This window comes from Salmo salar, chromosome 01 (genome assembly GCF_965601325.2).
Source record: "Salmo salar chromosome 01, fSalSal1, whole genome shotgun sequence".
Classification (NCBI taxonomy): domain Eukaryota; kingdom Metazoa; phylum Chordata; class Actinopteri; order Salmoniformes; family Salmonidae; genus Salmo; species Salmo salar.
Genome location: NC_138291.1, coordinates 21,321,706 through 21,465,884, shown reverse-complemented (window position 1 = coordinate 21,465,884; position 144,179 = coordinate 21,321,706). Strand labels below are relative to the sequence as shown.

Sequence of the window (144,179 nt, the reverse complement as noted above, 5' to 3'; positions counted from 1 at the left end):
TGGTCATGGCCCATATCAAGACCATTATCCCAGAAACGCTAGGCCCGCTCCAATTTACATACCGCCCAAATGGGCCGCCCCCAGGTAACAACACATCCGCCACGCTGATCCTCAAGACGGGGGCCACTCAGTGGAGCGTGCTCAGTCCCGTCCTGTACTCCCTGTTCACTCATGACTGCATGGCCAGGCAGGACTCCAACACCATCATTAATTTAGCTGATGAAACAACAGTGGTAGGCCTGATCACCGACAATGATGAGACAGCCTATAGGAAGAAGGTCCGAGACCTGACCGTGTGGTGCCAGGACAACAACCTTCTCAACAGCTTCTACCCCCAAGCTATAAGACTCCTGAACAGCTAATCAAATGGCTACCCAGACTATTTGCATTGCCCCCCCCCCTTTTACACTGCTGCTATTCTCTGTTTATTATCTATGCATAGTCACTTTAACTCTACCTACATGTACATATTACCTGAATTATCGCGACTAACCGGTGCCCCCGCACATTGACTCTGTACCGGTACCCCCTGTATATAGCCTCACTAATGTTATTTTACTGCTGCTCTTTAATTATTTCTTACTTTTATTTCTTATTTTTGACTTATCTATTTTTTACTTAACGTATTTTTCTTAAAACTGTATTGTTGGTTAATAAGGATTGGCGTCCCGTCAACAGGACAGTTGTAAATCATTCAGCGCGTTATGTCAAGATCACAGATTTTAGAGAAACAACAAATGTCGGTACATATAAGTGTCTTATATCGGCTGAAAGCTTAAATTCTTGTTAATATAACTGCACTTGTCACGCTCGTGATAATGGACGGACCAAGGCGCAGCGTGATTAGAGTTCCACATCTTTTATTTAGTGAAACTTAAACAAAAACAATAAACAAACAACGACCGTGAAGTAACGTAGTGCTACAAAACACTAACACAAACAATATCCCACAAAAGCAGGGAGCAGGGAACAGGGACACCTTAAGTATGATCCCCAATTAGAGACAACGATAATCAGCTGCCTCTAATTGGGAACCACACTCAATCCCAAACATATAAATTAATCGACTAGAACACCCCCTAGTCACACCCTGACCTACTACACCATAGAGAACCAAGGGCTCTCTATGGTCAGGGCGTGACAGTACCCCCCCAAAGGTGCCCCCGCCCAGACCCCGGATCCAGCCATGGCGCCGGGCTGAACGCCGTGCCTGGACTGGACATCGGCGCAGAAGAAGGCTCCGGCCTTGGAGCAGTACTGGATGCCGTGCCTGGACTGGGCACCGGCGCCGAGGAGGGCTCCGGCCATGGAGCTGGGTTGGCCGCCGTGCCTGGACAGGGCACCGGCGCAGAGGAAGGTTCCTGCCATGGAGCGTGACTGGTCACCGTGCCTGGACTGGGCATCGGCGCAGGTTGCACCGGACTGATGACACGCTCCTCAGGTCGAGTGCGTGTAGCCGGCACAGGACGCTCCAGGCTGGAGAGGCACACTGGAGGCCTGGTGCGTGGAGCCGGCACAGGTGGCACCGGACTGGTGACACGCACTTGAGGGCGAGTGCGGGGAGCTGGCACAGGACATACCGGACTGGGGAGGCGCACTGGAGGCCTGGTGCGTGTAGCCGGCACAGGTGGCACCGGACTGTTGACACGCACTTCAGGGAGGGTGCGGGGAGCTGGCACAGGACTCACCAGACTGCTGACAGGCTCTTCAGGTCGAATGTTGTGCAGAACACACCTTCACAACATCTCTCTCCTCTCTCTCTCTCCCAACTTCTCCATCGCCTCCCTGACGGTCTCTGGCTCTTCAGGACGAGTGCGGGGAGCTGGCACAGATGGCACCGGACTGATGACCTGCTCTTCATGGGCGAGTGCGAGGAACCGGCACAGGACGTACCGGGCTGAGAAGGCTCACTGGAGGCCTAGTGCGTGGAGCCGGCGCAGATGGCACCGGACTGGTGTCATGTTCTTCAGCATGCCTGCGCTGCAGCATACTCCTCGCTACCACCTCTTTCCGGTATCTTTCGTTGAATTCCTCCACTGACTCCCAAATGGGCTCTGGCACTCCCCGCTGCTCAGTCGACCACCCCATGTGCTCCCCCAAAAACAAATCTTGGGGTTTCTGTGGCCGCGGTCCCCGGCATCGTCACTGTCCTTCCTGATCTTTCTGCGATTCTCTCCAAGGAAGGGTCTCGCATCCTCCCCGGATTTCCTCCCACGTCCAACTCACTTTATCCTCCCAAGCACGCTGCTTGGTCCTTGAATGGTGGGATATTCTGTCACGCTCGTGATAATGGACGGACCAAGGCGCAGCGTGATTAGAGTTCCACATCTTTTATTTAGTGAAACTTAAACAAAAACAATAAACAAACAACGACCGTGAAGTAACGTAGTGCTACAAAACACTAACACAAACAATATCCCACAAAAGCAGGTGGGAACAGGGACACCTTAAGTATGATCCCCAATTAGAGACAACGATAATCAGCTGCCTCTAATTGGGAACCACACTCAATCCCAAACATAGAAATGAATCGACTAGAACACCCCCTAGTCACGCCCTGACCTACAACACCACAGAGAACCTAGAACCAAGCACTGTCCAATTTACAGTAGCTATTACTGTGAAAATTGTTTGAGGAGAGCTCCTAACAACAAAACAGTTTTTTCACCGCGATAGGTTTGATAAATTCACCTCTGAAGGTCCAAAGGGTCCAAAGGGTTCCAGAGATAACATGAAGTGTCATTTTGTTAGATAAAATAATTTTTCATATCCTAAAAAAGTCCATATAGCATGCACAATCGATTTTGTATTTCCACTCGTTCAATTTGCAAAGAAAGGAATCTGTGAAACTCTCACCCTGAACGTTGTTTCAACGAGTCAAATCACATCCGTATCTGTTCCTCAGAGATCCTAGAAGGTAACAAGACTTCACTATTTCATTTGGGGTGTAGTATATCCTATCGGGCACCACATTTGGTCAGAGAGCGACGCCTTCATGGCACGCCGATGACGCGGGCGGCCATCTCTTGAACGACTGTGTCAAATAAGAACCAATTGGGGTCAAACAAAGCTAGCTAGATAGCCAATGAGCTGAGATTTACGGGAGTACCCGGAAACCATCTATATGTCGTAAAATGTAGCTTTTAACCTTGTACGACAGCATGCCTTTTGATTATGGACAAAAATTATAAGGATATTCAGAGTTAAGAAGTTATGAAAACTGGTTGTTTTGCAAATGTTGAACTTATAATATGGTTACTAATACTTGGAAAGCTAAAACAAAGTCCAAGTATACAGATTTGACGATATTCTTGCAGAAAAATTGAATATGAATGTCTCCTTCACGATTTGCCCAAATGTACATGGGGACTTCACACTATAAGTCTTGAGGATCAGTCGTACTCCAGGTTATCCATCTGAAACTTCACACTGCTGCCATCTTGTGGACACTATCGGAATTACAAACAGAGTGATCGCTATAACAGAGACCTTTCTCTTGCATTTCAAAGATGGTGGTAAAAAAAGTTGTTGTTTTTTGTTGTATTTTCTTCTACCAGTTCTATTGTGTTATATTCTCCTACAATCAATTCACATTTCCACAAACTTCAAAGTGTTTCCTTTAAAATGGTACCAAGAATATGCATATCCTTGCTTCAGGGCCTGAGCTACAGGCAGTTAGATTTGGGTATGTCATTTAGGCGAAAATTGGAAAAAAAGGGGGCTATCCCCAAGAAGTTTTAAGGGCTTGTAAGTAAGCATTTCACTGTAAGGTCCACACCTGTTGTATTCGGCGCATGTGACAAATAACATTTGATTTGATTTGGAGAGGTGGAGAGGGCTCCATTCCGGTCTTAGACTGGTTTTGCACTATATCCAAAAACAACAGCGGATTTTGTAAACATGCCACAAGCAGTCCTAAATATCCCAGGCTTTCAGCATCAACCTCCCTTCTTACCTTCCACCCTCACACACATCCCAGGCTTTTACCATCAATCTCCCTTCTAACCTTCCACCCTCCCATACATCACAGGCGTTTACCATCAACCTAACTCCCTACCTTCCACACTCCCATACATCCCAGTATTTTACCATCTCACCTTCCACCCTCCCATACATCCCAGTCTTTTACCATCAACCTCCCTTCTCACCTTCCACCCTCCCATACATCCCAGGCTTTTACCATCAATCTCCCTTCTCACCTTCCACCCTCCCATACATCCCAGTCTTTTACCATCAATCTCCCTTCTCACCTTCCACCCTCCCATACATCCCAGGCTTTTGCCATCAACCTCCCAACCCCAATTTTGCTTGAAAATTACACTGAGACTGGCTGTTTTAATATGGCACTACTGCAGCTCTCCTCTCACTGTCCTGTCCTCTAGGATATATTTTCTCTCTCTCTCTCTCTCTCTCTCTCTCTCTCTCTCTCTCTCTCTCTCTCGCTCTCTCTCTCGCTCTCTCTCTCTCGCTCTCTCTCTCTCGCTCTCTCTCTCGCTCTCTCTCTCGTTCTCAATAAATCTTATTTAATAAGTGTTGAGGGACTTCATCTCCCCTCTCATCTCCTAAGTGATGTGTTATAATAAGAAATTGCAGATAGCCCTGGTCTGGTCTGAGCATCTGGAACAGAGTCCATAGCTCTTCAGCCTGAGAGCAGTGGCAAAGGACCCCAGTGAAAACGATCTATCTGTCACATTAAAGAAACCATTAGCTGGTAGTCTATGATGATTGCAGTTCTAATTATGACTGTAAGGTTGGTTCGACTATTAAACAGACTATGTCAACATCTGTTTCTGAGTTCCCATCATTGTGTGATTTTTTACATTTTGACATTGTAACAACACTAAGGTTCAGTTCTCATAGGTGATATACTGTGTATCTTTCTGTTATAGTGGCTTGGAATCTAACCTAGCTGTTGTAACAAATCTGAGATATAAGTAAAGGTCAGAGAAGGCCGTCTTACTGCTGTTAAAAGTAATGGTGACTATTTGAGGAGAAAGAGGCACTTAAACAGTGATTCATTGAAGCAAATCTTGGAATTTACAGGGAAATATGTCTAACCGGCCTTGGGAATACTCTCTGCCTTGGCCTATGAATCATATACTGTGTTTGTATCCTTTAAACGGAGAGGAAAAACATTTATTAAATGTCTAGTGCTGTATTATGCACTGTTTTACTTACTGTAATGAGAGTCAACAAACATTATGAATCAGCATTAACACCAAGGCTCATTCTCTCATTAGCTCAGTAAGAGAGATAGGGATAGAGACCAGGACACACAGCCACCCTGCCCTCTGGCCAGTCCCAATGTGGATCAATGAGGTGGCACAGAGAAGCTTTCCATACACATCAGCACAGCCATCAAACACTGGTGCTGATGGGCACCTCTGGGTTGTTGTTTTTGTATTTTCAAGTATTTAAGTGTATTGCATTCAGTTTCACGTTTAATAAATATGTGGAACAACAACCATGCTGCGCGTTGGTCCGATCATTCAAACAATCGTGACAGAATCACCCACCAACAAAGGACCAAGCAGCGTGGAATGGAGCAGCGGGAAAAATGGACTTGGGAGGAGATATTAGACGGGAAAGGACACTGGAGGCAGGCTGGGGAGTATCGCCGTCCGAAGGAGGAGATCGAGGCAGCGAGAGCGGAGTGGCGATACTATGAGGCGCTATATCCACCCAGAGGCAAGTGCGAGAGGCAGCCCCCCAAGAAAATGGGGGGGGGGGGGGGGGGGAACACACGGGCAGTTGGGCAGAGTCAGGGTGGAGTCCTGAGCCAACTTCTTGTGCTTACTGTGGGGAGCAAGTGACGGGGCAGGCACCGTGTTGTGCGGTGATGCGCACTGTGTCGTCAGGGTGCATTCACAGGCCGGTGCGATCTGTGCCCGTACCCTGCAGTTGTCGAGCTGAGTTGAGCATCCAGCCAGGGCGAGTTGTGCAAGTCATATGCTCCAGACCTCCAGTGCGCATCCGCGGCCCAGTACGTCCTGTGCCTGCTCCTTGCACTCTCCTTTCAGTGCGCATCCATAACCCGGTACAGCCAGAACCTGCTGTGAGCACTCGACCCTTAGTGTGTCTCCCCAGTCCGGTGAGACCGATTCCTGCTCCTTGCACTCTCCTTTCAGTGCGCATCCATAACCCGGTACAGCCAGAGCCTGCTGTGAGCACTCGGCCCTTAGTGTGTCTCCCCAGTCCGGTGAGACCGATTCCTGCTCCTCACACTATTCCTCCAGTGCGCATCCATAACCCGGTACAGCCAGTGCCTGCTGTGAGTACTCGGCCCTTAGTGTGTCTCCCCAGTCCGGTGAGACCGATTCCTGCTCCTCGCACTATTCCTCCAGTGCGCAGCCATAACCCGGTACAGCCAGTGCCTGCTGTGTGCACTCGGCCCTTAGTGCGTCTCCCAAGTCCGGTGAGACCGATTCCTGCTCCTTGCACTCTTCCTCCAGTGTGCCTCCATAGCCCAGTACGTCCTGTGCCTGCTCCTCGCACTCTTCCTCCAGTGCGCCTCCATTGCCCAGTACGTCCTGTGCCTGCTCCCCGCACTCGACCTGAGGTGCGTGTTACCAGTCTGGCACCACCTATGCCAGTCCCACGCATCAGACCTCCAGTACGCATCCCTAGTCCGGAGCCTCCAGCGACGCTCCTCAGCCCGGAGCCTCCAGCGACGCTCCTCAGCCCGGAGCCTCCAGCGACGCTCTCTAGTCTGGAGCCTCCATCGACGCTCTCCAGTCTGGAGCCTCCAGCGACGCTCCTCAGCCCGGAGCCTCCAGCGACGCTCCTCAGCCCGGAGCCTCCAGCGACGCTCCCCAGTCTGGAGTCTCCAGCGACAATCCCCAGTCTGGAGTCTCCAGCAACGCTCCTCAGCCCGGAGCCCTCAGCGGCGGTCTGCAGCCCAGAGCCTTCAGCGGCGGTCTGCAACCCAGAGCCTTCAGCAGTGGTCTGCAACCCAGAGCCTTCAGTGGCGGTCTGCAGCCCAGAGTTTTCAACGGCGGTCTGAAGCCCAGAGTCTTCAGCGTCGGCCTTTAGCCCAGAGTCTTCAGCGGCGGTTGGCAGTCCGAAGCCTCCGGCGATGATCCATGGTCTGGCTCCTCCGGACATACAGAAGCGGGGGGGATCAGCGGGCAGTGGGGGTACTATGCCCGGAACCAGAGCCGCAGCCATAGACATTAGTCACACACCCTACCGTCCCTTTGTGTTTTTTTTTGGGGGGGGGGGGCGGTTTGTTGTTTGGGGGGGTACTGTCACGTCCTGACCATAGTAAGTTGTTATTTTCTATGGTAGAGTAGGTCAGGGCGTGACAGGGGGTGTTTGTCTGTTTTTCTATTTCTATGTTCAATTTCTAGTTTTGTATTTCTATGTTGGTTTTTGTTTGGCATGACCTCCAATTAGAGGCAGCCGGTTGTCGTTGTCTCTAATTGGAGTTCCTATTTAAGTTGATGTTTGTCCCACCTGTTTTTGTGGGTGATTATCTTTTGAGTAGTGTGTTGTCCTCTCTGCGTCACGGTTTGTTGTTTATGTATTTTCAAGTATTCAAGTGTATTGCATTCAGTTTCACGATTAATATATATGTGGAACCACAACCATGCTGCGCGTTGGTCCGATCATTCAAACAATCGTGACAAGACACTAACAGCTTACAGATGGTAGGCAATTAAGGTCACAATTATAAAACTTAGGACACTAAAGAGGCCTTTCTACTGACTCTGAAAAACACCAAAAGAAAGATGACCAGGGTCCCTGCTCATCTGCATGAATGTGCCTTAGGCATGCTGCAAGGAGGCCTGAGGACTGCAGATGTGGCCAGGGCAATAAATTGCAATGTCCGTACTGTGAGACGCCTAAGACAGCGCTACAGGGAGACAAGTCGGACAGCTGATTGTCCTCGCAGTGGCAGACCACGTGTAACAACACCTGCACAGGATCGGTACATCCGAACATAATACCTGCAGGACAGATACAGGATGGCAACAACAACTGCAACATCAGTGCTCAGACTGTCCGCAATAGGCTGAGAGAGGCTGGACTGAGGGCTTGTAGGCCTGTTGTAAGGCAGGTCCTCACCAGACATCACCGGCAACAACGTCGCCTATGGGCACAAACCCACCGTCGTTGGACCAGACAGGACTGGCCAAAAGTGCTCTTCACTGACGAGTCGCGGTTTTGTCGCACCAGGGGTGATGGTCGGATTCGCGTTTATCATCAAAGGAATGAGCGTTACACCAAGGCCTGTACTCTGGAGCGGGATCGATTTGGAGGTGGAGGGTCCGTCATGGTCTGGGGCGGTGTGTTACAGTATCATCGGACTGAGCTTGTTGTCATTGCAGGCAATCTCAACGCTGTGCGTTACAGGGAAGACATCCTCCTCCCTCATGTGGTACCCTTCCAGCAAGCTCATCCTGACATGACCCTCCAGCATGACAATGCCACCAGCCATACTGCTGCCAGCCATACCCCCCCCCCCCCCCCCTTTTTGTTCAGGGACACATTATTCAATTTCTGTTAGTCACATGTCTGTGGAACTTGTTCAGTTTTTATGTCTCAGTTGTTGAATCTTGTTATGTTCATACAAATATTTACACATGTTAATTTTGCTGAAAATAAACGCAGTTGACAGTAAGAGGAATTTTCTTTTTTTGCTGAGTTTATATCCAGAATATGTAATCATTCCCTAAAAGTGTAGCAGCTGCCTGCTAGGTTTTTCTGAGAAACCATATCCATGGGTTTTTTCTGTCCGTCTTATTTGTTTACAATAAATGTAGCATCCTGTCAGTGTAAAGAGGTAAAGGGTGAGAGAGGAAACACAATGTTCAGTCCTCACTTGTGCTAGAAAAGTTCAGTGGCTACATCTCATCTGCACCCCTGAGCAGGCGGAGCGGGAGGAAGAAGGGAATTCTAACTAGACCTAAATGCTGAGGCAAAGAGATACTGGAGCTCTCGTTATGAACCAGCAGACAGAGTTTAACAGAGAAAATCAAAGAGTTCCTGTCATTCTCTCTCTCTCTCCCTCTCTCTCTCTCTCTCTCTCTCTCTCTCTCTCTCTCTTCTCTCCCTCTCCTCTCTCTCGCTCATGCTCACTTACTCACCACAGCTTCTCTCTCTCTCTCTCCCTCTCTCCGTCTCTCAATTCAATTCAATTCCAGGGGCTTTATTGGCATGGGAAACATATGTTAACATTGCCAAAGCAAGTGAAGTAGATAATATACAAAAGTGAAATCCGTCTCTCTCTCTCTCTCTTTCTTTCAGTATCATCTCTCTCCCTCTGCCTTACTTTCACTTTCTTTCAGTCATTCTCTCTCATGTGCTTTCTTTCTCTCTGAAATGTCAGGATGAGCATGCAGAGTTGGAGTCAGGCCTCAGAGGGTATCAGCGGCAGACAGACACACTCAGGCAGTCTCGCTTTGCTGCAGATTGCCATCAAGGTCCTGGGAGTATGAGGCGGGGGTGTGAGGAGGGAGAGGGGGGAGAGAGGGGAGAGGGGGAGGTATTGGGGGGGAGAGGTAAGAGGGGGATATGAGGAGAGAGAGGGGAGAGGGCATATTGGGGAAGCGATAGGAGAGGGGAAAGTGTGGTATGGGGAGAGAGGTGAGGGGGGTATGTGGATGAGGCGAGTATAGCGGTATGGCGACAGAGGGTGAGGGGGAGAGGCGGAGAGGGGGAGGGGGAGCAGTACAATGAGACCTCAGTACTCAGAGAGGAAGCGACAGCTCGTCGGTTAATTACAACAGCTAACATAGCAGCTGCTACTCACGGTACGGTGGGGCAACAGAGTGCTCAGATGAGATTTAATACAGCAGCTATAGGGGCTGAAAAGAGGCATAGAGATGGAGTTAGGATTCAGACACACCAATAGCGTTTGCTGGCCGAGAGTTCTTAGCACTTCTTTTACATGTAGAATCGTGTGAAAAATGCCATTGTGTTCAGAGGGTGGTCCCTAAAACACAGAGCGATGAATGATCGGCAAATGAACGCCGCATTCACTGTGATATGTGCAAGCCTTTAGATTGAACTGACCAGACTAGTTCAGAGAGTTGGACTGAGTGGCAGTGGTAGTGCACACCTGGGTAAGCGTGGGAGAGTGGAGTGAATGCACTGTGTATGGATTATATACAGCACACCTAAATGGAGGCCTCCATGGAGAGACAAGTAAATGTTTAAAGCCCCAGTAGGTGCACATTCACCTTCTAAAGAATGAACCCACAGGGACACCTGGAGGAGATGCTGTATACCAAATCAAATCAAATTGTATTAGTCACATGCGCCGAATACAACAGGTGTAGACCTGACAGTGAAATGCTTACAAACGAGCCCCTAACCAACAATGCAGTTTAAAAAATTAAAATAATTAAAAAAAATACAATTGCCAATAAGAATAACAAAATAAAAGTAACAAGTAATTAAAGAGCAGCAGTAAAATAACAATAGCGAGACTATATACAGGGGGGTACCAGTACAGAGTCAATGTGCGAGGGCACCGGTTAGTCGAGGTAATTCAGGTAATATGTACATGTAGGAAGTGTTAAAGTGACTATGCATAGATAATAAACAGAGAATAACAGCTGCGTAAAAGAGGGAGGGGGCAACGCAAATAGTCTGGGTAGCCAGGAGTCTTATGGCTTGGGTGTAGAAGCTGTTTAGAAGCCTCTTGGACCTAGATTTGGCGCTCCGGTACTGCTTGCCGTGCGGTAGCAGAGAGAACAGTCTATGACTAGGGTGGCTGGAGTCTTTGTCCATTTTTAGGGCCTTCCTCTGACACCGCCTGGTATAAAGATCCTGGATGGCAGGAAGCTTTGCCCCAGTCATGTACCGGGCCGCTTGCACTACCCTCTGTAGTGCCTTGTGGTCGGAGGCCGAGCAGTTGCCATACCAGGCAGTGATGCAACCAGTCAGGACGCTCTTGATGGTGCAGCTGTAGAACTTTTTGAGGATCTGAGGACCCATGCCAAATCTTTTCAGTCTCCTGAGGGAGAATAGGTTTTGTCGTGCCCTCTTCACGACTGTCATGGTGTGCATGGACCATGTTAGTTTGTTGGTGATGTGCAAACCAAGGAACTTGAAGTTCTCAACCTGCTCCACTACAGCCCCATCGATGAGAATAGGGGCGTGCTCGGTCCTCTTTTTCCTGTAGTCCACAATCATCTCCTTTGTCTTGATCACGTTGAGGGAGTGGTTGTTGTCCGGGCACCACATGGCCAGGTCTCTGACCTCCTCCCTATAGGCTGTCTCGTTGTTGTTGGTGATCAGGCCTACCACTGTTGTGTCATCGGCAAACTTAATGATGGTGTTGGAGTCATGCCTGGCCGTGCAGTCATGAGTGAACAGGGAGTACAGGAGGGGACTGAGCACGCACCCCTGAGGGGCAACTCGTGTTGAGGATCAGCGTGGCGGATGTGTCTTACCACCTGGGGGTGCACCGTCAGGTAGTCCAGGATCCTGTTGCAGAGGGAGGTGTTTTGGCCCAGGGTCCTTACCTTATTGATGAGCTTTGAGGGCACTATGGTGCTGAACGCGTGAGTCAATGAATAGCATTCTCACATAGGTGTTCCTTTTGTCCAGGTGGGAAAGGGCAGTGTGAAGTGCAATAGAGATTGCCTCATCTGTGGATCTGTTTGGGCGGTCTGCTTAAAACATGTTGGTATTACAGACTTGGACAGGGAGAGGTTGAAAATGTCAGAGAAGACACTTGCTAGTTGGTCAGCGCATGCTCGCAGTACATGTTCTGGTAATCTGTCCCGCCCTGCAGCCTTGCAAATGTTGACATGTTTAAAGGTCTTACTCACATCGGTTGCAGAGAGCGTGATCACACAGTCTTCTGGAAAAGCTGGTGTTCTCATGCACGTTTCAGTGTTATTTGTCTTGAAGCGAGCATAGAAGTAGTTTAGCTCATCTGGTAGGCTTGTGTCACTGGGCAGCTCTCGGCTGTGCTTCCCTTTGTAGTCTGTAACGGTTAGCAAGCCCTGCCACATCCGGCGAGTGTCAGAGCCGGTGTAGTAGGAGTCGATCTTAGTCCTGTATTGACACTTTTCCTGTTTGATGGTTCATCGGAGGACATAGCGGGATTTCTTATACAGTGAGGGAAAAAAATATTTGATCCCCTGCTGATTTTGTACATTTGCCCACTGACAAATAAATGATCAGTCTATAATTTTAATGGTATGTTTATTTGAACAGTGAGAGACAGAATAACAACAAAAAATCCAGAAAAACGCATGTCAAAAATGTTATAAATTGATTTGCATTTTAATGAGGGAAATAAGTATTTGACCCCCTCTCAATCAGAAAGATTTCTGGCTCCCAGGTGTCTTTTATACAGGTAATGAGCTGAGATTAGGAGCACACTCTTAAAGGGAGTGCTCCTAATCTCAGTTTGTTACCTGTATAAAAGACACCTGTCCACAGAAGCAATCAATCAATCAGATTCCAAACTCTCCACCATGGCCAAGACCAAAGAGCTCTCCAAGGATGTCAGGGACAAGATTGTAGACCTACGCAAGGCTGGAATGGGCTACAAGACCATCGCCAAGCAGCTTGGTGAGAAGGTGACAACAGTTGGTGCGATTATTCGCAAATGGAAGAAACACAAAAGAACTGTCAATCTCCCTCGGCCTGGGGCTCCATGCAAGATCTCACCTCGTGGAGTTGCAATGATCATGAGAACAGTGAGGAATCAGCCCAGAACTACACGGGAGGATCTTGTCAATGATCTCAAGGCAGCTGGGACCATAGTCACCAAGAAAACAATTGGTAACACATTATGCCGTGAAGGACTGAAATCCTGCAGCGCCCGCAAGGTCCCCCTGCTCAAGAAAGCACATATACATGCCCGTCTGAAGTTTGCCAATGAACATCTGAATGATTCAGAGGACAACTGGGTGAAAGTGTTGTGGTCAGATGAGACCAAAATGGAGCTCTTTGGCATCAACTCAACTCGCCGTGTTTGGAGGAGGAGGAATCCTGCCTATCACCCCAAGAACACCATCCCCACTGTCAAACATGGAGGTGGAAACATTATGCTTTGGGAGTGTTTTTCTGCTAAGGGGACAGGACAACTTCACCGCATCAAAGGGACGATGGACGGGGCCATGTACCGTCAAATCTTGGGTGAGAACCTCCTTCCCTCAGCCAGGGCATTGAAAATGGGTCGTGGATGGGTATTCCAACATGACAAGGACCCAAAACACACGGCCAAGGCAACAAAGGAGTGGCTCAATAAGAAGCACATTAAGGTCCTGGAGTGGCCTAGCCAGTCAAGACCTTAATCCCATAGAAAATCTGTGTAGGGAGCTGAAGGTTTGAGTTGTCAAACATCAGCCTCGAAACCTTAATGACTTGGAGAAGATCTGCAAAGAGGAGTGGGACAACATCCCTCCTGCAAACCTGGTGGCTAACTACAAGAAACGTCTGACCTCTGTGATTGCCAACAAGGGTTTTGCCACCAAGTACTAAGTAATGTTTTGCAGAGGGGTCAAAAACTTATTTCCCTCAATAAAATGCTAATAATTTTATAACATTTTTGACATGTGTTTTTCTGGAATTTTTTGTTGTTATTCTGTCTCTCACTGTTCAAATAAACCTACCATTGAAATTATAGACTGATCATTTCTTTGTCAGTGGGCAAACGTACAAAATCAGCAGGGGATCAAATACTTCGCCCCTCACTGTAAGCTTCTGGGTCCCGCTCCTTGAAAGCGGCAGATCTAGCCTTTAGCTCAGTGCGGATGTTGCCTGTAATCTATGGCTTCTGGTTGGGGTATATACGTACGGTCACTGTGGGGATGACGTCATCGATGCACTTATTGATGAAGCCAATGACTGATGTGGTGTACTCCTCAATGCCATCAAGGGAATTGCGGAACATATTCCAGTCTGTGCTAGCAAAACAGTCCTGTAGCGTAGCCTCTGCTTCATCTGACCACTTTTTTATTGATCAAGTCACTGGTCCTTCCTGCTCTAAGTTTTGCTTGTAAGCAGGAATCAGGAGGATAGAATTATGGTCAGATTTGCCAAATGGAGGGCGAGTGAGAGCTTTGTATGCGTCTCTGTGCATGGAGAAAAGGTGGTCCAGAGTTTATTTCCTTCTGGTTGCACATTTAACATGCTGACAGAAATTTTCCCTGATTTAAAGTCCCCGGCCACTAGTAGCGCTGCCTCTGGGTGAGCGTTTTCCTGTTTTCTTATTGCGGAATACAGCTCATTGAGTGCGGTCTTAGTGCCAGCCTCAGTCTGTGGTGGTATGTAGACAGCTACAAAAAATACAGATGAAAACTCACTCTCTAGGTACAGTTGAAGTTGGAAGTTTACATACACTTAGGTTGGAGTCATTAAAACTAGTTTTTCAACCACTCCACAAATTTCTTGTTAAGAAACTGTAGTTTTGGCAAGTCGATTAGGACATCTACCTTGTGCATGACACAAGTAATTTTTCCAACAATTGAATACAGACAGATTATTTCACTTATAATCACTGTATCACAATTCTAATGGGTCAGAAGTTTACATACACTAAATAGTTCTTCTTTAAGATTTCATACTGTTTTCCTCCTTTGTGGATGTTTTTAACATGCGTCAGTAAGTTAGACTTGTGATTAAAGCTTGTGATTGTGCCTTTAAACAGCTTGGAACATTCCAGAAAATGGTGTCATGGCTTTAGAAGCTTCTGATAGGCTAATTGACATAATTTGAGTCAATTGGAGGTGTACCCGTGGATGTATTTCAAGGCCTACATTTCAAACTCACTGCCTCTTTTCTTGACATCATGGGAAAATCAAAAGAAATCAGCCAAGACCTCAAAAAAAATGTGTAGACTTCCACGAGTCTGGTTCATCCTTGTGACTAATTTCAAAACACCTGAAGGTACCACGTTCATCTGTACAAACAACAGTACGCAAGTATAAACCCTATGGTACCATTCAGCCGTCATACCGCTCAGGAAGGAGACGTGTTCTGTGTTCTAGAGATGAATCTTCCGCGTAGGTCATCGATTTTATTTTCCAAAGATTGCACGTTTGCTAGCAGAATGGAAGGCAGTGGGGTTTATTAGATCGCCTACGAATTCTCAGAAGGCAGCCTGCACTCCGGGCACCTTTTTCTCCCCCTTCTCTTCACGCAAATGACGAGGATCTGAGCCTGTTCTCGGGAAAGCAGTATGTCCTTCACGTTGGGCTCGTGGGATTCGTTAAAGGAAAAACAGGATTCTGCCAGTTCGTGGTGAGTAATCACAGTTATGATGTCCAGAAGTTATTTTAGGTCATAAAAGAAGGTAGCAGCAACATTATGTACAAAATAAGTAAAAAAATAAGTGACAAACAACGCAAAGAAACAAACAAAAAACAGAATTTGATAGGAACACGTAAAATGTCAGCCTTCTCCGTTGCCACCTCTCCCCCTCACATGCTCCTCCTATACAGAGTACAGTTATTATGAGGTGAGGTAAGGACAGAGCCATTAGACTAGACAGGGTAATATCTCTTTACATCTCTCTGTCAGAGGAGACCCCGTGTGACCCCGTGTGGCTCAGTTGGTAGAGCATGGTGCTTGCAACATCCAGGTTGTGGTTTCTATTCCCATGGGGAACCAGTACGAAAATGTATGCACTCAGTACTGTAAATCACTTGCTTTGGATAAGAGCATCTGCTAAATTACTAAATTGTAAAATGAGACAATACCTGACAGACCCACTCCTTGTAAAATAACATAACTACCATTTGACAATTGGTTTCAAGGGCATCTACCTCCACATTTAGCTTACATCAGACTTGATACTCTCAAAGTAATGCATCGTAGAAGTGCTCTAAGCACAAAACTGCAGCTTCATACAGTAGTTGTGTCTAGATTACAGTAGTTGTGTCTAGATTACAGTAGTTGTGTCTAGATTACAGTCGGCGTGTCTAGATTAAAATTGGCAGCATTTAAGCATTACCCTGCAAAAAGCTCTTTCTCTCTGTCTCTGTCTTTCTCTCATTCTGTCTCTCTGTTTCTCTCTCTATTCTTCCTTGGTCCACTCCCTCTTCCATGCTCCTAATCCCTCTCCCTTTCGGTGTCTCTCCCAGCTCCTTTCACCATTTCTCTTTCTGTCTCCTCCCCTCCCCTTTCCTTCCTTCCCTCCCTCCCTCCTTCCAAACCAGCAGAGAGGCTAGGAGCTGGGATAGGAGATGATAATGGGGCACCATAAACTAGGCATGGAAGTAAGAAATGGTGATACAATGGTGAAATATTAATACTCTAATGAATGGCTAAAAATAGGCAGCAGAAGCTTTGAGTCCCTGCCATACACATGCTGGTTCCCCAGGCCTCTCTCTGAGTACGGCGGGAGAGGAGGGACACACTGATAACAGACACATAGTAACATAAGGAAAACTCATCTCCATGGTTAATATGTAGATCCAATGAATATACAGTACTACTACAGCCTCTTTGATAAGGTACAACTTAAAGTAATGGGAAACGTGTGAGTGTGGTGGGATGGGGGTGCATTGACAGAAAGGAAGAAAAATAAAGAAAGAGGGAGAGAGAGTGGGTGAGGGAGAGGAAGAGTGAATGAATGTTTTTGTAAATGCATGGCTGAAGTGTACAGTGATGTACACACTACAGCATAGTGCCAGCAGAGGGTGCCACTAACTCAATACAAGGAGAGGAGGCAGCCCAAATGTTGTGGCACTCCTTGTCACACACACACACAATCACACAATCTCGCACGCACACACACACACTAAGGGGGTTTGTCTTTATCGAGCTCGGCATGAGCGATGAACTAGATATTGATATGGCAGAAATGCCATCGTTTATTTATTTGCTGGGATCTAAAGTGGAATTTAATTTACAGTACAAAACTGCCAGGGTCCCAATTATGCCCCATCTTCTCATCTACATTATGTTATGAAATCAAATTAACATAATTTCTCAGCTAATGTATCAAAGCAGCCATTAACTCTCTGAAAACATATTATTTTCTACTAATGTGTCCATTTCCAAATGTGCATGTTAATTTAGGACAACTATTCGTCATGGTTATATCATTGAATCAACAGACAAGTGAATGTAATTGACAGGATGCACAATACCATCTTTTATAACCTCCACTGACATCATGGCTCCGTCGCCATAGAAACAGAACGTGGCCATAGTGATTATATTCTCAAATTGTTGAGGTTATTCGAGTTTGTTAAGCTGAAATAACTCCAGTACCTACTTCACTAACGTAAGACACAAAAGAACTGTCACAGATTTCATAATGACACGGTTGAGTTGTGATCTATGACCCTTGGAATATTCACAAGAGGTGCTGGTGACATTCAACTCTTCTTTAAATAGTCAAGCGAGACCGAACAGAGTCACATATATACATGTAATAACAAATCATCGCATTCCAAGATGGCGTAGCAGTCGGATGTGTGTTTGTCTTGTCCCGTCTTGTCCCGTGTACATAGTCGTTTTCCTTGTTTTTACTTATATATTTCGTATATATTTTAATCTCACTTTCCATCTACGAACTGAATATACTTTCCTGCAACCCGCCTCACCCAATGTGGTACGGATCTGCTATTTTTATACTTTAGAATCGGAACCCCCACCAGAAGCTAGATGCTAAATTGTAATTTTTTTCGCCTCTAGGGCCTATTTATTGCCCTACCTCACTAATCTTCTACATTTGCACACACTGTACATAGATTTATCTATTGTGTTATTGACTGTACATTTGTTTGTGTAACTCTGTGTTGCTGTTTATGTCACACTGCTTTGCTTTATCTTGTACCAGGTTGCAGCTGTAAATGAGAACTTGTTCTCAACTGGCCTACCTGGTTAAATTGTCACGCCTGCTCCCGCTCTTCCTCCCTCTGGTGCTCGAGGGCGCCAGACTCCCCATTATTACGCACTCAAGCCACCATCAGTACGCACACCTGCCTTCCCCCTGTCACGCACATCAGCGATCATTGGACTCACGTGGACTTAATTGTGTCATTACCTTCCCTATATCTGTCTGTTCCCAAGCTCTGTTCCCTGCTTCTGGATTGATTGTCATATGTCCGTGTTCTGACGCTGTTCCTGTCTTGTTCTATGTCTGTTCCCTATTAAATGTTTGACTCCCCGTACCTGCTTCTCCTGTCCGGCGTCACTCCTTATAGAATCCCGGAGCCATCACACGAAGCAGGTCATCACACGAAGCTGTGGTACTGGCGTTCCGGTTGGTGGTGATGTCGGTTCTGGGTCGCCGCTGATGGACCCGGGGTTGCCTAGCCAGCTCGTCGGGCTTCCACGCCCTAGCTGGCTCAAGAAGTTTCCTTGCCCCGGTTGGCTCGGAAGGCGCCCATCCCACGTCGGGCCTCAGCTGGATCGTCAGGTCCTGTTCGCCCAGCCGGCTTGTCAGACTGTCACGTCTCCGTCGGATCATCGGGCTTCCACGTCGCAGTGGGATCGACAGGCGTTCATGCCTCAGCCGGCTCGCCAGGCTCCCACGCCCCTGCCGGTTCGTGGGGAATTTACCCCCAGCCTCCAACTCAAGCCACCATCAGTACGCACACCTGCCTTCCCTCACGTGGAGTCAATTACTTGTGTCATTACCTTCCCTATATCTGTCTGTTCCCAAGCTCTGTTCCCTGCTTCTGGATTGATTGTCATATGTCCGTGTTACCCGTGTTCTGACGCTGTTCCTGTCTTGTTCTATGTCTGTTCCCTATTAAATGTTTGACTCCCCGTACCTGCTTCTCCTGTCCGGCATCACTCCTTATATAAATAAAGGTGAAATTAACATTTAAATGTAAAAAAAATTGCTGAGGGTGTGAAATGTCATTTTAACATGACTTTGACATCAAAATAAGTCATCCTTCAGCTTCAGACTGCCTCTGTCACCTCATAAGTGACAAGGTTTCTGATAACAATACCCACTTCAGACAGGCCTGGGCTTGTTTTTGTGGCGTTAGTTACAGCACTAACACACACAGCAGCTATTAGTTTCAGCAAACTGTGTAGCATCTCCTGCGGTCATATTTTCCCAGGATTTGTGGGAGCGTAATAGTCTTAGCTACTCTGATAAGAACTTCCAGTCCCTCTACAATCACACTGGCCACATAAATAGACAGGTTGCCATGCTAGCTCTGTCTGGTGCTCTATATAAAGCCTGGCAGCTGGCACCCAGAGAGCGAGAGAGAGAGTTTGATCTCTGGCTATGACCTCACATATGGCTGTGTCTGAGAGGCGTCAGTGATTTGGTCAGTAGTCAGTACTGTGGGTATTCACAACCCCTATCTCTGTGGGTGAGAGTGAATACACTACATTGAAATTCTACTTTGTGCTACGATGAGGCCCGGCGTCGGCCCAAGCTGCTGCACTGAGGTAACACCTTCTGTCTTAGCTGCCTGGGTGATATAGACAGGCACACCAGGAGGGGGCGCTGCCATGCCCCTCAAGCAGACAGGAGACCAAGGTACTGCATTCTGGTGTGGCTAAACTAGCAGATCATTTCTCCATCATCGGTTTGGTGACAAGAGGACAAGAGTCAGAAGTGGGCGTCTAATGTGAGAAACATGCAGATTAGAAACTGAAGATCTTCTGCACATCGTGCCACAGGTTTGTGCTTGGAAAAGGAATAATCAACATGTGCGCGCCCACACACCAACACACACACACACACACACACACACACACTGTGGCGCCCACACACACGCACACACACACACTGTGAATCGTAAGAGCTGAGCCAGGTGGACTTCAAGCTAACTCTTCTCTCCTAGTCAGCCACTGTGTGCTTTAGTCCCAGGAAGAGGGAAGACATCCACATTCATAAGGCATTGTTTGGATAAATGTCCACTCAGCCATAACTACTCCTCTCTGAACAGCACCAGGACACCCAAGACACATTCCTCCACATTCATTGTTCCACATTGTCACCTGCTTCAACAAATACCAGTATGAGATGGCATCTATTTCCCTAGAGATTGCTGCACGAAGATTAAAATATGCACTCACAGCTGTCAATAGAATACAATAGAATAGAGATACTAATTTGTTTCACTAAGGACAGATACAGATATTCAATCAGACTTTAACTTTTAACTACTGTAGCTCTACTCTATGTTTATCTCTCCTCAGGGTTGCTGTTCCCTTGGTGCTCTCACGCCCCCTTCAGACCCCCACCCCCCCCCTTATTACCCCCACACCCCTCACACCCCCCAAGCCCCCCCACCCCCTCACACCCCCCACATCCCACTAAACCCCCCACACACCCCCTCACTCTCTTACACCCCCTCATACCCTCCCTCACCCCTCACCCCCCCACACCCCTCACATCCCCCTCAACCCCCCACACACACCCTCACACTCTCTTACACCCCCTCACACCCTCCCTCACACCCCTACATACCCCCTCACCCACTCTTACAACCCTCACCCCACCTCACACCCCCTCACACCCCCACACCCCCTACATACCCCCTCACCCCCTCTTACAACCCTCACCTTACCCCCGCTCACCCCTACACCCCCTACATACCCCCTCATCCCCTCTTACACCCCCTCACACCCTCCCTCTCACCCCCTACACATCCCCCCTCACACCCCTTACACCCCTTACACCCCCCCTCACACTCCCCTCACCCCTCACACCCCCCACATCCCCCTCAACCCCCCCCACACCCCCTCACACTCTCTTACACCCCCTCACACCCTCCCTCACACCCCTACATACCCCCTCACCCCCTCTTACAACCCTCACCCCACCTCACCCCCCCTCACCCCCACACCCCCTCCTTCCCCCGTCACCCCTTACACATCCCCCCTCACACCCCTTACACACCCCCTCACACTCCCCTCACCCCCCCTCACACCCCCCACATCCCCCTCAACCCCCCACACACCCCCTCACACTCTCTTACACCCCCTCACACCCTCCCTCACACCCCTACATACCCCCTCACCCCCTCTTACAACCCTCACCCCACCTCACCCCTCCCTCACCCCCACACCCCCTCCTTCCCCCGTCACCCCCTACACATCCCCCCTCACACCCCTTACACCCCCCCTCACACTCCCCTCACCCCCCACACCCCTCACACCCCCCACATCCCCCTCAACCCCCCACACACCCCCTCACACTCTCTTACACCCCCTCACACCCTCCCTCACACCCCCACACACCCCCTCACACTCTCTTACACCCCCTCACACCCTCCCTCACACCCCTACATACCCCCTCACCCCCTCTTACAACCCTCACCCCACCTCACCCCTCCTCACCCCCACACCCCCTCCTTCCCCCGTCACCCCCTACACATCCCCCCTCACACCCCTTACACCCCCCCTCACACTCCCCTCACCCCCCACACCCCTCACACCCCCCACATCCATCTCAACCCCCCCACACACCCCCTCACACTCTCTTACACCCCCTCACACCCTCCCTCACACCCCTACATACCCCCTCTTACACCCCTCACACCCCCCACATCCCCCTCAACCCCCCACACACCCCCTCACACTCTCTTACACCCCCTCACACCCTCCCTCACACCCCTACATACCCCCTCACCCCCTCTTACAACCCTCACCTTACCCCCGCTCACCCCTACACCCCCTACATACCCCCTCATCCCCTCTTACACCCCCTCACACCCTCCCTCTCACCCCCTACACATCCCCCCTCACACCCCTTACACCCCTTACACCCCCCCTCACACTCCCCTCACCCCTCACACCCTACATACCCCCTCTTACAACCCTCACCCCCCCCCCCCCCCCCCCCTCTCAGGTACCAGTCAGTAAAGATGGCTGAACTCTCTGGGGAAGCAGACTGGCTCCTTCTCAGGTATCAGTCAGTAAAGATGGCTGAACTCTCTGGGGAAGCAGACTGGCTCCTTTGCGTTCCTAGACAAGAGGTCAGACCTTGGGTCCTCTGAGGGGTGTCTAAGGTCACCTGTGGTTGTGGCTGCATCCAGTCTGGGGTACATGGTGGTTCTGGCTCATCCTGAACGCAGGTGCATCTTCATCCACACCTGTGATGGGGAAAGACTATTCACCCTCCAGCCAGAAGGCCTTTTGGAGGGCCAGATATTTGTGACTGACCACTGTGAGGAAGGTGTCCAGAAAATCCTGACCATAGAGTGGATGACAGAGACCCTGCTGCTAACCCTAACTGAGGTGGCCCAGCTTTGTGGCCAGGACAGGGGGATAGGGTGGCTGTGTTTACTGAAGACTCTGTTCTTCTCTATGACACTACAGGCTCTCTGCTATGAAGGAGTGAGCAGAGAGTTGTCCACCCAAGTGGCATCGCTATAGATGACAGGAATAATGTCATAGTAGCGAACCACAGCTCTGGAGATATGGTGGTTCTCAGCAGTGAGGGGAGGTGGCTGGGCTGGACTGCTAGAGGGTTGGCAGGACCTCAAGGACTGGCATTGGGTAATGACAGGGTGCTTGTTATTACTAACAGCCAGAACAACAAAAACATTATAATACACCCTTATCAATATCAAGATACTGACGTCAGCTTCCAGAAAACATTGGCTATCAGAAATCACTAAATGCACTAACCTTCAGGTACTGTTTAAGGATATACCTATGCTGCTAATAGACCTATGGCACAAAAGCATTCAATAACTAATATTTTTTATTTATGAGCGAAATAAAATATCTTGGGACAGAACGATTCTGTATCTAGTGAGCATACTAATCCATCTTAATCCTGTTTTCTCAATGATCCAGTCGTGTCCATGCCCCCCAATAGGATGCAGCAGGTGAGTAAGCACTACACATGGCTGTGGGCCAACAACACTACTGTGGCATTGCTTTGTGAAATGAATGGTTTGTAGAGCCCTCATGCAAGGTAATAATGGGGCCCTACCCTACAGCAAGAGAGAAAAAGTGGGCAGCTCTGTAAAAGTAAACTGGAGAAAAGCCCCGGCCAGGTACCTGAGTATATCTCCCTGCTCTTCAATTTCATCAGCCACCTCTTCACACCTGCAACAATGATGTGAAGAAGCCCGTCATGTGCAGGGCAACGTTACAGCAGCCCTGAAACTGGTCAAGGAAAGGACCTTCATGCAGGAGGCTGGCAGTGATACAGCAGTTAACATTCAGTGCAGCCATAACATTGAATCATTTGCTTTTATAAATCACCACCCGTCCTAACCCCAAACTGAACAACATAAACAAGTACCTGTTGCAGTTTCAAATGAGCAGACGGCTTCTGAAGTAACACTGACAACACCCATCAGCATTTACACTGAGTGAACAAAACATTAAGAACACCTTCCTAATATTGAGTTGCACCCCCTTTTGCCCTCAGAACAGACTCAATTCGTCGGGGCATGGACTCTACAGGGTGTCTAAAGTGTTCCACAGGGATGCTGGCCCATGTTGAATCCAATGCTTCCCACACTTGTGTCAAGTTGGCTGGATGTCCTTTGGGTGCTGGACCATTCTTGATACACACGGGAAACTGTTGCTCGTGAAAAACCCAGCAGCGTTGCAGTTCTTGACACACTCAAACCGGTGCGCCTGGCACCTACTACCATACCCTGTTCAAAGGCACTTAAATATTTTTTCTTGGCCATTCACCATCTGATTGGAACACACACAATCCATGTCTCAATTGTCTCAAGGCTAAAAAATCCTTCTTTAACCTGTCTCCTCCCCTTCATCTACACTGATTGAAGTGGATTTAACAAGTGACATCAATAAGGGATGATAGCTTTCACCTGGATTCACCTGGTCAGTCAATGTCATGGAAAGAACATTGTTCTTAATGTTTTGTTCACTCAGTGTATTTACACTCCCGGCCGAGAGGAGACAGAAACAGCAGGTCCACTCCAGGAACCAGGCAAACAGATATGAACCCCCTCTTCCCCACCTCATCCCATGCTGGCTGGCTGACAGTAGATCTCCCCCTGTCCTACTCCCCTATCTGCCTCTGCTCTGAATGATGTGTTTGGCTGTGGGGCACCTGCTCTTACCTGTGTTTGTGTCAGGTAAGATACAGCAATGCTTCTGCAGGATGCTCGGCAGCACCTGTGGAGGGAGAAAGAGAGGGATAAAAATTAAACCGGTGTGTCACACAACAGAATGGATGGCAATGAGTCCTGGGACAGCATTCAGCCACACTTGAAGACCTACAACTACAACAATTCTTCACCCCATTTGTATGGTCTAAGAATCCTCCTCATGTTTTTCTAAATAGATTTGTTATGCAGCATTTGATTCATGCAGTAAGCCATGAAATTGTGGTCCAGATACAGATGAGTGTGGCTTGACCATTTCATTCTAAGAGAGTTTTATCTAAACATTGGCAGAGGTGGATTTAGTGGTGTGGAGAGGAGAATGTGATAGGATATCAAGTATCTAGCCCCTGGGAACCAGTAGTAGCACAGAAATACTGTTCAATGAAGGAATGGAAGACTATCTGATCATTTAATCTGACGCGTTCACTACAAGATTGAAGAAGCCTGATTTAGAAGCATTTTCTGCATCAACGGTTTGCCAGGAAGTTATGGAACAAAAAAATTGAACAAGCACTAACATTACTTCTATGATATAATTAAGCAATAGGGGGTGTGGTATATGGCCAATATACCACGGCTAAGGGCTGTTCTTATGCCGCCTGTCCACGAGAGACTAGGGTAGAGCAGGTGTCACAGCGAACCTTTTCATGACTACTGATTTATAGGTTCAAAGTCATCAAAATTACTTTCATAATACACTGCTCAAAAAAATAAAGGGAACACAAACAACACAATGTAACTCCAAGTCAATCACACTTCTGTGAAATCAAACTGTCCACTTAGGAAGCAACACTGATTGACAATAAATTTCACATGCTGTTGTGCAAATGGAATAGACAACAGGTGGAAATTATAGGTAATTAGCAAGACACCCCCAATAAAGGAGTGGTTCGGCAGGTGGGGACCACAGACAACTTCTCAGTTCCTATGCTTCCTGGCTGATGTTTTGGTCACTTTTGAATGCTGGCGGTGCTTTCACTCTAGTGGTAGCATGAGACGGAGTCTACAACCCACACAAGTGGCTCAGGTAGTGCAGCTCATCCAGGATGGCACATCAATGCGAGCTGTGGCAAGAAGGTTTGCTGTGTCTGTCAGCGTAGTGTCCAGAGCATGGAGGCGCTACCAGGAGACAGGCCAGTACACCAGGAGTCGTGGAGGAGGCCGTAGGAGGGCAACAACCCAGCAGCAGGACCGCTACCTCCGCCTTTGTGCAAGGAGGAGCAGAAGGAGCACTGCCAGAGCCCTGCAAAATGACCTCCAGCAGGCCACAAATGTGCATGTGTCTGCTCAAACGGTCAGAAACAGACTCCATGAGGGTGGTATGAGGGCCCGACGTCCACAGGTGGGGGTTGTGCTTACAGCCCAACACCGTGCAGGATGTTTGGCATTTGCCAGAGAACACCAAGATTGGCAAATTCGTCACTGGCGCCCTGTGCTCTTCACAGATGAAAGCAGGTTCACACTGAGCACACGTGACAGAGTCTGGAGACGCCGTGGAGAACGTTCTGCTGCCTGCAACATCCTCCAGCATGACCGGTTTGGCGGTGGGTCAGTCATGGTGTGGGGTGGCATTTCTTTGGGGGGCCGCACAGCCCTCCATGTGCTCGCCAGAGGTAGCCTGACTGCCATTAGGTACCCGAGATGAGATCCTCAGACCCCTTGTGAGACCATATGCTGGTGCGGTTGGCCCTGGTTTCCTCCTAATGCAAGACAATGCTAGACCTCATGTGGCTGGAGTGTGTCAGCAGTTCCTGCAAGAGGAAGGCATTGATGCTATGGACTGGCCCGCCCGTTCCCCAGACCTGAATCCAATTGAGCACATCTGGGACATCATGTCTCGCTCCATCCACGTTGCACCACAGACTGTCCAGGAGTTGGCGGATGCTTTAGTCCAGGTCTGGGAGGAGATCCCTCAGGAGACCATCCGCAACCTCATCACGAGCATGCCCAGGTGTTGTAGGGAGGTCATACAGGCACGTGGAGGCCACACACACTACTGAACCTCATTTTGACTTGTTTTAAGGACATTACATCAAAGTTGGATCAGCCTGTAGTGTGGTTTACCACTTTAATTTTGACTGTGACTCCAAATCCAGACCTCCATGGGTTGATAAATTGGATTTCCATTGATTATTTTTGTGTGATTTTGTTGTCAGCACATTGAACTATGTAAAGAAAAAAGTATTTAATAAGATTATTTCTTTCATTCAGATCTAGGATGTGTTGTTTAAGTGTTCCCTTTATTTTTTTGAGCAGTATATATTATAATAACGACCGCTCTGCGGTCTCCCATTTATCCATGGGAAGACCAGTGGGAAGGGGAACAATAATATTCCCTTTATTTTCTCTTCTCCATAACTTCCAACACCTCAATCTTCCAGAGTTATTTCAGGTCCTATTACTAGGTATTGGATAGGCCTCTCAAAACTGAAATATATCAAGGTCCTATTTGACCATGATAGGAGTCTAGGAGGAATATTTATTTTATTTCACATTTATTTTGACAGGGAGTCGTGCTGAGACCAAGCAAAGGTCTCTTTTACAGATGAGCCCTGTATACACATCAATACACATCAATATACATACACATCCATATACACATCAACATTCAAATCAATATACACATCAATATTCACATCAATATACACAAAAAAACATAATGGGAAAATGATTAGACCAAAGGTGAGTACACAACAGTTCACCTGACACAAGACATCACACTGTTGATTTCATGTGCATTTACATTACTTTTTGCCACATTTGTTGATAACGAAATCTGAAAATACTCTGGATACATTCAGTAACATGATAAGACTATTCATGGAAAATATGGGGTAGGTGCAACAAAAGACAACAATCTGGGTCAGGTGGTCATCATTTGAAAGCTTGTTCTATTGCCAACATGACTAACTAAATTATCAAATATAATCTTACAGTGTTAGGCTTTCATAAGGCAATTCAGAGAAACACATTGAGTGCATTCAGGTGTGTGTCGGCGGCTAATTTTCATAGGCTCAACATATGCTCATTCTGTTCAGAACAACCCAAGGTATGACGATATGTCATCTTGTAACTATACATCAAACATAGTGATCATAAACGTTGACACTGTATATGACATGAGTTTTATGATTTGTAAATGAGATGTGCACATTTGGACTCATGGGTATTTGGCTTGCTTGTATGACATTAAAGCGGTATTTATTATCATCCTCAATGTCTCATCTTTCAAAATACATAGAGTCCTCTTAACTTACAGGATTTCCCTCACTCAGACAACTACAAATTACAAAAGTTGCCCAATTAGCAGGAGGGAAGGGGGCAACTTCTTGTTGTGCGCGTTGCTCAAGTTCAGGACAGCTGTCAATCAAAACTCATACAGCACTGTGAAGCGCAGAGCCAGAACTCTGACGGCATTTATAGCATGTAACTGTACAGCCACTACGTTCCAATTTAGGCGCTTATTATTGCCCAAATCTTCCATTTTCAACCCGTATATGGGTACAAGTGTAAAGGGCCACTCATCTTCGGGGCTGCAGATGAAATAGAAAGGAATCAGAGTAGGTGTCATTATTCTCCTTCTGGATGCTGCCTGTCTGTTTCTCTCCCCTCATCTGCCATGTGTGGAGAGACACATTAAATGAACTGTGAGGTCACACATTAAATTAACTGTGAGGTCACTGCAACCAAGGAGAACATACAACAAACCTGTGTCCTGTGTTTCCTGGCAAAGCCAAAGCATGACAGCAGGAGGCTTTTCTCAGAGAGAGAAAAGAACGATGTAGTAACCAAAAAAGTGTTGTATATGTTGTATTTGAGATTCTTCAAAGTAGACACCTGTCAGGGGTTCACCTAGCGGTCATGATAGGGCCTGTACCAAATGGTTGATGTATTATAATAATTGATTATGCTTATGTTGTATTAATAGAAGGGGAGGGGTTATAAGACCCCGCCATCCTTACATTTATAGGGCCCTAGACTAGAGATTAACAATGTATGTATTCATTATAGAGGTTTAGTATTGTTCCACAGTTGTTTTCTAGTCTCTCTGCTTCTTATAAAGAAACGATCTGAGAAATGTGTGACTGAAACAGAACTGCAGGGGAGTGTAGGAGATAAGAGACTAGTCAGACATTCCACAATAAATCAACTTGGGGAGTGGACATTTATTGCCTAGGCCTTAGAAAACACTGGAATTATTGTATCTCTTGCAAGTTTATATTGCTGTGTATGCATGGGCTTGGTCTGATGAGTAGAAGGTAATGACGTATGCAGTGACATCACAAGGGCTGGACTTCGGGTTTAATAAAATAACTTAGGACCTTTTATATTTTGCAGAACTTACTCGGAAACATGCGTTATGTTCCTGTTGTCAACTTCTGTCTGCAATTGCATTAATAAAGGTTTTTGAATGATTTAATTAAAGATATTGTCATAATGATAATTTCACCAATGAGTCAATGATTGACAAGGAACAAGGAAACGAACCCCAACACACCCTTTGCCTTGATGACAGCTTTGCACACTCTCGGCATTCTCTCAACCAGCTTCATGAGGTAGTCACCTGGAATGCATTACAATTAACAGGTGTGTCTTGTTAAAAGTTAAATTATGGAATTTAATTCCTTCTTAATGTGATTGAGCCAATACTTTGTGTTGTGACAAGGTAGGGGTGGTATACAGAAGATAGCCCTATTTTGTAAAAGACCAAATACATATTATGGCAAGAACAGCTCAAATAAGCAAAGAGAAATGACAGTCCATCATTACTTTAAGACATGAAGATCAGTCAATATGGAACCTTTTAAGAACTTTGAAAGTTTCTTCAAGTGCAGTCACAAAAAATGTCAAGCACTATGATGACACTGGCTCTCATGAGGACTGCCACAGGAAAGGAAGACCCAGAGTTAACTCTGCTGCAGAGGATATGTTCATTAAAGTTACCAGCCTCAGATTGCAGCCCAATAAATGATTCACAGAGTTCAAGTAACAGAAACATCTCAAGATCAACTGTTCAGAGGAGAGACTGCATGAATCAGGCCTTCATGGTCGAACTGCTACAAAGAAACCACTGCTAAAGGACACCAATAAGAAGAAAAGACTTGCTTGGGCCAAGAAACATGAGCAATGTCCTTTGGTCTGATGAGTCCAAATTTGAGATTTTTGGTTCCAGCCGCCGTGTCTTTGTGAGACGTAGAGTAGGTGAACAGATGATCTCTGCATGTGTGGTTCCCACCGTGAAGCATGAAAGAGGAGGTGTGATGGTGTGGGGGGTGCTTTGCTGGTGACACTCTCTGTGATTTATTTAGAATTCAAGGCACACTTACCAGCATGGCTACCACAGTATTCTGCAGAGATATGCCATCCCATCTGGTTTGAGCTTAGTGGGACGATCATTTGTTTTTCAACAAGACAATGACCCAACACACCTCCGGGACATGTAAGGGCTATTTGACCAAGAAGGAGAGTGATGGAGTGCTGCATCAGATGACCTGGCCTCCATAATCACCCAACCTCAACCCAGTTGAGATGGGTTGGGATGTGTTGGACCGCAAAGTGAAGGAAAAGCAGCCAACAAGTGCTCAGCATACGTGGGAAAATAATTCCAGGTGAAGCTGGTTGAGAGAATACCAAGAGAGTGCAAAGTTGTCATCAAGGTAACGGGTGGCTACTTTGAAGAATATCAAATATCAAATATATTTTGATTTGTTTAACACTTTTTTGGTTACTACATGATTCCATATGTGTTACTTCATAGTTTTGATATCTTCATTATTATTCTACAATCTAGAAAAAAGTACAAATAAAGAAAAACTCTGTAATGAGTAGATGTGTCCCAACTTTTGACTGGTACTGTATGTCACAGAAGACTGAAAAATAACAAAACCATTTGACATAGAAACACCAGATTTTCTGTGTTTATTTTTGTTTGTTATTAATTAAGAAATTATAAAAAATATTAATAACATTCCACCCATGAGGCCAATAGGTCATTTGACTGCAGGATAGGGCTACACCTTAAATACACTACAGGTTTTACATTTCCTGCATTAGAAGAAATTTCTCCTGCAAGCATTAGAGAAAGGTTATCCTGCAACAGGGTGATCAGATTAAGATCCTACACCTGTAGAATATTTCCACTTCATGTGTAGATGCTTTCAGTTTCAGGATAGGACGTGTGTACTCATGCACCATCAATGAAGATAGTACATTTTACAACATCTATGCCATGTTTGTATCGTCCCTGAAGGTTCACACCGAAATACCTATGAGAGAGAGAGAGAGAGAGAGAGAGAGAGAGAGAGAGAGAGACTTTCTGAATGAAGGTTAAATGAGATGAAGTCTGGGCTAGGGCTTTAGCCTTGGTAGTGGAGAGGATTAAATAATGGCCTAGGCAGGATTCCCCATGGTAGCCTATCTTCTCACAAAACTGTACAAATACTGAGTTTGTAAATGGGTTATTAGTCCTTAGTTCTAGTGGTGATAAATGAGACTGGTCCATCTCCTCTGAGTCTTTATCGTACACAATATGACAAATAAGGTACAGCAGTACATTTTCAAAAAAATACATTCTGGTTTCAAATCCCATACCTATGGAATGCATTAGACTTCAAAGCGATCAAAGGACACTATTTAGATTTTCTAATCTTTTAAGTTCAGTTTAGTTCCTAGTAGCCTGATATTGGTACATCTCAGCCTCAAGTATCATTACACCTCCATAAAGTTCCCACAGTAGAGTTTGTGTTTTACTCACATCTGTGTGATTGTTAATCTCTCCCTTTCGAACCTTCTGCATCAACAAAGGCAAGAGAGACTACTAGGCCTGTAGCTGAAGAACTTTACTGTACTGTACAGTTTAGTTCTTCAACTGTGGAAATTAGAGGGAACATGAGCAGCAGAAGTGATACCACAGGGAGAACAATTGCCAATTAAGTCCAACTGAACAGCATGATCAGATGTAAACAATAGCTGCTTGTTGACTAAAGAAGCCAGAGGCAGAGCTCTGTGTTTTTACAGTATCTTAATCCAATTTAACTCATACTGGACCCATTAAGTCTGTGCCTGATAAAAACCAATTTTGTAAAAAGTTTATACAGAGTTAAATAATTTCAGTACTGGCTGTGTTTTTACACTAAAATGTATTGACTTGGCTGTAAAGGAACTGGGCTTGTAGCCAATGATAATGGTATAACACCTATAACCAGCCTAGTAAAAGAGAGAACAATCATTCTGAAGTGCAGTCAAGCATGCTTTTGTTTGAGTGTTGCAGTGATATCAAATCTATAGACCAAGTGTTAACATTGCATTGTTACCAATAAGACACAAATCCAATTTGTTACAGAAACAATGACCTTCGCTGACCTCTATCTCTACCTAAAGTATTAAAGATGCACTATGCAGAAAGGGCTCCACAATTTCCTGCTTAGTAAAATGTGAATAGTTCGCCTAATTTCAGTTTATGTGACAAAACAAGCAATGTACTGTACAGTGTAAAGTAGGAATTCCCAAACTGGGATACACGCAATGCTGGGGTACGCCAAATAAAAATGTTATTCACATTTTCAAACAGTCCATTTAAATTTTCCAACGGGGCTATACATTTGGGTGAGGTTTTTTTCTTGCCTGAGTAGCCTCGTTGCACTGCCAAAAATAAAATTAAACCATCGAGTGTTCAGCGAAATAACAACACAATGTCAAATACAGGTAGCCTAGTCAAATAATTAACATCCAATCACATTAACCGTTACTCTCTTGCGGGAATTCCACTAACGGTCCGTATATAGCCAAACGTAGCTGCTGCTCATTCTGTTTGCTCGAAAATTGATAAATGGTTAAAAAATAAGGCCAGCGTCCATAGAGACACATACCAGCTCTACTGGTAGTACTGCTACTACCAGCAGTACTACACCTGCACCTGTCGACAAAACAAGTTACTCTGCTTCCACGAGCACATCCAATGCTAGCATCAGTAATTCTACATTTGTTGTTAGCCCAGCTAGCATGGACACTGACAATTGTGAATCTGATGCAGCCGAAGAGCTAATGCCCCCTTACCCGGGAAAGCATCGAACAATAGACAGGGACGTTGGACCATCGAAGAGGCGCAAATATGATGAGAACTACATTGATTTGGGGTTCACTTATATTGGGAGTAATGTCTTTCCTCAGCCATAGTGTGTTATTTGTGCAAAAGTACTATCTAACAACTCGAAATCTTTACTCTTGCGCAGACATTTAGAAACAAACTATAAGCCACAGGAGTTTTTTGAGTGAGAATTAAGACGACCTTCGAGTAGTAAGTCATGTATAAAAGCAATAGATACCATTAATAAGAAGGGGCTAGAAACATCTTATATGGTGAGCTACCGAGTGGCTCAGACAGGCAAACCCCATACTATTGTGGAGGACTTAATTCTTTCTGCTGCTGCGGATATGGCTGGGACAATGCTAGGGGAAAAGGCCAAAAAAACTATACAGACAAAGCCTTCATCAAACAACACTGTTTCACAACACATCAGTGACATGGCAGGAGATGTTTTGAAACAATTATTGCTTCACATACAAGCCAGTGAATTCTATGCATTACAGCTGGATGAGTCAATAGATGTGGCGGGCCTTAATGCCTTTTTCATTGGCAAGATAAGCAAACTTAGGGATGACATGCCAGCAACAAACGCTGACACTACACATCCAAGTATATCGGACCAAATTATGAAAGACAGGAATTGTACTTTGAATTCCATAAAGTCAATGTGGAAGAGGTGAAAAAAATATTGTTGTCTATCAACAATGACAAGCCACCAGGGTATAGATGGAAAATTACGGAGGATAATAGCAGACAATATTGCCACTCCTATTTGCCACATCTTCAATTTAAGCCTACTAGAGAGTGTGTGCCCTCAGGCCTGGAAGGAAGCTAAAGTCATTCCGCTACCCAAGAATAGTAAAGCCCCCTTTACTGGCTCAAATAGCCGACCAATCAGCCTGTTACCAACCCTTAGTAAACTTCTGGAAAAAAGAGTGTTTGACCAGATACAATGCTATTTTACAGTAAACAAATTGACAACAGAATTTCAGCATTCTTATAGGTAAGGACACTCAACAAGCACAGCACTTACACAAATGACTGATGATTGGCTGAGATAAATTGTTGATAAAAGGATTGTGGGGCTGTCTTGTTAGACTTCAGTGCAGCTTTTGACATTATTGATCATAGTCTACTGCTGGAAAAATGTATGTGTTTTGGCTTTACACCCCCTGCTATAATGTGGATAAAGAGTTACTTGTCTAACAGAACACAGAAGCCTATCAAATAAAATCAAGTTAGAATCAGGAATTCCCCAGGGTAGCCGTTTAGGCCCCTTGCTTTTAAAATTGTTTACTAACAACATGCCACTGACTTTAAGTAAAGCCAGAGTTTCTATGTATGTGAATGACTCAACACTATAGATGTCAGCTACTACAGTGACTGTATTGACTGCAACACTCAAGAAAGAGCTGCAGTTAGTTTCAGAGTGGGTGGCAAGGAATACATTAGCCCTAAATATTTCTAAAACTAAAAGAATTGTATTTGGAACAAAACACTCACTAAACCCTAAACCTCAACTAAACCTTGTAATAAATAATGTGGAAATTGAGCAAGTTGAGATGACTAAATTGCTTGGAGTAACACTAGATTGTAAACTGTCATGGTCAAAACATATTGATGCAGTAGTAGCTAAGATGGGGAGAAGTCTGTCTATAATAAAGCGATGCTCTGCCTTCTTAACAACACTGTCAACAAGGCAGGTCCTACAGGCCCTAGTTTTGTTGCACCTTGACTACTGTTCAGTCGTGTGGTCAGGTGCCACAAAAAAGGACTAAGTAAAATTGTAATTGGCTCAGAACAGGGCAGCACGGCTGGTCCTTGGATGTACACAGAGAGCTAATGTTAATAACATGCCTGTCAATCTCTCCTACTTCTATTTATGAGAGGTACTGACATGTTGAATGCACCAAGCTCTCTGTCTAAACTACTGGCACACAGCTCGGACACCCATGCATACCCCACAAGACATGCCACAAGAGGTCTCTTCACAGTCCCCAAGTACAGAACAGACTATGGGAGGCACACAGTACTACTACATAGAGCCATGACTACATGGAACTGTATTCCACATCAACTAACTGACCCAAGCAGTAAAATTAGATTTAAAAAACAGATAAAAAAACACCTTATGGAACAGCGGGGACTGTGAAGCAACACAAACATTGGCACACACACACACACACACACACACACACACACACACACACACGATAACATACACACTATACATACACATGGATTTAGTAATGTAGATATGTGGTAGTGGTGGAGTAGGGGCCTGAGGGCACATAGTGTGTTGTGAAATCTGTGAATGTATTGTAATGTTTTAAAATTGTATAAACTGCCTTAATAATTCTGCACCCCAGGAAGAATCGCTGCTGATTTGGCATCAGCTTATGGGGATCCATAATAAATACAAAATACAAATACAGCTCCTGGTATATGTCCATTACGTTTATGGGGGGTCAAATAAGGAAGACATCCTATTCAGCAAACCACTGGAAACCAGGACAACAGGAGAGGATATTTTTAAAGTACTGGACAGCTTTGTGACATCAAATGGACTTTGTTGGTCAAGATGTGTTGCTATTTGTACTGATGGTACAAAAGCCATGACAGAGAGACATAGTGGAGTGGTAACGCGCGTGCAAGCAGTTGCTCCCAACGCCACTTGGGTACACTGCAGCATCCACCGAGAGGCTCTTGCTGCCAAAGAATGTGTCACGTCCTGACCATAGTAAGATGTTATTTTCTATGGTAGAGTAGGTCAGGGCGTGACAGGGGGTGTTTTGTGTTTTTCTATGTTTTCTAATTCTATGTTTAGTCTTAGAAATAGAAAACTATGTTGTTGTTTTTTGGGATGATCTCCAATTAGAGGCAGCTGGTCCTCGTTGTCTCTAATTGGAGATCCTACTTAAGTAGGGTTTTTTTCCACCTGTGTTTGTGGGTAGTTGTATTCTGTTTAGTCTATGTACCTGACAGAACTGTGAGCTGATCGTTTTCGCTTTTGTTATTTTCTTTAGTGTTCTGTGTTAAAATAAAAAGTAATTATGAGCACTCAACACGCTGCGCCTTGGTCCCCTCTCTACGACAGCCGTTACAGAATGCCTGACAGCTTGAAAGACGTTTTGGACACTACAGTGAAAATGATTAACTTTGTTAAAGCAAGGCCCCTGAACTCTCGTGTATTTTCTGCACTATGCAATGATATGGGCAGCAACCATGTAACCCTTTTACAACATTCAGAAATGCGTTGGTTATCAAGGGGCAAAGTATTTACAAGAGCTTAAAGTTTTCTTCACTGACCATCATGTTCCCTTGTCTGACCGCTTGCATGATGACAAGTTTCTCACACGACTGGCCTATCTGGGTGATGTTTTTTCTCACCTGAATGATCTGAATCTAGGATTACAGGGACTCTCCACAAGTACATTCAATTTGCGGGACAAATTTAAGGCTATGATTAAGAAGTTGGATCTCTTATCTGTCTGCATTAACAAGGACAACACACAGGTCTTTCCATCATTGTATGATTTTTTGTGTGCAAATGAACTCAAGCTTACAGACAATGTCAAATGTGATATAGCGAAGCACCTGAGTGAGTTGGGTGCGCAATTACGCAGGTACTTTCCCAAAACGGATGACACAAACAACTGGATTCGTTATCCCTTTCATGCCCTGCCTCCAGTCCACTTACCGATATCTGAACAAGAGAGCCTCATCGAAATTGCAACAAGTGGTTCTTTGAAAATTGTATTTAATCAGAAGCCACTGCCAGATTAAGACACTGATGCCCTTTGCAACCAAGTACCTATGTGAGAGTAGATTCTCGGTCCTCACTAGCATAAAACTAAATACAGGCACAGACTGCGTGTGGAAAATGATTTAAGACTGAGACTCTCTCCAATACAACCCAACATTGCAGAGTTATGCGCATCCTTTCAAGCACACCCTTCTCATTTTCCTGTGGTGAGTTATTCACAATTTTCGTGAATAACTCACCAATCAAGTTTTATATGTAAGATGGCTAAATAAAGAGCAAAATTATTGATTATTATTATATTATAAAAAGTTTGGGAACCACTGGTGTAGAGAATCATCATACCATCTAAACCACTGTGAAATATCTTTTCAATAACAACAAATATTGTATTTTCAGCTGTTGGAAGCTGATGTACAAAACCGAAAGTAAAAGATGCAAAAACAAACTTAAGAACCGAAGCATAGAAATAGCGCACATTGAACATATCTAACGCTTCTTAGACTTGCTTTCAATGATAATGACAAATCTATAACTCACATTTCTATGTGAATTTGGTCGGGTCACCCAAAAAGTTACATATTGCAGGTTTAAGTCAACTATCGAGATGACTAACACAAATGTGAATAAGAGAAGATTGTCCTTTAATCATTTTCAGTGTCATGGGGCTTTATGATGACGGGCTAAGTGACATGAAGGGTAATAACACCCTCATCATTATGAAGAGGTCTGATCAAACTGCCTTTATAAATGGCTGTGCAATTAGTGTTAAGAACATGTTACAGATAAGACAGCCTGTTAATGGATGTGGTAATGAGTCAGCTGTGACCTAGGGCGACATGCCACTGCACTTACACTCACAGTTACTTAAACGTACACCAGGAGCCTGCAATGAGGGTCACTCACTTAAACCTAGCTGCAGTAATGGTGCCGGCACACACACTTACACACAATTAAGCTATCATGCATGGCCAAATTCATACAGCTCAGTCCCAGGCTCTCAAATTTGTCTGCAGCACTCTACTGAAGCCAGACTAATAGAGATGCTGGTAGCATTATGAGATAGACAGAGCGAGATAGAGTGTAATTGGGGCGAGAGAGATAATGAGGTAGTACAACATTTGGGTTTAACCAGAAATCGTTGCACACACATTGTTACTGCTTCAACTCTCATGTATTAATCACACCATTGTCTATAAGACCCAAAGAGGAGTCCCACTAGTGTCTGGTAACTGAGTCTATCTGCTTAAGAATCTTAAACGATACTCCCTCGAACAACAAGCTACCTACAGTACAAGTCCCAGGAGTTACAGTTTTTCATACAGTAGCTTTTAATTAGGCCCTCTTCCTTTGAAATGAGGCAATTGCCTGCAAGGACAGAGAAATAAAACATTCTCCATCTCATCTGAATAATTAGTTTCATTGAAAAGCTGCTAATTTGAAGTCAGAGAGCAGGTGATTGGAAGAGTGAACAATAGTGTCCAGGCGGATTACCAGCTTTTTGAACAAGCAATTGGTGACTTGACACACAGCCACACCCAACCACACACACTCAACCTCTTGATAAATCCCCGCTCGTTTGACTCCAGGTCCGCCCATCTCTTCCATTCACTTTATCTCATTACACAGAGCTTGCCCCCTGGCTGTCACTACAGGGCGCGCTCTCTCTCTCTCTCTCCCCATCTCTCTCTCTCTCTCTCTCTCTCTCTCTCTCTCTCTCTCCTCTCTCTCTCTCTCTCTCTCTCTCCCCCCCCCCCGCTCTCTCTCCTATATTTCCACACGTTAGAAAATTCAGTTTCCATGTTGCGACTATAGCAGACCTCCCTGTTCATCTAGAGAGAAACACAGGATGCTGCCACTTAGTTTCTGCCTCTCTGGTGCGCAGCTGGCTGTCATTGAAGAAAGACGTGGGATACTATGAGCTAAAAATGAAGACAGGGTCATTGGTATGTGGGGTACTTACAACTCTCTTTACGGTACCAATGGTATACCAGGAATTTTACAGGACTTCTTCCCATTGTGTTCAATCACCCAATTTTGCACAACAAAACTGCTTTTTTGTGGGCATCAATAGTTGCACCTGCAAACTGTGAATCCTAACTACTGTCGCCTTAGTGACTCATCATCATACCTGACAATAGCAAATATCATACTGTATACATTTTCAATAAGCCAGCCGCAGCCCAAGTGATGTAACCTAATTCACAAATGATATGTAATTTAGGGGAGTATATACCCCTCATGGGAATACATCTAGTCTTGCTGCTAGTGATCAGTGGCAAACAAACAAATCTCACAGTATGAAGTACCTGAAAATCATTATTGTCCCAGATAGTGTTGTTGAATACTTGGCTTTTCTCAATGTGTCCTCAACACCAAAGCATTACATAACATGTTTACCCAGGTTTTCTTCTCAGCTTCTCACTGAGAGACTGAGACTGACTATTCAAACATCGCTGCCTGCCTGCCTCCCTTCCCTAACTGAGCCAAGCTCTCCTTTGACAGCTTGCAAGGCAAGCGGGTAAAACCACTACCCACCACCACCGCTTCCACTGAGTATAGTCTACACAGACAGATAGCAGCAGCACATTGCATGTCTGGCGGCTGCTCACAGGAGTGTGTGTGATCGCGATGCACTGTAAGTGTAAGAGATCAGCCTGGCATGCATTTCAGAGTTTAATACCTCACAAAAAAGCTTTTTTTTCTGCCTGGAAAGTTCCCCTCTCTCACGATCCTCCTCCAGGACAAAGTTGTGCACATGCAGCAGCAACCAGAGAGAACAGTGGTGTCTGTGAACACATTGACACCTGCACTACAATGCAACATCATTCAAACTAGATTATTTCTAGGAAGGATGCAGAGGAAAATGAGTAATTGCTGATAATTCAAAAAGTAGTACATTATCTTTCCTAACAAAATCATCCATCAAAATTCCTCAACAATGGATATGAAATTAGACTGATCAGTCCTACAGCAAATTCGAGGTAAAATGCTGAGACCCACCCATTTCCCAACTGACTTAATCTATGGGTATGCTTAATGCTCTGACTGTTCAAACACAACAAAATCCATGCGCTGCCAACATCGCTAATCCAACACACTTAGACTTTTCTAATAGACTATAACTATGAAATGAGAGGTACATTATGCAAAAAAAAAATAAAATACCTTCTTCAAAGCTGACATTCTAGTTAATTCCTCCTCAAATCCTGTTCACATGCTGACGTTCCCAGCGAAGTTCAGAGGGTGCGCGCATTCCAAACTAGGTTCACTCTGGTCCTGATGCTGAGCTATTTGATATTCACATCGCGGTGTCCATGCGCTGCTGTCAAACCCTTCTTCACAGCTGGCTTAGTTTGCGCATGTCGATGGAGTTGATGTTACTGGATGCGACCAGGGGGGGAGCTGTTGGTCAGGCTACAGACAGCCACAGTGTCAGGCAGGCAGTTCCTTCAGAGAGGAAGAAGAGAAGCAAGAGGTATTGACTGGGCCCAAAATCTGTATTCTCCAGCAGGTGGCGTTTTTTAGTTTTTTTTTTCGCTCACCAAGCAGATTTTGTATGGAGATCAACGAGTGTTTCAAATTCGGTCATCAAAAAATGTAATGGCTTATTTGCTACGTGAGGCTTATTTGATGGAATACAAGTTTCGTAATGCTTAGGTTGTTAAGAGTGTACTGATATAAGTAGGACACTTGACATCCCAGAAACTTTGAGAAAAAACATTTTATATCGGTGTTGTGTCTGTTGTTCATACGCTTATCTGCCCTCTCATTGGCTAGAATGGTCCCACCTGATCTTGCCTCCTCTCGACTGCCTTCCATTGTTGACGACATTTCACATTGTTAGAGATGCCACTTGAGTATCTGGTCAATATGTATCATCTTTGGTACCGTCCTCATGTGTGGATGATTGAGTTCTGTGCTGCAGCTCGTTTGGTTGTTTTCTGTCGCGGCTGTGCACATAATGATATTTAGCGAAATTATTTCCGTCGTAAAGGAGCATGATTCGTCAACGCAATGATGCAAATGATGGGGTGTCATTACAAAAGTTCCTAACAAAGATGCAAAACATCAACTAGCAGGGTTGATGCCAGTAGCTAGCAATGCTAACTAGCTAGCTGGTAACATTACCGTTAGCATTTTTCACAAGTGTGTTTTATCTAATGTTACATTCGAGTTAAATATAGTGATATGGCACATAGGAAAGAAGGTAAGTACTTTTTTTTTTTTTTTACGTCTGTCGTTGCTGAAACATTAAACGCCAGATGTAGCTAGTTTTACTAGTCTGTACTTATAGCTAGTTTACCTGTCCCGCTAGCCAGGCAGGCTACTGTCGCGCAGCTCATTGAGTGTTAACAAACGCCAAGTTGACCGATCCATCCTGCGTGTTTTTGTGATACCTTCGTTGATGTATAACGTTACATCGTTGAATACGTTGGATCCCGTTTCGTTTTTGTAGGCTTCTGATATTAATAAAGTATTTATGCTTTCTGTGAATTTTACTTTGATCTATCAGCTACTAGTTATTGTGATTAAATAATTTCAATTGAAATTTTGTAATTAGCAAAACATGTATTTATACCCTAGATGGCTTGTACTTGACATGGGCAGCAATGTGGAATTAAAATTAAGAATGTCAACTACGTTTCAGTATTCCAGTCTAAAGTTCTTCAGAGGCTGTACCCCTTACCTCCCAAGCCTGAGAAAGAACCCAGCTCTTCACCCCCCGAGTTTGTTCTCGAAAAGTCCTCTGTGAAACAAAAAGCAAGCCTAGAGGATGGCACTATCACTGGTAAGTAGAGTTACATATTTCATTATTTGAGTTATGCTCAATTGAATTAGAAATATTGTTCCCGGAGCTAAGTGAAGTGAGACATCACCCGCTTTTTATTACTTCCAACTAAGTTGGTGTCACACTCCGGAAGTTATATAGGCTACAATACAATCACCTTCAAACCAATCGCCAGCACTTACAGTATAGCTAATGTTCTTTCTTTCTCATTTGCTCTGTGTCTCAGGAGATATAATACCATCCTCGACTCAGCCAGGCAGACGAATGTACACAGTCGTAGCTCCCCCTGCAGAATACAAGACAGGTGCAGAGGGATCTGTCACGCTCTCTCAGCCAGCATGCATAAATACTGTGGAAGACCCAGCTGGTAAGAGGGCTATAATCTTACATTTATGGACTGTGGTGACAGAGATGTGCCATAAAGCAGGGGATTTACTAGAAGGGGCTCTCCTCAGTTCCTCTGTCCAGCTCAGTGTTACTATCACTCTCCTTTATTGTCTTTTCCAGTCCAGTTGTGGGGGGATTAAAGCGGGAACAAATATTTTTATCCAAGACCTTAGTTGATAAATGTGAGATGGTTGTGTTGAGTGTACCGATGACCAAAACCCATCTGAATGCAATCTGTGCCAAATGGATCAGACCACCCACTGTCATTCACATTTGATGCTGTTGCTCAGTGTGTTCTCAAGGTAAAATGTTTCAGATACGTGGTGATTTTGAAGCTGGTGTACAAAACTGAAAGTAAAATATGCAAAAACTAAATGTATGAAAGGGAAGCATAGAACAAGTGCATATAGAACATATCTACCTCTTTGACTTGCTTTCATTGAGAGCGAAAGATCTATAACTCACATTTCTATAAGAATTTGTTAGTATCATCCAAAAAGTTACATATTGCAGCATTAAGATGCATTAATGCAGCACTTTTAGTGAATGTTTCCCTGGCATCAAACAGCTGGCTGAACAACCTGCTCTAAGCTGTCCTGACAGGATATCCACACTACTAACCCAGTCTATTTCATTCAGTCAACATCTGCCTGCCAGAGAGGTAAAGGGGTTTAGGCTACCTGACAGAAACTGATTAGATTATGTTGACAGTAGAGAAATTAGCCTTATGCAACACCTTCATTTGGGTACACTGAGTAGGTTGTACTGGTATTTCCACTTTACCTGCAGCAAATGTCTCATTAATTGGAAGACTTAATCAGTGTTTTTCTAGAAACTCAAGAATTTGTGACTTTGAAGTATACTCAATGCAGCTATATTTGCCTGTTATAATGGACTAGTCAGCAATTTAGGCCTATTAGTGCTTTCTCTTACATATTTGGTCATCGGATGGTTGGGTTCATGTATACGCACTTTGTGACATCTGCTGATGTAAAAAAGGCTTTATAAACCCATTTAGATTATTTTAGAAGTAGTACAAGTTAGCCGTTAGGCCTAGTCTTAGCGGTACAGGTGGAATAGGGGAGTAGTTTTTAGCTTCTTTCTGCAGTCCTGAAATGGTCTGTGAAATGTCTGTGGCTCTGTGCTACGCTTGCAGGTATCTGTTACCATGGAGAAAGCAAAGTACACCATAACAACCTCATAGTCATAAATGTTTTTATTTTTTGGTTACAAGTCCTTTAACATTTAGCTGGGCAGGTGTCTACCTTGAATACTGTCTTAATACTTTCATGTAGATCAGCTGCTAGGTCTGTACACATGAAGCAGTTCTGCTCTAATTACCATCTAGGCCTAAGAAACAAATTAAGTCATCATAAATATAGCATATTTTAAAAGGCCAACTTATGGGAAAATCTGAATGCACAGTGCGCACACATGCTAAATATTTAGCAAAAAGAACTAAAGAGGCATGGAGAGAAGCTCAGCAATACTCGAATGATGAATTTTAATCATAAAACATTGACACTGTAAGAGCAATGTTTACAATTATTTTAGAGAGCCTAGTTGCTCTTAGCCTACATGGCCTGGTGATTGTTGTTGGGTTCTGAATAGGGCTGTTACGGTGACAGTATTACTGCTACACCGGCGGTCACGAGTCATGACGGCAGTCAAATTCCACATGACCGTTTAGTCACGGTAATTAGGCTTCTCCAAGCTCTGATGCTGCTGATGGTCATTAGTAGCCTACCAAACTTGCTAACTGCCTGGTACTCAGCACTCTATTGTCCCTCTAATCACTCTGACATCAATGCAAATGTAATCGAAAAATCGAATCAAACACTTCATGAGAGCTCATGTTGCACAACATTTCTATAGTCTATTGAATTGCGTTTAGAGAACCGATTGATGGCCTCTATTAAAAAGAGGATACCATCAGCTTTATAGGCTAGGACGACTTTATTTATTTATCAACTTTCCTAATATTAAGCACATTACTCCTGTTGTAAAGAGAAGCATAGCCTAGCTGGCTGGCATGAGAAATAATCGCGGGTAAAGCGTCCTCCATTCGCTATATAAGTGCATAGATGACATGTTTTTTTTTCCTGTTTTGAGAGTGGACCATTATCTTGCACCTTTCTAAATCAAAACAAATTTCAAACATATTATTTAGTAAATGTAAAGACCAGATTAAATCAATAATATTTTAGATGACAGATGGTTATCACCTACAACATCACAGATGTCATCAGAGGATATTTTTATATTACTTTTTTTTTTACCCCGTTTTCTCCCCAATTTCGTGGTATCCAATTGGTAGTGACAGTCTTGTCTCATCGCTGCAACTCCTGTACGGACTCGAGGTGAAGGTTGAGAGCCGTGCGTCCTCCGAAACACAACCAAGCCGCACTGCTTCTTGACACAGTGCCCACTTAACCCGGAAGCCAGCCGCACCAATGTGTCGGGGGAAACACCGTACACCTGGCGACTGTCAGCATACACTGTGCTCAACCTGCCACAGGAGTCACTAGTGCGCGATGGGACAAGGACATCCCTGCAGGCCAAATCCTCCCCTAACCTGCTCGACGCTGGGCCAATTGTGCGCCACCCCATGGGTCTCTCAGTCGTGGCCGGCTACGACAGAGTCTGGACTCGAACCCAGAATCTCTTAGTGGCACAGCTAGCGCTGCGATGCAGTGCCTTAGCCTCCCGAGTGGTGCAGTGGTCTCAATATTTATTACCTAGTAAGTTAGCAAGGTAAGGTAAATGGAGCTAGATAAATCCAGAATAAGAATAGTTGTTGAACATGGCTAAAGCCATCAGTCTTGCATGTTTTCATGGTTATCAATCACTCTTAAATTTGTCAAGGTCACGATACCAGCATTGGCTATCCTGCTACAGAGCTTTTTGATGTCGGGACGCGAGCGCATCACTCTAATGACATTTGATGGTAAACAGAAAATGGCTCTGTGGTTTGATCCCTAACCATCAGACTACCTGACCACTAGAGCCTACATGACCACTAGAGGGAACACTGACTCACATTCATTTGATGACTGCAGTTTACCTGTTGAACAGTCTAAATCATGATAAAATGGACTGTGTGCACATGTCCATCCTCATTATACAGGACATCCTGTGTCTTTGAGACTATTTATTGAGCTGGACCTTGCTGAATCACATTTGCTGCATTATGCACCTTTTATCGCGCCATGTCCGCTTTGCCCCACATCTGTTGCAGCATTCACGTATTGCCACCAACAGTAAATCGCTTCCTACATGCTTATTATGATTCGTTTTAAGGAAATGCTGTGAATAATCACCGGCTGTTTATTTGTGCTGTTTCCAATTTCTATCTCCTTTCACAGCTCAAAATTGATACATAACACAACCTTTAAATTCTTATTGTCGCTCTCACTCGCGCTCTCTGCACAGCTGGCCATATGGTGGCAGTTTCTCCTTCAGACCAAAAAGCTCTTGAACCTGCTGAAAGTCTAGTGAAAGAGTGGTGTGTGCGCATGCATGCTCTACAGTAGGGGGTACTGGAGTGTATAGACTGTGGTTGGGTTGCTAAATCACAGACAGCCTCTCCACCCACCAGTTACCCTGGGGAACAGCCACCACACTGTGTGTGGGCAGGGGCCCAGCTTTACCACAGGGGAAGGTGATGCAGTAAGCTTTTGACTTCAGTGCTCTCTGAGCCCCGGACATCAATCCATCCTTGCGCATCAATCCAAGGGGTGCTGAATATGCTGGCTGAATAAACTTTATCTGCTACCAAATAAACAAAGACTTATGTCAAAGGTGGGATAGACATGGTGTTGAAGGTGGCTGATTCCAAGTGCTATGAAATGGATATTAGTTATGGATCACAGGGACTGACTTACCATAGCGCAGCACTACAGCCAAATGAATGCTAGATTAGACTAGCTTGTGAAGTTAACAAGCTCTCACTTTTTCTTGTTCCCTTCAGATGAGAACACTCATGAGTCCGAAGGAGAGGGAGAAAGACAACGACTGAGGAGAAGAAGAAGAAAGAGGAAGGGAACAACAGCTCCAGGAGGAGGGACAGTCGCGGGACAGGCTACAGACTCCAACCCTGGGGATCCAACCATGGCACCGACCCCCACGGAGGAGGAAGGAGAGCGGCTCAGCAAGAACAAGAGGAGGAAGCTAAAGAAGAAACGCCACAAAGAAAAGCTCCTGTCTCTGGGTCTGATGCCCCGCGCTGCAGCTTTGGAGTTCACCTACCAGAGAGAGGGGAATGGGCATGAGGAGGAAGATGAAGAGATGAGGCAGAGAAAAGCAGCTGAAGTGATGGACTTCCTAAGGACCACACAAGAGATCTACGTGTCTGATCGTGAGTATCATACCAGGGCTGCTAATCAACCCAGATACGGTCACACACATCCTAGGCCAGAGCTCTCCAACCCTGTTCCTGGAGATCTACTCTCCTGTAGGTTTTCAATCCAACCCCAGTTGTAACTAACCTGGTTCAGCTTATCAACCATCTAATTATTAGAATCCGGTGCGCTAGATTGGGTTGGATTAGAAACCTACAGTAGTCTCCAGGAACAGGGTTAGTTGTTGGCTGTCTTCCTAAGGGCTGGCCAAATGTAGTGCACTATATAGGGAAAGGGGGGTTTTGCCCATGCTCTTCAAGTGCTGAAGCATAGTTTATTTTATAGCCTTAATATTGGCAGAAAATAAATAATTTGAGGACCAGTGTGCAGAGCACAGCCCAAAAAATAGTCCCAATTTGAGGACCATGGGAGATTTTAAGGTCTGAGGTGTTTAGGTTACTTCCTAATGTACAGGCTCTGTCGTCTGGTCTGGCATAATCCCTCCCTGACTTGCCTCTGGAAGAAATTCTCCTGTCCTTATTATGCACCTCAGTTTCAACATAGACCTGACGATTGTTAAGTTATTAGAGACATTTTGCTGCAGTCATGACTGAATTGACCACATCCTGCTTAGCACATTCCCATTCAGTAATGGATATTTGAAAGGTTGGTGGAGTAAGAGCATCTCCTCTTTCCTCACACTCTCCAGGCTCATTGCCTGCAGGCAGGCTCCATGTGTCCTCGGTGGTAGTGGAGGACCTTCTGACCAGCCTGTCCAATGGAACATTCCCCCCTCCTGTTTTGGCCCAACTCCATAGCCTCAAGTCCCTGGTGCAGCAACAGGACACGGAGAGGCTTGCCAAGGCTCTGCAAGAGCTCCAGAACAGCTCTACCATGTCTCCTAGTGAGTAGTCTTATCTGTTTTTTCCTTAACTATTCTTGTCTGAGCTCACCTGTCTATACTAGAGGTTGACCGATTAATCGGCATGGCCGATTGAATTAGGGCCGATTTCACGTTTTCATAACAATCGGTAAATGGCCTTTTTGGACGCTGATTACATTGCAGTCCATGAGGAGACTGCGTAGCAGGCTGACCACCTGTTACGCGAGTGTAGCATCAAAATGACCTTGTGGCTGCAAGGAGCCACGGTAAGTTGCTAGCTAGCATTAAGCTTATCTTATAAAAAACAATCAATCTTCACATAATCACTAGATAACTACACATGGTTGATATTACTAGGTTAACTAGCTTGTCCTGCATTGCGTATAATCAAAGCGGTGCCTGTTAATTTATCATCGAATCACCGCCTACTTCGCCAAACGGGTGATTTAACAAAAGCGCATTTGTACCTAACTATAAACATCAATGCCTTTCTTAAAATCAATACACAGAAGTGTTTACACAGAGTCAGGGTATATGCAGCAGTTTGGGCCGCCTGGCTCGTTGCGAACGGTTCCGTATTTCACTGAAAGAATAAACATTTTCTTTTTGAAATTATATTTTCCAGATTTGACCATATTAATGACCAAAGGCCAAATTTGTGTGTTTATTATAATTAAGTCTATGATTTGATAGAACAGTCTGACTGAGCGGTGGTTGGCAGCAGCAGGCTCGTAAGCGTTCATTCAAACAGCACTTTACTGCGTTTTCCGCAGCTCTTAGCAATGCTTGCTTCACAGCTCTGTTTATGACTTCAAGCCTATCAACTCCCGGGATTAGGCTGGTAATACTAAAGTGCCTATAAGAACATCCAATAGTCAAAGGTATATGAAATACCAATGGTATAGAGAGAAATAGTTGACGCGTCATAATTCCTATAATAACTACAACCTAAAATTTCTTAACTGGGAATATTGAGGACTCGTTAAGGAACCACCAGCTTTCATATGGTTCTGAGCAAATAACTTAAACGTTAGCTTTTTTACATGGCACGTATTGCACTTTTACTTCTCCAACACTTTTTGCATTATTTAAACCAAATTGAGCATGTTTCATTATTTACTTGAGACTAAATACATTTTATTTATGTATTATATTAAGTTAAAATAAGTGTTCATTGTTCAATCAGTATTGTTGTCATTATATAAATAAATAAAAAAATCGGCCAATTTAATCAGTATCGGCTTTTTTTGGTCCTCCAATCGGTATCGGCGTTGAAAAATCGTAATCGGTCGACCTCTAGTCCATACTACCCGTCGCCTAATCATACCTGCCCTCATCTGGCCATACTAGCATGCCTTACCTATACATGCATGCTCTCCCCTATCCAAACACAAACCAGTTTGAGAGTCCCCAGTATCTCCTGCCACCGGGTGTTTTACTCGAGCTGCCAGGAGAGCAGACATTGTACAGGTCTGGAAATTGTGATTGAGATGGTCTCGTGTGTGTTTTGGGCCAGTTCAAATCTAACTGATAAGATCAGTGGTAACCTGGTTGGCCCTAGTGCAGAGTATTATACGACTGTCCTTTCCAGGGGATTCAGGGCACGGCTGAGCAGGTGGTCGTAGTGATGCTCAACTCTCTGCCAAGGCAATGCTGAAGAAGAAAACAAACTCCAGTCCAGACCTGTGATCAGTTCCCACAGTGGACTCTCTATAGACCAGGGATCATCAACTAGATTGTTGGGTGGATGGTCAGGGGATCGGAACATAATTTGTAGACTGCAAATTGACTGCAAAAAGATATATTTGACTAGAACATAATCATTTCAAAACGTTCTTACATTTCTATATGATCACGTGTTTGTGTGTGAATACTTGGAACATATTTCCGAAATGAAAGTCACTTGGAGCTGATTTCCTCGTGTTTTTACAGACTTATGTCCAACAATGAAAATGTAATACTTGGGTGGTCAAATAATACCACCTGTGGGCCACCAGTTGGGGAACACTACTATAGACTCACTATAAACTAAAACCACACAGCTTATTCCTGCTGGTCCCTCCACCTGCTCCTCAGATGTGGACAAGCTTTGTGCATTTCTGGGTAACAGTTAAGTACCGTACTGTGATGGTTATGAATTAATTGTCAGAAATAACTTAGCAAAGAGCAGTTGTTCGCAAGAATTTTGCTTGGACCGTCTGGGAGTGGTCTGAGTGGGAGGGGAAATCTAAAAACTAGCTGTTATTGGCAGGGAGGTTTGGATCTCTTTTGTTATTGGTCTATTAACTCATTTACTGGTTAACTCAACTCCATCCTACAAAAAAAGGCTGAATTTTAAGGTGGTGTTCTCAAACAGTGCGTTCACTAAAAGGATCTTTATCATAATTTTCACAGTATTATTCCAACCTCGAATTGTGGAAATGTATATAAATCACATTTTTGACTGAACTGGGCCTTTAACCTGTTGAGGACAGACGTTCCGCTAGTGGAACCCCGTTCTGCCTGCGGAACCCCTAGCCAACAGCCAATGGCATCGCACGGCGCGAAATACAAAACCAACTAAAATACCACAATTCAATTTTCTCAAACAATCAACTATTTTACACCATTGTAAAGATAACTCTCGTTAATCTAACCTCATTGTCCGATTTCAAAAAGGCTTTACAGCGAAAGCAAAACATTAGATTATGTTAGGAGAGTACATAGACACAAATAATCACACAGCCATTTTCCAAGCAAGCATATGTCACATAAACCCAAACCACAGCTAAATGCAGCACTAACCTTTGATGATCTTCATCAGATGACACACCTAGGACATTATGTTATACAATACATGCATGTTTTGTTCAATCAAGTTCATATTTATATCAAAAAACCCCTTTTTTCATTAGCATGTGATGTTCAGAACTAGCATACCCACCGAAAACTTCCGGTGAATTTACTAAATTACTCATGATAAACGTTCACAAAATACATAATTATTTTAAGAATTATAGATACAGAACTCCTTTATGCAATCGCGGTGTCAGATTTTAAAATAGCTTTTCAGCGAAAGCACATTTTGCAATATTCTGAGTAGATAGCTCGGCCATCATGGCTAGCTATTTTGACACCCACCAAGTTTGGGGACAACCTAAACTCAGAATTACTATTAGAAAAATTGGATTACCTTTGCTGTTCTTCGTCAGAATGCACTCCCGGGACTTCTACTTCAACAACAAATGTTGTTTTGGTTCCAAATAATCCATAGTTATATTTAAATAGCGCCGTTTTGTTCATGCGTTCAGGTCACTATCCGAAGGGTGACGCGCGAGCGCATTTCGTGACCAAAAAATTAAAAATATTCCATTACTGTACTTAGAAGCATGTCAAATGCTGTTTAAAATCCATTTTTATGCTATTTTTCTCGTAAAATAGCGATAATATTCCAACCGGGCAACGTTGTATTCACTCAAAGGCTGAAAGAAAAAAATGGAGTAGTCTCGTGAACACGCATCTCCAGTGTCACTGTCCCCAGGCTGACCACTTACAAATTCTCCTGCTGTTTTTCGCCCAGAGACAGCAGACACCCCATTCCACTTTCTGGCGGCTTTAGAGAGCCAATGGAAGCCTTAGAAAATGTCACGTTACAGCACAGATGCTGTATTTTCGATAGAGATGCAACAGCACTTCCTGTATGGAATCTTCTCAGGTTTTGGCCTGCCATATGAGTTCTGTTATACTCACAGACACCATTCAAACAGTTTTAGAAACTTTATAGTGTTTTCTATCCAAATCTACTAATTATATGCATATTCTAGTTTCTGGGCAGGAGTAGTAACCAGATTAAATCGGGTACGTTTTTTTTTTTTATCCGGCCGTGAAAATACTGCCACCTATCCCAAAGAAGTTAAAGAGCAAATAAAGTAGTCTAATAGCCATCCAGTCTATTAACTAATCTATTCCCACCTGTTCTCTTTTGCTAAAGGCAAATGTCCATTAAATGGAATGTAAAACAATGGGGTAAAATAACTTAAACTGTTTTAAGGATATTTATATAGCTAAACAAATGGAATTGGCCACCAGTGGAATAAAGCCAGCTGTTTCTGTCCATCCATGCTTGAGCCCAGTAAGCCTGCTGTGCTGTTGGTTTAGCCTGTTCTGTGGAAAAGTCTGAAGTCTTTTCCAGTTTCCTGGAGCTTCTCTTCAGCTCTGAGAGAGAGGAGGAATCAATTGACCACGAGGGCAGTGCTAAAGCATGTCCCACAGCTTACATTTCACTGTTCTACCCAACACCTCTGTCGGCGATGATGTCTGCTGCTTGCCTGTTGCCAGTTTTACTTGATGACTTTCATGCACTTCTCCTTTTAATTTGGACTCTTTAACAGCACAGTTATATAAAAGACATAGCCCAGGGGGAAAGGGAAGCTGTTAGCAGTGAGGTACTGTAGGTGACAGGAACCAAATCAAACTTTTTGTCACATGCGCCGAATAAAACAGGTGTAGACTTGAAATGCTTGCTTACGAAGGAGCCCTTCCCAATGATTAGTTAAAAAATAATTATACAAATTGTAACACAAGGAATAAAATACACTAGAATTAAGCTATATACAGGAAGTACCAGATCAATGTGGAGCTATATATCAAAGTTATTTATAAAGCCCTTACATCAGCTAATGTAACAAAGTGCTGTATAGAAACCCAGCCTAAAACCCCAAACGGCAAGCAATGCAGGTGTAGAAGCATGGTGGCTAGGATAAACTCCCTAGAAAGGCCAGAACCTAGGAAGAAACCTAGAGAGGAACCAGGCTATGAGGCGTGGCCAGTCCTCTTCTGGCTGTGCCGGGTGGAGATTATAACAGAACGTGGCCAAGATGTTCAAATGTTCATAGATGACCAGCAGGGTCAAATAATAATAATCACAGTGGTTGTCGAGGGTGCAACAGGTCAGCACCTCGGAAGTAAATGTCAGTTGGCTTTTCATAGCCGATCATTCAGAGTATCTCTACCGATCCTGCAGTCTCTAGAGAGTTGAAAACAGCAGGTCTGGGACAGGTAGCACATCCGGTGAACAGGTCAGGGTTCCATAGCCGCAGGCAGAACAGTTGAAACTGGAGCAGCAGCACGGCCAGGTGGACTGGGGACAGCAAGGAGTCATCAGGCCAGGTAGTCCTGAGGCATGGTCCTAGGGCTCAGTACCTCCGAGAGAGAGTTAATTAGAGGGAGCATACTTAAAACCTCTTGGGGCTAGGGGGCAGTATTGAGAATTTTGAAAAAAATATGTGCCCATTTTTAACTGCCTCCTACACCAACTCAGAAGCTAGAATATGCATATTATTGTTCAGGTTTGGATAGAAAACACTCTGAATTTTCTAAAACTGTTTGAATGGTGTCTGTAAGTATAACAGAACTCATATGACAGTCAAAACCCTGAGACAAATTCTGACAGGAAGTGGATACCTGATGTGTTAATGACCTTTAAGCCTATGCCATTGAAACACACAGGGGCTTATTAATTGTTGAGCACTTCCTATGGCTTCCACTAGATGTCACCAGTCTTTAGAAAGTGTTTTGAGTCTTATACTGTGAGAACTGAACGAACAAGAGCCTTGGAACGGTGGTGGCCGATTAGACTCTTGCGCGCGAGTTCATGTTGGGTACTCTCGTTCCAAAACGTTTTAAAAGAGAATGCAAACGTCCGCCTTGAATATTATTCATGTTCTGGTTAAAAATGGCACTAATGATTTATGCTATACAACGTTTGACATGTTTGAACGAACGTAAATATTTTTTTCCCCTCGTTCATGACGAGAAGTCCGGCTGGCATAGATCATGTGCTAACAACACGGAGCTTTTTGGACATGAATTATGAGCTTTTTCGAACAAAACTACATTTGTTATGGACCTGGGAATCCTGGAAGTGACATCTGATGAAGAGAATCAAAGGTAATGGATTATTTACATAGTATTTTCGATTTTTAGATCTCTCCAACATGGCGGTTAGTCTGTATCGCAAAGCGTATTTTTCTGGGCGCAGTGCTCAGATTATTGCAAAGTGTGATTTCCCAGTAAGGTTATTTTTAAATCTGGCAATCCGGTTGCGTTCAAGAGATGTAAATCTATAATTCTTTGAATGACAATATAATATTTTACCAATGTTTTCGAATAGTAATTATTTAATTTGTTGTGCTGCTTGACTGGCGGTTATTGGAGGGAAACGATTTCCTCAACATCAACGCCATAGTAAAACGCTGTTTTTGGATATAAATATGAACTTGATAGAACAAAAAATGCATGCATTGTTTAACATAATGTCCTAGGAGTGTCATCTGATGTAGATTGTCAAAGGTTAGTGCATCATTTTAGCTGGTTTTCTGGTTTTGGTGACGCCTGTCTTTGAATTGACAAAACATTGCACACAGCTATTGTCAATGTACTCTCCTAACATAATCTAACTTTATGCTTTTGCCGTAAAGCCTTTTTGAAATCGGACAACGTGGTTAGATTAAGGAGATGTTTATCTTTCAAAGGGTGTAAGATTGTTGTATGTTTGAGAAATTTGAATTATGACATTTAATTGTTTTCAAATTTGGCGCTCTTGATATTTCACGTGTTGTTGATTGGGTGTACCAGGGGTGGGACGCTTGCGTCCCACATAGCCCATAGAGGTTAAATTCACACAGGACACCGGATAAGACAGGCGAAATACTCGAGATAGACCAGACTGACCCTAGCACCCTGACACACAAACTACTGCAGCATAAATACTGGAGGCTGAGACAGGAGAGGTCGGGAGGCACTGTGGCCCCGTCCGACGATACCCCCGTACAGGGCCAAACAGGCAGGATATAACCCCACCCGCTTTGCCAAAGCACAGCCCCCACACCACTGGAGGGATATCTCCAACCACCAACTTACCATCCTGAGACGAGGCCGAGTATAGCCCACAGAGATCTCCGCCACGGCACAACCCAAGGGGGGGCGCCAACCCGGACAGGAAGACCACGTCAGTGACTCAACCCACTCAAGCGACGCACCCCTCGTAGGGACGGCATGGAAGAGCACTAGTATGCCAGTGACTCAGCCCCTGTTATAGGGTTAGAGGCAGAGAATCCCAATGGAGAGAGGGGAACCTGCCAGGCAGAGACAGCAAGGGCGGTTCGTTGCTCCAGTGCTTTTCCGTTCATCTTCACACTCCTGGGCCAGACTACACTTAATCATAGGACCTACTGAAGAGATGAGTCTTCAATAAAGACTTAAAGGTTGAGACCGAGTCTGCGTCTCTCACATGGGTAGGCAGACCATTTACAGGGAGTACCAGTACCAGATCACTGTGGAGATATATACAGGGAGTACCAGGTACCAGTGTCACATGTGCAGGGCTCTGCACACGAAGGCAGGATAAAGTGACTAGGCATCAGAATAAAGAACAGTGGCGGCAGGATATTTTTAGTGTGAAAGTGTGTCAAATCAAAAAATGTCTTTGTCACATGTGCCGAATACAACAGGTGTAGACCTTTCCGTGAAATACTTACTTACAAGCCCTTAACCAACAATGCAGTTAATAAAAAAAAAAAAAAAGGTATTTAATAAAAAAACAAACAAGTATTTACAAAAATTTACTGAAGTAATATAGAAAACAATTAAGGAGCAACAATAGAGTTGCCGGGCTATATACAGGGGGTGCCGGTACGGAGCCAATGTGCGGGGGCACCGGTTAGTCCAGGTAATATGTACATGTAGGGAGAGGGAAAGTGATCTACACATAGATAATAACACAGTAGCAGCAATGTAGAAGGGCGGGGCAATGCAAGTAGTCCGGTTAGCCATTTGATTAGCAGGAGTCTTATTGCTTGGGGGTAGAAGCTGTTAAGAAGCCTTTTTTTACCTAGACTTCGGCGCTCCGGTACCGCTAGTCTGTGAGTATGGTGAATGGAGTCTTTGGTAAATTTTAGGGCTTTCCTCTGACAACGTCTGGTATAGAGGTCCTGGATGGCAGGAAGCTTGGCCCCAGGCAGTGACGCAACCAGTCAGGATGCTCTCGATGGTGCAGCTGTAGAACGTTTTGAGGATCTGAGGACCCATGCCAAATCTTTTCTGTGTGTGTGTGTGTATACTAAACATTAAAAGCACCTGCTCTGTCCATGAGACTGTCCAGGTGAAAGCTATGTTACCTTATTGATGTCACTTGTTAAATCCACTTCAATCAGTGTTGATGAAAGGGAGGAGACGGGTTTAAAGAAGAATTTTTAACTTCAATGGGCTAGGTGGGACGTGACCGTCCCACCTGCGGGGGACACTATTCAACAGCCAGTGAAATAGCATGGCCCGAAATACAAAACAGCAAAACCAATTTCATTTTCTCAAACAATCAACTATTTTACACCATTTCAAAGATAAACTTCTCATTAATCTAACCACATTGTCCGATTTCAAAAAGGCTTTACAGCGAAAGCATAAAATTGGATTATGTTAGGACATAAACTTCACAAGAAAAACCACACAGCCATTTTCCAAGCAAGGACATTCATCACAAAAACAAAGAATACAGCTAAAATATTCACTAACCTTTGATCTTCATCAGATGGCACTCATAGGACTTCATGTTACACAATACATGTATGTTTTGCTCGATAAAGTTCATATTTATATTTTAAAAAAAAACATTTTTACATTGGCGCGTGATGTTCAGAAAATGTATTCCCACAAACTTCCGGTGAATGTGCACATCAATTTACAAAAATACTCATCATAAACGTTGATAAAATTTACAACAGTTATTGAAAGAATTATAGATGTACTTCTCCTTAATGCAACCGCTGTGTCAGATTTTAAAATAGCTTTACGGAGAAAGCACATTTTTCAATATTCTGAGTACATAGCTCGCCATCAAAGCAAGCTATACAGATACCCGCCAAGTTCTGGGGTCAACTAAACTCAGAATTAGTATTATAAATATTCTCTTACCTTTGCTGATCTTCGTCAGAATGCACTCCCGGGACTCCTACTTCCACAAGAAATGTTCTTTTTGTTCAAAATACTCCATATTTATGTCCAAATACCTCCGTTTTGTTCGTGCGTTCAGATCACTATCCAAAGGCATAACGCGCGAGTGTAAATCCAGACACGAAAAGTCAAATAGTTCCATTACCGTTTGTAGAAACATGTCAAACGTTGTTTACAATCAATCCTTAGGGTCTTTTTAACATAAAACGTTGATAATATTCCAACCGGACAATAGCGTATTCATTACAGAGGAAAAAGGAGGGGCACGCTGGCGGGCTCGCGCATCACCAAGTCCTTTGTCCCCAGGGAGTCCACTCATTGACTGAGCTCCTATTTTCTGCCCAGTAACAGGAGAAGGATGAAACACCATTTTTAAAGGCTGTTGACAGCCAATGGAAGCCTTAGGAAGTGCAACGTGACCCCACAGACACTGTAGTTTCGATAGGGATTCGAAAAAACTACAATTCTCAGATTTCCCACTTCCTGGTTGGATTTTTCTCAGGTTTTTGCCTGCCATATGAGTTCTGTTATACTCACAGACATCATTCAAACAGTTTTAGAAACTTCAGAGTGTTTTCTATCCAAATCTACTGATAATATGCACATATTTGACTCTGGGCCCAAGTATTAGGCAGTTTACTCTGGGCATGCTTTTCATCCGAAAATGAAAATACTGCCCCCTATACCTTAAGTTAAGCCTTGAGACAATTGAGACATGGATTGTGAATGTGTCCTTCAGAGCGTGAATGGGTGAGGACAAAATATCTAATTTCCTTTTAAACGGGGTATAGCAGTAGGTGCCAGGCGCACCGGTTTGTGTCAAGAATTGCAACGCTGCTGGGTTTTTCACACTCAGCAGTTTCCCGTGTGTATCAAGAATGGTCGACCACCCACAGGACATTCAGCCAGCATGACACAACAGTGGGAAGCATTGGAGTCAAAATGGGCCAGCATCCCTGTGGAACGCTTTTGACACCTTGTAGATTTCATGCTTCGAGAAATTGAGGCTGTTCTAAGGGCGTATACTCAATGGATATAGTCTTGAGTGTGCGTATTCCGTGTAACTATTTAGCAGTCTTATGGCTTGGGGATAGAAGCCGTCTCAGAGCCTGTTGGTTTGAGAGCCGGTGCTCCGGTACTGTTTGATGGACAGTAGCAAAATGAACAGTCTTGGTTGGCTGAAGTCTTCGGCTATTTTTTTAGGCCTTCCTCTGACACTGCCTCATAGATGTCCTCGGTGGCAGGGAGCTCCGCCCCAGTGATGTACAGGGCCGTCCGCACCACCCTCTGTAGCGCTTTGCAGTCGAGGGCGGTGCATTTGCCATACCAAACAGTGATGCCGTCAGACAAGATGCTCTTGATGGTGCAGCTGTTGACTTTGAGGATCTGAGGGCCCGTGACAAATCTTTTCAGCCTCCTTAAGGGGGAAGAGGTGCTGTTGTGCCCTCTTCAGAACATTGCGTGTTTGTTTGGACCATGTTAAGTCCTTAGGGATGTGGACGCCAAGGAACTTGAAGCTCTCGACCTGCTCCACTACAGCCCTGCTGATGTGAATGGGGAAGTGCTCTCCCCTCTTTCACCTGTAGTCTTCGATCAGCTCCTTGGTCTTACTGACATTGAGGGAGAGGTTGTTCTCCTGTCACCACACTGCCAAGTATCTGACCTCCACCCTGTAGGCAGTCTCATCACCGTAGGTGATCAGGTCTACCACCGACAGCTAACTTGATGGTGTTGGAGTCATGCTTGGCCACGCAGTCTTGGGTGAACGGTGAGTACAGGAGGGGACTAGGCACACTCCCCTGAGGGGCCCCCGTGTTGAAGGTCAGCGTGGCGGTGGTGTTGTTGCCTACCCTCGTCACCTCGGGCCCGGCCTGTTGGGAAGTCCAGGATCCAGTTGCAGAGGGAGGTGTTCAGTCCCGAGCTTGGTGATGAGCTTATGGGGGACTATGGTGTTAAACGCTGAGCTGTAGTCGATGAACAGCATTCTCACATTTATTTCTCGTCTTGTCCGGGTGGGAGATGGCAGTGTGAAATGCAATGAGATTGCGTCATTTCTGGACCCATTGGGGCGGAATGCAAATTGGAGTGGGTCTGGGATGTTGTGTGTCATGACCAGCACTTCAAAATTACAGATGTGAGTGCTACAGGGAGATAGTCATTCCTAGGCAGGTCTAACTTGGAGCTCTTGGGAACAGGGACAATGGTGGTCAGCTTGAAACATGTTGGGATTACTGACTGGGTCAAGGCGAGGTAAAAAATGTCTGAGGAGACAGACAGATGGGTACAGTACTAGACCAGGATAATTAGTTGTCCTCATCACTATGGAATGGCAGTAATGATCTCATTAAATAACTGTTTATGCACTCACTGTTCCTAATTGCAATCAAACTAATGTAACGTGTGTCTCGTCTTTCCAGGTGAGGCCACTGCAGTTGTGTCCTTATTTCAATACTGGATCACAGACATCCTGCCCCTGCAGAGACAGGAAGACAGGCCAACCAACAACACAACCTTCCTAGTCGAACCAACCAACAACACAGCTTAGACTTTCCTAGATGTTCAAGGTTTTAAACAATACTACTGATGGAAAATGTATGTAAATCATACATTGTGTGCCCACAACTGTTTGTGAATACCACTACATACAAACGTTCTTAAAGGATTTTTTTGTTTGAATTTTTGCATTGTATTTTCTGAAAATGTCCCTAATATATCTGCAGAAATAGTGGAATGATAGTGTTTCAAAGTATTACTTACCCACCTTGTTGTGACTGGCTGTGATATTCGACCATTGATTTATCCTGCTGGGCCGGCATCTGTTGTCAAAGGAAAGCTGTTCTGACTTTGCTGTGTTATCTAGTGGAAATCGGATCAAGCAGCCAATGTAGAAATAACTCTTTCATTTTTTGGTCGCTAAAATTGCACTCTCAATTTCAGTTTGAGAGAGAACAAGCACTGAATAGTGTAGGAAATCATTGTACCATCTAAATTGCTGTGAAATGTATTTTCAATAACAGAAAATGTTTTACAGCTGTTTGAAGCTAGTGGACCAAAACAAAGTAAAAGGCTCAAGCGTGAGTTTCTGCCATGTTACGGGTAAATGGATGCGGTGCAGGGGTTTGTTTTGAATGCAGCCTAGTGCGTAGCACAATTTTTTTATTTATTTTTTATTTTTTTAAGGCATTTTTCTTTTCTCTTTTTTTTCCATGTATTTTTTTTTTTTTAATGCACACATGTGAAGCTGTTAATTTGGAGTGGATATGAATGGAAATCAAATCAATTAGTGTCTGCGTATTAAAACGATTTCTCTTTTATTTTTTATTGTGCACCTGATATACAGTAAGACATTACACCCTAATGACTTATTTTAAATGAAGAGGCTGTTGGATCGTTCTACCTTCCATGAGTAAGTGTGATAATGCCACTATTGAGCTACTGTTAGTTGTTTCATATGATAGCATGGATACCTAATTAGGAGTAGCATCACACTCAGCGTCCTCCTTCCAAATGATGTGAGACATATGCCAAATCTGACCCAATTGTTGGTTTGTTGACATGACATTTGGACCAACTTAATAGCTCACCAATTACTGTACAATGTAGTCTTCACAATGCATTTTCAATGAGGTCAGAACATGCACCTTTTGACTAAACTAACTTGGCGACAATTTACTTCACTAATCAAGTCAAGGTACACGTACGACGTCCGAACTAAGTTTTGGAAGGGAGATATTCTTCAGCATGTTATAGGTTTAGGGCCAGGTGGGTTTTTTTTTTTTCTTGCTCATCAGACCTGACCAGGAGAACTCTGAGCCCTAGCAACAGGCTATTGTTGCTGTTCAGATCATAGGAAAAATTTCTGGCCCTTGGGACAAAGACCTGTTTAGACATTGGTAGTCACCCTATATCTACATGTGTACAGTCTCCATCCACGCACAGGTTGCATTCTCCTGCATGCATCAATCAATGGTTTTGTGCCGTAGAGCACCAGATTTCTATTACATAATTTGGTTAGCTGATACGTAAAATACCTATCCAGGCGTTTTAAGATCTGGCATGCGTCAGCAATGCCTGGGCAGAGGAACGCGCCCACAATGTTACTGCCATTCTGTTTGTGAGTGTTCAGTTGATAATCACATACTCTCCCAGAGCCAACAGATTATCCACTGACATCACAGCATCTGACTTTAGCACTGAGCATTCTAATCTAGAATTCATTTCATTCTAGATGCTGATTTAGAAATGAGTGTCTTTATGAGATCAGCCATAGTCCTGGCTGGATCAGTAACTAGCTACCATAGCAGTCGTGAACCATTAACACAAGGGCCACCATCTGTGGCCCCTATTCATAAGAGGCCAATTCTGGAGTCATTAGCCAGAGGGGATGATGAGGTCAAACACTACATTCCCATCATGCTGTAACAGTGAGTGTTAGCAGCATACCATTAGCACTTTGCCTGGTGGTGCTGCTAAAATTCACTGGTTTATTCAGCCTTGGCATCTTTTTGAGGATGTGACATGGATAGGCTATCACGTACCCTCTTAAGTCTTGTTAGACTTTTACGAGTTACAAGCAACTTAGATTCATAGATGTCATTGTAATGTAACGTGAATGTCCATTCAGAGGAGCATTTTTTTCAGGTCAGTTGTTTTTAATGCCCGTCTCACAAGAATGCCTCAGAACTCACTCACTGCTTTGCGACATTCCGTAACAGTCGTGCATACCATGACATCTCCCCCTTTAACTTTTACACATTTTCTTTTTAATGCCTACAAATTATGGTAACCATAATGAAAACTGTACTTCAGAATAGCGATTAAACAGTAACAATGTTACTGTAAAGGTTTTGAAAGCACAATAAAGCAACGCAACATTTCTTTTTTATCACCACATTCCACTGAAGTCTATTGACCTGTAGTGTCTCATTTCAATGCCTCTTTGCTTCTATAGTTGTTCTTTACAGGTCCTGTCTGACAACTGGTTTGCTAACCCTACCAGACCTGGTACAGTAACAGTCCTTGACCAGCAGCCTGTGTGTGGTCATTCGAGGTAGGTGGAACAGTCACTGTTTTCTCTTCTTTCAGGAGAGGCAGTGCCTTAGAGCGTTGGGCCAGTAACTGAAAGGTTGCTGGATTGAATCCCCGAGCTGACAAGATAAAATCTGTCGTTCTGCCCCTGAGCAAGGCAGTTAACCCACTGTTCCCCGGGCGCCGAAGACGTGGATGTCGATTATGGCAGCCCCCCGCACCTCTGATTCAGAGGGGTTGGGTTAAATGCGGAAGACACATTTCAGTTGTACAACTGACTAGGTATCCCCCTTTTCCTAGCCTTTAGTTGGGTTATGCACTTCTGGAGGTGGTGACGGTTACGTCATAGTGTTCCTCCTTTCTGAATCTCGTTGACGTAAGACCTGGATGTCGTGCTTTCACCTGGTACCGCTGCAGGTGTCATCCACTCCTTTTGGTGATCGGGCTTGCTGAGCAAGGTTTCTCCCAGCAGTAGCAACTGTAATGGTCTCGCTCCGTGACGTTAGTTGTAGTAGAAGGCTTGTTTCCTCTTTTCTGCTTCATCCTTTAACCTGATGTGGTTTTTTTTGTTAGGTCACTTAGGTTGCAGGTTTCTCTCCAAGGTTGGGAGTGTAGTTCAGATTTTTCTACCCATAAGGACCTCTGCTGGGTTCGCTTCTGTTATGCATGGGGTAGACCTGTAGCACTTGAGCGCAACCAGCTGGTCTTCTTCAGAATCCTCTTCAAGGTCTGCACTGCCTTTTCTGCGTGACCGTTACCCTGAGGGCTGTGCGGGCTGGAAGTAATGTGCTTAAAGTCAAGCTGCTTTGCCATTTCCTGGAACTCGGACCTATAGAATTGAGGCCCATTTATCACTAATGACCTCATCTGCAATACCATACCTTGTGAAGGTTCCATTCAGCTTCAGGGGTGACCTGTGTGCTTGTGGTTGTATGCGTGTGTAGTATCTCGATGAACCTTGAGTAATAGTCTATGAAATGTTTTTTTTTTTTTTTTGTTATGCTTACATGGGTCCAAAGCAATTATTTTCCATGGCCTGTCAGGGAGCGGCGTTGAGATTAGTCTCCTTTTGCTGTGCCATTCTAAGCTCACAAGACTGACATGACAGCCTTTTTATTTATCTCTGAGATCCCCGGCCACCATACTGAGGCGTTGGCCTTCTCTGCATTTAGTCAGACCTTGATGTCCATCGTGTATAATGGACATGTCTGCCCTCTGTCTGGTACTAGAATGCATTTTCCCCATGTGACTATACCATTGTACTCTGACAGTTCACTTTTCACTGGGAAAAACTGACCGTGACTGGGGTTTTACTCACATGTTCAAGCCAGCCTTACCTGAAGTACTTGATCACTGTCTATAGTTTATCTGCTGCAGTGGCAACTCTGATGCTCTTCATTGTTGTCTGTGTATCAGGTATGTCGTTGATTACGGCTGTGATGCAACACTCCACGTCCGTGTGTGTGTGTCTCTCCTTTTCTGTGCGTATCAACTTGAGACTCCTTGATACAGTGTCTGCCACAACCAAGGCTTTGTCTTGTGAGTACTCCCACTGTGGGTTTGAACCTCATAAGCCGCATGTGTAGTCTCTGGCACCGTAAAGCCACATTATCCACGTTTTTTTTCTGTTCATTAGTGGGGCCAAGGGCTTGTGGTCTGTCAGTAACTTGAAGTCCTCCAGGCCGTACAGGTATTTCTTGATCTTCTCACACTCGCCAGACACTCCTTTTCGATCTGTGCGTATCTGGTTTCTGCCTTGGTGAGCCGCCTGGAGCAGTACGCCACTGGCTTCCAGTCCTCTCCATGGAGCTGTAGTGTTACACCACCAAGCCCAAAGTTGCTTGCATCTGCTGAGACTGCGGTGGCTCTGTTGCTGTCATAGAACGTCAGGACAGGGGAAGTCGTCAGGAGTTCTTTGAGGCGCTGGTCCCATGTCCATGCTGTCTTTGACTTGCAGTGGTGGACCCACTGTGGAAAGGTTGGGGATGGTTACCTAGGGAAGTATATTTCAAGAACTCTCCTCAGCTCCTGCATGTTCTCTGGTGGGGAAAGCTGCCTGTTGGCCTCCACTTTCTCTGGATAAGGCCTGACTCCTGAGGGGTCGATGAGGTGTCCCACTAATTGTAGCTGTGTTTGCCTGTGGGGACACTTTCCTCTTTTCAACTTTAGTCCGGTTGACCCTGATCTTCTGCAGGACTCTTTAGTTGCTTGTCGTGCTCCTCCAGGACACCTACAGCACCTAATGTCACAGGAAGGCCAAAAATATCATTATTTTATTTATTTAACCTTTGTTTAACTAGGCAAGTCAGTTTAAGAACAAGTTCTTATTTACAATGACGGCTTGTCCCGGCCAAACCCGGACAACGCAGGGCCAATTGTGTGCCGCCCTATGGGACTCCCAATCATGGCCGGATGTGATGCAGCCTGGATTCGAACCAGGGACTGCAGTGACGCCTCTTGCACTGATATGCAGTGCATTAGTCTGCTGCGGCATTCGGGAGCCCTAAAATCAAGGAAAACAACCAACCGAGCCACTGCCTGTTCACCACACTATCATCCAGAAGGCGAGGTCTATACAGATGCATCAAAGCTGGGACCGAGAGACTGAAAAACAGCTTCTATCTCAAGGCCATCAGACTGTTAAATAGCCATCATTAGGCGGCTTCCACCCGGTTACGTAACCCTGCACTTTAGAGGCTGCTGACCTAAACACACAGACTTGAAATCAAGTGAAATGAAAAAAAAAATATGTTAAAAAAAAATATATATATATATATATATATGGAAAAGTGGTGCATGCTATGAAGCCCCTAAAGGACATCTGGTGCAACCAATTACCTTCAGAAGTCACATAATTCGTAAAGTCCACCTGTGTGCAATCTGTCACATGATCTCAGTATATATATACCTGTTCTGAAAGGCCCCAGAGTCTGCAACACCACTAAGCAAGGGGAACCAACAAGCAAGCGGCACCATGAAGACCAAGGAGCTCTCAAAACATGTCAGGGACAAAGTTGTGGAGAAGTACAGATCAGGGTTGGGTTATAAAAAATATCTGAAACTTTGAACACCCCACGGAACACCATTAAATCCATTATTAAACAATTGAAAGAATATGGCACCACAACAAACCTGCCAAGAGAGGGCTGCCCACCAAAACTCACAGACCAGGCAAGGAGGGCATTAATCAGAGAGGCAACAAAGAGACCAAAGTTAACCCTGAAGGAGCTGCAAAGCTCCACAGCGGAGATTGGACTATCTGTCCATAGGACCACTTTAAGCCCTACACTCCACAGAGCTGGGCTTTACGGAAGAGTGGCCAGAAAAAAAGCCATTGCTTAAAGAAACAAATAAGCAATCACGTTTGGTGTTCGCCAAAAGGCATGTGGGAGACTCCCCAAACATATGGAAGAAGGTACTCTGGTCAGATGAGACTAAAATTGAGCTTTTTGGCCATCAAGGAAAACGCTATGTCTGGCGCAAACCCAACACCTCTCATCACCCCGAGAACACCATCCCCCACAGTGAAGCATGGTGGTGGATGTTTTTCATCGGCAGGGACTGGGAAACTGGTCAGAATTGAAGGAATGATGGATGGCGCTAAATACATGGAAATGTATTGAGGGGAAACCTGTTTTCAGTCTTCTAGAGATTTGAGACTGAGATGGAGGTTCACCTTCCAGCAGGACAATGACCCTAAGCGTACTACTAAAGCAACACTCGAGTGGTTTAAGGGGAAATATTTAAATGTCTTGGAATGGCCTAGTCAAAGCCCAGTCCTCAATCCAATTGAGAATCTGTGGTATGACTTAAAGATTGCTGTACACCAGCGGAACCCATCCAACTTGAAGGAGCTGGAGCAGTTTTGCCTTGAATGAGCAAAAATCCCAGTGGCTAGATGTGCCAAGCTTATAGAGACATACCTCAAGAGACTTGCAGCTGTAATTGCTGCAAAAGGTGGCTCTACAAAGTATTGACTTTGGGGGATGAATAGTTTTGCACGCTCAAGTTTTGTTTTTTTGTCTTATTTCTTGTTTGTTTCTCAAGAATAATTATTTTGCATCTTCAAAGTGGTAGGCATGTTGTGTAAGTCAAATGATACAAACCCCCCAAAAATCTATTTTAATTCCAGGTTGCAAGGCAACAAAATATGAAAAATGCCAAGGGGGGTGAATACTTTCACAAGGCACTGTATATACTGTATTCTATTCTACTGTATTTTAGGCTATGCCGCGCCGACATTGCTCATCCTGATATTTATATATTCCTTCCATTATTTTACTTTAGATTTGTGTGCATTGTGAATTGTTAGATACTACTGCACTGTTGGAGCTAGAAACACGAGCATTTTGCTACACCCGCAATAACGTGTATGTGACCATTAAAATTTGATTTGATATACCAAAATGTCATCCATAAAAATTGCGATGTCTGCGTAATTTTCTCCTGGGAGTGCTCGAGATTCCAAACGGCAGGCAGGGTATTTGCTAGAGCCCACTTGAGACATCAAATTGTGAGTATACTTTGATTCCGCTCAGCTTTGTGAGTATCTCTTCCGAGGTGGGTAGGATGAACCATTCTCTTTTCACCTCTTAATTAAGCTTTTTCAAAGCCACACATATATACTCAACCATTTTTCTTCAGGGCAGGCACCATGGGTGCATGGGAGCTTTCAGAGCATTGTGACTGCTGCGAATAAAGGGCTCTGATAAATGTCTCTTCCTTTTCCCCAGGTAGCTGTATTCTTCAATCAGAATATGTTTTTTCCCCACAAAAGAGATTTATTACAGACCGAAATACTCCTCAGTTTCATCAGCTGTCCGGGTGGCTGGTCTCAGACGATCCCGTAGGTGAAGAAGCCGGATGTGGAGGTCCTGAGCTGGTGTGGTTACACGCTGTCTGCGGTTGTGAGGCCAGTTGGACGTACTGCCAAACCGCCTGCAACGTCATCTTAGAGAATTTATGATAGAGAAATTAACATAAATTCTCTGGCAACAGCTCTGGTAGACATGCCTGCAGTCAGCATACCAATTGCACACTTCCTCAAAACTTGAGACAATTGTGGCATTATGTTGATTGACAAAACTGCATATTTTATTGTCCCCAGTACAAGGTACACCTTTGTAATGATCATGCTGTTTAATCAGCTTGATATGCCACACCTGCCATGTGGATAGATTATCTTGGCAAAGGAGAAATGCTCATAAACAGATGTAAACACATTTTTGTGCAGAATTTGAGAGAAATAAGCTTTTTGTGCATAGGAACATTTCTGGGATAATGTATTTCAGCTCATGAAACATGGGACCAACACTTTACATGTTATTTTTGTTCAGTATATTTCCACATGACAATATCAAAGTCTGCTTTCTCATTCTCTGATGCAAAGGTGAACAATTTGAAAACGTTCTCTGCCTTGCTGCCCATGTCATGTATGAGGGAACTGACTTGCACATCGCTATCTTCCTGATCCAACTTGGTCGTCATTCTGAACCCCATAAAATGTTTCCATTCCGTTAAAGTTTTGCGGCGCTTCAAACTTCGCCATAGTCCATTGTCTTAGTAGGATGTTAGCCTGTAACGCACATCTGACACATGTAATATAATGTCAATGTCCAGTCAGGAGTATCTTTCTAGGTAAGTTGTTTTTAATGCACGTCTCACAAGAATGCCTCAACTCTCCCTGTCCACTGATGATGTTATCAACCGAACAACCTTATTATTAATATTCTTCTGAGCTGGCGACCACCCCCTGGCAAGTATGGACCCAACCACACAAAGGGATATTAAACCTCAAGGAAGGTACTGACTTAGCAAAAAGAGAGACACTGCTGCAAACATAATCAGAAAAACATCCAGGTCGGCCGATTTGGGTCTGTTGGAGGTTTCAACTAACGATACTTGCTCTACCCTTGGGAAGGGGAGAGCAGTTAACCAACTGGTGTCGATATGGCCTAATGCTCACCTTATTGGAGGTAGCCTACCATTTAGTATGCTTGACCATATAGCGTTACTTCTAACCATGTATTACTACTACTGTACAGCTACTATGTATGCTGTGTTTACATACTTGATCTCAGCAATGTGACTTCTCATCTGGCTCTCTAGTGATTGACTTTTCTCCCTGTTGATGACCTTGTGTATAATCCCCTCTCCTCCCTGTCTGTTTACTCCTAGGTCATTGTCTCTGTGCCAGAAACTCCCATAATCCACTCACACACACCACCTGTGTTCTATACTGTACTGTAGTTGTGTAAAGAGGAGAGGTTATATAAGAGCTTCAGAGGCTGACACACACCAGGTTGACAACAGCAGGTCCACACATCCAGGTCCTCTGACGAGCCCTCTTACAGTGGGTTCCTCACTGGAGAGAAAGAGAGTCTAGGAAGACTGAGGAAACAGTTTGAGAGGAACTGACCAGTAGAGCTGTATTTTCACTATCAGTCTCTAAGCAAAATTTGAAACCCTGGAGAACCACAGCAAGATGTTTTTCAGACTCCCAAGACTAACTCCTGGATACCTACGGTATCTACAGGTGAGTGGCCAGTGATGTGTACAAAATTGTACTGTTTAGTCTTGTCCTTTTTTTGCTTGTCTTTTTAGACGAATCTTATGAGTACACAAAGTACTGAATGTTTTGCTGTGTCATTCCTTACTCTAAGGGGATTAGTGGTGTTTAAACTGTCTGGTACCTCAAGTAGCTCAGGTCCAAATTAGTCCTCTTCTGGCTGAGTCACTGGAAACAGTATGTCCTCAACACTGAGGCAGTGGATTCTGCTTTGTTTCGCCTAGTCTGGCCTTGATTGAGGACCTTTCAAACATAAATGCCCTGCAATATCTGCTGATGTTCTAGTATAGATGACTTGGTCCTTGGCATTCTGTGGCTTTAGGAGTCTCTAGGGAGTTCCTGGGACGTAAACAATTGGAATGAACTTGAGATAGTGTATTGCTTGTAGTTGTGAATGGATGGACAGGTACTGCACGGCTTCCAGGTTAATGCCCGTTGGCCAGAGATTGCTTTACTGAGCCTAATGTTATAATTTATTACTAACCTATTGCACCTTGTAGTAGGGCAGTTTGTCTGAAATGGTTTTATGTTTAGGTCCTTGTAAGAAAGTGCAGCGGCCTTGTTAATTTGTTAGACCATAGGGCAGTTTGTGTGTCTGTTTCTATCCAACCACTAACACCAGTGGCCAGCTTGTTAAGATTGCCGTTCCCCTTTCTATTCAAACTTGAGCGTCTGCAGGCTATGAATGACCGAGAACCCCGTGGCGTTGCAATGTGTGATAGACCACAGTGCAGTTTACACTTCTACTTGCATAAATAGAAGTATATATTCTCTGTGTTATCAGCTGCAAGTTTGAGGAAGTCTTTTGTTTTAGCTCACAACTTTATTGGACTTATTTAGTGGTGTTTACTGCTAGCTAGTGAGGGAAAAATCCATGACATGGTTTGTTGAATTATGATTACAAATAACTCTGAGGGAGCATCAGGACGGGCTGCTTAACAGCCTGAGTCCCAGCCCCATTATAGCTGGGGGATCTATTATTTCCTCTTCTCTGCTCTTTATTATTGTCTAGGGGCCTGCGAGGAAATTGTCCATCTCGCAAAATAACAGAGCCTTTGCTTGTCACAGACTGTAATTTGGCAAATGGGGCAAAATGGGTTTTTAATCTCTTCACTTGGAGTGTGGGGGTGAAAGGGGCATAATGTGGCTGACTTAATACTTTGGGAAATTGGGAATTTTGTCGTAAGAGACTGGGAGGTTTTATGTTTTTTGAGTTATGTTCTGTTTATGTGACTGAAGGCCACTACATCCCCCCTATCTATCAGTATATAGCACAATGCACAGTACATTGGTCAGTGTCGTAGTCTCAGTGGTTAGCATTGAGTCCGTTTAGAAAGCCTATTATGATTATCCTATGGATGCCAATGCCATGCCATCTCCCAGACCATTATTCATGAATAAGAAAGCTTTCCCCTTTAACCACATCATGTCATGTTGCTTTGTCTCCCCATCAGACCCAGGCTAGGGCGAGTGAGACCCAGCGAGCTGGGGACCTGCCCCGTCTGGCCATGCTCCTGGGGGCCTTGGGGATCGGGGTGTGTGGCTACAGCTCCAGGCAGCTGGCACTGCACCACCGGCCCTCTGCCCGCGTGCTGACCTGGATGGACGTTGGGAGCACCCCGGTGAAGGGGAGAGCCCCTTCCTTCATGGACCTGTCTCAAAGCCACAGCATCTGTCAGGACATCCCAGGTCCAGCATTCGCTGGGCAGAAAGTGCCTTAAAACAACCACCAAATCTAGAGTGCATGTTTTAATCCCTCAGTATGCAGCACCTAGCAACGTATGGTGGAGCTTTACTCCACTGTGCTAGCACTTCAGTGTTAACACACGTTTAACCCTAACCCAGAGATCCATAATCTGATAATCAATAATTACTAGCCACACCTGTGTGAGATTCTGCATTGACATGCAGTATAGGAGCTGCTATACCAGGTTATGGATTTAAAATTGCTGATTGGATGAGTAGTTCAACTTGTTGCCACAGTGGGTAGGAAGGTTTAGCTATGGAAGTCTGATTTAGCTACATCCTGTGTGTCTTTTGTGAAGTCATCGTGTTTGGCTCAGCCCCCTGGTACACATATGGTTGGCAACCCCTCGGGCAGGTTGCCATCCATAAGTGTTGGCAGCTCATCCACAGCCAACGACTTCCATTGATTTCAACTGATAAGAACTAGGGGGACCTATCCATCACTAGAGCTTGGCATCCACTGTCAGGTCTGGACTGGAGTGAAAGTCAGGTTTTATTTCACCGTTTCTTCAAACAATAGTGCTACAGTAGTCGTTCTCTCTGAAGGTGTCAATTCTCTTACATATTGATATTGTAATGAGGTACATTGCAAGAAAAGGCTGGACGATTGTTCAGCTACAGTTACTGAAGCATGCTAGTGATGCCTCTGGTTGTATAGAATGATCCAGACTATCTTTATGATGTCTCACTGCCATGCCATGTAAATAATGTAACTGTATCAATACTGCTCATTAGATTATAGCTCTTATTTGATCATGGTTAAAATTATGAGGGAGAGCGAGAGAGAACAAAGCTCCTCATCACTAAACCAATTTCCTCCTGTGGGATTAAACCAGGTGGAACATCCGTGAGCTGGCATGCATTGCTCCAATCTGGTATTAGGGATGAGGACAGGAGACTGGTTCCTGCAGTGCCATGAACAGAGGCTGTGTTCCAAAGTGTTCATATGATATCAGGTATCTTTAACTAGATTGGGAAATGTCCACAGCATCTTTCAGAATGAGAATTTTTCTGTTACTGCTACCAAAGGTCATTATGAATTTCTCAGAGCTAGTGTGAACCACACCTATATTTTCCCCCCAAAGAAGATAGTGAGATGCAAAATGAAACATCCATTGTACAACCACTGGAACCACTAAATGTCGAACCAATGCTTTTGTCTGTAAACAACAGAGGAATGATATTAAGGAGAGCAGGTACAGTAGAGGTCTGAAAAAGCTGATCCCATAATCCTTTTCCACAGCAGCTGAGCCAGTTTCCTGTGTCTGCCAGAATAGATGTTTTTAGCAGGACCAGATTAGCTGTGCTATTAGCTGTGCTAGCCCTGCCACTGCATTTTAGGTCGCTACAAATGGCCCTAATCCACTCAGCAGATGTGCTAATTGGCTGAGCTGGCACCAAAGAGCGACTGGCAGTTCCCTCAACTCATGACAGAGACTGACACTCAAACACTTGTTAATGGACTATCTAATGGTTTTACGCAGAAACATGACACGATGTGTTCACGTTGAGCTCAATTTGGAAACCACTTTTTTGGGAACAGAAAACGAATGTATCCTGTTAGGTCAACCCCTATTTCCTTCAAACTAAAATATTATGTAGTCTGTACCTACTGCATACATGTTGTATGAAATTTGCTTGGGCTTGTAAGGAATTTCTGGGACAAATAAATGTGTTCAATTTTTGGCACGTTTTTCTTTTATCTATATTTGTTTTACAAATGTATGATTCTTTTAAGCTGTTACTATTGTTGACCGCTATTGTTGACTTTTACTATTCTTCAGTCTGTTCTCTACCTGTACATTAGAAAGTCAAAATAACTTTTTTACAGATCGATTGAACAATGTATTATCTATTGTTTAGTCTTATAGAATAATTAATAATGGTCACTGAAACCGCATGTGGGCATTTCCATCAAATGACCCATGACCACCGAAGTAATATTCATAGGAACATATACAATTGGGTGTCAAATAAAAGTTGAGTCTATATTTTTGGGAAATGAAGGCATAAGTAAAGGCTTTGAGTTCTGGATCAACAGATGGAAAATGGGTCTTACCCTTTATTTTTTGGGGTAGATGTTTTGTATCAGAAATACATCAAAACACAATGATGTAATGACCCCTGCCAACTAATACCAACATATATATTTAGTTTTGGAGAAATTGTTTACCTTCTGTAAGTTTAAGAAATATTGCCTTTGGCCTCCCGAGTGGGGCAGTGGTCTGAGGCACTGCATCGCAGTGCTAGAGGAGTCACTACAGACCCGGGTTAGATCCCGGGCTGTATCACAACAGGCCGTGATCGGAAGTCTCAGGGCGGTGCACAATTGGCCCAGCATCTCTGGGTTAGGGGAGGGTTTGGCAGGGGGGAATTTACTTGACTCATTGCACTCCAGTGACTCCTTGTGGCGGGCCGGGCGCCTACAGGCTGACCTTGGTTTTGGAAATTTTAATCAAAAGGAAGAAAGACTGCAGATTCTTCAAAATAACTTTTTATTATAAGATTTGCAAATCTGGAGCTGGTTAACAATCCACTCAACAACAGCGCAGTGTTAAGAGCCCAAAAAACAAGAGTTGAGTCTCAGCCTTTATAGGAAAATACAACCTCTGCCTATGTGGCAGTTTAGCAGGTGTGTGAGATCATGGTGGGAACATTGTGCACAAACAAGTGATGACACCAGTTGTGTTACTCCTTTCTGCTGATAGAATTGTCGCTGATGCTCAAGCTAGCCTCTGTTCTCTTCTTATCTCCACACAGCTGTGCCCTTGAAAGATACGAAAAGAACCGGATGAACCAAAAACTGTGGTCACTCTGAGGCTCTTTGTCTTTGGCCGCGTGACCAAGTTGCTCAGAAAATAGAGGGGAAACACTGGCTTCTTCTTACATGAGAGAAACAGACAGTGGAACTGTACAGGTTTACGGCTCATACATAACAAAGTTTGTAATTTTGCCACCAGACGGTAGTCAGGTGAACAGTGTTTCCTCCAACACATTGGTGCAGCTGGCTTCCGGGTTAAGCAGGCGGGTGTTAAGAAGCGTGGTTTGGCGGGTCATGTTTCGAAGGACGCATGACTCAACCTTCTCCTCCTGAGCCCGTTGGGGAGTTGCAGCAATGAGACCATCGAAAAATGGGGGTAAAATCAGATTTTTAAAATGTGTATATTGCCTTGTAATTCCATTAACAGAAATACATCTTTAACATATTTTCGCATAGTAAAATATAGTACAGTACAATAATGTAAAGTGAAAAGTAGAGTAAAGTATATTGTATTGTACGGCGCTCTGCTGTGCTGCGCTGTGATGTCCAAACTTGTGAAACATGATAACATTAATATCCATAATTATGCTTTTCTTTGAAGTACAGATCAGGACCATGATGTAATTCCGTTACCATAACTATGTTACTGGTTGTAAATACACTTCACTTACTGTAGATCAATAACCAAAATATATGTTTTCATAGCTGACACCCCATTCTTTCTGCAGACATCTTTGAATCTTAATTTGGAGCAGATATGAGAGTTGTTGGAGAATGTGGCAGCTTAAACACCTGAGGGAGATTTTTCTGTAATTTCATTACCTAAATTTGCATCTGCACAATTCTTCCACTGTATTTGTTTTAGGACATCTTTCAATGGAAATTGTTAAAAGTAGTCCTTGTGCATGGTTGTATCAGTGATTTGTTAAACTTTGAAATCAATGATTTTTGTTTGGCATACATTTTAAAGTTAAAAAACTGAGTTAAAATAGAATTCCGTTATCGTGGAATTGCCCATGTAGAATAACATCTTGATGTTGATGTTGACTGATTTATTCCTTCCATACGGTTTCCTGTGGAGGCTAAGGCTCTTTGGCTGTATAATGAAGAATTGGGCATGAAACAGCAATGAGTCATTACTTCTACATCAGCTCTGTTAGCTGTGGTCAACAGAGCAAACACAGTGCCTTCAAAAAGTATTCACACCACTTGGCTTTTTCCACATTTTGTTGTGTTAGTCTGAATTTAAAATTGACTTGAAAATGGTTGTCTAGAAATGATCAACAACCAATTTGACAGAGCTTGAAGACCTTTGAAAAGCTGTAATCACTGCCAAAGTTCCTTCTGCGAAGTATTGACTCGGGTGTGAATACTTACGTAAATTTGATATTTCTGTATCTCATTGTCAATAAATTTGCTAAAATTACTTAAAACGTTTTCACTTTGTCATTATGGGGTATTTATTGTGTGTAGCTGGGTGAGGAAAAAAAATAATATTTTGAATTCAAGATGTAACAACAAAATGTGGAGTAAGTCAAGGAGTATGAATACTTGAAGGCACTGTATTGCTGGTGTATCCCCACCACCACACTATCATCATCCAACTAGGTACCATACATTCTCTTAATGAACCCAAAGGTTGGAATAATGCGCTTTTACGCAGTACTAAATTCCAAATTGATTCAACTCAGTTTTACCAGGGAGAAATTGAGTCATTAATTATATTTAAGGAGGAAAAGTTCACTGTGTGTGACAATATAAAGCCAAGTTTGTGAGTTCTACAACCAAGGAGTGTATTCATAGAGTTGGGTTGTTTTTATTCATTCATATTCTTCATATAGATATATTACGGATATTTGGTTGTTCATTATATTGCGTGACAAAGTATTTTTAAATGTTTTATTTCACCTTTATTTAACCAGGTAGGCCAGTTGAGAACAAGTTCTCATTTACAACTGGGACCTGGCCAAGATAAAGCAAAGCAGTGCGACACAAACAACAACACAGAGTTACACATGGAATAAACAAACGTACAGTCAATAACACAATGGAAAAAAGTCTATATACAGTGTGTGCAAATGGCGTGAGGTAAGGCAATAAATAGGCCATTGTAGCGAAGTAATTACAATTTAGCAAATTAACAGGAGTGATAGATGTGCAGATGATGATGTGCAAGTAGAAACAGTGTGCAAAAAAAGTAAATAAAAACAATATGGGGATGAGGTAGGTAGATTGGATGGGCTATTTACAGATGGGCTATGTAAAGCTGCAGCGATCGGTAAGCTGCTCAGATAGCTGATGTTTAAAGTTATTGAGGGAGATATGTCTCCAACTTCAGTGATTTTTGCAATTCGTTCCAGTTATTGGCAACAGAGAACTGGAAGGAAAGGCGGCCAAAGGAGGTGTTGGCTTTGGGGATGACCAGTGAGATGTGCGTGCTACGGGTGGAGTGCGTCCTTCTGGAGTGCGTGCTACGGGTGGGTGATGTTATCGTTAAGTATGGCTGTTGATACTCTATCAAATCAGTTTGTGAAATCCAGTGGCAAGTTTTGCATGTAAATCTTGGTGGGGAAAACTCCCAATATTATCAATGCATGATAGTTAAATGGATACATGAAACGCATCCTAGCAGGCAATTGTTACATCTATTTTCTATGCAAACGTTCTAAATGTTGACTAAAGAAATCACTGGACAAGTTAATGGAAACTGTAGCTTCTGAAATCAGAATTATGGTTCTGTCGCCATTCAACACACCTGTCCGAATCTCCATCTGTCCAAATTGCAAACCTGAATTGGGAGATTCCAAGGACAGAGTGACTGGAGAGGTTCCATCATTCCAGGGTTTCAAACCACAGGAGGTTGGTGGTACCTTACTTGGGGAGGATGGGCTCGTGGTAATGGCCGGAGCGGAATTCCATTTGCTCTGTTCCATTCTCCCCTCAGCAGCCTCCACTGGTTCAAACCACATAAAAGCTCCTCAAGCTGCTCACAGCATGGGTAGGCAGACCAGAGATGGTATAGAAAGCGAGACATCCCACTCCCTCATTTGTTCTGCCACTCTGGTCTGATTATTGCCCTAGACCTGCGAAGGGGTGTTTTTTTTCTGGTTGTGGAGGGGCGGATGGGGCGAGTGGGGATGGGACAATAAGTAGACCAGAACCATCTGTTCACGCGAGAGAGGGAATGGCCGCTTACACAGACCGGAACCTTGACCATTTTTGTTCAATGGTAAACAGCCTGAGTGAACTATCTTCATTTATCCACCATCTTTGACCAGACCACCATGAGAAATACTTTATGATAGATAACATGGCACTCCTTTTTAGCTTTGTACAAACCATCCTGATCTCGCGAGCTTAGGTTCTGTTTCGTGAGACCAGGATGATTCATACGAGGCTAACTCTTTTTAGGGCCCAAGCCAAGTTGGCGTGGTCTAAACCAAGTTTTTTTTTTTCAAGTTTGTATCATTTTGTCATTTTTATTTTGTCAGGCACTGTAAATAGCCTAATTCCCGTAGAGACCTGGAACTTTCCATATTTTTTTGTGAAATAAACCAATGATGTAGGCCCAGGCTACCGCTGCCTCCATTCCAATGCTTTCAAGCCTCCAAGTCTAATGCTGGGCCAACCTTACAGGCGCAGGCCTACCCCTACAACAGGATTCACCAATATATTTAATTTTATATGATTATACACCTGAAATACTTAATAAGATACCACTAGATCAAAAAGAGGTGACGACTCAAAAGGCTATAACAGAGTTTCAATACCCAGAGGCGCAACATCGCAAGTTTTCCGGGAACGCTTGGGAAGCAGACCAGGTCGGGGTTTTGTGTTTGATAACTCAATAAGAAAAGTGAAAAAAATCTTCCTTCGTTCTTAATTTTCTCGAAATCTAAAGGCACAACCTAGATTCAAGCCAACGTCTTAAGTAGTTGAACATGTCAATTACTCCAGCCTCGTGAAAGTGAAAAACGGACACCTTTTCATCAAAACGACTTTATATTGAAGGGGTGCCTTTGAGTTGACATCTTGTACATGCGCAGTTCGGAGCGTGACGACCGTTAGACCCGTGTCTGCGCATGAGATTTGCTAGCTATCTTCATACTGTACTGTATTCGGCTATAATTCCATCTGGTAGGTTGCATGCCGTAGGACAGCCCAACTATGCTCCCTAGTGGTCAAGGCCAGAATTTAAAAGACATCAGAGAAGAATGGATCAAAGTTAGGCCTGTATAAAGTTGATAAAGATGCATTCAGTTCTGTTATAAAATAATCACATGACATATTGGGTGTTTTCATGAGAGAAATTGGAGTTTATGTCTACTCCACCGAGAACAAGTGGAGTTGGTGCACTTGGCTACTTCGTCCCGACTCTTTCGTTTTGCTCAACACCACCGCATTGACAAAGACGGATCCAATGCGCGGTAGGCTACAGAGGGAAGAAAGGACAACACACGGATTATATTTCCACGAGGAGGAAAATAAATCGATTAAAAAAAGAAATTATTCTGCTTTAAAGGTTGTGTATAGTTACTTTTTTCGCTGAGTAAAAAGTTTGATGCATGCGTCACTGTTTGGAAAGAAAGAACATATCAGCCAACTTCTTTTGAAACTGGTTTTGTGTTTGTAGAACAACAATGTTTGCTTTTGTAATTCCTTGGATAAATAGGTATGTTTCTGAATAGATATTTTTATGGGACGACTTGGGTTGCCCTCCTAGGCTACATTAATTAGGTTAAGGTGCGGTTCTATAAGTGTAGGACTACATGCATGAAACTTCATTCGTTTTTTCAATCCAATTTAAAATCTCGATTAAAGGCCTTCGTGTTCATTTAAAATGTGAGAACAATGCAAACGCCCAAAGCCATTGAGGTTTGAATGATCTCCATCATTAATTTGGTGTGAGTACTGCCAGTGCCTCATGTATTGGCACTCTCCTTTGGACTGATGTTACACACTGACACGATTCGACAACCTAACATAGGATACCAGCACAGATTTCTATTATTATTATTATTATTATTATTACTACTAATGTAAATAGACTTATGTCTAGTGTCTTCTGTAATTAAAATGCATGCACATTTACCATGGATATGATATAGTTTTATCTGTGCTAATGATAAGACGTTGTGGGGTTCTATTCTGTCTCCTGGTATATTCCTCTCACTAAAATGTGTTTTATTTTGTTGTAGGCTTTGATTTACACCACAGGTACTACACCAAATTCAAATGAACATTCAAATGAACATGGCGTAGATTCTAGGGTGTGTAATGTTTAGTCTGGATGCACGATCTCTCTGTTTTACTGATCATTCAATATGCTAGACTAGAGGGTCATGTTCAAATGATTGCTTTACTTGTGAAACAAATTAGCCTTTTTCCATTGCTCTTCTCTAATCATATAAAGTGATTAGAGAAGCACTATCACTGGCTTACCACACACCCTGCAGCCTCTGCAAAAAAATCAACTGCTACATTTTCTCTCAGCCTCATGCCAAAATGTGTAGAATGGCATGATATTAGCTATGTAACTGCACATTTTTCTTTTTGCCCCGTGGCCAAATGTGTATAACTGTTGGAAGTTTATTTTCCCCCCAGACCTTGTGGGGCCCCTCAAATGTGTTACGCCACTGAGTGCTATGTGTATGATTAGAGAAGTGATGACCGATTCATTGGTGCATAATTTCCCTTGTGGAACATGACATAATTGTGCAGTGTCATATTGGAGATGAATCCTACTGATTGTTGTGTGCAGGTCTCCTCTGCAGCCTCTGCTCTGTCCTGACTGAGAGCCACTGGTGTGTTGCCCACTTTCCCACTGCATCATGGGTACCTTCTCCAGCAAGGATGGCCATGGACCCACAGGTACCCTCTGCCCCCCAACAATACACACACACACACCTCACTTAATTAACCTGTCAACCACCCTTGCTGGGCTGAACAAGTCTTTATTGACTTTTCTTACAGAGAACAAAGACAGCATACCTTGAGACTCACATTCATATTTAAGCTTTTAGTCGACGGTGGAAAGACCGAAAGGAGACGGGAGGGGGGATGGACAGAGACTGACATGAATAGAGAGGAGGAATGAGACAAGAAGAGGGGAAGAGACAGGAGATTGGGGATCACAAAGTGTGTGTGTGTGTGTGTAAGCCAGAGGGTAGGAATCTTGGCTTGGCTGGGCTCATTCTCCTCGCGTCCTCTTGTGATTCGTCAGGCTCTGCTGCCCCAGCTGTGATGAATCGGCAGAATTCCCCAGCTCTGCACAAGGGCAACGGCTTAATCATGGCAAGCCTAATGCTGGTGGACACACACACACACTAGCACACTATGGCTTGGAATAGGTGAATAAAAGGCAACGGTGGAAGTGGGGAGTTATGGCCCGGTCACTCTGTATTTGATGTGGATTGATATTTACCTGATCATGATGCATCACTTTCAATACCTTGTTTAGTTGAACTCTATCAGTGATAATATCCATTAAACCTAGAGAAGATCTGTTCAAGCCAAGGACAGAGGAGGACGGGGTCAGTGGTGGTGTAGATCAGCAGCACAGAGCAGAGGAATGTGTCTCCTGATGAGCAATTGCCCATTCATCCTGAATGACAGCCTGGGTATTGTACGGGGTTAATGGTCTGGTTTAGTCATCCTGGCAGCTCTGCATGCCCAACCAGTGACCACTGCACTCAATCTCTCACACTCTCTTTGTCAGTCAGCCTGTCTCTCTGACCATCTGTATGTGTCCCTCACTCACCCTCACACTCGTGCGTCGTTGCTCTTATTCTCTCCAGGGCCCAGCTTGGATTTGTTCCAAACCCCTCCTACTTCTCCAGTGACCTCCACCCTGCCTGCTCTCACTCCGATCACACCCTCTACACCAGGCCAGCCGGCAGCCCCAGTACCAGTCACAGCCCTATCCCCAGCACCAGTCACAGCCCTATCCCCAGCACCAGTCACAGCCCTATCCCCAGCACCAGTCACAGCCCTATCCCCAGTACCAGTCACAGCCCTATCCCCAGCACCAGTCACAGCCCTATCCCCAGCACCAGTCACAGCCCTGTCCCCAGCACCAGTCACAGCCCTATCCCCAGTACCAGTCACAGCCCTATCCCCAGTACCAGTCACAGCCCTATCCCCAGCACCAGTCACAGCCCTAGCCCCAACTCCAGGCCCAGCACCAGTCACAGCCATAGCCCCAGCTCCAGGCCCAGCACCAGTTACAGCCCTAGCCCCAGCCCTAAGTGGGAAGAGACTCCTGCCCGTCAGCCCAGGCTACTCTGTGATTGGTCCTGGGTTTATCTCCCTGCAAGGAAGGACAGGAAGTAATGAAGCAGTGCCTAAAGGGCGGGTTGTGATGGGGTGTAATGGAGGCCCCATCAGGTCTAGTCCCAGGATCCCTGTACCTCAGGGGAAGAGCTCATCGATGAGCCCCACCAAGACTCCTTCATCCCTGGGTAGCTCCCTGTCCTCGGCCAGCCCGATTAGCCTGGTCAGCCCCTCGGAGCAGAGCAAGAAGGACAGTGGGCTGAGCCTGACCACGCTGGAGCACCATGGGGCTGCAGACAACCAGGGTGAGATTGAGAGGCTGGTGGAGGAGTGTAGGACAGCACTGGGTCTCAGTCCCAGTCAGTATGCAACACTAAACAGCGCAGGTAAGAGCAGCACATCATGTACATAAACATTACCACTCCCTCTTTATAGCAATGCCTAAAATAATCCCCCATTATGAAATGCATGATGTCATACCTCTGAATAATATGAATAACTACTACCAAATGCATCTTTCTGTCCTCCCCCCTCTCTCGCGCTTACTCTCTTTCTTCTTTTTCTCCCTCCCCTCCCTCTGTCAGATGTGTTGAAGCATCTGCTAGTGGAGCGCCAGGAGTTGACCGCTGAGGTCCAGAGTCTGCGGGAGACCATGCAGGTGAGAAACACCAACAAGACATCCCAATAAAAACTAAACTGACCTCAGGACAGGAGATGGCTGATTTTACATAATGTAACCCTTCAGCTTCAGTCTAGTTCCAGATCTGATTTAGCCAATTCTTCTGACTATTGTTGTCATGCCATGTAGCACATTTGGTATAATAACAAAGGAGCACTGTAGAGAACAGTTGGCTACAACACAAACAGATCTGGAGTGAGGCTCATCATGGCTACAAATTTAGACAGTAGAACATGACAGATTATTTTCCTATTCATCTAAGTACTGAAGCCCAGGTGTGTTTTTAGGTTGGGGAAACTACCTTCAGTTTTAATCAAATCAAATTGTATTAGTCACATGCGCTGAATACAACAGGTGCAGACCTTACAGTGAAATGCATACTTACTAGCCCCTAACCAACAATGCAGTTAAAAAAAAATATGGATAGGAATAAAAGTAACAAGTAATTAAAGAGCAGCAGTAAAATAACAATAGCGAGACTATATACAGGGGGGTACCGGTACAGAGTCAATATGTGGGGGCACCAGTTAGTTGAGGTAATATGTACATGTAGGTAGAGTTATTAAAGTGACTTTACATAGATGATAACAACAGAGAGTAGCAGCGGTGTAAAAGGGGGGGGGGGGGGGGGGGGGGAGGCAATGCAAACAGTCTGGGTAGCCAATTGGTTAGGTGTTCAGGAGTCTTATGGCTTGGGGGTAGAAGCTGTTTAGAAGCCTCTTGGACCTAGACCGCTTGCCGTGCGCTAGTAGAGAGAACAGTCTATGACTAGGGTCTTTAGGGCTTTCCTCTGACATCGCCTGGTATAGAGGTCCTGGATGGCAGGAAGCTTGGCCCCAGAGATGAACTGGGCCATTCGCACTACCCTCTGAAGTGCCTTGTGGTCAGAGGCTGAGCAGTTGCCATACCAGGCAGTGATGCAACCAGTCAGGATGCTCTCGATGGTGCAGCTGTAGAACCTTTTGAGGAACTGAGGACCCATGTCAAATCTTTTCAGTCTCCTGAGGGGGAATAGGTTTTGTTGTGCCCTCTTCACGACTGTCTTGGTGTGCTTGGACCATGTTAGTTTGTTGGTGATGTGGACACCAAGGAACTTGAAGCTCTCAAACCTGCTCCACTGCAGCCCTGTCAATGAGAATGGGGGTGTGGATAAGTTTAGAAATGTAAACAGGAAATGACACCACCCTGAGGCAGCGGTCAGGGCTGGGTTTCACCGCTTGTAACATCTGAGTTCAGGAGATAACAACAAAAGACCCTGTCATCTCCACCCAGAAATGGATCAGAGCAAGGGCCTCTGGGAGACATGGTCCTGCTAATAGGCCTCTTCCTGCCCTAGACCCATCCTGAGAGGCCCAGGAGGAAATGCTCTGATATCATTTTGCCCCCCCCCCCTTGCCCAATGCACAATCACAGGTTCCTGTGTTGAAAGGGCTAGATGGTGTGTAGAAAGACAAGGTAGGGAAGATGGAAGTTTAAATTCTTTGAGTGTTGCTCAGACAATCCAAAGAGGCTCCCAAGAGATTCCAATTCAGATTCCATTTTTTTTCTGGTAATTTCCTGTCAAAGCCCATTCCAAACCTTGACCCACCATAATTATTATTCTTTCCAGGGGCTCACAGCTTTCCCTGATCTGCTATAGATTGGGAAGATGGAACACAAGCCCCCCTCCCTCCACCCCTCTCTCTTTTCCTACCATCCTCTCTTTTTCTACTTCCTTCCATCCCTTTCTATCATTTCCTCTCCTTCCCTGAACTCTTCAACATATCTGTAGGGGCCCAAGGCAGATAGACCGAGCTGGGGAAAGCCAAGAGAGACGGGCTAAATATTAAATTCAGTGTTTCTAACACTGTTGACTCAGTTGTGTAATATAAGTGATAAAAGCTTTAATGAACTTTCAGAGAGAGACAGATGTGTGGAGGAGGAGGGCTGTATTCAGCTGTCGGAGACAAAACTTGTTTTGTTTGGTGGCGTTAGGGGGAAAGAATGGAGAGACTGACTGACTGTATTGTTGTGTGTGTGTGTGTGTGTGTGTGTGTGTGTGTGTGTGTGTGTGTGTGTGTGTGTGTGTGTGTGTGTGTGTGTGTGTGTGTGTGTGTGTGTGTGTGTGTGTGTGTGTGTGTGTGTGTGTGTGTGTGTGTGTGTGTGTGCTAGAGAGAGAGAATGGGGAGAGATCAGACACATTGAGAGTCTTGGCTGAGATGTGGGTGTCGGGCTGCAGTGTTTCTCCTTTCCCTGGGCCTCGCTCTCTCTCTGTGCCACTCTCTACCTCTCTCTTTCCCAGGGCCTCACTCTCTCTCCCTGTGCATCTCTCTACCTCTCTCTTTCCCTGGGCCTCGCTCTCTCTCCCTGTTCTTCTCTCTACCTCTCTCTACCTCTATCTTTCCCTGGGCCACGCTCTCTCTCCCTGTGCTTCTCTCTACCTATCTCTCTCTACCTCGCTTTCTCTACCTCTGTACTAGAGGTGGACTGATTAGGATTTTGTTTTTTTATGATGCATTGACTATTTCTCTCTACCATTTGTATTTCATATACCTTTGACTATTGGATGTTCTAATAGGCACTTTAGTATTACCAGCCTAATCTCAGGAGTTGATAGGGTTGAAACCATAAACAGAGCTGTGAAGCAAGCATTGCTAAGAGCTGCTGGCATACACAGTAAAGTTTGAATGAATGCTCACGAGTCTGCTGCTGCCTACCACCGCTCAGTCAGACTGCTCTATCAAATATCAAATCCTAGACTTAATTATAATATAATAAACACAGAAATACGAGCCTTTGGTCATTAATATGGTCAAATTCAGAAACTATAATTTTGAAAACAAAACGTTTATTCTTTCAGTGAAATACCATATTTTATCGAATGGGTGACAACCCTAATTCTAAATATTGCTGTTACATTGCACAAACTTCAATGTTATGTCAGAATTATGTACAATTCTGACAAATTAGTTTGCATCGAGCCAGGCGGCCCAAACTGTTGCATATACCCTGACTCTTCGTGCAATGAACGCAAGATAAGTGACACAATTTCCCAAGTTAATATTGCCTGCTAACATGAATTTCTTTCAACTAAATATGCAGGTTTCAAAATATATACTTCTGTGTATTTATTTTAAGAAAGGCAAAAGATGTTTATGGTTAGGTACATTCGTGCAACAATTGTGCTTTTTTTGCAAATGCGCCTTTGTTAAATCATCACCCGTTTGGCGAATTAAGCTGTGATTCAATGATAAATTAACAGGCACCACATTGATTATATGCTACGCAGGACAAACTAGTTAACCAAGTAATATCATCAACTATGTGTAGTTAACTAGTGATTATGATAAGATAAGTTTAGTGCTAGCTAGCAACTTACCTTGGCTCCTTGCTGCACTCGCGTAACAGATGGTCAGCCTGCCACGCAGTTTCCTCATGGAGTGCAATGTAATCGGCCATAATCTGCGTCCAAAAATGCCGATTGCCGATTATGAAAACTTTAAATCTGGCAATGTTAACATATGTTTCCCATGCCAATAAAGCCATTAAATTGAATTTGAATTGAGAGAGAGGAGCCCTGGGAAAGAGAGTGAGGTAGAGAGATGCACAGGGAGAGAGAGCGAGGCACAGAGAGAGGTAGAGAGATGCACAGGGAGAGAGAGCGAGGCCCAGGGAGAGAGAGAGAGAGAGAGGGGTAGAGAGTAGAGGTCGACCTCTACTCTCTACCTTTCTCTCTTTCCCTGGGCCTCGCTCTCTCTCCCTGTGCATCTCTCTACCTCTCTCTACTTCTCTCTCTCTACCTCTACTCTCTACCTCTCTCTTTCCCTGGGCCTCGCTCTCTCCCTGTGCATCTCTCTACCTCTCTCTACTTCTCTCTCTCTACCTCTACTCTCTACCTCTCTCTTTCCCTGGGCCTCGCTCTCTCTCCCTGTGCATCTCTCTACCTCTCACTCTCTACCTCTCTCTCTTTCCTTGTACCACTCTCTCAATTCAAATTCAATTTAAGGGCTTTATTGGCATGGGAAACATATGTTAACATTGCCAAAGCAAGTGAAGTAGATAATATACAAATGTGAAATAAACAATAGAAATTAGCAGTATAAATGACACTCACAGAAGTTCCAAAAGAATAAATACATTACAAATGTCATTGTAACGATGTACAACACTGGTAAATTTGTAGTAGTAGTGATATACAACATTTCATTATTTTCTTTTAAAAACAAAAAAAATACAGAAAGAAAATCAAACATTTTAAAGTTAAAGTACAAAAGGGAAAATAAATAAGCATAAATATGGGTTGTATTTACAATGGTGTTTGTTCTTCACTGGTTGACCTTTTCTTGTGGCAACAGGTCACAAATCTTGCTGCTGTGATGGCACACTGTGGTATTTCACCCAGTAGATATGGGAGTTTATCAAAATCGGGTTTGTTTTCGAATTCTTTGTGAATCTGTGTAATCTGAGGGAAATATGTGTATCTATTATGGTCATACATCTCTCTCTGTGCCTCTCTCTCTCTCTCTGTGCCTCTCTCTGTGCCTCTCTCTCTCTCTGTGCCTCTCGCTCTCTCTCTCTGTGCCTCTCTCTCTCTCTCTCTCTGTGCCTCTCTCTGCCTCTCTCGCTCTCTCTCTGCCCCTCTCTCTCTCTGCCCCTCTCTCTCTCTGCCCCTCTCTCTCTCCCTCTGCCTCTCTCTTTCTCTCTCTCCCTCTCTCTCTCTCTCTCTTTCTGTGCCTCTCTCTCTCTCTGTGCCTCTCTCTCTCTGTGCGGCAGGTAGCTTAGCAGTTAGGACCATTGGTCCAGTAACCGAGCAAAGGCACTTAACCCCAATTTCTCCTTTTAAGTCACTCTGGATAAGAGTGTCTGCTAAATGACTAAACTGTAAATGTACCTCACTCTCTCTCTTCTGTGCCTCTCTCTCTGGACAGCTGATGGTTCCTCTCTTACCAACCCTCCCTCCTTCAGCACAGAAACTACAACAATTACTTCACAACTGTTGCTCCTGTCTCTTATCCCCCCCATGCTAGCCTCCCTGTCTCCCCCCATTTATTGTGCCTGTCTGTGTAGTTGGATGGTGGGTGGGCTGATCCCGAGGATTTAATAGCTCTCAGGTCTGCTCTGGGATCAGTTCCAGGTGGACAGTGCTGCAGATTTCCTGGAATGAGTTATTTGGTTTTGGCTCCAAAAACTCAAGAGGCTAGGGTTGAACATGTTTACATGCCAAATGAAGGTTGTGTGTCAAATTTGCAATGCGTAATGGTGGAGACTGGGGAGAAGGTAGATACCGTGTGTGTGTGTATATGGGAGAGGTATAAGCAGTATGTCTTCTCTCTAGGTGTGTGTGTGTGTGTAGTGTGGGTGAGTGTATCCACAGGCCTTGTAAGTAGAGGGACTGAGCCAGTCTCTTAATGAGTATCAGAGTGTATGGGAACTGGTTGTTCAACACACCCCAGTGAATGTGGAAAGCTGCAGAGCCACGGCAGAGTGAGGATGTTTCCCCAAGTACGCGTTAGGGAGTCTGGGTGTGGACGTAAACTGAGGCGTGGGGACAGATGGATGGTTCTTTCTCTCTCTCTCACACGCACAAACGCACACCAACCGAGATACACACATCTGGAATAAGCTTAACACTCCCGGAGAGACTGTGCATGAATCAGTGTATGAGAGTCAGCATCTGTGCATGTGGTGGGTCACTATGTCAGTACCTCAGGGATGTATAGAGGGAGACAGTGTGTGTCTGAGGGAAAATCAACAGTGTTATCTTTGAGTTAAGGAGTGTCCCATCCTGTTTCCCTTCTAAGACATACCCTAGTTGGACAGTTAGTTAGCTGTACAGACAGGATTCAGAGCATAGGCTACTAAAGAATGTGGTGGTTTAGACTAATGGTTTCCCACGTTGTCCTTTTTCTCCCATCTGGCGTTATGAGTTGCATCATGTGTACTAATAAAAAGTAGTTTGTCTCTGCTGCCATGACAAGGCAGTTTAAACTCTGTGTGAGGCTGTGTGTTTGTGGCTTTGAATCAAAGAATGTAGGAACGGGTTGTTCAGTGTTTGTGTGGTTTTACATGCTGTAAAGTTTGTGTTCGAGAGAGGGGTGAACTTCACTTTATGGCTGTGTTCGAAGGGAAAAGACAAAGAAGGGAGGTGTGTGTTATCGAGAGGGGGTGGAAGAGAATTTGTTCTGTGTGTCTCCAGTGACTGCATAATTGGCCCCAGCTGTGGTCTTGAGTCGCTGGTCAGATGAGGAAATGAGTTGGCTCCAGTTTCTCCGTCTCTTCTCCACGTCTCTATCCATTCTTCATTTAATTACCAAACGACCCAACTCCTCCACACTCCCACGTTACTCTGCGGGTCACATTGCAATGTTCACGAACTGAGTCCATCTGTATGTTACCTGACTGCTTTGGAGCTTGTTAGTCCTCTATTTCCATCATTATAGGGATGTCTGCTCTCAAAAACTTTTCTCAATATGAGAGCTTGGGACTAGAAGATTCTATCTGCAAAAAGATGATTCTGAGATAATTGGCTTTAAATGTCCAAGTCCTCATTGGAATGGTTTCAGCAATTTTTACATTGTATTATTTAACTAAATTAATTGGGGTATTTTGAGTACTAAATAGGTAAAGAACAAAGCTACAGTATGTCAGTAACTCATTTGGACACAGGAGATGTGAAGAAAACATGGTTGATGTTTATTGGGACTTTACCTTGGTGCAGTTCTATCATTGCAGATGAGGTTAGGGGAGGAGCCCACTTTAGAATTTTGAGATCCACAGTCTGGTTTTGATTTGAGGACTTGGTGTTGGTATCCACCCTTCTCATGAGGTAATAGCCTGATGCGGGGGTAATTCAAGATGGCACCGATAGACATGGTCGCCCTGTTCCTATTTTCTAGCCAACTTTAAGCATTTCAATACACCCGCGATAACATATGCTAAATATGTGTACGCGACCAATAAAATGTTATTTGATGTTTATTGGGATGAGTCTTGTCCTGGAGGCAGAATTAAGTGATCCTCGCTAGATCTGGCCAGCTGCAAAGTCAAAATTGTCTATATTGTACATTTTCATGAACTTAAATGTGCTTTTTGATCTTAAATTATGGTTAGGGTTAGCATTGTGGTTAAAGTTAGGGTTAGCATTGTGGTTAAAGTTATGGTTAGGTTTATAATCAGATGGTATGACTTTGTGGCTGTGCCAGCTAGTGACCACTCTGCAGAACTGCCCCCAGAACAAAAGTCATGATGAAAACCGCTAACCTGCTGTTTCCTTTGAAATGTAGCTATAATGCTCTGATTTCCTTTCCCTGTTTGAACTTGATACATTTCTAAGGAAACATATACAATAATCTCAGTGCATCAAAAACCCTTGGGAGTAAGAGCTGTTAACACTACATTCCAGGTTAGTGGATCTGATCTGAGCACCTGAATGGGGCCAGGGCTATTTAAATCAAAATACAATTTTATTGGTACATACACATTTATCAGATGTTATTGCGGTGTAGCAAAGTGCTTGTGCAAAGATGCTTAGGAGCTAGAAGCAGAGCTTCCATGTCTGTCAGCGCCACTTAGAACAACCCCTTGGCACAGGGTCCCGATGTGGCTCATTTCATTCCCTAGTGCCACTCCTCTAAACTTGCAAATGCTTGCCTCTCATTCTGTCCAATATTTGAGTCAGATTATGAATGCCAAATGGATATTTGATCACTAAATAGCTCATAGTCTCTAGAGGCCCAGTGCTGTGTATAATGTGATGCTGGCAGACAAATTAATATGGAAATGATGTCATATGAAATCAAAGATTAAAGGCTTGCACCCTGGGTGTGAATATAGAAATAAACTTTAAGACCGAATTAGTTAACTCCAGGCCTTGAGCTGCAAACTATACATATGTTTGTTCCAGCCCAGCACTAACACACATGATTCAACCGTTGGATTGTTCTTCATAGTAGCTAACTGTTAGTGTCTTTCTTCCTGCAGACGGAGCGAGTGGAGTGGCACCAGTTCCAGTCTGACCTGCAGGTGGCGGTAGCAGTGGCCGACCGGCTGAGGGCCGAGGCCGAGGAGGAGCTGAACGCGCTCAGAGCGGCTCAGGTGGATACAGAGCGGGAGCTGGAGGCTGCCCAGCAGAGACAGAAAGAGACTGATGGGCAGCTGGTCAGCCTGAGAGGAGAGCTGAGGGAGAGCAGGCAGAGACTGGTCCACCTCACCCAGAACCAGGGACCAGGACAGGCCCAGGCTCAAGCCAAGACCCAGGGCATGGAGAGGGCTACTGGGGAGACCAGCACACTAGAGACCCAGGAGGGGACACACCGGGGAAGGGAGAGGGGGATCAGCAGGTTTGGCCGAGGAAGAGGAGATGACAAGATGGAGAAGAGGAGCCAGGAAGAAGGGAATAAGAATATAAGTGTGAAAGAGGCTCGAACGGACACTAAGGGCGTGGCCAACAGGTACTTGAGGAACGTGACCAATGAGGAGAGGAGTGGAGAGGAAGGTTGTAGCATGAGGGAGACACGGAGGATAGTCACACAGGAGAGGGCAAGGTGAGTACCACGATGACTTCCTGTTTGTATGATTTCAACTATACATGAACTTACGCTCAGCCTCCTGCTTGTAATGAAGGTAATGAAGGTTAATGTCCATGATTTATATAGCTGGGTATTCTAACAAAAAGCAATCCAGACCGATTTTGGACTGCTGTAATGGAACAGAGATTAACAGGCAGGGCACTTGAGGACATGGATTTGTAAAAACAATGTTAAAACTGTGATCTACTACTACGCTTTCAGTTAGATTATTAAAAAATAATCATTATTATCGGGTTTTGATATATTTTTTAAACATGAACTGAGAATAAAGTGTATCAACAACAGTTGGCTTTGCTCTCATGTCTGACCCCTGATAAGTTGAACAACAAATGGGTTTTCTCTGCTCAGTGTGGCTGCGTGAGTTGAGTTCATCTAATAATAGCAACATATATTTCTTGATTTCACAGAAGCCTTTCCAGACTACCCGCATCTTCAGACTCCCCTGCTGTAATGAATGGAACATCCCAGTCCAATACTGCCACAATAGCTGGATCTACAAACAAGGTGAGACCACTTAAAAGTTGGGGTCTAACTGCTTGTCTGTGTGTCATACCTCAGGAAATATTTAAAGCTATTACTATTCCAACCGGTGGCATCATTGCGTTAGTCAGTGTGTTTTCTGATCTACTAGAATTTGAAAGGAATGTATACTATGTTATTGCGTAGGAATATATATACTGTATGGTGTATCCTTTCAGAACCAAAGCCAAACCAGAGGAAGAAAAGGGCTAGAATGGCAAGACAGCTGGTCCAGCACTCACACAGGTGTGTTTCTGTGTGTGTTCCCCAATCACACGTGTCAGTACGCTCACCATTCAATGTTCCTCTGTTGCTCTTATGTCTAGTAACGGAAATGAGGTAAATCCCTTTCTATTGGCATATATGTGTGTTCCAGGGAAACAGGAGGAGGCATTGAACCAGTACAACTCTGCCCTGGCAGAGCTGCCCCCTAACACGACCTCTAAGACCAGGTCTCAGGATGGCTTTAATCTGCTGCTACGCCGCCATGGAGGCTCCAAGAGGAACTCTCTTCTGCGCTGGTGTCAGAGCCGCACTCAGGGCTACAAGGTAACGTGTGTGTGTGTGTGTGTGTTAGGGTTGGGCGATGTATTATGATAGCATCGTCTTTCTGTCAGAGCAGCTCACAGATCACTGTACCTGTACATAGCCCATCTGTAAACAGCCCATCTATCTACCTCATCCCCTTACTGTATTTATTTATTTATTTATTTATCTTGCTCCTTTGCACCCCAGTATCTCTACTTGCACATTCATCTTCTGCACATCTACCACTCCAGTGTTTAATTGCTATATTGTAATTACTTCGTCACCATGGCCTATTTATTGCCTTAACTTACCTCATTTGCACTCACTGTATATAAACGTTTTGTTTTCTTTTGTTCTACTGTATTATTGACTGTATGTTTTGTTTATTCCATGTGTAACTCTGTGTTGTTTTATGTGTCGAATTGCTATGCTTTATCTTGGCCAGGTCACAGTTGCAAATGAGAACTTGTTCTCAACTAGCCTACCTGGTTAAGTAAAGGCGCTTTACAGGGAAGACATGAATATGACAGAAGACTACGCTTCATCGTTTTATGCATGGCTTTCTCCCGATCAAACAATGAATGAAACAGCGATCCATCTCAAAGTTATTTCTATAGCTTAAAAACTTAAGGTAGTGATTAGTGCCTTTTGAGGTCAGTTTGGTTTCGGTTCGATTATAAGACAATTATCACGATTTTGGGTTTCAGCGATTTTATTTTTATTGAAATTGTATCATTATTATAATTATTTTGTATATAAACTAAAAAAAAAAGAAACGTCTTCTCACTGTCAACTGCGTTTATTTTCAGCAAACTTAACATGTGTAAATATTTGTATGAACATAACAAGATTCAACAACTGAGACATAAACTGAAGAAGTTCCACAGACGTGACAGAAATTGATTAATGTGTCCCTGAACAAAGGTGGGGTCAAAATCAAAAGTAACAGTCAGTATCTGGTGTGGCCACCAGCTGCATTAAGTACTGCAGTGCATCTTCTCCTCATGGACTGCACCAGATTTGCCAGTTCTTGCTATGAGATGTTACCCCACTGTTCCACCAAGGCACCTGCAAGTTCCCGGACATTTCTGGGGGGGGGGGGAATGGCTCTAGCCCTCACCCTCCGATCCAACAGGTCCCAGACGTGCTCAATGGGATTGAGATCCTGGCTCTTTGCTGGCCATGGCAGAACACTGACATTCCTGTCTTACAGGAAATCATGCACAGAACGAGCAGTATGGCTGGTGGCATTGTCATGCTGGAGGGTCATGTCAGGATGAGACTGCAGGAAGGGTACCACATGAGGACATGAGGGAGGAGGATGTCTTCCCTGTAAAGCACAGCAATGAGATTGCCTGCAATGACAACAAGCTCAGTCCAATGATGCTGTGACACACCGCCCCAGACCATGACGGACCCTCCACCTCCAAATCGATCCCGCTCCAGAGTACAGGCCTCGGTGTAACGCTCATTCCTTCGACGATAAACGCGAATCCGACCATCACCCCTGGTGAGATAACCACGACTCGTCAGTGAAGAGCACTTTTTGCCAGTCCTGTCTGGTCCGGCGACGGTGGGTTTGTGGCCATAGGCGACATTGTTGCCGGTGATGTCTGGTGAGGACATGCCTTACAACAGGCCTACAAGCCCTCAGTCCAGTCTCTCTCAGTGGACAGTCAGCACTGATGGAGGGATTGTGCGTTCCTGGTGTATCTCGGGCAGTTGTTGTTGCCATCCTGTACCTGTCCCGCAGGTCTGATGTTCGGATGTACCGATCCTGTGCAGGTGTTGTTACACGTGGTCTGCCACTGCGAGGATGATCAGCTGTCCGTTCTGTCTCCCTGTAGCGCTGTCTTAGGCGTCTCGCAGTATGGACTTTGCAATTTATTGCCCTGGCCACATCTGCAGTCCTCATGCCATCTTGCAGCATGCCTAAGGCACGTTCACGCAGATAAGCAGGGACCCTGGGCATCTTTCTTTTGGTGTTTTTCAGAGTCAGTAGAAAGGCCTCTTTTAATGTCCTAATTTTTCATGACTATGACCTTAATTGCCTACCGTCTGTAAGCTGTTAGTGTCTTAACGACCGTTCCACAGGTGCATGTTCATTAATTGTTTATGGTTCATTGAAGCATGGGATACAGTGTTTAAACCCTTTACAATGATCTGTGAAGTTATTTGGATTTTTACAAATTATCTTTGAAAGACAGGGTCCTGTAAAAGGGACTTTTCTTTTTTTGCTGAGTGTTATATATTATTACTTTTTACATTAAATGCACTATGCGTTATGTAGGTTGAGTGCTGTAACAAAGAATAAAACAATGAATAAAAGTCCCATGGTAGTGACTGCCCATGACTACTGATGACTTATTAACCATAATTTAGTCACAGTACTTTAATCAAACATTTTAGTTATTGTGGATATTACATTTGTTTTATTTGATGACATTATCTGGCCCAATTTGCCCAGCATCGTCCGGGTTTGGCCGGTGTAGGCCGTCATAGTTAAGAACAACTTCTTATTTACAGACTTGCCTAGTTAACTAAAGGTTAAATATTTAAAAAATAATAATTCCATTCCTAGTCATGTCATATCTATAGAGCTGCCGGCTATGCTTTCTGACAAAATCACTATTTTGTACTTCTTCAAAGTAAATAAGGCATACTTTTATGACTGCTGAATACCAACTATCAATCACTTAGTTCATGTATTTTCAGTGAGGGAAAAAATATTTGATCCCCTGCTGATTTTGTACGTTTGCCCACTGACAAAGAAATGATCAGTCTATAATTTTGATGGTAGGTTTATTTGAACAGTGAGAGACAGAATAACAACAAAAAAATCCAGAAAAACGCATGTCAAAAATGTTCTAAAATGATTTGCATTTTAATGAGGGAAATAAGTATTTGACCCCTCTGCAAAACATGATTTAGTACTTGGTGGCAAAACCCTTGTTGGCAATCAGAGGTCAGACGTTTCTTGTAGTTGGCCACCAGGTTTGCACACATCTCAGGAGGGATTTTGTCCCACTCCTCTTTGCAGATCTTCTCCAAGTCATTAAGGTTTCGAGGCTGACATTTGGCAACTCGAACCTTCAGCTCCCTCCACAGATTTTCTATGGGATTAAGGTCTGGAGACTGGCTAGGCCACTCCAGGACCTTAATGTGCTTCTTCTTGAGACACTCTTTTGTTGCCTTGGCTGTGTGTTTTGGGTCATTGTCATGCTGGAATACCCATCCACGACCCATTTTCAATGCCCTGGCTGAGGGAAGGAGGTTCTCAGCCAAGATTTGACGGTACATGGCCCCGTCCATCGTCCCTTTGATGCGGTGAAGTTGTCCTGTCCCCTTAGCAGAAAAACACCCCCAAAGCATAATGTTTCCACCTCCATGTTTGGCGGTGGGGATGGTGTTCTTGGGGTCATAGGCAGCATTCCTCCTCCTCCAAACACGGCGAGTTGAGTTGATGCCAAAGAGCTCCATTTTGGTCTCATCTGACCACAACGCTTTCACCCAGTTGTCCTCTGAATTATTCAGATGTTCATTGGCAAAATTCAGACGGGCATGTATATGTGCTTTCTTGAGCAGGGGGACCTTGCGGGCGCTGCAGGATTTCAGTCCTTCACGGCGTAGTGTGTTACCAATTGTTTTCTTGGTGACTATGGTCCCAGCTGCCTTGAGATCATTGACAAGATCCTCCCGTGTAGTTCTGGGCTGATTCCTCACCGTTCTCATGATCATTGCAACTCCACGAAGTGAGATCCTGCATGGAGCCCCAGTCCGAGGGAGATTGACAGTTCTTTTGTGTTTCTTCCATTTGCGAATAATCGCATCAACTGTTGTCACCTTCTCACCAAGCTGCTTGGCGATGGTCTTGTAGCCCATTCCAGCCTTGTGTAGGTCTACAATCTTGTCCCTGACATCCTTGGAGAGCTCTTTGGTCTTGGCGATGGTGGAGAGTTTGGAATCTGATTGATTGATTGCTTCTGTGGACAGGTGTCTTTTTTACAGGTAACAAGCTGAGATTAGGAGCAATCCCTTTAAGAGTGTGCTCCTAATCTAAGCTCGTTACCTGTATAAAAGACACCTGGGAGCCAGAAATCTTTCTGATTGAGAGGGGGTCAAATACTTATTTCCCTCATTCAAATGCAAATCAATTTATAACATTTTTGACATGCGTTTTTCTGGATTTTTGTTGTTGTTATTCTGTCTCACACTGTTCAAATAAACCTACCATTAAAATTATAGACTGATCCTTTCTTTGTCAGTGGGCAAACGTACAAAATCAGCAGGGGAACAAATACTTTTTTCCCTCACTGTACTTCACAAAGAAACTGCTGTCTGTGTCCCCTCTTGATCGCACAGATCTGACATTGTAGTTAGTTTAGCGTAGAAAACTTGATAATTATGTAGAATATTGGCCGGTTGGAAACTACAACTCCCTACTACATCGCACAGTTTAGGCAGATGATCTGATTTATCTGTAGAGAAACTGCAGCAAAATGTGCCATTGAGCTCACAGAGAAAAAAAAAAGTACGAAATGGAATTCAAGTAATTGAAATGACGTCAGTCAATTAGTTGTTTAAAAAACATTTTGGTTAATCGCTCAGCACTAGTAACCAGAGGACTAATAATGAGAGAGAACAAACAATATCAATAGCCTATAGAAAAATCTAATGACAAGTTTAACTTTAGACAGAAATTATCCATGCGGCCCGGGAAAATCCCTCCGTCCGTCGTTAAACCAAATGGCCAATAACCTATCCTCCTACTAGGCTGATAATAAAAGCTTTAAGAAAAATGTAAGAACCGTATCTTATTTCCTAAATATTCTAGTCTGTGTTGTTAAAAAAGAACAAGAAAAGTCTATAGCCTAAGTCTAGGCATACTGTAGGCTATTTTCAACCACAGCTTTATGAAAGATGGAACAAACAATATTATTTATTTTTCTATTTTATGATGCAAATAAAGCAAGAATAATCCAGTTCTGAAGACTATAGACTGCTTCTATCCAGCACTTGATATAGTCCTGTAACCTAGAGCTCACTACTGTAAGACAGCTGTTCCTCATCAGTCACTGCATCATCATGTGCGCGCCACAGACGTGCGCACACACACACACACACAAACTTTTTCTGCTACTCCACCAGAAAGGAATTCTAGAAAAGATTTGCCATTGTCTGCACTTGGCCTCTGCCCAGGCTTTCAACAACATTATCTTTCGACATGATTCGTCCAGTTTGATTCGATTTCGCGCTACAGCCCAATAGTCATTTTAGCAGATTTGTATTATTTATTTATTTTAGTAGGGGCGATAGCATCGCTCATCACAATGTTTTATGGGTACATAATCACGATATGACAAAGGTTGACTTCGCCCATCCCGTGTGTGTGTGTGTGTGTGTGTGTGTGTGTGTGTGTGTGTGTGTGTGTGTGTGTGTGTGTGTGTGTGTGTGTGTTGAACAGGGTCAGGAGAAAGAATGCTTTGGGACTCTGATTTAAAGAGAATGTTGTCCAGATGTTATCAGTCAACACTCATTATGGTGGTGTCTTTACCCTTTCTCTGCCCCTCCTCACTTTCTCTATTGACAGAATATTGACATCACTAACTTCAGCAGTAGCTGGGCGGATGGTCTGGCCTTCTGTGCTGTGTACCACACCTACCTCCCCTCACACATCCCCTACTGCACCCTTAGCCCTGACAACAAGGTGGGTAATACTAGGGCTGTGGCGGTTATGAAATTATGTCAAACGTTGATTTTCATCCAAATCTACCGGTCTCACGGTAATTGAGCGTTAATTAACATAAACACGTTTAGCATCTCCAGGCTTCCATGCATATCCTACAAGCTACTGATGCGGACTTTTGGAACATCTACATCCATTTAATGTTGCCTAGACCATCACAATAAATCCATTATTTATTTTAGACAGGTCTAAAGAAACATGATATGAAGAAAATGTTGTCTATTTCAAAAGAACACAATAGCATATTCTGAGTTGTCCTTATGTTAGGCTCTGATGTTGCTATGTCATATGGCTGTGGGCTACACTAGTTCATTTAGCAGACTTGCTTAGAATTCCATGGTATTATTTTATAGTATGAAGAATACAATTGAACATAGCTGGAAAAAAAGAAAGTATATTTTCCCCAAACGATTTCCAGATGGAGTGTGCACGTGCGGCTATTTTGTGTTGAGTTGTTTACAAGGAAACAGGTCCTCTATATGCTTAATTTAGAGTTAATTATGTAACTTTAGTTGTGATACAAATGTTAGGCTATATGTTTAGGTGTTTAGTACATTCTAAGACTGCATGATGCGACTCTAATGATGATTTGAAAAAAGTTGCATGAAAGGCATGAGCTCTGCTCTATTTCTTGCGCAGGCTGCACACACTTCATCAGTCTCTCATTCGCAATTTGACAAGCACTTGATAATATTCTCACCCATAAGACAAATCTTTGTTTAAAATTGTTTTATTTAGATCTTGTCTCATCGCTACAACTCCCCAACACCCGCCCGCTTAACCTGGAAGCCAGCCACACCAATGTGTCGGAGGAAACACCGTTCAACTGACGACCGTGGTCAGCCCGCCACGAGAAGTCGCTAGAGCATGATGTGCCAAGAAAAGCCCCCCCCCCCCCTGGCCAAACCCTCCCCTAACCCCGACAACGGTGGGCTATTGTGTGCCCCCCATGGGACTCCCGATGCAGTGCCTTAGACCGCTGCGCCACTCGGGAGGCCCTCCATCAGACTATTCTTAATCTCATATGGTCTTTACATATAGTTTACCACGTTTTGTATACACTGAGTATACAAAACATCAATAACACCTTCTCTTTTCATTACATAGACTGGCCAGGTAAATCCATGTGAAACCTTATTGATGTCACTTCAATCAGTGTAGATGAAGGGAAGACCAGTTAAAGAAGGATTTTTAAGCCTTGAGACAATTTAAAGCATGGATTGTGTATTTGTGCCATTCAGAGGGTGAATGTGCAAGACAATACATTTATGTGCCTTTGAATGGGGTATGGTAGTAGGGTCCAGGCGCACCGGTTTGTGTCAAGAACTGCAACGCTTCTGGGTTTGTCACGCTCAAAGGTTTTCCGTGTCTATCAAGAATGATCCACCACCCAAAGGACATCCAGCCAACTTGACAACTGTGGGAAGCATTGGAGTCAAAATGGGCCAGCATCTCTGTGGAACGCTGTCGACACCTTGTTGAGTCTATTCCCCAAAGGCTGATCTGAGGGAAAAATGGGGGGGTGCAACTTTTATATTAGTGTACACTGAGTATACCAAACATTAGGAACATCTTCCTAATATTGAGTGCACCCCCCCCCCCCCCCTTTTGCATTCTATGTATGCCAGGTGGTACCCCTGTTGTAAAGGGGATTAATGTGCTTAATTTCAATAAATATAGCAGTACGAGAAAGCTGGGATCCTCTTTTAAATAGTGGTCAGTCAAAACTCTGTTTTCACACGCGATTGCTCAATGACTGGGCTTATAAGAACACATTTCACTAGTCTCTGTAGGCTATGTGCTCTGATCGTGTTCCAGGGGTCCTAGGCCTATAGACCACGTTTGGAGTTATTTGGCCACTTTAGTTGTGATACAAACCTTATCTAAATATATAGGCCTATGAGCTAGGCAACATGATGCGTGCAACTATGATTTGATAAAGTCACAAAAAGGTCATCTCTGTTTCTTGTCTGCAAACGCTGGGCATCATTCACAAGTGATAATACATCATTCAGAAGTGATATTGTCACCATCACACTATTCTCAATTTCAGATTTTCTTTAGTTTTGAAATTAGTTTTCATATAGAATGGACCATTATCATGCACCTGTCGAACAGGAGCAGGGGGAAAAATACATGGCATCCTTATGCACTTAAATAGCGAATGGAGGATGCTTTTCCCGTGGTTAATTTTCATGCCAGCCAGGTAGACTACTCCTTTTGTAAGGCAAAGCAATGTGCATTAATATTAGGAAAGTAGAGAAATAAATATAGTAGGCCTTGCCTATAGAAAGCTGATGGGATACTCCTCTTTTTAATAGAGGCCATCAACTCTGTTTTCTCATGCAATTGCATAGCTTATAGAAATGTGGCGCAACATGAGTTCATGGGCTCTCATGGAGAAGCCTAGTTATTGTGACTAAACGATCACATGGAATTTGACTGTGGTCATGACTCGTGAACGCTGGTGTGGCGGTAGTACGGTCACCGGAACAGTCCTAGGTAACACACACATGCATTGCACACTCACCCAGTGATTTGCCTGTCAGACATGGTGCTGCTTCTTTTATCCATAGAGCGAGAACCTCAGCCTGGCATTTAAGACGGGAGAGAATGTTGGAATCACAACATCACTGGTGAGTCTCAGTTAATCAGAACTTGTGTTATTTAAAGACTTTCAAGTTTGTTGTATGCTTGTATGAAAAAACTCAACAGTGAATGCTGCAGTATTGAAGTCATCTGTGTTTTACAGACCATGGAGGAGATGCTGAGGGCCGGAGGACCAGACTGGCAAAGAGTTCTGGGATACGTGGAGTGCATGTACCGTCACTTTGAGATGTAACGCCCAGGACTGTGTGCTTGAGGGAAACATCGGCGGGAGGTACAGTTCACTGCTATTGGTGGAAGGATGGGGAGTGTGAGTCACTCCTCTACTAGCTGATATGGTCATTGATTGCCATGTAGAGAAAGTTAGGCTTTGTTGGCACAACAGAGCCCCCTTCTGGTCAAGAGTGCAGGTGCAGGTTGCTGTAAATGTCTACACTGGGACCCCATCAGAAGGTTACACAAAGTAACTGATCTTATCATACCAAACCTTTGCTTGACTCCTAAACTTTTTCTCAGCAGTGCCATCTAAAGCTGCTGATCTGTGTCCAGTGCCTTTAGTACCACAGTCTTCCATTTAAAACATGTTCATGTTTTCTATCCATTTTAGCACTCTGTAAATATGCACTTTTAATAAGCACTTTGATGATTGTAATTTAAAGGATGAAGGAGGAAAAGGAGTGTATGGATGCAGTCTCCCTGTCTAGCAATCCATTGATTCTTATATGTAAGTAAAATGTGAACGCTGACTATGTTGCCAAAGATGCAGAATAAATAAAATGGGCAATATAATGCTAACAATGTCTGTTTGTTCTGTACAGTGCTGTCCAGCAGGGAGACTGAAGTGCTTTATTACAGTGACATGACTTGGGAAATCATAGGGGAGGCCTTGGTTTGTATGGTCTTTGTCTCCATCTACTGGGGTCTTCAAAGTTGACAAGTTATAGCCATTGTAGTGATTAGTACTGTGATTAAAAACAAAACAAATGTAATAATTGAAAGGTTTTTTCAAAGATTATTACAGAAGAACCATAATCACACAGAGACACACACACACACACACACACACACACACACACATGACCGACTAAGAAAATATCCCACCCAGCTGCTGCCCTCTTGTCACCTGTATTAATCTGTTCCCAGGTGGTAATGGAAAGATCACGTCCATTTATTACATACAGTTGAAGTCGGAAGTTTACATACACTTAGGTTGGAGTCTTTAAAACTCGTTTTTCAACCACTCCACAAATTTCTTGTTAACAAACTATAGTTGTGGCAAGACGGTTAGGATATCTACTTTGTGCATGACACAAGTCATTTTTCCAACAATTGTTTACAGACAGATTATTTCACTTATAATTAACTGTATCACAATTCCAGTGGGTCAGAAATGTACATACACTAAGTTGACTGTGCCGTTAATTTTCTGGAATTTTCCAAGCTGTTTATGTCATGGCTTCAGAAGCTTCTGATAGGCTAATTGACATAATTTGAGTCAATTGGAGGTGTAGCTGTGGATGTATTTCAAGGCCTACCTTCAAACTCAGTGCCTCTTTGCTTGACATCATAGGAAAATCAAAAGAAATTGTAGACCTCCAGAAGTCTGGTTCCAAACGCCTGAAGGTACCACGTTCATCTGTACAAACAATAGTACGCATGTATAAACACCATGGGACAACGCAGTCGTCATACCGCTCAGGAAGGAGACATGTTCTGTCTCCTAGAGATGAATGTACTTTGGTGTGAAAAGTGCAAATCAATCACAGAACACCAGCAAAAGGACCTTGTAAAGATGCTGGGGGAAACATGTACAAAAGTATCTATATCCACAGTAAAACGAGTCCTGTATCGACATAACCTGAAAGGCTGCTCAGCAAGGAAGAAGCCGCTGCTCCAAAACCGCCATAAAAAAGCCAGACTACGGTTTTCAACTGCACATGGGGACAAAGATCTTACTTTTTTGAGAAATGTCCTCTGGCCTGATGAAACAAAAATGGAATTGTTTCGCCATAATGACCATAGTTATGTTTGGAGGAAAAAGGGGGAGGCTTGCAAGTCGAAGAACACCATCCCAAACGTGAAGCACGGGGGTGGCAGCATCATGTTGTTGGGGTGCTTTGCTGCTGGAGGGACTGGTGCACTTCACAAAATAGATGGCATCATCAGGAAAGAAAATGATGTGGATATATTGAAGCAACATCTCAAGACATCAGTCAGGAAGTTAAAGCTTAGTCGCAAATGGGTCTTCCAAGTGGGCAATGACACCCAGCATACTTCCAAAGTTGTGGCAAAATGGCTTAAGGACAACAAAGTCAAGGTGTTGGAGTGGCCATCACAAAGCCCTGACCTCAATTCTATAGAATATTTGTGGGCAGAACTGAAAAAGTGTGTACGAGCAAAGAGGCCTACAAACCTGACTCAGTTACACCAGCTCTGTCAGGAGGAGAATTTTTACTAGGCTTAAATGTCAGGAATTGTGAAAAACTGAGTTTAAATGTATTTGGCTAAGGTGTATGTTAACTTCAGACATCAACTGTACTTGAATGAATGATGAAAACCTTAGAACACTGAATATTACTCATATAGCTCTTGGCTTGGAAGTTGTTTTGCTCCAAACTAACTTTTGTTCCAAGTTGGTGGTATTGAAAAAGATGGATTTAGTTCATACGTGGTATCATCTCAGCTACTGAATATAGTCCCTCTGGGCCGAGATGTAGTGTCAATCCCCACATGATCCTCTTCAGCCCCCCACAGCATGGCACAGGGATGAACCTGATATGGCTGTCCGTGTGTGGGGCTGGATAAGGGCAGGGCTGTGGCCGCTTGGGCTCCACACTGGGTGTGGTTTGTACAGGTACGGAACGGGTGAGGAGTTGGTTAGAGCAATACGGACTGGTGTTGCTTTCAGTCTGGCCCTGAGTACAGTCAAGAAGACATGGAGAGGATTTGGCTCCTGGGAGTTTGTGTGGCACTGGCTGTCGTTTCTACTTCTGCTCAGGTCTCCTCCAGGTAATTCACCTTCAATTTAAGTTGATGATAATTAGATATTTCTGTGATTAATTTGATATATTTTGCCATATCTTTAAATTGAACTTCTAAAGATGACTGGGTCTTCTCTGTCAGGTAATCTGTTTATTATTAGAAGTACTCATGTCTGATAGTCATAACTCATAGGAGCCAAGAAGCATGTTCGACTAGTTTAAATTGCCATCTTTTTTGGGGGGGCATTTTATTGATTGCTTGAACACTCTTAGGCTTTACACAGGCTGACCAATTCTAATATTTGTTTCAGTAATTGGTATTTTGACCAATCAGATTAGCTCTGAAAAAGATCTGATGTGATTAGTCAAAAGACCAATTAGTGGAAAAAGATCCGAATTCTATTTCCTCTCTCTCTTTCCCAGTATGAGTGCTACATACTTGATCTCAGCTCCCAGTGTGTTGCGTCCTGGGACCCCTTCCTCCCTGGCTGTCACCATCCTCACTAACGATCCAGTCAGGGTCACAGCAGAGCTGACCAATGGCAACACCAGCCTGGTCCAGGCAGAGAGCACATTTACAGGAGGTGACATTGACTTATATTACTCTTACTGCAACTTAACTTGGGAAGATGTTAAACTTACTTTTTGTTATTAAGCAACTTAAACATTGCTGCTGTTTTTTTTCCGAAGGTGTGACTGGAGTTCTAGATCTTCCTCCAGTGAGTATTTTTTAAATCTGTATTTATTGTCTATTGAGGTAATATCTGGGCTGGTCAGGGGTGGTTGAAGAACCATTGATGGTACAAAAAGTATACACATTTGACCAGTTAGACCAAGCATGGCATTCATTTTGGTTATAGATATAAGATCAACTCAATTAAGTAATATACTTTTTCTTTTTTAGTTTCCTGAGAGCTCTGTTGATCAGAGGTATTCCTTTAAACTGCTTGTGAGGGGATACCAAAGAGACCGAATGGTATTCATCAACACAACCACTCTACGCTTCAACCCCAGGACTTTCTCCACCATCATCCAGACTGATAAACACAACTATAGACCAGGAGACACGGTCAAAATGAGAGTCCTGTCCGTCCAACCAGACGGCAAGCCACACAAGGGCCGTGTGTATGTCTCAATAAGGGTGGGTCTGAATATTCTGTGTGAGAAGTGTGAGAACTTCGAAACAAAACCCAGGGTGATGAATAGATTTCCAGCCTGTATTGTGTTCTAAACAGTTTGACTGTCCCTTTGTGCTACCTGCCCTGTAATCCAGGATCCCAAAGGGAACCTCATCCAAGGGTGGCCGTCCCTGAACAGTTACCTGGGCGTTGTGTCCAAAGAATTCCACTTGTCTCAGACCACTCCTCTCGGCATATGGACCATCGAGACCATGGTGGATGTATGATTCACCATACTGTCATTCTGCATTGTCATCCTACTGTATTCCACCACAAATGTATTCTGTTTCTCATATCTGTGATGAAGATCTGATCTAGTTTCACCCCATTGACATTGGTTTTTGTTTCTCTGTAGGAGTTGACCACAGAGGAGCAGTTCGTAGTGGATTACTATGGTAAGATTATCCTATCTATGTTGCCATAGCTAATGATTGGAAACAGCCTAGTTAAGGGTTGGCTAAAGGAATGAAAGGTTGGATGGGGGTCGGGTTCATTGAAATGTTTCCGATAGTTGACATATCAGACTATTATCTATTCAACCTCTCTTTGTGGCTGTTGTTCTAGAGCCGCCCCACTTTGATGTGCAGGTAAAGACGGCCCAAGAGATTGTCATGGTGGACGACCTCTCAGGGACTGTGACTGCTCAGTGAGTCAGGCTTTTAAAAAAAACAAGCAAATCGATATTAAAGGTGCTAGAAAAATGTACTTTCAATATGTAAATTCTATTGGTTCACATACATTATATTTCTTTCCAGACACACCAATGGACAGCCAGTCCAGGGAACACTGTCTGTCACAGTTACTCTGGTGTCTGCTTTGTTCAACTCTGGCCGTCCAACCATTGTCCATAATACAACTAAAGATGTAAGACTGTCATGCTAAGTTTATGAAGTGAAACCAGTAACAGCAAACCATGCTAGCTAAATCCAGTTTGAGCCAGGATTCAGTCACTGTTTGATCCAAAATGGATATATGTTACAGGTGTACCTGCGTGACAATGGTGCCAGAATGTCATACACATCGTCTATCTGACGATCTCTTTCAGATTCATGGGTCGACCCAGTTTCTCATCAGCCAAGATGATCTTCCTGTACGCCAGCACAGGGCAACATATCTGAGTAATTCTCAGCACCACACCAATGGAAGCCTTTATATTACAGCTTGTGTTACAGAGATGTCCACAGGTGAGGTACCGATGTATGATCTTAATTTGATCACCCTGTTGCAGGAGAACTTTCCTACAATGCAGGAAATTCAAAACTTGTAGTGTATTTGAGGTTTAAAAAGGCTTCTGAAGTTTAATTTCCACTTTCACATTTCACTTGATTTTCCCTTATGAAAAATGTATCAACCCCTACAAAAATGTCCATTAATTATAATCCACATAATGATTCACATTTCTTATTGCTGAAGGATTATTTTTCCTGCTGTAGCGAACTGGCTTAAATTAAGATCCTACATCTGTATATCACGTGTTTTGAGAAATTAGCTAAACTTGAAGTAACAGTTTGACGCATATTTAAATTAATTTAATATAGCTGGATTGTTCACAGATACAGGTAACTACCTAAATAAAGTAAACATTTTAGTAAATGAGGGATACAACGTATATTGAAAGTAGGTGCTTCCACACAGGTGTGGTTCCTGAGCAATTCCTAAGCAATTAACACCCCATCATGCTCATGTATAAAAGGCCCAGTTGCCCATTATTTTGACTACCATGGCAATGCCCCCATCCGCAGGGCACGAGTGGTCACTGAATGGTTTGATGAGCATGAAAACAGTGTAAACCATATGCCAGAGCCGTCTGTTACCAGATCTCAACCCAATTGAGCACTTCTAGGGAGATTTTAAAGCAGCGTATTCCACGACAGCAGCAACAAAACACCAAATGATTGATTTTCTCATGGAAGAATGGTGTCGTATCCCTCTAATAGAGTTCCAGATATTTGTAGAATCTATGCCAAGGCACATTGAAGCTGTTCTGGCTCGTGGTGGCTCAACACCCTTTTAAAATAAACTTTATGTTGGTGTTTCCTTTATTTTGGTAGTTACCTGTTTCATTGTCTTTTATCCTAAAGGACTCAAAACCAATAAGACTGTGGTGGTGCACGTTATGGAGAATACATACCACCTTGAATTCTACAATTTCCCACATGTTCTGAAGCCATCTTTAAACTTTTCATCACATGTGAGTGGTAAATATCTATTGGCTTGGAGTAATACATACCTCTACCTTTGGTACCACTAGTTCACTGTTCTAATAATACTGTATGAATCACAGACTTCACCTTCCTGTATCCCTCAGCTGAAAATATCCAGGTACGACAACGACCCTCTAACTCCAGAAGATCGGATGAACTCTGTGTTCATTGACATCGGTCACAGAACATCTAAGCCCATCGGACAGAACCAGGGAGAAACCATCTCCGATTCACCACAAGACAAGAAGGAGGACATAAAAAGCTATAGACGCTTGACTCTATCAGTGCCTGAGGATGGGATCGTACACATTGAGTTCCAGTTACACAAACAAGTAGAGATGCTTTTCATTCAGGTGATTAGACACGTTTCAAGGAGCTACTCTCTATACCACAGGAATCCCAATACGCAACGAAACTCACTTTCAGAAATTCAGCTGAACGGATATTAATCAAGACTCAGTTGTCAAGTGAGGGTAAGCAGTGAAGCTATACAAGAAATACACAACCGAAGGTATACTTGACCTAGTATGGAACCACAGATTTTCCTCTCAGTAGTATAGGTCAGGGCTTTCCAACCCTGTTCCTGGAGAGCTACGGTCCTGTAGGTTTTCACTCCAACCCTAATCTAGCACACCTGATTTGTTATAATTAGCTTGTTGATAAGCTGAATCAGGTTAGTTACAACTGGGGTTGGATTGAAAACCTACAGGAGGGTAGATCTCCAGGAACAGGGTTGAAGAGCTCTGTAGTAGGTCAAGATGAACCTAATCCAACACAATCCCAAATCACCATTCTTTGATGATTGTATGAACATGAGCACCACAAGAGCTATAATCTCGGGACCCAGAACCGAGTAAATTGTGTGTGCGCCTTTTGTCTGTGACGTGACACTACAAGACATGAGTTTGGGTCTTTGTTCTCTGCAGGCCATGTTCATGGGCAGTGAGGAGAGCCTGGAGCTCTACAATAGTAACCACTCCTCTCCCAGTGGATCATACATCCAGATCCAACGCCTCCACTCTCCACCACAGGTGACATACTAGCATCCATTTTACATTTTGGTAATGACTTGGTGCTGCCTATTTTGGCCAGGACGCTCTTGAAAAAGAGATTTTAAATCTCAATGAGCCCTTCCTGGTTAAATAAATGAAATAAAAAGATCACCAAAACTTGACTGCAACTCTAAATGAGTCTAACCTTAACCCAAGGCCCTCAAACTCAGCTCTGGACCTTGTTAAAAAGAAAAATACTATTGTAACCTTTTTGCAATAAGGAATTGAGGCCAAAAGCTCAAGAGAAGTTTCAAGTGTTTAATACCAAGGATGCCATCAGCTGAGTGCATACATTTAGAAAGCTCACACCGCATCGTATACTCTTCCCTTGTAGGCGTCACCTCCCCAGCTATACATTTTATGACCTCAGTGAGTTTTCCTCCTTTCCCCTGTTGAATGTCCATGGTCCTCTCTTTGTTTAGCTATCCATCTTCTGGGCTATAGTTTAACTTGAAACATGTTACATTTTAACAGAATCCATCAACCTCAAAGCCAGTTCCTCAGCATTTTTTCATTGTTGCTCTCTAATCAGGGACTGATTTAGACCTGGGACACCAGGTGGGTGCAATTAATGATCAGGTAGAACAGAAAACCAGCAGGCTCCGGACCTTGTAGGGTAAGAGTTGAGTACCCCTGACCTATGGTATACAGTTGATGAAAATAATACTTTTTTGCATTTTATGTTCCAGATTGGAAAACCTCTTCCTATATCTGTAGAGAGCACTTTCCAACTCACTGAGCTTCACTATCTGGTAGGTATTTCTCTTGGTTGGTGAGATTGTAGAGAAGTATAGTGATTCCTCAGTGCTCTTTAGGTTGACCTCTGCTTTGACCTCTTGTGTCATTGACTTTCAGGTGACGTCCAGGGGTCAGGTGGTGGCTGCTAGGACAGCAACCTCTCCCTCCTTCTCTCTGACCCCTGCAGTATCCTGGTCACCAGAGGCCTGCGTCACTGTGTTCTGTGTCCTACCAGATGGAGAGATCATCAATGACGCCATGCACGTCTTCATCAAGCCCCATGGAGTCCTACAAAATGAAGTAACTAACTTATTCACTAGATAAATCAGTCTGAACCTTACTGATGATGCTACAGAGCCTCAATGGTGATTTTAGCAACTCTGTTAGAAGCCATGAAATACATACGGAATGCTAACATTGTTAAGTGTACAGACTAGGTCTGGCATATTTTACTTGCTTATACTGTATGTACATGTTTCTCCAGGTATATCTGAGCTGGAGCCATGAGAAGGTGATGCCAGGTGAAGAGGTGTCCCTCACTGTCCTTGTGATTGAACCTGGCTCTCTGGTCGGAATCATGGTGGTGGCCATGGAGGGCAAGGACTCTGACTCTGATGGTGACATCACAGAGGAGAAGGTAAGGAACACAACACTACCGAACTGTACTGTGCATCTATATAATCCCTGACACATGAAATACAGCCTACTGTAAACAACGCTTAGGATTTACCATGCTTTATTGTCTCTATTGTCTGGAAAGCACCCGTATCTGAGATTTAATCTGTGAATACAATATAATTTGATTTGAAATTGATACTTCTGTGAAGCACTGAACAGTTCAATCAGACATAAAGGAGGTTTCAGATAATGTCAGTGATAATTGTATTTCTCTTTGGGCTTTCCCTTCGATTACAATAGTTGCAATCATAATGATCCATCTCAAAAGATTTTACTGAGCCTGGAATAACCCTCAAGTGGTTCATCTTGTGACTGTAACAGTTTTGGGAATCAGCTCAGCAGTCAGGCTCAGTGGAGACGTGGTGAACTTCAGTCTCCCCCAGAACTGACAAACTGGCTGTAATGTAGCTAGTTGTATTGCTGTGGAAGGCTGTTTTATCTAAGAGGTTGTGGTAACTCTAGTGTTGTGCTGTTCTCAGGTGCTGGTGGAGATGACTGACTACCTCAAGGAGGACATAACCCTTCACCATAGTGGAATAACTGGAGGGAAGGACAGCCCGCTCTCCGTTTTCACGGTATTGACACTGAGCCTGGAATAACCCCAAGCCTCACCTCACTGTAAATCAACCCAGTTATCCAATGTCATGTTACATCATGAGCAACCTGACCCACTTCTGGGCCATACGCACGGAGGCGCCTGTTATCATACTGTATCATTTTGGCTTTGGAACAAGTGTTGTATTACTATTGTGTTAATATTAAACTTTGAACACAATGCAGATGAAATTCCATATAAAGTATGCCAAGCCTTTCTGTTTGTATACACAGGCCTAATAGGCCTCCAGTGTTTTGTGTACAATGTTGTCATGAACATTTGCTTTTTGCTTTTCAAATCTTAGGCTTGCAACCTTGTGGTATTAACAGATGCCAGTTTACATAAAACTGAAGATTATCAGGAGACTGAAATGGGTATGAAAACAATTACACACTCCATAGTGTTTGTATAAATGAACATTTTAAACAAAACGCATAAACAAACACACACATTGGGAGATCTTTGTGTCTGAATTGAATATGAAATCAAGGGGTCCCTCTTGTGGAGCTGTGGCGTACTACATAAATAAAATACTACATCTACATTCACAGTGGTACAGGCTCTGTGACGGAGGCTTAGATCGGTCACCAGAACTATGTTGTGTATCCATCAGATCATGAGGCGGAGGCTCTCATGAGAAAGGATCAGCCGGAGTGGAGGCCCTCCATGGGACAGGACTTCTCTAAGACCTGGCTGTGGCTGGACATGAACATCAGGTGAGCTTTAGGAGAAGCACATAAACAAGGCTTAGGCGTGAATACACTTGAGGATACAGTCTACATTCACCACTATTGAAAACGGTCAAGGTTATTTGAAGGGAATGTTGAAATATTCTATTCCTTCCTGTCTGTATCAGTGAGTCAACAACAACTAGTTTCCATGTGGCTGTCCCAGACAGCATCACCTCCTGGAGAGCTATGGCATTTGTTATGTCAGATAACCTGGGCTTGGGCCTCACCTTTAAACCACAGAAGGTATGTTAAGACATATCCACTACCACCACCGTTACCTAGTCTGGGCAGCTAACTAGTAGTTTATTAAGATTAATATAACTTTATTGGCCAATTGCACCCAAGGTCCAACCAAGATTTGACTTCCACTTTTAACCCCTCTGGTTGCTGGCTGGCCTCTCTAACCAATAGGTTACATGTATGGCTGTGTGACATAAATACATGGTTGATAAAGATGGTATGTTTCATTTAATGTCAGTGCAATGTTCAGATATTCTAGAATTAGATTTTTGAGGATACTCTTGAGTATTGGTTGTCTCCCACAGCTAATAGTGTCCACGGATTTCTCCCTGTCTCTCGATGTCCCAGAATGCATCACCAGAGGAGAGCAGCTTGTCCTCGAGGTCAACCTCTTCAACCATCTAGAAGAGGACACGGAGGTCAGTGGTCTTGGTTGAAAAGGCCAGGAGGTTTTTACCTCTTCTCACATGTTTATGGTCTTAACAATCTCACCATGTAGGGTGATTTCTTCAAAGAACAGTTTGTGTGACTCTCGAACAGTGAACAAAAAAAACAAGTTGTTAAACACTTGTGAAAACGTCTTAGAAATAATTACCTTCTTCCCATTCTCTTTGTATCTCCCACATCAAACAGCTTCCTGGATGTAAGTGATCCATCCTCAATTGTTTTCCCATTCTTCAATTGTTTTCCCATTCCTGTTGTTCTCCACAGGTCATAGTGGTGGTTGCTGAGAGCTCTCGCTTTGAGTTTGTTCTGGCAGACCGAGACCTTGTTTCTATGGTGAACGCACGTAGAGTGACTGTGGGGAGCCAGGGCGGCGCCACCGCTCTCTTTCCCATCAGGCCTCTGGTTTTTGGAGAGATATTGATGTCTGTGAAAGCAATGACTGGACAGGCCACAAAGAAGATTGTTCGTAAAGTGCTTGTGAAGGTACAATGGGGCTGAATAACTGAGTCTTCTAACTTATAAAATGGATCCTTGGTGACTGTAAAATGATGAACTGTATCTCTGTCTTTTGATGCACACCTTTCAGTACCCCTCTCTCCTCAGAACACCCCAGTAAATCACTAACACTACAGTGAGTATACAAAACATTAACTCCTCTTTCCATGACATAGCTTTCACCCAGATTCACCTGGTCAGTCTATGATCCCTTATTGATGTCACTTGTTAAATCCACTTCAATCAGTGTAGATGAAGGGGAGGAGACAGGTTAAAGAAAGATCTTTAAGCCTTGAGACAATTGAGACATGGATTGTGGATGTGTGCCATTCAGAGGGTGAATGGGCAAGACAAAAGATTGAAGTACCTTTGAAGAGAGTATGGTAGTAGGTGCCAGGCCCACCAGTTTGTGGCAAGAACTGCAATGCTGCTTGGTTTTTCCACGCTCAACAGTTTCCCGTGTGCATTTAGAATGGTCCATCACCCAAAGGACATCCAGCCAACTTGACACAACTGTAGGAAACATGGACCAGCATCCCTGTGGAACTCTTTTGACACCTTGTAGAGTCCATGCCCCAATGAATTGAGGCTGTTCTGAGGGCAAAAGGGGGGTGCAACTCAATATTAGGAAGGTGTTCCTGATGTTTGGTATACTCTGTGTATATTTCCAATGGGTACTCCTCCCGTAATCAATGTCTGTGTGTTCTCTTAGCCTGAGGGTAAAGAACAGTCCTTCTCAGAGACCGTGTTTCTGGAGGTGGTTCTGACCAACCGTAACCTGTCCAGACAGCTCCACTTCTCCTTCCCTCCAGATGTGGTGCCAGGCAGCGAGCGGGCTCACGTGGCAGTGGTTGGTATGTACCCTGCCCTACTGTATACCAGCCATCTTTTGTTATCACCAACATAGCTCTGTTTATGTTGTGACCTCAACCGCAGCATACGCCCATGTTTCATTTTGTGTTTAGACGCTGGGCATGAAGCAGGCACGTGGTAGTCCAGTAAAGAGCTGTCATTTACCATGTTGGGTGTTAGATGATGGAAACAGAAATGAGGGCTATCAAAACAATATTTGTGGCAAGCCGACTCGGAGCAGCTGCTGGGTTGTTTATGATGATCAATCAGGTCCAGAGATGTTGGGTATTTGTCGTGGTAGAATGCTAACCTAGAATCTTTTTGCATTTGGTGTTTACTGTACAGGGATTCTTCCTTTTTTCTAAACACCAAGGGCTTTTCTGTCTCTTCATCTCTGCCATATTCTTCTCTGCATTCACACCTTTTTCCTCCCTCTCTTTAATCTGTCCATCTCTCTCTCTCTTTCTGCTCGCACATTTACCTTTTCTCGGTTCAGGGTGCTTGGTCTGAAATGTCCTCTGGTGAAATCGAACCCAATCCTTCTGTATTACCACCACAATGTTTGGGTTGTATAACGTCTAAATGGTTCCTCCCTTCCCTTCTTGTTTGTGGGGTGTGGTGTGACAGGTGATATCTTGGGCCTGTCCATCACCGGGCTGGGCTTGCTGGTTAAGATGCCTCACGGCTGTGGAGAGCAAAACATGATCAACTTCGCTCCCAACGTCTATGTCCTGCAGCGCTTGGCGAAATCCAGCCAGCCATACGAGGAGATACGCAGCAAGGCTCTGTCATACATGATGGAAGGTGAACTTTCACACACACTGAATCCATGCCCTATAGTTCAGTATGATACTCAGGATGATTTAATCCATGCCCTATAGTTCAGTATGATACTCAGTATGATTTAATCCATGCCCTATAGTTCAGTATGATACTCAGAATGATTTAATCCATGCCCTATAGTTCAGTATGATACTCAGGATGATTTAATCCATGCCCTATAGTTCAGTATGATACTCAGAATGATTTAATCCATGCCTATAGTTCAGTATGATACTCAGGATGATTTAATCCATGCCCTATAGTTCAGTATGATACTCAGTATGATTTAATCCATGCCCTATAGTTCAGTATGATACTCAGAATGATTTAATCCATGCCTATAGTTCAGTATGATACTCAGTATGATTTAATCCATGCCCTATAGTTCAGTATGATACTCAGTATGATTTAATCCATGCCCTATAGTTCAGTATGATACGCAGGATGATTTAATCCATGCCCTATAGTTCAGTATGATACTCAGGATGATTTAATCCATGCCTATAGTTCAGTATGATACTCAGGATGATTTAATCCATGCCCTATAGTTCAGTATGATACTCAGGATGATTTAATCCATGCCTATAGTTCAGTATGATTTAATCCATGCCCTATAGTTCAGTATGATACTCAGTATGATTTAATCCATGCCTATAGTTCAGTATGATTTAATCCATGCCCTATAGTTCAGTATGATACTCAGGATGATTTAATCCATGCCCTATAGTTCAGTATGATACTCAGTATGATTTAATCCATGCCCTATAGTTCAGTATGATACTCAGGATGATTTAATCCATGCCCTATAGTTCAGTATGATACTCAGTATGATTTAATCCATGCCCTATAGTTCAGTATGATACTCAGGATGATTTAATCCATGCCCTATAGTTCAGTATGATACTCAGTATGATTTAATCCATGCCCTATAGTTCAGTATGATACTCAGGATGATTTAATCCATGCCCTATAGTTCAGTATGATACTCAGTATGATTTAATCCATGCCCTATAGTTCAGTATGATACTCAGTATGATTTAATCCATGCCCTATAGTTCAGTATGATACTCAGGATGATTTAATCCATGCCCTATAGTTCAGTATGACACTCAGTATGATTTAATCCATGCCCTATAGTTCAGTATGATACTCAGGATGATTTAATCCATGCCCTATAGTTCAGTATGATACTCAGTATGATTTAATCCATGCCCTATAGTTCAGTATGATTTAATCCATGCCCATAGTTCAGTATGATACTCAGTATGATTTAATCCATGCCTATAGTTCAGTATGATTTAATCCATGCCCTATAGTTCAGTATGATACTCAGGATGATTTAATCCATGCCCTATAGTTCAGTATGATACTCAGGATGATTTAATCCATGCCCTATAGTTCAGTATGATACTCAGGATGATTTAATCCATGCCCTATAGTTCAGTATGATACTCAGGATGATTTAATCCATGCCCTATAGTTCAGTATGATACTCAGGATGATTTAATCCATGCCCTATAGTTCAGTATGATACTCAGTATGATTTAATCCATGCCCTATAGTTCAGTATGATACTCAGTATGATTTAATCCATGCCCTATAGTTCAGTATGATACTCAGTATGATTTAATCCATGCCCTATAGTTCAGTATGATACTCAGTATGATTTAATCCATGCCCTATAGTTCAGTATGATACTCAGTATGATTTAATCCATGCCCTATAGTTCAGTATGATACTCAGTATGATTTAATCCATGCCCTATAGTTCAGTATGATACTCAGGATGATTTAATCCATGCCCTATAGTTCAGTATGATTTAATCCATGCCCTATAGTTCAGTATGATACTCGGGATGATTTAATCCATGCCCTATAGTTCAGTATGATACTCGGGATGATTTAATCCATGCCCTATAGTTCAGTATGATACTCGGGATGATTTAAACCATGCCCTATAGTTCAGTATGATACTCAGGATGATTTAATCCATGCCCTATAGTTCAGTATGATACTCAGGATGATTTAATCCATGCCCTATAGTTCAGTATGATACTCAGTATGATTTAATCCATGCCCTATAGTTCAGTATGATACTCAGGATGATTTAATTCATGCCCTATTGTTCAGTATGATACTCAGGATGATTTAATCCATGCCCTATAGTTCAGTATGATACTCAGGATGATTTAATCCATGCCCTATAGTTCAGTATTATTTAATCCATGCCCTTTAGTTCAGTATGATACTCAGTATGATTTAATCCATGCCCTTTAGTTCAGTATGATACTCAGTATGATTTAATCCATGCCCTATATTTCAGTATGATACTCAGGATGATTTAATCCATGCCCTATAGTTCAGTATGATACTCAGGATGATTTAATCCATGCCCTATAGTTCAGTATTATTTAATCCATGCCCTTTAGTTCAGTATGATACTCAGTATGATTTAATCCATGCCCTATATTTCAGTATGATACTCAGTATAATTTAATCCATGGTCTATAACTCTGTATGATTTTAGTATAATGTTGTCTCTTCCGAAGAGTTATGTTCATATGTAGTATGTTCTGTCATTCCTGTTCAGGATATCAGAGAGAGCTATCTTTCCAGAGAGATGATGGATCCTTCAGTGCCTTTGGAGCCAGCGACACTTCTGGTAGTACCTGGTAAGTCATTATATAGTCATGTGAATATCATAGCTGTGGTTCAGACTTAAGGCATTCATTTGAAAGTGTATCTGTTCTCAAACTCTTCTCTCCCTGGTCCAGGCTGACAGCGTTTGTCCTGAGGTGTTTCCTGCAGGCCCGGTCCTTCATGCAGATTGACCAGAGTGTTCTCTCCAGGGCCATGGCCTGGCTGGTCCAGCAGCAGGGATCCCAGGGAGAGTTCATTGAGATGGGCAGGGTCATTCACACTGAGCTGCAGGGAGGCCTGGATGGACCCGTCTCTCTCACCTCCTATGTACTGGTGACACTGCTGGAGGACCAGGCCTATGTGGTGAGGAGAACCAAGAGTTTGAGATTTACAAAGAAATGATGAAAGCACAGTGTGTGTGGTGGCAAGTTGAGTGAGTTTGATACTCTCCAAAGTCTTTAGAACCAAGTGTAAGCAGAAGAAGGTTGACAATCTAAACATTTGAGGAGTCTCAGCCTTCAAATAAAAATTTGGTATCCATTTGACCTTACCGTGAAATGCTTACTTACAAACCCTTAACCAACAATGCAGTTCAAGAAATAGAGTTAGGAAAACGTTTACTAAATAAACTAAAGTAAAAAAACTCAAATCAATCAAAAATTAACACAATACATTTACATAACAATAACGAGGCAATATACAGGGGGTACCGAGAAAATGTACAGGTTAATCGAGGTAATTTGTCAAGTGAATATTCATAGATAATAAACAGCGAGTAGAAGCAGTGTAAAAACAAAGGGGGAGGGGGGTTCAATGTAAATAGTCCGGGTGGCCATTTGATTAGTTTAGTTGTTCAGCAGTCTCATGGCTTGGGGGTAGAAGCTGTTAAGGAGCCTTTTAGCCCTAGACCTTGCGCTCCGGTTCTGCTTGCCATGCAGGATCAGAGAGAAAAGTCTATGACTTGGGTGACTGGAGTCTTTGGATGTCAGGAAGCTTGGCCCCAGTGACGTACTGGGCCGTACGCACTAACCTCTGCAGTGCCTTCCAGTCAGATGCCGAGCAGTTGTCATACCAGGCGGTTATGCAACCGGTCAGGATGCTCTCGATTGTGCAGCTGTAGAACTTTTGAGGATCTGGGGACCCATGCCAAATCTTTTCAGTCTCCTGAGGGGGAAAAGTTGTTGTCGTTCCCTCTTCACAACTGTCTTGGTGTGTTTGGACCATGATAGTTTGTTGGTGATGTGGACACCAAGGAACTTGAAACTCTCAACCCGCTCCACTACAGCCCCGTCAATGTTAATGGGGGCCTGTTCGGCCCGCTTTTTCCTATAGTCCACAATCAGCTCCTTTGTCTTGCTCACATTGAGAGAGCGGTTGTTTTCTTGGCACCACACTGCCAGGTCTCTGACCTCCTCTCTATAGGCTGTCTCATCATTGTCGGTGATCAGGCCTACCACTGTTGTGTTGTCTGCAAACTTAATGATGGCCTTGGGCCACCATCTTGTCTGTCTTGATGTGTCCCTGTCTCATGCCATCCTTTATTCTTGTCTGTGTGTAGAACATGTTCCCCGGAAACGTGTCCCTGACCAGGAGCTATTTGGAGGGCGAAGTGGCTAGCGGGGTGTCCAGTAACTACAGCCTGTGTCTGGCGGCATACGCCCTGTCTCTGGCTAACAGTCTCACCGCAGGCACAGCCCTGGATGAGCTCAAGAGGAGAGCTGATATTAGAGGTAATTTGCATTTGAATTAGCTATGGTTATTTACAGGTTGTCAATATGTGCCACAGAGAGAAGATGGATACTAGCCTGTGATAGCCCATGACAAAATGTTGACAATCAATATTGTTTTTGAGTGATCAGTTGAGGAACAGTATGGTCAGTTGAGGAACAGTATGGTCTCAACCATCGACATTGGTCTTATGATAATGTACATAATGTGTAAATATCGATGACATCAGCCCATCTACCTGCGAGACCCTGTTTTACCTGGTGTCTGTTGCTGTCCCCTCCAGATGGGGTCCAGACCTGGCGGTCGTCCAGTGCCGAGGTGTCTGACTCATGGCAGCCGCGCTCAGCAGAGATAGAGATGGCTGCCTACGTGTTGCTGGCGCTGTACAAGCGGGCTAGTGTGGTGGAGGCCATCTCCCTCATGAAGTGGCTGAGCCAGCAGAGGAACTACCTGGGGGCATACGGGAGCACACAGGTAGACCCTAACTTCACATACTGTAGAAGATCCTCTCTAGTCTCTCTATCTTCATGCCACTGTTTCTGCATGACCCTCTGTCTTAAAGTTACCTTTTCAATAAGAGAGATTTATCCCTGATGGGTGGATTTCCAAAATGATACCACCTTTGACCCTTTCCTCTCTTAGGACACAGTGGTAGCCCTACAAGCCTTGTCTGTCTACGCTACCTTTAGTGGGGCACATGCCATTGAGCTGGGGGTCGAAGTGTCCACCTCAGTCTCACCTACAGTGTCCCACTTCCACATCAACTCCACCAACTACCTGGTACACCAGAGCAAAGAGGTAAAACATTTGGGCATAGTAGTCTTTGTCTGTTTCATGATATATGATATTTCAACGATCATCTAACAGCATACACAAGCAAACACTCACCATAATGTATAGTTTACAGGCAGTACAGTATTAATAGAGGTTTTGTATTTTTCCAGGTAGATGCTGAACAAGATTTACTCATCAATGTATTTATGGAGGGAAGAGGATTCGCTTTATTTCAGGTATTGCCAGTTATTTATCACTGGATGTCTAAAGTAATTGCTATAAACCCCATTTTCTATTTGTGCTTGCCGTTTATGATATGTGATGACATAACTATGTCAGAACAGTGGTTCCCAACCTTTTTTGGTTACTATACCACCAACTGAATTTTGCTCTACCTGGTATACCCCTGCAAGCATTTCACTACACTCGCATTCAAATCTGCTAACCATGTGTATGTGACCAATAACATTTGATTTGATTTGAAGTATGTTTTGAATTTTCCCAGTAGGCCTATGGTTTCATGAGTTCTCAAGTACCCCCTGTGGATAGACCAAGTAACCTCAGGGGTCCTAGTTCCCCTGTTTGGGATGTATAGGTATGCTCATTCAGGCAATGGAGGGGGCCTACAATGACTACTACACTTCAGATTTAATGGCCATACATTACAATGGTTGTCTCCTCACTAGCTTTCCATGCAATCTCGGAACCATGTCCAGTGTGAATGAAGGCAACAGCTGTGAACCATAGATCTGCCCGCCACAATGCAGCGTGAACCCTGTGTTGAGACGGGTCAACACAAAAACGTGGTAATTGACCACATTAATACGGCAATTACCATCTGGAACACATACCGTCTGGTCCATGTTAAATCGGCTCCGATGGTATCACAGAGAGGATATGGAAGGTCCTGCTTCCAACTGCCTTTAATTTAGTCCTCTGTTAAAGACCCCTTCTAAACATCTTGTTATAGATCCCCCTAAACATCTAGTTATAGACCCCCCCGAAACATCTAGTTATAGACCCCCTAAACATCTTGTTATAGACCCCCTAAACATCTTGTTATAGACCCCCTAAACATCTTGTTATAGACCCCCTAAACATCTAGTTATAGACCGCCTAAACATCTTGTTATAGACCCCCTAAACATCTAGTTATAGACCCCCCTAAACATCTAGTTAAAGACCCCCTAAACATCTTGTTATAGACCCCCTAAACATCTTGTTATAGACCCCCTAAACATCTTGTTATAGACCCCCTAAACATCTTGTTATAGACCCCCCTAAACATCTAGTTATAGACCCCCCTAAACATCTAGTTATAGACCCCCTAAACATCTAGTTATAGACCCCCTAAACATCTTGTTATAGACCCCCTAAACATCTTGTTATAGACCCCCTAAACATCTTGTTATAGACCCCCTAAACATGTTGTTATAGACCCCCTAAACATCTTGTTATAGACCCCCCTAAACATCTTGATATAGACCCCCCTAAACATCTTGTTATAGACCCCCTAAACATCTTGTTATAGACCCCCTAAACATCTTGTTATAGACCCCCTAAACATCTTGTTATAGACCTCCCCCTAAACATCATGTTATAGACCCCCCCGAAACATCATGTTATAGACCCCCCCGAAACATCATGTTATAGACCCCCCCGAAACATCATGTTATAGACCCCCCCGAAACATCATGTTATAGACCCCCCCGAAACATCATGTTATAGACCCCCCCGAAACATCTTGTTATAGACCCCCTAAACATATTGTTATAGACCCCCTAAACATATTGTTATAGACCCCCCTAAACATATTGTTATAGACCCCCCTAAACATATTGTTATAGACCCCCTAAACATATTGTTATAGACCCCCTAAACATCTTGTTATAGACCCCCCTAAACATCTTGTTATAGACCCCCCTAAACATATTGTTATAGACCCCCCTAAACATATTGTTATAGACCCCCCTAAACATATTGTTATAGACCCCCCTAAACATATTGTTATAGACCCCCCTAAACATATTGTTATAGACCCCCCTAAACATATTGTTATAGACCCCCCTAAACATATTGTTATAGACCCCCCTAAACATCTTGTTATAGACCCCCCCTAAACATCTTGTTATAGACCCCCCTAAACATCTTGTTATAGACCCCCCTAAACATCTTGTTATAGACCCAACCTAAACATCTTGTTATAGACCCAACCTAAACATCTTGTTATAGACCCAACCTAAACATCTTGTTTTAGACCCAACCTAAACATCTTGTTTTAGACCCAACCTAAACATCTTGTTATAGACCCAACCTAAACATCTTGTTTTAGACCCCCCCTAAACATCTTGTTATAGACCCAACCTAAACATCTTGTTTTAGACCCCCCCTAAACATCTTGTTATAGACCCAACCTAAACATCTTGTTTTAGACCCCCCCTAAACATCTTGTTATAGACCCAACCTAAACATCTTGTTATAGACCCAACCTAAACATCTTGTTATAGACCCAACCTAAACATCTTGTTATAGACCCCCCTAAACATTTTGTTATAGACCCCCCTAAACATCTAGTTACAGACCCCCCCAAGCATCTTGTTATAGACCCCCCCGAAACATCTTGTTATAGACCCCCCTAAGCATCTAGTTACCGACCCCCCCCCCCCTAAACACCTTGTTACAGACCCCCCCTAAGCATCTAGTTACAGACCCCCCCCCAAACATCTTGTTATAGACTCCCTCCAAACATCTTGTTATAGACTCCCTCCAAACATCTTGTTTTAGACCCAACCTAAACATCTTGTTTTAGACCCAACCTAAACATCTTGTTTTAGACCCAACCTAAACATCTTGTTTTAGACCCAACCTAAACATCTTGTTTTAGACCCAACCTAAACATCTTGTTTTAGACCCAACCTAAACATCTTGTTTTAGACCCAACCTAAACATCTTGTTTTAGACCCAACCTAAACATCTTGTTTTAGACCCAACCTAAACATCTTGTTTTAGACCCCCCCGAAACATCATGTTTTAGACCCCCCCGAAACATCTAGTTATAGACCCCCTAAACATCTTGTTATAGACCCCCCCCAAACATCTTGTTTCAGGCCCCCCCCTAACATCTTGTTACAGACCCCCCCTAAACATCTTGTTACAGACCCCCCCTAAGAATCTTGTTACAGACCCCCCCTAAGCATCTAGTTACAGACCCCCCTAAGCATCTAGTTACAGACCCCCCTAAGCATCTAGTTACAGACCCCCCCTAAGCATCTAGTTACAGACCCCCCCTAAGCATCTAGTTACAGACCCCCCCTAAGCATCTAGTTACAGACCCCCCTAAGCATCTAGTTACAGACCCCCCTAAGCATCTAGTTACAGACCCCCCCTAAGCATCTAGTTACAGACCCCCCCTAAGCATCTAGTTACAGACCCCCCCAAGCATCTAGTTACAGACCCCCCCTAAGCATCTAGTTACAGACCCCCCCTAAGCATCTAGTTACAGACCCCCCCTAAGCATCTAGTTACAGACCCCCCCTAAGCATCTAGTTACAGACCCCCCCTAAGCATCTAGTTACAGACCCCCCCTAAGCATCTTGTTACAGACCCCCCCTAAACATCTTGTTACAGACCCCCCCTAAGCATCTTGTTTCAGGCCCCCCCTAAACATCTTGTTATAGACCCCCCCTAAGCATCTAGTTACAGACCCCCCCTAAGCATCTAGTTACAGACCCCCCCTAAACATCTTGTTACAGACCCCGCCTAAGCATCTTGTTACTGACCCCCCCTAAGCATCTTGTTACAGACCCCCCCTAAACATCTTGTTACAGACCCCCCTAAGCATCTGGTTACTGACCCCCCCTAAGCATCTTGTTACAGACCCCCCCTAAACATCTTGTTACAGACCCCGCCTAAGCATCTGGTTACTGACCCCCCCTAAACATCTTGTTACAGACCCCCCCTAAACATCTTGTTACAGACCCCGCCTAAGCATCTTGTTACTGACCCCCCCTAAACATCTTGTTACAGACCCCCACTAAACATCTTGCTCCAGACCCCCCCTAAACATCTTGTTACATACCCCCCCCTCTCAACCTCTTGTTACAGATTCCCTCTAAATGTATTTATTTATTCTGTCTCTGACTAGCTCTTTTGTTTATTGTGGTATTGTAGTTGCTCATAACAAGTTAAACAGTACTATGCTTAGAAGATATAACTATAGTAATTTCAATGTAACTCAGATATACGCTGACTTTTATCACCTCTCCTGTCATTCAGATGAATGTGTTCTACAACATAGAGGACAGAGTGCTGTCTGAGAGGAGCCAAGATGACACAGTCCATGAAGGTTTCTCTCTGGACGTTGAAGTGTTAGATGATGAGGATGACCTGGACCACATCATGTTATCCATATGCACCAGGTAAGTGTCCATCTCTATGGAGATGTTTTCAACCATTCTTTGTCTGTTGCAGGCATCAAGACATGTTCGTATTTTGAGCCACTATTTTACATTTATCTAGACAGTTTTGTGTTGATAAATGTCTGTGAGCAGACAGAAATATGCTCATATAATCATGTATTTGTTCATTTAATCACGATTCTGTTCTGTGTTAGGCTGCTGGAGAGCCAGAAGATAGCTCAGACAGGTATGGTGCTGGTAGATGTGGGTGTGCTGAGTGGCTTCACCCTTGCGCCACAGGCTGTTGCCACGGGCGACCTGGTCAGAAAAGTTGAGGCTTCTCCTGGGAAAGTTAACCTCTATTTAGATTCAGTAAGTTGACTTTACATATTGTACGTCTCATGTTTAGATACAATAGCATTGCTGTTTCACAGGTGAAATTGGGAAAATACACATTGTATTTGCTGTATGTTGGAAGTTTCATTTGTGTCATCTATTGATTGTGTAGATTGTGTGTAGCTATTCATCTATTGATTGTGTAGCTAATTCATGACTTTTATTTTCAGTTGACCGCAACACAGGTGTGCATCAGAATCCCAATGATAAGAGACTTCAAAGTGTCACATGTGCAAGATGCTGTGGTTCAGGTGTACGACTACTATGAACCAAGTAAGTACCTTTTACTATCACAGCGGACAATCACTCATGCGTAGACTGTCTCTCTTGTTATCAATGCAATATTTATCAATACAATATTTCCCTCTGCCATATCTTAAAGGGCGTAAAGCAGTGAGGTCTTACAACTCCGATGTGATGCAGCACATGGGCTCCTGTGCCTTCTGTGGGAGAGACTGCGGTCTCTGCAGGCAAGAAATAATAATCTCGAGCTCCTCCACCGCCCACACAAAGAACACTGCCATCTACTGGTTGGGATGTGTACTGGTTGCAATTATAGCTTTACTGTTATAACAATATCAATGTCTCGTGGACAGATCTACGTAAACATAACAGGCACCACAGAATCTGTGGTATGCGTGAGATAACGAGCAGCAATAGTTCTGATGTTGAGGTTTTTTCGTCGCTAGTTATTTGGACAAATCACGATTTGTCAGGTGTTTGCGTCTTTAGAATTGTGGATGGGAGCGGACATTCGGCCCGTAACTTGTAAAGAGAGAGGGTGGAGCTCCTGGTTCTAGCATTTCTTGATCACTTTTGGACCCAGAGCTTCATCCAGCAGCTGCCCAATTACACAAGATTTTATTTCTATGTTAACTGAGATTATAATAATATAAACCGCATATTTTAAAAGCCTTCTTTTTTTTAACTACCTGTAGAAATATGTAATTATTATTGTATGAATAGATTTGATTTACTTTAGCCTGAATCAGTAAATTGGTCAAAGCAGACTGTTTTATTAGCTATTTGATGCGCTGGATTTAATGTGGAATGTACTTTTTTATTTATCATAAATCTGGCTTTTTTATGTTGTGAAGTAACCTCATTGGTTTGTACACTTTGATACACAAATGTAAACAAAATAAAGTAAATTGAGGTGAATAATGAAGATATAGTTTGCAGGACATAGTTTTCCATCCACTATTATGAGTTACTTGGCAGACTAAATAACTCATAATGTAGCCTAGATTCTGGATATTTGGCAACAGAAGAAATAAAGGCAATTTGGTTCTTATCCTCCACATGTCTCTGACCCTTTGGAAGATTAAGACGGACATGTTTAGACGAAGCAGTAAAATAGTGAATTAAGATTTATTCTGGCAGCACTCAACTTGACTCCATGCAAATGCATCACTTGTGGGATCCATCTGTTTTAGCTTACAATGATGTATGGCACTCTTGGCAGCATCTGAACGTTGCGTGCACTGGACTCTTCTGTGAGTTTGTAAGTCTTGCCACTTTAGGAGAGATGTAATCTCGTCCACCAGCCGGCTCGCTCTCTATGCTCCAGCAATTCGTGCCTGGCGACGAGCTAAAGAGAATGACCACGGTTTCTATGGCTAGGGTCAGTCAACTGTAAAGTCTTCCACGAGGATGATGAAAGGACTTAGAAGTTAAACTCTGTTTCAGGTGATGTTTAATCTCACATGTGTAATGTCTAGTATCTGCCATTGGGATATCTCTCATCACATTTTAAGTGTGTTGTAGCTCAAAGCTTGGGTGTGACAAGTTTCTGCTCTCTGGCTTTCGCCCTGTAATACCTTGCTTCTACTGTACTGGACACACCACTCTGTCAGAATGACTGTTACTCAGTCATCATAAACCTTCCCTGCTTTATCTACAGCCAGCTGAATGGGGATAATTAGTGTACTGGCCAACTAGGCTTCCTCAGCTGTTTCTATTCACAGACAGACAGATGGACGGACAGACCGCAGACTAGACAGAGCAGGGCGTAGGGTGGGCAGCTGCTGCAGCAGGACTGTTCCAGGGTCTGTTCTACGTCTTCGCATCAATACCTTCCTGTTAGAATATGACAATTCTCAGCTATTATCATCCCCATATCATTCCCAGTGACTTCCTCTGAGAGTGACTAACTGACAATACCTTTGTCCATACAATTTCTGTCCATTTGTAAACATACAAAACGATTAAAACTGTGGGTCATGCAACTCATCAGTCTCTCTAGCCTGTTGGCTGTGTGACCCCCTATAACTCCCAGAGCAGTGACACAGAACGGCTCCATATCATACAGCATCTATTAAAAACAGGTGTCCTCACCAGAGGATGAGGTTGTTAGTGTATACAGGAAAGACAAATTCACAGACACGCCTTGCTCCTCCTGTGTTGTGGCGAGTTGCGAACACATAATAATCAAAGACACCCTCTTAAATACACATGTTGCTCAGTCAGCTGTGACGGCACGCTGTGCCCATGGGAATATAAACAAGGCCGAGGAGGGGATGGGAACACACACACATTCTAAGCACATTTAAAGGAAATACACACACTAATTCCTCAATATAAACATGCCAGGTCGCTGTTACAACAAGAATGGTAGAGTTTTTTTTTATGCAACACCAATTACACTACATGACTAAAATTATGTGGACACCTGCTCGTCGACCATCTCATTCCAAAATCACGGGCATTAATATGGAGTTGGTCCCCCTTTGCTGCTATAACAGCCACCACATCTAATAAACCACTAGATGTTGCAACATTGCTGTGAGGACTTGCTTCCATTCAGCCACAAGTATTAGTGAGATCGGACACTGATGTTCGGTGATTAGGCCTGGCTCGCAGTCGGCATTCCAATTCTTCCCAAAGCTGTTCGATGGAGTTGAGGTCAGGGCTCTGTGCAGGCCAGTTAAGTTGTTCCATGCCGATCTCGTCAAACCATTTCTGTATGGACCTCGCTTTGTGCATGGAGGCATTGTCACGCTGAAACAGGAAAGGGCCTTCCCCAAACTGTTGCCACAAAGTTGGAAGCACAGAATCATGAAGAATGTCATTGCATACTGTAGTGTTAAGATTTCCCTTCACTGGAACTAAGGGACCTAGCCCGAACCATGAAAAACAGCTCCAGACCATTATTCCTCCTCCACCAAACTTTACAGTGGGCACTATACATTGGGGTAGTGTTCTCCTGGCATCCGCCAAACCCAAATTCGTCCGTTGGACTGCCAGATGGTGAAGTGTGATTCATCACTCCAGAGAACGTGTTTCCACTGCTCCAGAGTCCAATGGTAGCGAGCATTACACCAATCCAGCCAATGCTTGGCATTGCGCATGTTGATCTTATGCTTGTGTGTGGCTGGACGGCAATGGAAAACCATTTCATTAATTTCCCGGTGAACTGTGCTTGTGCTGACTTTTCTTCCAGAGGCAGTTTGGAACTCGGTAGTGAGTGTTGCAACCAAGGACAGACGATTTAGCACTCTGTGAGTTTATGTGGCCTATCACTTCACTTCTAAGTCGTTGTTGCTCCTAGATGTTTCCACTTCTCAATAACAGCACTTACAGTTGACAAGGGCAGCGCTACAGGGCAGAAATTTGATGAACTGCCTTGTTGGAAAGGTGGCATCCTATGACGGTGCCACGTTGAAAGTCACTGAGCTCTTTAGTAAGACCATTCTACTGCAAATGTTTGTCTATGGAGATTGCATGACTGTATGCTCGATTGTATACACCTGTCAGGAACGGGTGTGGCTGAAATAGCCAAATTCACTAATTCCACATACTTTTGTGTATATATATCATTATCGTTATAGCCTAGCAACCATATCAAGGTCTGTCAAATATACACTTTCCGTCTATAGGATAATGTGTTCTGAAACAATACCTCCTTGTTTATCAAGAAGGACTCAAAGCTTTAATCACTGCCAAAGGTGATTCTAACATGTATTGACTCAGGGGTGTGAATATTTACGTAAATGAGATATTTCTTAATTGAAATTTCAATAAATTAGCAAACATTTCTAAAAATATGTTTTCACTTTGTCTTTATGGGGTATTATGTGTAGATGGGTCATACAAAAAAAGCTATTCAATCCAATTTGAATTCAGGCTGTAACACAACAAAATGTGGAATAAGTCAAGAGGTATGAATACTTCCTGTATGTGACAGGCTGAAGTACCTTTTGTCTGCCAGTATATGGCAGGCTTGTTATTGTCCTGCTCTCAGTTGCAAAGGTTGTGCTGTAATCCCAAGAAACAGGAAACCGACACAATCTCACACACTAGGACATAGTTTTGCCATATATACATATCTGTGATTATTATGATAACTGTGTGCTCACATATGTAGGTGTGACTACTCATCATAAACAGAGTTGTGGAGTGTCATTGTAAACTTAGCCTTAGAGGGAGTTAGTTTCCTTTGGGGAATTTCATTGCAGTTGGTTGGAAAATGGAGATGCATATCTAAGGGATGTTGTCTTAAGACATGTTTACAAGTAACCATCTTAGTGTTTTGACAATCTGGTCATGACACTCCCTAACAGGAAGCCTGGTGAGCAACATGTACTGCTGCTGTTGAAGAGAGATCTGATGCAAGGAAAGACAAACAGTTTTAACTTTATTACAAATAAACCTCAGTGACTGCATGGGGATGAGTTAGATTGTTGAATTCATTCAGCATATGATTTTGCATATGAAGTTGTAGGCCTATTACACTTCTGCTGTTCAAACTGGAGTTGTATAGCTGGTATTTCATACAAACATAAGCATAATGTTTTGTTCTGGCATCAGAGATGAAATGGTTAAACGGAAGGCAATAACAAAAGGCAAATCAAACAAAAATCACATGGTTGGTAAGCTAGTACAATAAACTACATGAAAGACAACAGGGGTCTTCTCAATAACAAGAAGAGGGATGGGGAACAGAGGAAACACCCTAGTGATGGGATTTAACTGGCCTCTGTAATGGCTGTGATGTCCTCCATAATGATGCGTGAGTTTGGGAGGCCACACGCCAGTCATCCGGGAGAGTCATGGAAACTCATTTGAGCTTTCATCCGAGCCAGATTGTATTTACACAACCCTGTGAGCTGCTTTGTGCCATCTCCTCAGGGACCTTCCACAGCACCATACAGACAGCTCTGCTCTGCTGGTGGGGGCTGAGCCAACCCAGACACAGAGACCCACAGGGGATTAGAGAGAGCCTGTATGGACTAAGAAACATCAGCTATTTGCTTTAGTCATTCCAGACACATGAAACCGCCCTAATCTCACCACAATACCATAATGCTTCCAGGTAGAGGTGAGACGTACATGAAGAGTCTGGAAAAAGCTGTTAGAACAGGGTGTGGTCAGAAAGCACTGGGAATGATGAGGGTGTGTGTGTCTGTGCATGTCTGGATCACAAGGTTGCCATTCAAAGACCATGAAACTCAAACAAAGAGTCCTCTTTCACAATTCAGTATTATTCTCCCAGTCAGAAAGTCGTCATGACCCTTCCACTCAGAGGCCTGGCCATGCAGAAAGAGACGGAGTCAACTATTTTGAATAGGTCCCATTGGCTTTTAAACCAACAAAATGCAGATGTTCTCAGTGTGGTGAAAGGGGAAAGCATGAGAGGCTGAGACGTTGTGAACTGAAGTCTCTGTCATTGATTTATGCTGCCTGACACATGGCGATGCCTTTTGAATCACCCCCTCATCAGCTGCCTCTGTGTGATTAATCTGGCCTGATGCTTTGGCTCTGTGAAACCTGGTGAACCGAGGCTGTGTTAAACTTGATTGGATGTGTTTGAATTAGTGACTCACAGCGGGGGATCGTAGCCTCAACTTTACTACAGTAGGCTGCAATACTATCGTGTCACTAGACTCGGTACAGTATCTCGCAACAGAGTTTCAAACCCAGAGGTGCAACATGGTGAGACTTCCGGAAAAGCTTGCAAAACAGACCAAACTGACCAGGCCGGGGTTTGGGGTTTAAGAAGTCAATGAAAGAAGTGAAAAATTCATCTGTAGTTGTTAATTTTCTCAATCTAAATGCACAGCCTAGATTCCAGCCAATATATTAAGTAGTTGAACATGTTATTACTCCAACCGCTGCGAAAGTGACAAACTGACACGTTTTCATTTTCATCAAAAATAACTTTATCAAAGGAGTCCTTTTGATTTGAGGGTCTGCACAGTTCAGCGTGAGATGACTGTTAGACCTGATGAGGTGTTTCTGTGCATGACTTTAGCTAGCCAGCGTTGCCATAACATCGCCTACAAGCGTGATCAGGGATGGATTTCTGCCCGTCTCCATACTGTACTGTCTTTAACCTCACAGTCCAACCAAGATGCATGAGTTAAGGAGCAAACTTTGTGAGATATTGAGCCAATCTTGGAGGACAATGCAACTTGAATTGGAGAATACTTGTGTATGTGTGTGCTGTTCTAAACACAAAGTGACTTCTGTCTTCATACTGTTCTCCACTCATTTTTACACAATTCAGTTTTTGTGGCACAGACTTAGACAGCCGCCACCGATTTCCTTTCCTAGGCTAATCAGAAACAGGTGAAGACTGTGTGTTACACCATCACTGTCTCTGAGTGATTGGCATGGTATAATAGAGTAAGGAGGTAGCCTAAACCATGGAAAATGTGGAGGCTCCTATAGGCTTGATTGGGGTCCTTCCAAATATTGGTGTTTGACGTGTCTGGGTTAGGGCTGGTGTGATCAGCTGCTTTGATAGTTCTGTGGTGGAAGGAAAAGAAACATGGGTCTGACTTTCCAGGGTTAAACACCCGTGAAATCTATATGTGAACCGTAGCAGGGAGGGAGCCCCTCCTCCTTCACCCCGCCTCCCCATTCTACGCATTTTCCTCTGGGTCCATTGGCATTCTCGGAGACTGACAGTGCTAATGTGTTGTCTAAATATTTCCTGTCACAGTTTCAAGACTTCTGTAGGATGCTTTTTCCAGCTACCGGGCTGCGGGCCACTTCTGATCCAAGAGTACCAAGCCCAGTCTGAGTGACAGACTTATAGAGGATATTCACACTCTGGATATACTGACACCTCCCCATAAGTGTGTTAGGGAGCTGATAAAATCCCGGGTTGCCAAGCCAAGAGAGTGTTGGGTCATAGTGTATAGTGTAACTTTACTTCTTTCATCAAGGGGGGAAAAAATCATGTATTTTTGATACAGAAGATGCCTTTGAATCATTGAATGTATCAACTTTTAACATCACTTTATGAATGAAGACAGCCATTTGGCCTAAAAGAGCAAATAGTATCCAGTTCTAAGCAGGGTTTGGAACCGGTTCAGGGAACAGAACCAAAACCGGAAAATAACAAACATTTGAGGAATGGTAACAGAACTGGGAACGAAAGTGCTAACTAGATTTCCGGAAGAGAACCATTATTTTAAAAGCATGGGAACTGGTAAAAATGTAATTTACCTTCAGTCCCACAAAAACACCATTCAAAGCGCCTAAGGCTATGTAAAGCACTCTCTGTCACTCAGACCCAGTCTGGAATACCTACTGTACATGTTTCAAGAAAACCACCATAGTCCCTGTGCCCAAGAATGCCAAGGTAAGCTGTCTAAATGACTACCGCCCCATAGCACTTACATCTGTAGTCATGAAATGCTTTGAAAAGCTGGTCATGGGTGAGCCATGGGTGCATGCTCAGTCCCCTCCCTGTTCAACCACGACTGGCCGCACATGATTCCAACACCACCATTAAGTTTGCCAACGACACGACAATGGCCATCCAAGATCCCCGAAAACCACCCCTCAACCATCCAAGACCCCCGGAAAACTGCCCCCCGACCATGCAAGACCCCCCAAAAACCTCCCCTCAACCATCCAAGTGTCATTTTTTATTTTTGTTTATTTTTTACCGTCATTTTACCCCTCACTCAGCAACTACACTCAATTCCAGTACCGCATTCCAACGCCTTGGTTTCCCTCATCCCATCCCTCCTATCTCTGCTGGCCACCCCTTCAGATTTCTACGTGCGATATAGCTTTCAACTATACTGTCAGATTCAAATTGTATGTTAAACATATCTAATAGAATAGAATCCATCGATTGCAAGTTGAATATAATTACTTTTGTTAAGAGTATTAATATATTAGTGATTGACTGACCAGGTCTCTCCAGATCTCCCAACAATGCTGTTTGTAGGGTACATTTTAAATGAATTATGCTTTTTCAGTCATTCCTGAGACAAGAAGCCGGCTACCTGAGGGCTATACCAAAGCAACACGCTTGTTAGCTAGCTCTGGTCCTGGGCGTTGCGCTAGTCTCCGCGTTGAGCCAACTCTCGGACATTCAAAGTTCCTCCTTATTAGCCGCTCCTCTGTAGAAATTCAGTAATGAAGTAATGATAGGCCTACTACTAATATCCTAAACACATAATGCATGTTACATCATGATGCCCAGAGATTCAAGCCTCCTCCATGTCCAACCCTCTACCTCGCTCTCTCCCCACCTCGCAAATTTGTTGCATCTCGCACCCTAGACTTGTCTATCCATCAAGCATGTAAACAACCAGCTTCCCTAGTCCATAGACATCTGCTCTATCTGCACTGATTGGTGGCATAATTTAATGAGGTAAATGTAAAAAAATTCAATTTCACAGGTTAAAAATAGGAACGATATAAACCGGTACTTTTTTCTGGTTCGAACCAGTTCAGAAATGTATGCTAGTTGGAACAGTGGAACAGGAAAGAATTGTGGTTGTGTTCAGAACAAAATGATTGGAAAATTATTTTGGTTCCAACCCCTGGATCTAAGTATCCATCTATCATCTCAGATATGCTGTTTTTTGAGGACTTCCCCTCCAGACGTCCCATTTCCACTTTCATATTTATGCCATTTGGCCATTTATCCTAGCTGTTCTATTTTATTACTATTTATGAATTAATGACTAAGACATTAGTCCTGAGCTAAACAGAAGGATATGTAAGATTGTTATAGGGAGACCAATATGTGAGGCTGTGTTGCTATCTCATTCATACAGCCCCCACCTGGTGTTCAACCTTCCTAAGTTCTCCCATGTCACCCCGCTCTTCCCCACACTCCACTGGCTTCCAGTCGAAGCTCACATTCACTACAAGACCATGGTGCATACCTACAGAACAGTAAGGGGAACTGCCCCCTCCCTACCTTCAGGCTATGTTCAAACCCTACACCCCAACCCAAGCACACCATTCTGCCACTTCTGGTTTCTTGGCACTCCCACCCCTATGGGAGGGCAGCTCCCACTCAGCCCAGTCCAAGCTCTTCTCTGTCCTGGCACCACAATGGTGGAACCAGCAGTGCCCCATAATGACAAAGCAAAAAAAAACGTTTTTTAGAAATGTTATTAAAAATAAAAAACAGAAACCATATTTACGTAAATATTCAGACCCTTTGCTATGAGACCTGAAATTGAGCTCAGGTACATCCTGTTTCAATTGATCATCCTTGAGATGTTTCTACAACTTGATTGGAGTCCACCTGTTGTAAATTCAATTGATTGGACATGATTTGGAAAGGCACACACCTGTCTATATAAGGTCCCACAGTTGACAGTGCATGTCAGAGCAAAAACCAAATCATGAGGTCAAAGGAATTGTCCTTAGAGCTCCAAGGCAGCATTGTGTTGTGGCACAGATCTGCGGAAGGGTACCAACAAACGTCTGCAGCATTGAAAGTCCCCAAGAACACAGTGGCCTCCATCATTCTTAAATGGAAGAAGTTTGGAGCCACCAAGACTCTTCCTAGAGCTGGCCGCCCGGCCAAACTCAGCAATTGGGGGAGAAGGGCCTTAGTCAGGGAGGTGACCAAGAACCTAATGGTCACTCTGACAGCTCTAGAGTTCCTCTGTGGAGATTGGAGAACCTTCCAGGAGGACAACCATCTCTGCAGCACTCAACCAATCAGGCCTTTATGGTAGAGTGGCCAGACAGAAGCCACTCCTCAGTAAAAGGCACATGACACACTGCTTGGAGTTCACCTAAAGACCCACAGACCATAAAACAAGATTCCCTGGTCTGATGAAACCAAGATTGAACTATTTTGCATGAATGCGAAGCATCACGTCTAGAGTAAACTTGGCACCATCCCTACGGTGAAGCATGGTGGTGGCAGCATCATGCTGTGGGGATGTTTTTCAGCGGCAGGGACTGAGGCTAGTCAGGATCAAGGGAAAGAACCGAGCAAAGTACAGAGATCCTTGATGAAAACCTGCTCCAGAGTGCTCAGGACCTCAGACTGGGGCGAAGGTTAACCTTCCAACAAGATAATGACCCTAAGCACACAGCCAAGACAACGCAGGAGTGGCTTCGGGACAACTCTCTGAATGTCCTTGAGTGGCCCAGCCAGAGCTTGGACTTGAACCCAATCGAACATCCCCAGAAAGACCTGAAAATGGCTGTGCAGCGACGCTCCCCAACCAACCTGACAGAGCTCGAGAGGATCTGCAGAGAGGAATGGGGGAAACTCCCCAAAAACAGGTGTGCCAAGCTTGTAGCGTCATACCCAAGAAGACTTGAGGCTGTCATCACTGCCAAAGTTGCTTCAACAAAGTACTGAGTGAAGGGTCTGAATACTTATGTACATTTTATATTTCCGCAAAGAAAATGTAAAAAAACTGTTTTTGCTTTGTTATTATGGGGTATTGTGTGTAGATTGATGAGGGAGAAAAAAACAATTATCTATTTTAGAATAAGGCTGTAACGTACAATGTGGATTAAGTCAAGGGGTCTGAATACTTTCTGAATGCACTTTATGTGGCTTTTCCACCTAGCTATCTTAAGATGAATGCACTAACTGTAAATTGCTCTGGATAAGAGCATCTGCTAAATGACTCAAATGTTAATGTAATATAGAACGATAATGTGTTTCTCATTTCACTGATGGTAAAATGAGAGCTTGTTTTTGAATGGAACTCGGGCACGCGCGGGTGAGCACATATAAACACGAAAACCAAGACACTGATCACAAAAACATGACAAAATAGCCATCAATATCTGCTATTGAGAGAATTGCTCACTTTCGTCAATATGACATGAACAAACATTGGTACCTCTGTATGTTATGATTGGTCCATGTCTCAGTATGTGGCATGAGATAAATCATTGGTGTGTAAACATGTGATCGCCACATTGTTCCACTACTCTGCACTGCCCCCCAACCCCAGACAGGCAGCAGCTGCATGGGGCATCTGTGGATGGATTACGGCCTAGTAGAGTCCGTCCATTCTTCTCTAGAGCCTTCTAACACACAGCAGTCAGAGGAACGTAATGCACACCTTCAATGTGGTCTAAATCCATGCACAGTAAATCTCTTGGTGAAAGACCTAAATAAAACCTAGATGAGCTTTGGTGTTGTTGAGACAGTGGTAGTGTCCGAATACCCATACTAGCGTACTACATACTTAAACTGTATACTAATTTTGGTGTTTGATCTAGTAGAATTCACTCGTCTTTTCTTTTCTGACAACAGCTAATAATCAGATAAATTGACGTGCTGTACCGAAAATGAACGACTGGCAGGAATCAATGCAATCGCACATTAGATGACGCATTGAGTACTATTTTCAAAATTTCACATACTATAAAGAACGCTTGTATGGGTATTTGGACACGGCCAGTGTTTTCTGAGCTGGAACCAGGATGTCACCCAGGTCAGAGGTGTCCATGAAATGATCCCAGTCCAACCCAGGTCAGGTAGTGGTCAGTAACCATGTCACCTGAACAATCAGATGTGCTGATTGAGATGTGTGGTTTCTCACTTATTTTCATTTCATATCCCTCCTCCTCTCCTGGAACGCTGTATGGACTGCTGGAACTCTAAACCATGCTACATAAAACTGCTGAACGTGAGCCTCTGCTAATTTAAATGGTTGCTGCTACTGCTTGCATATTGAGACACTTCACCCAGGACTATTTCTAGATGCTATAAAAAATCACTTAAACATAAACCATTGCCCAGCCATAATATCGTCTTATTTGATGTTTTCTTGTCACACACACCGGATAGGTGTAGTGACATGTTGTTTTACAGATTCAGCAATGGAGGCACGGTGCCCCTGGCTTTCTGGCTTAACGCTCTAACCGCGAAGCTACCTGCTATCAATCCAATTCACCTGTCCATGTTATATGAGGACCATGACCACCCTTTATCTCCTATAACATCCTGATAGGGATTTACTCCAGGGTCTGAGGGGTGAAAGCCAACCATTCTCCAGTCAACCCCCTTTCTGTCCACATTCTGATAGTGATTTACTCCAGGGTCTGAGGAGTGAAGGCCAACCATGCTCCAGTCATCCCCTGTTCTCTCCACATCCTGATAGTGATTTGTATCTCCAGAGGGTCTCTGACAGGATTAGAGCCCTGCTGTGCTCACTGCTCACTCCGTCCACTTCTCTGACGTGGCCTGGGCTGGTCTGCATGTTTAACTCTTCACTGACAGAGCGTTGGAAATGTTTTTTTTCTCCAGGGGGAAAAGCCATCTTTTCCCTCTGATCCCCTTCAAGGGAATACTACATACCACAAAGCTGGAGGCTTCTACTAAAGTATGTGTTCTATGGAATTTCCTTTTGATGGCTCACTTCAAACATCTGAGTTCCACATGAGACAAATCATCTGCTGGATCCTTCAACACTGGGATCCACGTCACATCCATCTCCACACACCTACGTTTAAGATGCATGTAAATGAATGCCCTGTACAATATATCTCTATTATATGTTACGAACATTTCACGTTTGGAATTTCTGTATGCCATGCGAAAATGACACCTTAGATCCATTTCGATGTTAGCCCATCTCATGACACCTGACACTGGTTGTGAGACATTAGGGCCTCATCTGAGCCATACATGCCACGGAACATAGATTTATTATGGTTTTCATTATTTTGGGGGGGATACTCTGTGGTTATAATGCATGATGAGAATAATGGATGGATTCCTTTAAATCCAAGTTTTGCAATAAAAGTATTAAATAGAGAATGATGAATTTCTTGAAAAGACAAACGATACTCAACTAGACATGAAAGTCATGTTCATTTCCGTGTCTGTAGTTTCATTGATATAGTTATTAGTCATGCTTAATCAAGTCTTATATGAATTGGATGTAGTGGCAGGATTTGACAGCAATCATAACTGAAGAAAGCCAGACGAGGCCAAAATGAATTTGGAAATAGAGGCCAAATGTGGAAATGTGATAGTACTGACCTAAATAGATTTTACTGCCTGAGTCTTCCATGCCCCAGACATATGGACAAGACATCAAGTGGTGCTTGCAAGACTCTGTCTCTTTACTGGGTCTGACATGACAAATACTTTAGTGCAATGCAGTTTGGGCCATGACCTGCGATCAGAATGACACTGCTTCTGGTGAGGACACAGTGCCAGGTATGACATCACCCACAGGGCCAGCTCTCCACTTAGCCAGGCCACAGCTCAACCTTTCCCCCAGGTAACCTCCTCCCAGCAGACAGTGCTTTCTCCTGGTTCAACCTTTCTGCATTCTTCTCTCTGTGGATCTCAGGAAGCCGACCAGCACCCTCCCTTTGATGTCTCCTGCAGGATCATACCACTGCTCTGCGGGTCGTCTTTGAAGACTTTCTGGGACAGAGGGGGAAAGAGGGAGAGAGAGAGAGAAAGAAGATGGATAGAGCAGCTAACATGGACCCTGTTATTCTGCAGCAGAGTGGGGGCCATTATCCTGTCTAGACTAGACCGTTTTTAATGTATGACAGCGGGACCGGACCTCAGAGCCCGGAGGGGGGGTGTTCCTCCGTACATCCATCTGCATCCCATCCCATCCCCCACCCCCCTGGCCCAAGCATCTCTCCAGCAGATGCCATGGAGCTGTGGCCAGGAGTGCCAAGAGCTACGCTTAAGTCATGGAAATTATGGAAGACACAGCTTGTAATTGGTTAAATGGTCAGCCTCACTCCTCCTTTCTCTTCACGGGCCCGAGGTTCACGCCAGAAGGCTCTGTTTGGGGACTGTAGAGAATGGGCCATGTCTTGCTATGATTTCAGGCTGCCTGACTCAGGTCCTCTCCTGTCCCTAACCACAGGATTGATGTGCACTGCTGTTGGTCATGGAGGATTTGTCCTGAGGGGAGGTGTTTTGTGTCTTGTTTCCAGTGGGTAAGACAGACTGGACACCCTCCTTCTCGAGACGTCAAGTACTAAAAGTTAAACATGGTTTGTGGTGAACACGATCAAGAACACTCCTCAGCAGCAGAGAATGGAAAAATAGATGGTAACTTGATATGTTTATTAAGGGAAGTGAGATACCTAGTCAGTTGCACAACTGAATGCATTCATCCAAATGTGTCTAATGCATTAAACCCTACCTCTTTGAATCAGAGAGGTGCGGGGGGCTGCTTTAATCGACATTATCAGCGCCCCGGGGAGCAGTTTTTCCACCTTTGCCGGCTCAGGGATTCGAACCAGCGACCTTTCGTTTACTGGCCCAATTCTCTTAACCGCTAGGCTACCTATGTCTGCATGGTTAGCCATTACTGATAAACCACTGAAAAAGTGACAAATATATATCAGTGTTTGTTAAAAGGTAAGCCAGCTCCTTTGGGGTTTTAGCAGCACTAACAATTTCTTTACCCATCTGAGTTTCACAGTATGTTTACATATACAGTTCACATGAGATATTTTCCCATTTATTCAATTTACAGTAAGAGCGTTGAAACAGGCCCAAGTAAGACATATATGCATTGTACTTTAGCAAGTTTACCCACTTTCACAGTGGGGCATTTTTCTTTTTATGTCACAAAACTACACAACACGACCAAAAGTATGTGGACACCTGCTTGTCGAACATCCCATTCCAAAATCACGGGCATTAATATGGAGTTTGCTCCCCTTTACTGCTATAACAGCCTCCACTCTATTGGGAAGGCTTTCCACTAGATGTTGAAACAATGCTACGGGGACTTGCTTCCATTCAGCCACATGCGCATTATTAAGGTTGGGTACTGATTTTGGGCGATTAGGCCTGGCTCGCAAACACCTTGAGTTCCAATTCAATGTGTTTGATGGAGTTGAGGTCGGGGCTCTGTGCAGGCCAGTCAAGTTCTTCCACACCGATCTCGATAAACCATTTCTGTATGGACCTTGCTTTGTGCACTGGGGAATTGTCATGCTGAAACAGGAAAGCGCCTTCCCCAAACTGTTGCCACAAAGTTGGAAGCACAGAATCGTCTAGAATGTCATTGTATGTTGTAGCGTTAAGATTTCCCTTCGCTGGAACTAAGGGACCTAGCCCGAACCATGAAAAACAGCCCCAGACCATTATTCATCCTCCACTAAACGTTGGCACTATGCAGTTTGGCACTATGCATTGGGGCAGGCAGCATTCTCCTAGCATCCGCAAAACCCAGATTTGTACGTCGGACTGCCAGATGGTGAAGCCAGAATCGTGGTTCATCCCTCCAGGGAACGAGTTTTCACTGCTCTAGAGCTTTACACCACTCCAGCCGACACTTGGCATTGCCCATGGTGATCTTAGGCTGCTCGGCCATGGAAACCCATTTCATGAAGCTACCAATTTTATACACCTGTCAGCAACCGGTGTGCCGGAAATAGCCGGATCCACAAATTTCAAGGGGTGTCCACATACTTTTGTATATATAGTGTATGTGTTAAAACCTGTTAGGGCTAAGGGGCAGTATTTGCACGGCCGGATAAAAAAACATACCCGATTTAATCTGGTTACTACTCCTGCCCAGTAACTAGAACATGCATATAATTGTTTGATTTGGATAGAAAACACCCTAAAGTTTCTAAAACTGTTTGAATGGTGTCTGTGAGTATAACAGAACTCATATGGCAGTCAAAACCCTGAGACAAATCCTGACAGGAAACTGAAATCTGATGTGTGGATATCACTTCAAACATTTGCCATTGAAACACACAGGGGCTTGTGATTCATTTAGCACTTCCTATGGCTTCCACTAGATGTCCCCAGTCTTTACAAAGTGGTTTGAGCCTCCTACTATCAAAATTGACTGAAGGAGAGGATGTTTACCTTGGTCACAGGGGATGGGCCATTACCATTGTGACATCGGCGCCCATGGGTACTCTCCCTTTTCGAAACGTTTTGAAAGACAATGCAACCGTCCCAATGGAATATTATTGAAGCCCTGGTTGAAAAAGCCCCTAAAGATTTATGTTATACAACGTTTGACATGTTTGAACGAACTTAAATATATTTTTTTTGCTCATTCCTGACGACAAGTCAGACGCACACGGAACATTTTCACTAGCCTTCGGAGCGCGCTAACACTATTGGGACATAAATTATTAACTTTTTTGAACAAAACTACATTTGTTATGGACCTGGGATTCCTAGAAGTGCCTTCTGATAAAGATAATCAAAGGTAAGGGATTATTTACAATAGTATTTTTGATGGTTGTTCGTTCCAAGATGGCTCCAACATTTATAGCCTAGACTTTTTTTCTGGGCATACCACGTCGTTTATTGCAAAGTGTGATTTCCCAGTAAAGTTATTTTTAAATCTGGCAAAGAGATGGCATTCAAGACATGTTAATCTATAAGTCTTTGAATGACAATATTACATTTTAACAATGTTTTCGAATAGTAATTTTGTAAATTGTAGCGCTGATAATCGGAAGCATTTGAGGGAAAAGATTTTCTGAACGTCATGCGCCGATGTAAAATGCTGTTTTTATATATAAATATTAACTTTATCGAACAAAAAATGCATGTGTTGTGTAACATGATGTCCTAGGAGTGTCATCTGATGAAGGTTGTCAAAGGTTAATGCTGCATTTAGCTGTGTTTTGGGTATTTGTGATGCATGCTAGTTGCTTTGAAAATGGCTGTGTGATTATTTCTGGCTGGGTACTCTGCTGACATAATCTAATGTTTTGTTTTTGCTGTAAAGCCTTTTTGAAATCGGACAACGTGGTTCGATTCAGTAGAGGTGTATCTATAAAACGGTGTAAAATAGTCATATGTTTGAGAAATTGAAGTTATAGCATTTATGAGGTTTTGCATTTAGCGCGACGCGATTCCACTGGCTGTTGATTAGGGTGGGACGCAAGCGTCCCACTGGCCCAGACAGGCTAAAGTATGGCAGTTGGCTATTCACTGCTCTCAGGGGCTTCTCTTACAGTAATCTTCTGCTCAGCTCGTGCTTGGCCTGCAGAACACCTAGGTGAGAGAGAATAGCATGTCTCTGGCCAAGTCATTATGCCAGTTAAGCATTGAAACACTGTGAAACCAAACAGACCCTGGAGGACCAGGGGGGTCACCCCCACATACACAACAATGGAGTAGCAGAATAGAAAAGGGAAACCATAAACTTTATATACTTATGAAACTATAGTGCCATGGGATGGCTGCTTTTCAGGAGGACCAGTTAGACACAATGGGCTATTTTCAATGCTTAGAGAACTATGGTTGTAGTTTTGGTGGTATACGGCCTGGTCTCATAGACTAGACGTAACATAGTAAATGTAAATCCGGGACACTGAAAATAGTATGATATGTTACGTTTGGTATGGTTACATAAGACAGAAGGTTCCTGAAGACTAAAACCAAAATAGTGTGGTTGGTCGGTGTGGATGAGTACGCGTATAAGGTGAACGTCTAGCAACACAAAAGTTGCGTGTTCGAATTTAAAGCCAGCAGTCCCAGTAGCTCTCTGCTCCAGAGAGGATTAGAAGTCCTTGGCTGTCTGATGGCATAGCCAGACACATAATCACTCATTCTCACTTGTCATAAACTTGTCACACAGCTGGTCGCCAAACACACATACTTCATGTTGTCCTAAAGCGTATCGCTGCAATACCCGTCAGTCTGTAAAGATCCGAATTAGGACACGTGTCGATATTGTATCATTCCTGCTGTTACGATCTAAACAACAGACTGCAACACAAGCCTGTAGAAAACGCAGGAGAACGAACTGCCAAAGAAGTTACGACTTAATTTGAATGCATTACTTAGAAAGCCATTCGTATTTTTGTCTGTGATTTTGTGAAAAATAAGTGGTACACAAAACCACACATTTAAACCTTTATATATTTATGTCACATGTTGTAAAATTGCCATTTTTTATTACAACATTAGTGGTGTGTAGTGTGTCACGCTGCAATTCCACATTTCTTAAGTTCCAATGTCAGAAGGCTGTCAAAGCATTTAGGTCATTTTTAGCAAGCATACAAAAATAATCATGGCAAAGGTATGAGGAATAAAATCATCACCTGAAAACTCTGTGGTTGTGATAGACCAATGGCATGGCCCATTTAAGCAACACTCAGACCATTGGCAGACAGACAATAGCTCTAAGCACATCTGTGAAAATGAAGTGTTTTTTTCACCTTCTGCCCAGGTACCAACATCCCGGCAACAGGCGTCATAATTAGTCACAACTACTAATGGTTGTTGACAAATGAGCCATTACTGTCATGTCACGTCACATTCACATGGTTAGCAGATGGTATTGCGAGTGTAGCGAAATGCTTGTGCTTCTAGATCCGACAGTTCAGCAGTATCTAACAGGTAATATCTAACAATTCCACAACAACCTAATATCTAACAAATCCCACAACAAAACCTAATACACACAATCTAGTAAAGGAATGGGATAAGAATATGTAAGTATAAAATATATGGATGAGCAGTGACAGTGCGTCTAAGATGCAATAGATAGTAAAGAATAGATAGTGAAGGATACAGTATACATTATATATATATGAGATGAGTAATGTAAGATATGTAAACATTCTTAAAGTGGCATTATTAAAGTGACAAGTGTTCCATTTATTAAAGTGGCCAATGATACCAAGTCTGTAGATAGGCAGCTGCCTCTCTGTGCTAGTGGTGGCTGTTTAACAATCTGATGGCCTTGAGATAGAAGCTGTTTTTCCATCTCTCTGTCCCAGCTTGGATGCACCTGTACTGACCTCACCTTCTAGATGGAAGCAGGGTGAACAGGCAGTGGCTTGGGTGGTTATTGTCCTTGATGATCTTTTTTGCCTTCTTGTGACATCGGGTGTTGTAGGTGTCCTGGAGGGCAGGTAGTTTGCCCCCGGTGATGCTTTGTGCAGACTGCACCACGGTTGTGGGCGGTGCAGTTTCCGTACCAGGCGGTGATACAGCCCGACAGGATGCTCTCAATTGTGCACCTGTAAAAGTTAGTGAGGCTTTTCTGTGACAAGCCCAAAAAATGTCTGCCTCGCTGTTGCGCCTTTTTCACAACACTGTCTGTGTGCGTGGACCATTTCAGTTTGTCGGTGATATGAACACAGAGGAACTTAACTTTCCACCTTATCCACTGCTGTCCCGTCGATGTGGATAGGGGGGTGTTCCCTTTGCTGTTTCTTGAAGTCTACGATCATCTCTTTTGTTTTGCTGATATTGAGTGAGAGGTTATTTTTCCACACTCCTGAGGGCCCTCACCACCTCCCTGTAGGCTGTCTCATCGTTGTTGGTAATCAAGCCTACCACTGTTGTGTCGTCTGCAAACTTGATTGAGTTGAAGGCGTGCATGGCCACGCAGTCGTGGGTGAACACAGGGAGTACAGGAGGGGGCTGAGAATGCACCCTTGTGGGGCCCCTGTGTTGAGGATCAGCGGAGTGGAGATGTTGTTTCCTACCTTCACCACCTGGGGGCGGCCCGTCAGAAAGTCCAGGACGCAGTTGCACAGGGCAGGGTCGAGACCCAAGATCTCAAGCTTAGTGATGAGTTTGGAGGGTACTATGGTGTTGAATGCTGACCTGTAGTCAATGAACAGCATTCTTACATAGGTATTCCTCTTATCCAGATGGGATAGGGCAGTGTGATGGCGATTGCATCGTCTGTGGACCTATTGGGGCGGTAAGCAAATTGAAGTGGGTGTAGGGTGACAGGTAGGGTGGAGGTGATATGATCCTTGACTAGTCACTCAAAGCACTTCATGATGACAGAAGTGGGCGATAGTCATTTAGTTCAGTTAGCTTTCTTGGAAACAGGAACAATGGTGGCCATCTTCAAGCATGTGGGGACAGCAGACTGGGATAGGGATTGATTGAATATGTCCGTAAACACACCAGTCAGCTGGTCTGCGCATATGCTCTGAGGAGGCGGCTAGTGATTCTGTCTGGGCCGGCAGCCTTGCGAGGGTTAACACGTTTAAGTCAGCCACCAAGAAGGAGAGACCACAGTCTTTGGTAGCGGGCACGTCGGTGGCACTATATTGTCCTCAAATTTGTCTGGAAGCAAGACGTCGATGTCCGTTTTCTTTTTGTAATCCTTGATTGTCTATAGACCCTGCCACATAAATCTTGTGTTTGAGCCATTGAATTGTGACTCCAATTTCTCTATACTGACACTTTGGTTGTTTGATTGCCTTATGGAGTGAATAACTACACTGTTTGTATTCGCTCATATTTCCAGTTGCCTTGCCATGATTAAATGCGGTAGTACATGCTTTCAGCTTTGCGCGAATGCTGCCATCAATCCATGGTTTCTGGTTAGGGAAGGTTTTAATAGTTACAGTGGGTACAACACCTCCTACACACTTCCTTATAAACTCGCTCACTGAGTCAGCGTATACGTCAATGTTATTATCTGAGTCTACCCAGAACATATCCCAGTCCATGTGATCGAATCAATCTTGTTGTGGAATGTGTCATGACTGTGTGTTAATATGTTGTCATACTTCACTGTGTGAAATGGGCTTCAGGGTCGATGTTACATCTTGTGTGTTGCTAAGAGTTGATAAAAATCTTTCAAATCAAATCAAATCTTATTTTTATATAGCCCTTCGTACATCAGCTGATATTCTCAAAGTGCTGTACAGAAACCCAGCCTAAAACCCCAAACAGCAAGCAAAGCATGTGAAAGAAGCACGGTGGCTAGGAAAAACTCCCTAGGAAAAACTCCCTAGAAAGGCCAAAAACCTAGGAAGAAACCTAGAGAGGAACCAGGCTATGAGGGGTGGCCAGTCCTCTTCTGGCTGTGCAGGGTGGATATTATAACAGAACATGGTCAAGATGTTAAAATGTTCATAAATGACCAGCATGGTCAAATAATAATAATCATAGTAGTTGTCGAGGGTGCAACAAGCACGTCCGGTGAACAGGTCAGGGTTCCATAGCCGCAGGCAGAACAGTTGAAACTGGAGCAGCAGCACGGCCAGGTGGACTGGGGACAGCAAGGAGTCATCATACCAGGTAGTCCTGAGGCATGGTCCTAGGGCTCAAGTCCTCCGAGAAAAAGACAGAAAGAGAGAATTAGAGAGAGCATATTTAAATACACACAGGACACCGGATAAGACAAGAGAAATACTCCAGATGTAACAGACTGACCCTAGCCCCCCGACACATAAACTACTGCAGCATAAATACTGGAGGCTGAGACAGGAGGGATCAGAAGACACTGTGGCCCCATCCGATGATACCCCTGGACAGGGCCAAACAGGCAGGATATAACCCCACCCACTTTGCCAAAGCACAGCCCCCACACCACTAGAGGGATGTCTCCAACCACCAACTTACCGTCCTAAGACAAGGCCGAGTATAGCCCACAACGATCTCCGCCATGGCAGAGATCGTTGTGTGTCGTCCGCATAGCAGTGAAATTTAACATTATGTTTTCGAATGACATCCCCAAGAGGTAAAATATATAGTGAAAACAATAGTGGTCCTAAAACGGAACCTTGAGGAACACCGAAATTTACAATTGATTTGTCAGAGGACAAACCATTCACAGAGACAAACTGATATCTTTCCGACAAAACTTGTCCATGTAGACCAATTTGGGTTTCCAATCTCTCCAAAAGAATGTGGTGATCGATGGTATCAAAAGCGGCACTAAGATCTAGGAGCACGAGGACAGATGCAGAGCCTCGGTCTGACGTCATTAAAAGGTCATTTACCACCTTCACAAGTGCAGTCTCAGTGCTATGATGGGGTCTAAAACCAGACTGAAGAGTTTCATATACATTGTTTGTCTTCAGGAAGGCAGTGAGTTGCTGTGCAACAGCTTTTTCTAAAATTTGAGAGGAATGGAAGATTCGATATAGGCCGATAGTTTTTTATAATTTCTGGATCAAGATTCGGCTTTTTCAAGAGAGGCTTTATTACTGCCACTTTTAGTGAGCTTGGTACACATCCGGTGGATAGAGAGCCGTTTATTATGTTCAACATAGGAGGGCCAAGCACAGGAAGCAGCTCTTTCAGTAGTTTAGTTGGAATAGGGTCTAGTATGCAGCTTGAGGGTTTGGAGGCCATGATTATTTTCATCATTGCGTCAAGAGATATAGTACTAAAACACTTTAGTATCTCCCTTGATCCTAGGTCCTGGCAGAGTTGTGTAGACTCAGGACAATGGAGCTTTGGAGGAATACCCAGATTTAAAGAGGAGTCTGTAATTTGCTTTCTAATGATCATGATCTTTTCCTCAAAGAAGTTCATAAATTTATTACTGCTGAAGTGAAAGCCATCCTCCATTTGCGACGGCTGCTTTTTAGTTAGCTTTGCGACAGTATCAAAAAGAAATTTCGGATTGTTCTTATTTTCCTCAATTAAGTTGGAAAAATAGGATGATCGAGCAGCAGTAAGGGCTCTTCGATACTGCACGGTACTGTCTTTCCAAGCTAGTCGGAAGACTTCCAGTTTTGTGTGGCACCATTTCCGTTCCAATTTTCTGGAAGCTTGCTTCAGAGCTCGTGTATTTTCTGTATACCAGGGAGCTAGTTTCTTATGACAGATGTTTTTAGTTTTTAGGGGTGCAACTGCATCTAGGGTATTGCGCAAGGTTAAATTGAGTTCCTCGGTTAGGTGGTTAACTGATTTTTGTCCTCTGACGTCCTTGGGTAGGCAGAGGCAGTCTGGAAGGGCATCAAGGTTCTTTGGGTTGTCTGAGAATTTATAGCACGACTTTTAATGCTCCTTGGTTGGGGTCTGAGCAGATTATTTGTTGCAATTGCAAACGTAATAAAATGGTGATCCGAAACGTCCAGGATTATGAGGAAAAAACATTTAGATCCACAACATTTATTCCATGGGACAAAACTAGGTCCAGAGTATGACTGTGGCAGTGAGTAGGTCCAGAGACATGTTGGACAAAACCCACTGAGTCGATGATGGCTCCGAAAGCCTTTTGGAGTGGGTCTGTGGACTTTTCCATGTGAATGTTAAAGTCACCAAAAATTAGAATATTATCTGCTATGACTACAAGATCCGATAGGAATTCAGGGAACTCAGTGAGGAACACTGCATATGGCCCAGGAGGCCTGTAAACAGTAGCTATAAAAAGTGAGTGAGTAGGCTGCATAGATTTCATGACTAGAAGCTCAAAAGACGAAAACGTCATTGTTTTTTTTTTTGTAAATTGAAATTTGCTATCGTAAATGTTAGCAACACCTCCGCCTTTGCCGGATGCACGGGGGGTATGGTCACTAGTGTAACCAGGGGGTGAGGCCTCATTTAACACAGTAAATTCATCAGGCTTAAGCCATGTTTCAATCAGGCCAATCACATCAAGATTATTATCAGTGATTAGTTCATTGACTATAACTGCCTTGGAAGTGAGGGATCTAACATTAAGTAACCCAATTTTGAGATGTGAGGTATCACAATCTCTTTCAATAATGGCAGGAATGGAGGAGGTCTTTATACTAGTGAGATTGCTAAAGCGAACACCGCCATTTTTAATTTTGCCCAACCTAGATCGAGGCACAGACACGGTCTCAATGGGGAAAGCTGAGCTGACTACGCTGACTGTGCTAGTGGCAGACTCCACTAAGCTGGCAGGCTGGCTAACAGCCTGCTGCCTGGCCTGCACCCTATTTCATTGTGGAGCTAGAGGAGTTAGAGCAGGGCTCTATGTTCGTAGATAAGATGAGAGCACCCCTCCAGCTAGGATGGAGTCCGTCACTCCTCAACAGGCCAGGCTTGGTCCTGTTTGTGGGTGAGTCCCAGAAAGAGGGCCAATTATCTACAAATTCT

At 43.8% G+C, this 144,179-nt stretch overlaps 4 protein-coding genes across 7 annotated transcripts; all 4 read left to right on the top strand.

Annotated features, from left to right (window-relative positions):
- Positions 1 to 39,690: 39,690 nt before the first annotated feature.
- erich1 (glutamate rich 1) lies at positions 39,691 to 58,540 on the top strand. Of its 2 annotated transcripts, none has more exons than XM_014149872.3 (6): positions 39,691 to 40,049; positions 40,491 to 40,631; positions 40,858 to 40,998; positions 44,989 to 45,375; positions 46,068 to 46,262; positions 57,647 to 58,540. In XM_014149872.3, the coding sequence occupies exons 1-6, from the start codon at positions 40,031 to 40,033 to the stop codon at positions 57,772 to 57,774; spliced, it is 1,011 nt and encodes a 336-aa protein (XP_014005347.2). In that variant the 5' UTR covers positions 39,691 to 40,030; the 3' UTR covers positions 57,775 to 58,540. The 2 variants fall into 2 exon arrangements, with proteins under 2 accessions (XP_014005347.2, XP_045570903.1); XM_045714947.2 differs by having other exon boundaries at positions 39,692 to 40,049; positions 40,472 to 40,631.
- Positions 58,541 to 66,528: 7,988 nt separating this feature from the next.
- On the top strand, positions 66,529 to 70,260 carry LOC123741669 (uncharacterized). The gene is made up of 2 exons (XM_045714937.2): positions 66,529 to 66,792; positions 68,280 to 70,260. The coding sequence occupies exons 1-2, from the start codon at positions 66,742 to 66,744 to the stop codon at positions 68,544 to 68,546; spliced, it is 318 nt and encodes a 105-aa protein (XP_045570893.2). The 5' UTR covers positions 66,529 to 66,741; the 3' UTR covers positions 68,547 to 70,260.
- A 1,138-nt stretch (positions 70,261 to 71,398) lies between these two features.
- On the top strand, positions 71,399 to 98,050 carry LOC106574021 (uncharacterized). Of its 3 annotated transcripts, XM_082970743.1 has the most exons (12): positions 71,399 to 71,708; positions 73,693 to 73,809; positions 77,094 to 77,203; positions 78,130 to 78,990; positions 79,189 to 79,262; positions 87,243 to 87,805; positions 88,258 to 88,354; positions 88,549 to 88,615; positions 88,746 to 88,918; positions 94,488 to 94,604; positions 97,220 to 97,279; positions 97,396 to 98,050. In XM_082970743.1, the coding sequence occupies exons 3-12, from the start codon at positions 77,164 to 77,166 to the stop codon at positions 97,483 to 97,485; spliced, it is 2,142 nt and encodes a 713-aa protein (XP_082826869.1). In that variant the 5' UTR covers positions 71,399 to 71,708; positions 73,693 to 73,809; positions 77,094 to 77,163; the 3' UTR covers positions 97,486 to 98,050. The 3 variants fall into 3 exon arrangements, with proteins under 3 accessions (XP_082826869.1, XP_014005248.2, XP_014005046.2); XM_014149773.3 differs by lacking the exon at positions 73,693 to 73,809; XM_014149571.3 differs by lacking the exons at positions 71,399 to 71,708; positions 73,693 to 73,809 and adding an exon at positions 75,298 to 75,854.
- Positions 97,863 to 121,360, top strand: LOC106573945 (CD109 antigen). Its single transcript, XM_014149455.3, has 34 exons — positions 97,863 to 97,974; positions 98,069 to 100,259; positions 100,655 to 100,815; positions 100,922 to 100,950; positions 101,136 to 101,372; positions 101,505 to 101,630; positions 101,765 to 101,804; positions 101,974 to 102,055; positions 102,165 to 102,273; positions 102,455 to 102,593; positions 103,491 to 103,600; positions 103,718 to 103,966; positions 104,540 to 104,644; positions 105,355 to 105,417; positions 105,521 to 105,703; positions 105,888 to 106,040; positions 106,561 to 106,656; positions 106,981 to 107,050; positions 107,290 to 107,392; positions 107,533 to 107,650; positions 107,953 to 108,066; positions 108,359 to 108,577; positions 109,302 to 109,443; positions 110,069 to 110,245; positions 112,853 to 112,934; positions 113,037 to 113,265; positions 114,461 to 114,632; positions 114,914 to 115,104; positions 115,273 to 115,428; positions 115,575 to 115,640; positions 119,679 to 119,821; positions 120,016 to 120,172; positions 120,367 to 120,469; positions 120,579 to 121,360. The coding sequence occupies exons 2-34, from the start codon at positions 100,186 to 100,188 to the stop codon at positions 120,767 to 120,769; spliced, it is 4,389 nt and encodes a 1,462-aa protein (XP_014004930.1). The 5' UTR covers positions 97,863 to 97,974; positions 98,069 to 100,185; the 3' UTR covers positions 120,770 to 121,360.
- The last annotated feature ends 22,819 nt before the right edge of the window (positions 121,361 to 144,179 follow it).

Coding starts and splice junctions, on each gene's coding strand:
- erich1 (XM_014149872.3), top strand. Junction 40,632..40,857: donor AGAGGATGGCACTATCACTG/GTAAGTAGAGTT, acceptor TCTGTGTCTCAG/GAGATATAATACCATCCTCG. Junction 40,999..44,988: donor TACTGTGGAAGACCCAGCTG/GTAAGAGGGCTA, acceptor TGTTCCCTTCAG/ATGAGAACACTCATGAGTCC.
- LOC123741669 (XM_045714937.2), top strand. CDS start 66,742: ATGTTTTTCAGACTCCCAAGACTAACTCCTGGATACCTACGGTATCTA. Junction 66,793..68,279: donor GATACCTACGGTATCTACAG/GTGAGTGGCCAG, acceptor TCTCCCCATCAG/ACCCAGGCTAGGGCGAGTGA.
- LOC106574021 (XM_014149773.3), top strand. CDS start 77,164: ATGGGTACCTTCTCCAGCAAGGATGGCCATGGACCCACAG. Junction 87,806..88,257: donor GTCACACAGGAGAGGGCAAG/GTGAGTACCACG, acceptor TTGATTTCACAG/AAGCCTTTCCAGACTACCCG. Junction 88,355..88,548: donor TAGCTGGATCTACAAACAAG/GTGAGACCACTT, acceptor GTATCCTTTCAG/AACCAAAGCCAAACCAGAGG.
- LOC106573945 (XM_014149455.3), top strand. CDS start 100,186: ATGGAGAGGATTTGGCTCCTGGGAGTTTGTGTGGCACTGGCTGTCGTT. Junction 105,418..105,520: donor TCACTGAGCTTCACTATCTG/GTAGGTATTTCT, acceptor ATTGACTTTCAG/GTGACGTCCAGGGGTCAGGT. Junction 105,704..105,887: donor ATGGAGTCCTACAAAATGAA/GTAACTAACTTA, acceptor ATGTTTCTCCAG/GTATATCTGAGCTGGAGCCA.